This window comes from Melospiza melodia, chromosome 1, assembly GCF_035770615.1.
Source record: "Melospiza melodia melodia isolate bMelMel2 chromosome 1, bMelMel2.pri, whole genome shotgun sequence".
Classification (NCBI taxonomy): domain Eukaryota; kingdom Metazoa; phylum Chordata; class Aves; order Passeriformes; family Passerellidae; genus Melospiza; species Melospiza melodia.
The window spans coordinates 127,951,181-128,059,701 of record NC_086194.1 but is presented as its reverse complement, the minus strand read 5'-3'; the positions used below and the strand labels follow the sequence as shown (position 1 = coordinate 128,059,701).

At 42.2% G+C, this 108,521-nt stretch overlaps 1 protein-coding gene and 1 long non-coding RNA gene across 2 annotated transcripts; one reads left to right on the top strand and one right to left on the bottom strand.

Annotated features, from left to right (window-relative positions):
- Positions 1-16,506: 16,506 nt before the first annotated feature.
- Positions 16,507-87,486, bottom strand: TAF4B (TATA-box binding protein associated factor 4b). The gene is made up of 15 exons (XM_063167755.1): positions 87,225-87,486; positions 72,412-72,560; positions 71,590-71,697; positions 67,203-67,370; positions 66,973-67,095; positions 64,782-64,871; positions 61,081-61,647; positions 55,891-56,026; positions 55,186-55,291; positions 50,055-50,224; positions 47,247-47,377; positions 42,740-42,865; positions 41,732-41,788; positions 29,414-29,521; positions 16,507-18,445 (listed from the first exon to the last, which is right to left on the bottom strand). Exons 1-15 carry the CDS (start codon positions 87,484-87,486, stop codon positions 18,281-18,283), a joined length of 2,466 nt encoding a protein of 821 aa, XP_063023825.1. The 3' UTR covers positions 16,507-18,280.
- A 374-nt stretch (positions 87,487-87,860) lies between these two features.
- LOC134430228 (uncharacterized) lies at positions 87,861-89,669 on the top strand. Its single transcript, XR_010030774.1, has 2 exons — positions 87,861-87,904; positions 88,770-89,669. It is a non-coding gene; the product is annotated as an uncharacterized LOC134430228 (long non-coding RNA).
- Positions 89,670-108,521: the final 18,852 nt, after the last annotated feature.

The following is a 108,521-nucleotide window of genomic DNA, read 5'->3' as shown; positions in this document are numbered from 1 at the left end:
TTCCTAGCTGTCTCTTTGAGAGCAAATAATGCTGCAAAGTAATTTAAAAACAGAGGAGGTAAAAATCAGTAACTTCAGCAATAGCAGCACAGACAGTTTCCTCCATCACAATCTCCCATCTAGATTTTCCAAGCAGACTTGCAATTTCAGTGGTTGCCTTGGCATGTGCCCAGCGTGATACACCTGAAAGCAGCCAGGCTGTCTGAGAGCAAATGCACAATGATTTTGAAAAATCAGGGTTCTTCAAGAGTTCTCAAGTTGATCACCAAATAATACTAAATATTTCTCATTTTTCTTCTTCCTCAGAGTTGCACACCCTCAGAATGGCAAATGCTTCATGATCTGAAGCCAACACAATAGCAATGGTATCAGTGGCTTGCAACAACATCTATTTGAAGGGATGTTTTAAAGCAGTCTGCAGCGCTGGAAGGCGGCTTCTTTACTGCTTCGAGCTAGGATGTGCTGATCTGAGCACTCGGCAGCATAACTTATTTATTAGGACTTCATACAATTTTTTTCCCCATTGACACAGGATTAAAATTAAACATTCCTAACTGCACAAGATGAAAGTATAGCTTAGCTCATTCAGGTACATCCGTATTACACGTGTGTAAGCGACTGTTCTCTGCTAGTTCATCCTGCTTTCGTGTACAGGCAAAACTCCCCCAAGATGACTCGCCTGAGTCGGATGTTCAGCTGAACCCTGGCTGTGCCCAGAGGTGGCAGTGATTGGAACACACCAGAGCAAACCTTCACAGCCTTTGATTCTCCAAAGACTCCATCAATAGCTGCCATTGATAGTAAGGGGGGGCTGTGATGAAAGCTGAGATCCTTGGGAATGCATCAATTCCTCAGCCCCATCATTTCACCTGCCAAGCACAGTGCTGCACCCACATGCAGTGAAGCTCAATAAGTCACCTCTTCACGAGCTGCTGGAGAGGAGGTGCATTCCCAAGCCATGCAGCTGCCTGGCTGCCAAGTGCTGGAGGCACAAGACAGCCACCCCTGTGGTCACTCGGGCTGACTCCACTTCACTTGAATACTTAGCCCATACCAGTTACTAAGTCTGAGGCTAAGGGAAAGGGTGGTACCTTGCCATGGTCTCATCCCTGGATACTGCCTCTCCCAGAGACAGCCCAGGCAGACAGAAAATGTCTGGCTTAGTGTCCTGCTGCTAGTGCACAGCAACATCTCACAGGGTGGTACTGTGGGTGCCAAAATTCTAAGAGCAACCCTTGAGACCCCCAGGACCCAGGAGAAGGAAAGGAAAAGCATCCCCCACCAAAGATCCATTGTCAGGGAGGCAGCACAAGGTGCTGTGGGTGCTGGGAAAAGATCAGATGCCTGCAAAAACCCGGCTGGCAGGGAAGGCATCAGATGCAGGATAAAAGGTCTCTCTGCATTCAGCCACTGCTATGGACACCTGATTGACCCAGCCCTGAAAACCCCTGCTGGGCCCAACCCTGTTCCTGCAAGAAGATTGCATTCTGCCTCTCAGTCAATAACGTTTCTCCTGCTCCATCAAGCACTTTTATCCCAGTGTCTGGGTTGACAGGCATGAGTTTGAGGTTCCAACATGACAGATGGGGAAGAAGGACTCCAGAAGATACCACCAGCTTTTGCACATCTTCTTCCCTTGGGGTCTTTGCTGCCCTTGCACCTGGGAGAAGAGTGGTGGGAAGCAGTCACCCACCCTGGCCATAGGACATTCTCTTTACCACATCCACCAGTCCTTTGCTGGTGGATGTGGTAAAGACAAGTCCAAGCCAGGCAGCTGATTTGGTAGTTTGTGGCATACTAGGAGCATGCACGCTGCAGACTTGCTTGAGTGGACTATGTAAAGGTCTTGTCAGGGATAGAAAGGGTTTTTTCAGGAGAAGTGTTACCTATGAGGGTCCCTAAGCTTTGCAAAGCCAGGAAGTGAGCACAGTGCTCTGAAAGGAGTGGGATGGACTGTGGTGGACGACTATGCCAGAGCAGATGTGGGCTTCCAGCGAAAACAACCCCTAGTGTTATGTAAAAGCTGAATGTTTCCCTGGGAAAGATCATGAAGGAGAGATGAAATATACCTGGAATATCATTGCTGGAAATATCACTGAATGCAGAACTTGTTGCCTTTTACACCACCTACTTTGAAACACATCTTCATCCTGCAAGGTCTGCTCTGTCCTTCAGACTCCCTCCTTTTGTGATAAGCAAGACGTGTATTACTTTGTCCATTGCTCCCTCTGCATACATTATGTGGTGACATGTGACGTGGTGATGACACTGAAACCACCTGTTGATTGCCCAAGGTTTGAAAAGGTGGCTTGGAATGGAAACTATTGTCACAAAAACCTTCACACATGGGTTGGTGTGTTGGTTGCTTGGTTGCTTGGTGACTACAGACTATGCAGGGATGAGTGAGTAGAGCCTGGGCAGTTTTACTGTAAACACTGTGGTCCAAAGTTATGCTGTAGATGTTGGGGTGTCCTCATTCATGGAGATTAAAGCCCTCAATAGGAGAAGCCACCATGTTACTAATGCTTGCAGAAGCATAATGTATATGAAAGTACTTCCAGTGCTTCCATCTCCCCAGAAGTAAACAGAATTAAAATGTACTCTAAGTTTGCACACACAGAATCATTAACTTTGTATAGTTAGGGACTAGAGAGAGGGAGAGAAGGGGGATTTTTGGTAGGATTTTTTTTTTTTTTTTGCCCTGGGCAAAATTTTCAACATTAACTAATTAATGTTTATAAAGCACTTTGCATATATAGTGCCTTTCATCAGGGGATCTCCAAGTATTAGATTATATTATCTTGAAGGCCCCAGGCCTGTGCATACTAGCCCTATAAAGTATTAGCCTTATAAACTTTAGTAATTCACTTTGGGTTTTTTCCTGGGGTTTTTTTTGGTTGTTTTTTTTTTTTTTTTTTTTTTTTTTTTTGGTGGTGGTTTGTTTTTTGGGGTTTTTTTGGTTTTGTTTTTTGTTTTTTTTTTTGTTTTTTTTTTTTTTTTTTGTTTTGTTTTTTGTTTTTTTTTTTTTTGTTTTTTTTTTTTTGTTTTTCAGTTGGGTTTTTAATCTTCCCTCTTCTGAATAAGTGCCAAGTATTTTGGCTGTGTATGTAAAAAGGTGGTAAAAAGTGTGGTGTCAGCCAGAATGACCATATGAAAACTTAGGGCTCCATAATGAACTTCTCAAATCCTATAATTGGCAGGGCTGAGGAGTAGCAACTGTGCCAAACTAAAATTCAAGTATAAACCCCACTCATCAAGTAGGGTTGAGGGGGAAGCATCATCACTGGTGAGGGAAGCAGCTCTGACATTTGTTCTGGTAATGACAGTGGGGATAGGGAGAAAAGGGGAAGAAAGGAATACCTCTGAAATCCAGGAGCATCACAAGAAAAACCCCTTGCTCCAGCTTGGGTGCAAGCTGGTGGCTCTTCTCTATTGCATTAAGTTTCTGTTACTGGTGGCTGGAGGCTGGGAAAGCAAGGATGGGCATGAAACGGCACATCTGGAGTGTGTTCATTGCTGCCATCCTCCTGGGCAGAGGCAAGAGGTAGGGTACCCCAAAGCCACGCCAACAGCAGTGAATCTCCCATGTTCTAAATCTGAAAAGCCTGCTTGGGTGTGGGCTCAGTGGATGACTCAAACAATTACTTAACAATAGCTGCTTGCATGAGCTGGCAGGGATGAAGCCAGGTTCACAATGGAAAAAATGTGTGGGCATCTTGGCTTTAGCGAAACACGCGGGGAGCAGACTTGCTGCTGCATGCAGGAGCTACCAACAGAGAAAGCAAGGCCTTGGGGAGCAGAAACTTGACAGGGACAAGGCAAAGGATGTCTTTGCCCTTACTTGCACATCTTACAGGTGGAATTCCCCCAGCTGAATTTAGCTGGATAAGGGCTGCTACTCTGAGGGAAAGGCTGAGCAGCAAATCCAGTCTTTTGAAGAGTCAGCAGTATTCAGAACTCCAGAGTGGAGCCATCACTTGTGAGGCCATCTTGTTCACACTAAGTGCTCTTTCATGAGTGAAAGCTCACTGCAAGGATGGGAAATTCCTCTCCGTTCAAAGAAGAGAGGAATTCAGCAGTGATGGCGCATGTAGCTACAACCAGACAGGTACTCTGTCATAGAAACAACCTGATAGCTCTTCAGAGTCTGCATACACTGAAAAACCTAATGGGGAGCTTGGAACAGGTAAAGTGCTCACTTGCTGCTTGTGGACTGACATTCCAAATCTCAAAATATCCACTCTGCATGCAACTCCCAAGAGAGAGACAAGTGGGAGAAGTGTACAAGGCGGCTGTGGGGAATGGCTCTCCAGATAGGTTGTGGGCAGCATCTGGACATGGAAAAACATATCAGGAATCCTAGCAAGTAGGGATCACTCACCAGGCTTGCAATGTGGATAAGAGCTTCGTATGCTAAGCCTAGCACCCTGCACTCCTGGTCCCCAGGAAGAGTGGGAACTCCACAGAGATCTGGAGGGTGCTCACTGTGCAGACCTAGAGCAGCACTCAGATGAAGATCCAACTGTAGCGGAGCTCCTGCTGGGAGGGAACAGGCAGAGACATCTTTGTCATGTCCACATGCTTTATCCCTGGAGCCAGCACTGTGGGAGAGCAGGAGGCTCAAGTCTTGTGTTGGCAGATGCCCTAGGAAACATGGCCCACATAGGTTGCTCTGTTGTTGCAAACGAGAGAGGGTTGTGAGAGCCAGCTGTACATTGAGAGTGAAAGAGAGAGAGTGTGTGAACTTTCCTGCTCTGGAGACACCACAATGCAGAGAGTTGGCCTGAGAGCAGCCAAAGGTCCCAAGGTCCCACCACCTTGCTCCAAGCCACAGCGTGGGCTCTTGTGATTGCACATCACTACACAATTGCAGTGAGCACTGAGAGAGACTTCTGTTCTTTTTCTCTCCCCTTCAGGCAGCTGTGGCCATAGAGGGACTGGGGGAAGAGGAATCAAAGCAAGAACTATGCTGTGATATGGCTGGGTCTGTTCTCTGGGCTCCAACGTGCTTCTTCTCCTGGCATTGCCGTGTATGCTGGACACATTTTGCTCTTCCAGTTTCTCCAGCACTTTATGCACTGTGTTTGACTCCTGCTGGCAAGTGTGTATTTATATGGGTAAATGAGTCCATCTACCAGACAAAGGGCCTGTAACGAGGCAAGCAGGCATAGTTACAAAAGGTCACTGCCACGAGCTGTCCATGTACATGTTAATCTTGCATCCTCTTTGATGCAGATGCTTCACTTATGGGTCAGGCTAATAAGTCTGGTCTTTCAGGCCAGGATACTCCCAAACTTGATATGCAGCAGGAGAGAGTGGTGCTACTGGTATTACCTCCAACCTAGGGCAAGCATGGATTAATCCACACTCATCAACAGGGAGCAAGGCACCTTTTCCCTTTCACTGAACTCAGGAAGCAGACATTGCTGCACCAGGCCCTGGGGAGCTGGGAGCCGGGCATGAGGACTCACAGGTAATCATAGATGGGCTGTGAGTCATTCCTGCCCTGGAAACCAACCAGCTTCTTCTCATCAGCTACCATTACAAGAGCTGCAGCTCCTGTTAGATGTGAGTGGTTTCGCTGCCTGCTGGTTGCTGTCCATCCAGTTGGAAGTCACCGGTACTCCTCTTTCACAGGTGGGTGGTACAAGTGCTTTGGAGCAAAATATGATGCTTGGCTTTGAAGGAGAAAGGCTGTGAAGTTTACCCATTGCACAGCCACAGCTCCACCCCTCACCAAAACAGGTGCAATGCCAGCTGCAGTCTTTAGCCTCAGCAGATCCGGGAGAATTGGGACTCTTTGGTTGCTCTTCCCATTTGCATGCAATTCCCTCTAACTCCTGAATCCTCTCCCTGCGACAGGTGATCTGCCTAGCCAACAGAAGCTCAGGAAGAGCCATGCAGCCTGGGATTTCCCCACATTTCACACTAATGAGTCCTGACTGGTATGAGTTGAGAGGTAAGAGCAACAAGGAGGCAACCCACAAAGATGAGAGTGGCTTCTGCTGAAACAGAAAAGAAGTTGGTCCAGCGCAGGGAAGCAACACTACCATGCTGGGCTTGGGTAGGCCATCTCATGGTGCTGTGTAGCCAATCACCCAGGAAGGGAGTGATTCCCATGGAGGTCATGCTGCTCCTTCGGGTGGGACAGCTGTAGCTGAGCAGCTGTAGCATGACCAAAGAGCTTGCAAGGACCGACCTTGTGGCACAGATAGTAACTGAGGGACTCCAGAGGGAAACAAGAAAGGACTTGCAGCAAAGCTGACTCTGCAAGGCCGAGTTGGGCAACTGCAGTTTAGATCAGTTATAGATCTAGAGGCCCTCAAGTGAGACAGGAGACAGAGGAAGCTTCTCTCTCCTGCCAGCACATCCATATTTGGAGGTGTGGGCGAAGGCTGCTCCCTGCCTGGGGGCTCAGGCACCAACAAATTGGGCCACTTGGTCTAGTACAAAGGAAGTCTGCCACAGCACTCTTCTTCTCAGGTTTTTGGGGGTTTTGAGTAACTTTGAGGGAGGAGGTATTAATTTGTACCCCCAGATAAAAAAGCTTCAGCTTTGTCTTAAAGCAAGCTCCTGCAGAGTATGGAAAAACAATTGATGTCCCTCCAGAACAGGTGTTGCAGGCAGCTCTCCCTACCTCGGGCAGTGCTGAGCTGGCTTTATGGCCCTGGCTAAGAACATCTTTGCACTATTCAAAGCTGCATCTCTCTCCTGTTAAAGTCTGAGGACTAAATAAAGATGCCTCTTCCTCACCACCTATCCACTGGGAGGAGAATAATCCTGGTACAAGCAGCTGTCGTTGCCCACTGTGGCAAGGTGGGCACTGGAGCTTGGCTGTGCTTCCAGGCAGTACATCAGGGATAAGTGGGAGCAGCAGCAATGCCCCACAGTGGGGAGAGCAACAAGGCAGGCTTGGGGGATTTGGAGGGCATCACAACCACCTCAGGCTCCAGCAAAGGGAGGATGGATTTATAAGCATGTGTAAGCCTCAACTCCAGCCCACCAACACTCTCTCCCCAAGGGAGGGCATACAGCTTCCCCTAGAGCATTGAAAACATGGAGGGAAATACCCTTCAGGAACTGCCCAGATTTCATACTTGGAATTCAGACCACCAGTCTTGTGATTCCTGGAGATCTGATTCATACTTTTTGAACATGTGGGTTTGGCAATCCTGTGCTTACACTTACAGCCATTTCCCAACCCCTTATTTTCCCCAGAGGTGTTCTTACTTTTCCCTCTTTTTACTCTTGTACACATGAAATAAACTGCTTGGGGGTTAGGGGGGTTGTTACTGATAGCAAAACTCATCTATTAAATTCACAGTCAGTTGCTCACTAAATAACAGCAAAAAAAATCCCCCACAATTTTATAGTCTAAACCAACCACAGCAGGTTGGAGCGACTCCTCACGGCTTTTGCTTTGCCTTGGGGCAGGATACACTGAGCAAGGGGTTTTTTCCCCAAGGAGCAGCAGGAAAATGCTGTCTCCCCACTGCATGCTGGGGGTGGCAGACAAGCCCTGTACCATTGTGGTGGATGTGACCTATCTGTCCCCACATGTTTTTGTGGGAAAGGTAAGCCCCTGTCCTCCCCAGCTGCCCTGGGGAGGGAGGTCTGGGTACAGGGAGGCACATAAGCTCCTAGGAGAGCATCTAAGGGCCTTTCCTGGGGTCATGAAAATCTGATGGTTTTGTTCTGGGAGATTTAATGTGAGAGTTTTGGGCCCATATTAATTTCAAACAGCAAAAATTCCCTTTTTTCCTTCCATATATTTCTTTTGTTCAGTCACAGAAATGACTGTATCTTTATCACTGTAGATATCAACCAGAGGCATAAGTAATACTGTAGCTGAAAGAACCAGTATTAATTATCCAAGCCCTGTGCTGAGCACCATTTGTATTCCCTCAGACAGCCTGCTCTTGGCACAATGGAAGGCAAAACCATGAACCCATGGGAGTGGAGACTGTTTTCTGTTTTCTCTGAGAGCTCCCTGCCCATTTGAACACAGAGCAGAATCAGGAAGCAAAAGGATGAGGGAGAGGGTTTGCAAAGTGCCACCCCATAGTGGCCCCACATGCTCGGAGGTGTCACAAGATGTGACCTTTCAGTCAGTTTGGGATTCACAGCCAATTTCAGGAAAAGGTTTTGTTGTGGTAAATCTTAGGAAGGTAAGATATAGTGCTGTCCTTGGTCTACATTGCCTCAAGCAATGGGCCATGGACATCCACAGAGGATGGCACACTGGGAAAGGGAACTACCAAAAACTAGATGGAGGGAAATCCCCAGTGCAGGGTTTCAGCTGCTGAGAAGTGAACGCTTCCTTCTCATGACCTTCTCCGTGATGCCGCAGAAGCCTAACACCAGCAAGTTTTTATTGGCATCACAGCAAAGCCCAACCTGAACGAGACATCTGAAACAGCTTAATAGCCTAGAAGCGCAGCAGGTGCCTGGGACAGTGTGCCTTCTTTCTGCAGGAGGTGCACACAGGAATCTAGGGAAGGAAACCTGCTCCACCTCAGCTGTCCTTCCCTGGGAAAAAGGGAACCTGCTTCTCTGACACCTTGGAAAGGCAGAAATGACAGCAGAGACTTTTGCAGGCAGCACTCCTCAAGGCTCTTGAGAAGTTACATTCAAGGTTTGGAAGCTCTCAAGATCACAAATACCACAGGACTGGCACTGCTACTCATTAACAAAGATAATGGGAGAGAAAGTAACAGCCCTATTTTAGCCCTGTTCAAATTGATTTAATGTCTTGACACGTCCACAGGAACCCCCAAGTGCTCACAACTCCTGCCTGGACAACAGGTTTGCGATAAACTTTGTGAGCTCTCAGCTCAGACAAGGGGCAGCTGAGGACTTGCTTGCAGGAGACGTCTTCCGTGGAAGGCAATCAAAGCAGCAAACCTGAAGAAGGCTGAGAAGGGATGGCAGTCATCCAAGGGAAACAAATTATTTGAGGGATGGGGAGGAGAATCAGAGCAGCCATGGAAGCTGAAGAGGAAGGCAGGCCTTCTGGCAGAGCAGAAGTGCCCAACAGCTGTGAAAGATGAAGGTGGAAGCACCTGGTCTGGGTGTTGCTGGTCCATGAGCATTTCACTTGGGTTTTGCCTAAGCACAGAAGTTCAAGTCAGGCTGGAGGGTGTCTGGATGAAGCAGACAGTTCCTTCCCAGTTCAGAATTCACAGAATCATCATAGCGGAGCAGAGGGGCTGAATCACCTTCCTTGATCCTCTGACCATGCTGCATTTGATGCAGCTCAGGACACAGATGGTTTTCCAGGCTGCAAGTACATGTTGCCTGCTTGTGTCCAGCCTCTCATCCACCAGAACCACCAAGTCCTTTTCATCAGTGCTGCTCTCAGTGACTTCTTCCCACATCTGCACTCATGTCTGGGGTTGCCCCAACCCAGGTGCAGCACTTGCACTTGGTCTTGTTAAATCTTATGAGGTTTCCATGGGCCTACTTTTTGAGCTTGTCCAGGTCCCTCTGGATAGCATCCTTCAGGTGTGTCAACTGCACCACTCAGCTAGGTGTCATCTGCAAACTTGCTGAAGGTGCACTTGATCGTCTGTCTATGTCATTAATGAAGATATTAAGTGACACCAGTCCCAATATGGACCCCTGTGGGACACCACTTGTCACTGATTTCCTTCAGGGCTCTGATCCATAGACCACTATCCTCCAGATATGATCATCCAACCAATTTCTTATCCATCTAATAGTTCATCCACCAAATTGGGTGGACTGTTCTCTCTTTAATTTAGAGAGAAGCATGTTGTAGGATATTGTGTCAAAGGTTTTACAGATACTCAGTTAGATGACATCTGTAGCCCTTCCCTTGTTCATTGATGCAGTCACTCCATCATAGAAGGCCACTGGGTTGGTCAGGCAGGATTCGCCCTTGGGGAAGCTGTGATGGCTGTCCTGAATCATGTCCCTGTCCTTCATGTCCCTTAGCGCAGCTTCTGGGAGGATCTGTTCCATGATCTTCCCAGGCATGAAGCTGAGACTGACAGGTCCATAGTTCCTAAGGTCCCCCATTCTACTCTTCCCAGACATGAGTACAATGTTTCCTTTTTTCCAGTCATCTGAGTTTTCAGTTGAGTGGCATGACTTTTCAAATATCATGGAGAGTGGCTTGACAACTACATCAGTCAAGTCCCTCAGGATTCTGGAAGACTTATTCAGGTTCCTCAGGTGGTCATGCTTACACAGTGGAAAACACTTTGCTCCCCAAGTCCTCATCCTGCTGTCCATCCAATTGCGTGATGTGGAAGAGAGGTTGCCATTGAAGCCAAAAAATTGTTGAGTACCTCAGCCTTGTCCTCATCTGCTGCCACCACTATCCCAGCATTGTTTATTACTGGGGGTACACCTTATACTTTTAAAATATCATCCCAGGGGTTAAAACATTGAGAAAGGGAAGGCTGGGGAGAACAGCAAGGGAAGGCAGGCAGTGCTACAGCAGGTTTGTGCAAGGCACGAGCAGGGGGGAAAGACGCAAAACTAAGGCAGCTGTAGGGATAAAGAACTGGTGGAAAGGAGATCCATAACCACAGAAAACAGGTGGAGAGGACAAGATTGGGAGCAGAGCCACTGTATGTTGGTCAGATCTGCCTGGAGATGTTTGTTCCAAGAGCCAGGGAGTACTTGTGCTGCATCCCGACGTGAGGAGCTCGAGCCCCTCACACATGGCTTACTGCCTGCCATTCTCAAGGAGACCTCAATGAGAGACGTGCCAGAGGAGGCTGGTGCCATGTCACATCACGGAGTACCCAGGGAATCATGGCTCACTGAGGGCTCACACCCCCCCAGCCAGGCGTCCCACCCTCCCTCTGGCCGAGAGCCGCCGGCGCGCCGAGGGGAAGCGCCTTCCCCAGGGCAGGGCCTTTCCCTGGGGCTGGGCCGGGCCGGGCAGGCCCGGCGGCCCTGGGGCAGCAGGGTGGTGCTGGCTCCTCTGGGCCCCGAGCCAAGGCGGAGCTTTCTCAAGGCTGCCTCCGCCAGCGCAGCCTCTCCGCCGTTCCCGGGGCGCAGGAGCTGCCGGAGGGTCGAACGGCAGCGCCCGCCATCCTTCGGCCCTGTGCCACCCACCCTGCCACAGCCCTGTGCTGATTCGGCTGCTCCCGCGTGTCAGGTGCCGCCCAAGGCGGGCGACAGCTGAACAGGAATTTTAAATCTCTTCTTGATCCCTTCTTTAAATCATCCGTGTGTTTCTGAGGGAGGGGAAAGAATCACCAAAGAATCACCCTTCCACTCTGCCAGGGCTGGGTGGCACCTCGCGGGCTTTCTTCCTTGGGGGATGCTGCACCTGGGGTCAGCCCTGCTCCCAGACACGGCTCAGAACTGCAGAAAGTTGAGCCTGTTGAGGAGAAAATTCTGAAAAGGCAGGAGTCTGGCTCAGGAGGTGGAGGAGCCTCACCCAGGCACAGGGAGGTCTGGAACAGCCGGGTCTCTGCAAAGTGTTCAGTCCTACAAAGTTTTTATTTGAGCACGACTACAGAGAAGATAAAAAGAAAAGAAAGGGAGAGAGAAAGAGAGAAAGAAAGAGAGGAAAGAAAGGAATAAAGAAAGAAAGGAAGAAAAGAAAGGGCTCCTGACTCATTCTCTTCCCAAGACTGCCCTAGCCCAGGGCATTTTCCCTGCCTTGGGAAGTGTTGCAAAATTTGAGCTTGCCCTGGAGGGATCTCTCACTAATAACTGGATATCCTGGTTTTGTGTAAGGACATAGGCAGGACCTTCCCACAGGTTCTTCTTTACCGCATGGGAAAAAAAAAAACTCGAAACGCTGATTTCTGTTCCAGCATCCTGAGCAGACTGCTGTGAAGGGCTGATTGCACACTCGAGGGGATCTTTTTCTGGAGCCATCCTCCCCAGCTCTGGGGCATCACTCCCCAACAGCTTCTAAGAAGTGTGGAATTTCAAAGGCAAAAACAAGCTTACTTTTAATATTTGCCCTCTGTACCTGATGTTTGGGTCACTTTCAGGGTTTTTTTTCCCTGTAATAAAGAAGGCTAAAGCTTTCAAATTAGAAGCAAAGACTGAGAGCTGTGTGAGATGAGGCCTCTTTGAGCTTGCACCACCCACCAACCCAGTCTGCAAAGGGCTAAGGAATGGGCTGGTGAAAGGCAGGGCGCAGAAAATTACAGACCTGGCCCTGACAAGAGGTAGCACAAGCCTGATTACCACCTCAGCTTGACACAAGGCAGGTGCTCACACGGGCTATAAGTCTCCAACCGTGGTTTATTCACATCAGTAGAGGAAAATTGCTTCAGCTACGAGATGTTGAGTAGCCCACGCTGTATTTACACAGCTCCTGGTGTGTCTAATGTAGCTACACATTCTCCTTACTCCAGCTTCTTCTTTCAGCATCGAGCCACCAACTCCCATGGACAGCACGTGGCCCACAGCCCGCAGTAGCTCAGTTCTGTGCTGGTGATAGTACTTGCTACTCCTTCAAAGAGAGATGAGGTGATAATGGAGGAGTTTTCCAAATTTTAAGAGACGTGAAGTTAAAAATGAAAATTGCATTGAGCAGGAAGCAACAATATAAGGATTTTTTTCTCAGTAAGTCTGCTTCATTAAATACATAGCCTGCCTACATATAGTCACCTATTTTGTTTCTAGGAAGGTCCTTTTCTGTCTTTTCTCTAAAAGAAAGCTTCTGCCAGAATGCATGTAAATGTATCACTGAAGCTCCTGAAGAGAGGAGCAAGCTCTGTTTTCCGTTCTCTGTATGCATTCTCCTCTTCCTACCCTTCCTTCTGGAGACTTCCCGCTGATCAGCTCTTCAAGGGAGTCTTTATTCTCTGCCCAATTTTGCATAAAGGTATCAAAGGATTTTAACACATTAAAACTTGAAACCTCTTAAAGAAAGAAGATAATTTATCTCCTTCCTCCCTCTCTCCTTGTTGCTGGAGTTTCACACCTGGGAGCTGTTATAACTCAGTCTTTACATAGAGTATTTCTTTTTAAAAGTTACTCAGCCATCCTTATACACACAAAGTACATGTATATTCACACATAATTCCTTGAAAAAAATACTTCAATCCTCCTTTCCAGCTTCTAAGAGCAGAAATAAGAAACACCTTAAAATAACTGTAAATAATAAACCCCGTCATGCTAAACACTTCAAAGTAGAAGAGCAAATATCTCAAAAAGCTTGGGGAACTACACATAATTATGAATTAGCTTTCAAAAACAGATACAGATGATCTGTCAGATAATTTTTCATTTCAAATAGATTAAAAAATACTATTCCCTGTGATCTGGTAGAGACAGTAACTCCTTACTGATAACTGCAGAGCAGTTATCAAACAAAGCCTGTGGAGCAGGAGCATGGCATGCCAAACTGATAAAAGAGGCACTTTGTGCCTCAGCAGTACCTATGCAAAGACCCCCACCTTTGCTCCCTCCCACCAGGGTGCAGCCCCAGGGGAGGTGGTCTTTTAGTGACACTGCAAATGGGCAGAACTCTGGTGAAGCACATATTGGTAACCCTCTGGGGCTTCAGTGTGGGTCCTGACACCCCTCAGTGTCCACCTGAATCACACAGAACAGGCTCTGTACCCTTTGCTAGTTCTGAGACACACAGGGGACAATGAGACACATGGAAGAGCTGTGGGACTGTGGGATGGAGCTGGGGAAGAGAATGGACGACCATCTCTTGATAGGGTGTCCAGTAGGAACTTTGGGTGGCTCTGCCAGAGAAACATCCCTTGGAAGATGGGAGGCACCTGCTGCTATAAGGACCTTGTAGAAAACCTCTGCCTGAAGTAAGGAGTTAATGGTGGAAGTCTTTGCCACCATGAAACACCAGCTTCCTGCAAGGATTTTCCCGGAGCACAAAGTAGCTGCCTCAGGGCTGTGGGCTGACCTGTGCCACCATCTTCTTCCACTCAAGAACAACAAGTAAAGTCCAGGATGAAAATCTTCCTTTCCCTCCCTTCTTCACAGCAAAAAAAAAAAAAAAAAAAAAAAAAAAAAAAAAAACCCAAAAAAAAAACCCCTTCAAAACCAGGTTCCTCGAAGGGAAACTGTGAAGCAGGGGCTCATGAGGAGAGACTGGGTAGCAGAGTTATCAGCTAACATGCCAGAATGGCTACAGAGAGCAGGCAGTGAGTGACCAGCTCATTCATGCCTGCAAGAGAAGAGGAGAGAATAGGCCTATGTAGGATATGTCTGAAAGGAAAAGACAAAGTTTATTGCTTATTCCTTCAGTGTTACAAATGGGGTGCTTATCTAGGTTACTGAAGACCTGCACCAAATGGAACAGTGGCATTGTGGCCTGCACACAAGCAGCCTTTGTATCTAATGAGGGAGGGACAAGGCACTGACACGTGGCAATGAACCCAGAACCCAAAGTGCCAAAACAGACAGGTCCAGTGTGATGTGCTCTTTAGTTTTGGTACTCAGCTTTGTACCCCTCAAAGGAGTGAAGCCTTCTCTACAGGTTGTAGTTATTTCCAGAGCTACAGCCATGGGACCTGGGATAACAATGCCATCCAGCTTTCACAGCATGCACAGACATTGTGTGCTGCATGCACAGGGAAGAGTGTGGAGCACTTGGCCTCAGAAACCCAGCAGCCCTCATTTGAAAAGCTGCTGGGAACAAGCCTGTTTCACCAAGTCCAATCACTTGGACTGTCTGCCCCTTCAGGACATCCTCACTTGCTTTAGTCTTTCTCTCTTCACCCCAGTGATTACAAATGAAGAGGAAAGCAAAGAACAGAGCAAAGAAATGAACCTGGAGAACAGCTGACAGCACTTTTGCTCAGCACAGTGCACTCACATGGCAGGACACAGGTGCCTACAAAGAGAGGGGGCCTAGAACAACTTGATGCAAACAGTAGCCTTAAGCTACTCGTGTCAAAGTGTCCAAGAGAGTGCAATGGCTTTGAGGAATCATCCAGCAATGTCTCACGATCCCCTGCTACCTTCCTCATTAAACCTCAAACAAAGCTGCAGGGTGTGTTAGTGCACTCCAGCTAGGCTTTCCCATGGGGAGAAGGGAAAAGCTGGAGTCAAAGACGGTGCAAAGGGCTAGATTCAGTGCTAAAACTTGAAAATGGCAATAAAAGGAAAAAGCAGCAGTTGGAGGAGAAACAGGCCCCCTTTTGTCAGCAAGTAGCATACAAAATTTGGCATAGAATGCTGCTGAGATAGTAGTAAAGAGCAAGCAACAACAGCTTTCCCCCCAACTGTATACCCTTTTCTCTGAAGGTTGAGCGCTTCAGTGGCAGGGATAGTTGCCCAGCCAGCTCAGTGCATCACAAACAGCCACCAGGCTAGCAGGCCAGCTGGAAAGCAGGAAACGCCTGGAGCAAGCTTTAGAGCCCTCCCAGCACCCGTGGCACAGACAGTTCCCTTAGGTTCCCAAGTCTGAACATCAGCACACTGAGAACTGAAAGGCAAGGGAGCATGATAGCAGGTTTTGACCTTATAACTTTATGACTGGGATTTCAGTATTCCCATAAAGGGCAGGAAGAGCAGGGAAAAACATGGAAGTGAACCCCTGGTGATCTCTCCTTTAATTCCTGATGTAGCTGAGCAAAGCCCAGGTATCTCCTAAATAAATGCCATTTTAGAGGACACTTTTCTCAGAAGCAAAGCTGAGCTCAGCTGGGGGCAGGATGAACGCTTGGCAAGGAGACCAGTATTTTCAGTTTTTGCACCAAGGACAAAGTCATCCCTGTCTGAAATTAGGCCTAAAATCTTGCTTAAAAATCTTTTTGAAACATCTGCTACTCCTTACAGTAGGAGAATCCAAATTTTCAATTTGAGAGGTCTTTTGGGAGTGGGGTGGGTGTGGACATGACACATGGGGGAAGAGGGAACACACAGGGAGAATCTACTGGTGAGAGACAACTTGTTCTGGCAGCAATAAAAGCATGTGATCTTCATCATAGGTAGTCCATAAAAACACCTGAATCATCCATAATCCTTTAGATATATCTATTTATCAATTATTTTCTCCAACATATTTCACTTCAGTATTGCACTGGTTTCAAGAGGAAGAGGCAGGCCAATTTGCAGATGCTCTTTGTGGTTCTCCAGCCTGCATTTAATTAATTGTGAGTTGCTTTAAAAGTTATTTAGGACAGTGCTTCCACAGCACATTGCTGACGTCTGACACAGTTCATGCCTTCCCTTCCCAGAACATGTGCAAAGCTCTCACCTCTAGCCAGCTGTTACCAAAAACCACCACAACCCAGTCTCTGTGCTGACAGTAGGAAATCAGAGACATTTCTTTTTCTCCCTGCTCACCCTCCCCCTTTCCAGCAATCCTCTTCTCCGTCACCTACCTGTTTTAAACCCCTTCAAATAGAGATGTTAATAGTTAATATGTTACATGAGGAAGCCGTGCCAGCTCCTGTGATGGGCGGACAGCTGGGACTGGCTCTCCAAGTCACACCATTAGTCATGGTGCTGACAGCGTCAGATGCTCAACTTCTCATGTCAGGAAACAAAGTTACCAACTTATTATTTTTAATAAAATAATTGCTTTAATGCAGTATTTAAAATAATTTTTAACATCTGATCAATAAGATAACAGTACACAAATATGGAAAATGCTGCACTTTACATAAAAAGTAAAGCTAAGCATTTAATAATACAAAACAATTTTGCCCGATGCCATCAATATCTTGCAAACTATAGTCAAAGTACTGCTTTTCTTATATATATATATATGTGCTATATATACATATATAAATAATTTACAGCATTCATTTACTAGATTTGTTTACTACCGTTCCAACAAAAACCAACATAACTGATTCACAACTTTGTGAATTTGGGAACCATCTACAGTGGTTCTGACAGTGCAGAATAGTTGTGTGAATAGCCGCTTCAAGTTTTGAAGCAGCATGCCAAGTAACCCTAGGAAGCTTGTTTTTTGTCAAAGAAAAGAAAATTCAGCAGGGAGCCATTCAATAGTTGGTTGGAGCATGGTGCTGATAATGTTCTGCGTTCGATCCCTGTGCGGGCCGTTCACTTTAGAGTTGGACTCGATGATCCTTGGGGTAGGTCCCTTCCAACTCAGGATATTCTGTGATTCCGTGAATGCAGTCAGTGTCTTTCCCACCAGTCCTGGGAAACAGCCATGCTATACAGTGCTGTGTCATGAAAGGCAACATGTTTGGAGCCTGGGGAGAAGGGTGACCCAGAGGGCTTTCCTTCCACCACAAGGCAGTCTTTAACAGCAAGCCGACAATCTTTGAACCTGTTCTAACAGTCTTTATAATCCAGAGTCCTCCTTCTCACTGAATGGGAACAAAGCAACTGTCTAAATACTTTCTATTTGAGAAGCTTCCCTGTTACACCACAATAAAGTATTAAAACAATATTCTAAAGCAGTGAATCCTGTGCTTTGCAAACACTGCTCCTCTCCAAGGAGAGTCTTCAGCTCCAGAGTTTCAATGAATCTCAACTTTTCTCTTTTTTGTAGTCAGTACAGGTTTTGTTAATATCTTTCCACATCTATGTTTAAGTTCAATGCTATTTTTTGTATCCACAGAAAGATAAACTGTTTTTTTCTGTTTACCCTCCCTTTTTAGGATTTTTTATTCCTTTTATTTTTAGTAACTCCAAATTTTCCATGACCATCTAAGTATGCCCTAGCTACACTGTGTGGTGTACTTCAATCACTGATTTGTCCTCCTTCCCTCAGTCACCTTCTCAGAGGAAAGGCTGAAGGCAATTGAGGCAAAGTGTGGGGTACAAAGGACCCCTCATTCCTTTTACTTGCTATTTGATCTCCACAAGTGAGCATCTAGTAGTAATTCTAAACACAGAAAATTTAAGATGTTGAGTCACACAAGCAATACATTAGCAGGTTTACTGACTGCTGGTTCATGATTAAATACAGTTGCCATGCTATGCTGGGCCATTATAATGATATTTGTTTCCCTAAATAAGATGGGGTTGGAAGGTGGCACTACACATAGAACAGATGTTGCAGACTCTGGAGTTCTGAAACAAGTGGCATACATAAACTAGGGACACTTATCAAGCCCTCAGAGCTTTTAAGACAGTTCAATGCAAGCAGATAGGTGCTTATGTGTGCAGCTCAGTGTTTTCACTGGTTTACAGACAGATTTAAGCCAAGTATTATTAAAAACCTTACAAGTGCTAAGTTAGGTATTTAATAAAAATGTTTATCTGTAAACAAGAGTTATCCTTACAACGGATCATTTTCCAGAAACTGGAATTTCAAGACAGTGCAACAATGCTTCAGTGTTATCTTTGGCAGTAGACAGCACGGTGAAATGCAAGATTGAAATCACTTCAGAAGGGCACGGTACAAGCGTAGAGAATGCTTCATCTCCCTCTCTTGTTCCATGCAGAATATCAAGTCCCTGAGACAGACACGGGTTACTCGTGGACAGAGCATCTGCTTCGTAAGGCTAAAACCTGATGATCCAGCAATTCCATTGCTTTTCAAACCCTAAATGGGGGAGAGAGGAAGAAAAAACCCATCAGAAACATTAGAATTTCATGTAAATATAAGTTTTAACTAAACTGGTAGGATTATAATGCCCACTTGTATAAAACTAGCCCACAGATGTTCAGCTTTCCACGTTGAAAACCAGCAATCCAAAAATCCTTGCAGATTAGATACTGAAAAAGACAAAGCAAGCGCTTGCCAGCTGATGGTTTATTTCAGTCAAAGCAACCACAAAGTTCTTTCTTCCTTTAAAATTATACAAATATGGTAGGATAAATAACTGCCATTTCACTGAAGTCTGCCAAACAGACTTGCACTGAGAAAGCATCAGCCAACTATGAAGAAGGTACTAACACACAGTACCTGTGCAGAGCCCCAGGTCATGCACAGGTCTTACTACCACTTGCTCCAGAGGTTTCCATCTCTTCATGAGGAAAACTGTCACTGTGAGTGCACCCTAGCTTTGGAACATGGCCAGGTGAAACTCATCCCAGCCATCATCTGTGCTCTGTCCTTTAAAAGGGCAACAAATACTCAGTGAAAGCATCCAGATATTCAGAACACTGTATCTGAGCCTATCCACCTCAGTCAGCTGCCTTGCTTGGTTATGAAAATACAATTGGTAGGAGATGATGACATTGAGTAGTTTTATATTCAAGCTACTGAAATGAGCAACCCCCACGCTTTCCAAAATGCCCCAAGATTTATTATTAGGGGTGGGGAAGAGGAAGATTACCATGAGCTGCACAATAGACTGGCTACTTATCTTGGAGCCAATCTGTGCTGCACAGCCAGTCTCTTATCACTACTGGAGGGTTCTCGGTAATGAATGTAATTTGTACAAATACGAGTGCTCAGTCTCTGTAACTTCAGCAGGGCAATGCCTGCCAGCATCAACACCACTTGGAGATGGTGTTGCTTGGATGCAGTGTTAACTATATCAATTCTTACCCTAACACTCTCTGCAAGACTTCAGCAAAATGACTTTGCCCACTTTGCTTAGAGAAATCTGTTTAAACCCCCCATTTATTAGAAATGACTACCAGTGCTGGACTACATATAGCAGCAAATGCTACTGTTGTTAGGGTGGAAGCATTGAAATTTATTAAAAATATAAAGAGATTCACCAGAGAGCACATGCTAGCCACAGAAAACCCAGGGCACATTGCAGAAATGGAAGCTGTATTTTTTTACAAGCAGCACGCAGGGTATTCAGCACCATTTCATTTGCTTTACAGTCAATACTATTAAACACTATGAAATGCCATCATTTGAAACTTTCAGTTTGTTAAATGGCTCGGAACAAATGCATGCGTGGGGAAGACTGCTGGCCACATTGCACAGAGGGCACTGCTGTCCTGGTAAGACACAAAAGGGTCACAGTTCAAGTTTGTCATATGACAACCCTGAAGGATCCAGGGAAAAGATAGCTCTGCAATGCAGCTGCCAGCACGGGTTGAAAAGGAGGTCAGTCCAACAGGATGCAGCAGAAGGCCCGAGGCAATGTTATAAATGAAACAAACCCCAAGGGTTTTCAGTAACCCAACAGCAATGTCCTTTATAATTCAAAGAACTTTATTGAGGTGAAAGTATTTTCTCTCTAAATAAGTAATTAGACTGGAAGACTTACCTTTAAAAAGACACCAAACAAAGCCACCTCAGTCCTGTTCACTCTTACAAAAAGGGAGACAGATGGCACAAATCACCCAGCCCGCTTTGGAAGCTGCTGTAGCTGCAAGATGCTACAACAGGGAAGAAGCACCAAGCTGCCTGAATTTGAGTCAGAGTTATGGATTTGTTTATTCTTAAATTCCTACCCATCATGCTCAGTGCAGAGACATAAAGCGATATTATGCTGTAATACCACATCCAAAGTCAAAGCTTGTCCTGGGCTCCTGTTTACTAAGACAGCCATTCACAGCTCTAAGTTTCCCACAGCATCACTCTGGCATATTAAAGCTACTGAGCACGGAGTTTCAGGGGCCAGGGAGCTCTCTGACAACCAGCGGCTCCTACCACAGGGAGGTCTTCGACAACCAACAGCTCCTACCACAACCAACAGCTCCTACCACTTTAAAAGAAAGTGTCCTTCTCTCAAAGTACATGTTGGTTTAAAAGTAAAGAAGCCAACAGACAGCCTAGGTCATTCCAGTCCAGACAGGGACCATGCTGGGGAACTCACCTAAAGTGAATCTCTGCAGTGCTGAGCACCATCTCCTGTTAGCTACTGTCTTCCACAGTTGTACTGAAACACTGTTTTTTCCTGGTTTGGTTTTGGAACTTGGACCAAGCATTGCTCCAAGATCTGCACATTCCAAAGAACCATCACAGACCCCTCTGTTAATGTCCAAGTCTTTACTTATGAAATGCCAAGCTCTGAGCTCTCAAGCTGACACAAGTGACACTTTAAGGAGGGTCTCCTGCTGCTCCACTTTAGCAAATTCCTATTGGGCAGGAGGTCAACCTTGTCCGGCCCTAGGCAACAGTCAATAATCCTCTCCTTTAGATCTCACATACCCCTTCCTCAAAAGCACAAAACTTTTGAGACTTGAAAAACACCAGCTCACTCCTTGCTCCCAGACATCTCCATTATGCTCCTTCCATTTGGGCAGCAAGCACTTGTGCCTTGCTGTTTTGGGGGATTCTTCACTGCTAGTCTTCAGCACACCCCAAGACAGCTTTGTCTGTTTCCAGGGGAAAAGTGCTGCTTTTCAACCAGGTCACAGACAAGTTCAAAGATAAACAAATAGAAAATGCATCCTGTAAAATCAATTCTAACAAAGGGTACTGCAATCAGCTTGCATCCCCCTTCTGCAACATCTGATTATTAATGCTCTAACTAGCAATTTCTTTTTTTCTTGCTCTTTTTTTTGTTTGTTTGTTTGTGGAGGGTTTTGTTTGTTTGTTTTTTGTTACCTTGAAGTTCCTGCCTTTCAGTAAACCCTCACCACCCTGCCTTCCTTCCAGAAGGGAAATGACAGAGACATGCAGCCCAGGAGGGACAACTACCAGTGTAGATTCTACCAGTCTGCCTGGGTATCACAGCTGACAGACCCTGTTTGTAAGCCAGGGGAGGCACTACAGCAATGTAACTGCACCACTGGAAACATCTATCCCAGTACTGAGACAACAACTGGCTTAAAATCAGCCCCAGGAGGTCACAGCAGCAGCAGTCCTGCTTTTGAACTATCCTCAGAACTGAGCCCAAATCAGCACCTTTTCTACAGCAGCACACTGTCACCCTTAGAGCCTTTTATAAACACCTGACAGAGATCAATTACACTCACTTGGCAGCAGAACCCATTGTGGTGCTCCTGCTCTAGTCCCAAGCTGTTGAACAGCCAGTTTCATTCAGAGGTTGTTCTGGAAACCTGTTTAAAGATCTCTAGAGCTCTCTCCAGTGGCTGGATGGAGAATGAAATACCAATTCTCTGACAAGGCAAGAGTGAAGTTAATACAGAGCCACCACTCCCACCTTACTTCTAGTCTGCAAGGTATCTGGAGCTTGGCATCTGCAAGTTTGGATCATGGATACCAACAAGGATTTCAAAAATGCTCAGAGCTGTTCTGCAGGCCCTGACACAAAGCTCATAGAGGTCTGCAGACATCTCTCCCCCCCCACCAAGTTCCAGTCAGGTTTGTTCCTGGTGAAGTACACGCTCCCTTCCCAAATTCAACTGAAATTCAAAATTTTAGACTCTTGGGAGTGAGACACTTTAAAGGAGAAAAGTACTCAGTCAAATGTTTAAAAGTCAAGCCAAGAGTTCTCATTTCAATTTTTGGTGTGGCATAAACATATCACAGGCCCAGAGCCAAGATCCCAAGAGAGCAAACTGTTATTGCAGCTCTGCTGCACATAATAAAAATACCACCAGCAGAAGGAAGCAAAGTCATGAGACATTTTTCAATGACATCCCCAAACACTAAAAAATGCCAGCTGTGTGCAGCAGAGGTGTTGCTGAAAGGTGGTAAGAGCACCTAGTGAATTGAAGCAAAAGCTTCCAGGTTCAACCCCCATCTCAGTCACGTGTGGTCACGCTGAGATCAGGGATGTCTAGTGTATGCAGTACTTGGCTCTCAGCTGTAAAACACAGAACACATTCCTTTCTCATAGGAAACAAGGGTTAAAAAACCACTGTGTTAACATACTGTGTTCAAGCACTTACCTGAGTCTCCTCCAGCAGCCAGGGGGAAAGGAACAGACCCTGGCAAAATTGTGACCTTTTTGCTCGTACACACAAGTGCCTAATGTAGGCCAGAGAAAGCAAAGTGAAAGAAGTTGACAGCAGTCTGGTGGCAAGCCAGCCTACTGATGCTGCCTATTCTAACAAACCTTGGTCTGACAGAAATACTCCCACATTCACAACACTAAAGTATTAGATGACTCAATATTTACAGGATTCTTTTTTTTTTTTAAAAAGTTGGTTATTTTAGGTTGGGGTCTGGGGATTTTATTTTTCTTTTAACCTTACATATCATTAGGGTAGCTCAAGCCAATGGCTGAAAGACTCAGATGTCTATATCCAGACTGCTTCTTGTGCAGCTGAAAACAAACGTGTATTTATGATGTTATCTGCAGCCTACAAAAAAGCCTCACAGAGCTGTCAGATCTATATAATAGAAAACTCCATTCAATTACACATTTTTCTTCAGATTTCATTGCAACATTCCTACAAGTCTTTTCAAATGTAGGCAACAACATGTTTTACATATTGAAACAAATTACTGTGAATGCAGTGTCAGTTTATTCACTATTATGCCCAAGATTCATGTACGCATGTCACTTCTTATGGGTACATCAGATGCTTAATCTGTACCTGGAGGTAATGAATCCTATACAAATATGTCATGTTAGTTAACAGAAAATTATTAAGCTGAAATTTTCTGGCTCTTTGCCACATCATTTTAAGCAATGTATTGTCAACTAAATTATAAATCTCTTGACCCTTCAGATGTCATCAACATTTGTGCATTACCAATATGTTCAGCCTAAAGCTACAATGCAATTAGTCATTTAAATTGCAGATCTCTTTCACATATAAGAAGAATTAAGTTCATCTCTAGCACAGAGAAGGCATGATATGGGCCAATGAACTGTATTTCTGAAGTCTGTGAATGGCAGTTGAGAATATTTTTGCCTATTTATACGGGGAAAAAATTCAGATCAAGTGTATAGCCTAGACTGACAGGCACCAGGAAATTCAGCACAGAAACTGAAACTCTTTAGCTGACAGAGCTGTGCTTTGTTAGGTCTTGAAACAGGTAACTAAGATGCTGAAGATATTTTATAACTTCAGTAACTTTTAGCACCCTTCTTCCCCAAAGGTATGACCATGTCATAGACACTTCAGCTGTCCAAAAGCTTAAATAAGAACCAGAAATTTAAATCAAGAGTCTACATACATTAAGCATATGCAAAGTAGAAAAAACCTCACCCTCCAGTATCACTTAATACCTATGGGCTGGGGGAAGGGGTGACAAAGATAGAAAGAGACACAGAGAAAGTGAGGGAAACCACTGAAGTGTAGAAACAGATTCTGTAGCCTTGTAATGAACACCTACTTATATATGTGGCCCAATTTGAAGTGGTTGCTTTTAAATTAATATTATGCAGCTTTGAAGAAAATACTTTAGCAGACTATCATGTACCCATGCCAAAGACCAGACAGTGGCTCCACTGCACAGAGAGCTATCATTTGCTACAGAGCCAATTCATGCCTTTAAATTCACACTTAGACACAGTCATGTCCATAATGCCAATACTGAAACTGATGAATTGTCCTAGTGTTCCCTCATCAGAAGAGCTTATGGCCAAAAAGAGTGGCAGTAGCTTCTACAGTTACTACTTACAAGAGCATAAACCCCTTCTGGAAATAAAAAATAAAATAAAGTAGAATAAAATAAAATAAGTCATTGGATTGTCACACACCAGAAAAAAAACAAATCATATCTCTCCCCAAGCCACTTGGAAGAGTTGGGTTTACTTCCATTCTACAGAAAGGACTTGTTGCTCAAAGGCTTAGTTCTTCCTCAGACAACCTAAAGAAAATTTCCAAAGCTCAAACAAGCACCATGTACAGAATATGTTTAATCGATGTGCATACCAGCATCCCAAAGTTGTAAAGCAAGAAGGGTAAGTTTAAGTCCTACTAACAATGATCAGATGTGGCAGACACAAGAGAAGATGACAAGCTCATTTCCTCCACCCACAGTCATACTAAAAATGGAACAATGACCACTGTGGTAAACAAGGCATTTCATCCATTTTTATTTGCCAAACTTCTTTGCAGAAGGAGAATGCAAGTGTGGACTGCTGTATTAGATGTGCACAACCCTGGAAGTTATCACATTATTTCAGTATGTTGGCCAGGGCTAGGAACAGAAACTCCCTTCAACAGAAAGGGAGTATTTGAATGGCTCTGCACTGAGCACAGCATATCAGCTGCATGATTTACTAATGTAGCAACTACTTGCAGTAGTTTATGCTTCCACAGCAAAGCCAGACTAGCTGTGACGAGGCAAGACCCACACTCACTAACAGAGCAGCCAGTCTTGGCAGGGGATAGAACAGACACAAGCAGTACCTGGAAAGAGGAATTTCCTTTGTCATTGGATCTGGCAAAAAGAAAGGAAAGACATGCGATGTACAACCCTGAGTCAGTCAGTGGAACCAACGTGGGAAAGCAAGTGAAGAACTCAGCACCAACAGCAGGAGAGACTGCATCACTTTTAAGTACTTAAGGTGTTATCATGGAGCCGGAAAAGCAATGCAAAGCAAGTGTTCTACTCCAAAAAATTACACAGAAGTACTGGTATTCAACTAAGTTTTCCTATACAAAGTAGAAGAAGGGCCTGACCACAGTATTCAGATGAAGACCATAAGTGTAACAGCCAGTTTTCTGAGTCTTCTCTCAGAAACATTTGTAGACTTTTTTCCTCCCTGGTGCATGATTCTGCACAAATAAATACAGAGCTCTTGGTTCAAGGCCAAAGATGACTTGCACCCAAGAAACCTCTGAATAGAAGGAAACAAAGTTTAAGGACTCAGAACCGTAGTCTTCAAACTTCTAAGATTCCAGTTACAGTGGAAATGAGAAAAAGCTGTTTCCAAAATGGCTTTGTCAACAGAAAAGCAGTAAAACTTAATAAAAAATATAAAAAATCCTTGACTATTTATCAGCATTGAAAACATTATGGGGCGTGTTACCAACCAGTAAAAGCTATGAAACAGAACAATGAATTGGGAAAATGAGCCTGTGGTTTCAAGTTTACTTTTTTCATATTTGTTTTAGAAGTGTCCTCCCTTCCCAAGATGAGTTACTTTTCAATTCTTCCTACCCTTTAATTCATTACTGTTTACCACATGCCCTCAAACTAGGGGAGGAGGAGAGGTGGGTAACAAATGCACAAACCCCAAGACACATATAAATGGAATCCAAAGGCCTCTCCTATTCATTCTGTCCAAAAGTGTCCAGAGGGATAAGAATGAGAGAGATGAAGATATTGCCACCTCTGGATTACAAGAAGCACCAATTAACACATTTTCACAACAGAGGGATTTTCTTACCAAGGCTTTCTCAAATTGCTCTTTCTGAACAATACCATTCAAATGTTAAGTTGCAGTGAAGAGAACATGCAAAACTACCCAAACTAGTGTTTCCAACAAGAAAGGAAAAAGAATTCCCATTATACTGCTGCCTTTTATTTTTTTTTTAATTAGGCCTAGAGCATTAGCCTTATTTTTTCATTCCATGATCATCATGGATTTGTCCCTACTGCTATTTCAACTTTCGAGATACATAAGCAATCATGGCAACATATAGATTATTCTTTTTATATTGCTTTTAGGTCCAAATTAGTTGCCAGGCACTCCTCTGGACAAGAGCCTCTTTCTGTACTTGTTACATTATGAGGTGATGAGGCTGCTGGCAAGCAGGCTTCTAGCTGGAAAGCACATGCTTGTGTCACCACATGTTCTAGCTACCACATTAAAATGACCCATAATTGGTCTCCTGGAAAGACCAAGTAAAGCACAATTTCAGACTTAAAAATAAGATGAACGTGCAGGAATCATGTGCTCAGCTATCTTGGGAAAAAGACTTTTCAGAAGAGGAGCAAAGCCCAGTGCTGGTGTGTGGAGAAATAGAAAACCTTGGGCTGAAGAATCATCCCAGTTAAACACAGATATTAATTTGTGGATGAGTTAGCATACCATGCTCCCTAAAATGCTGGTTTGAGCCCTTCACATTTACTGCAACAGCAGGCAGCAGATCCAACCAACCCAGTCTGCTGAACTGAACTTTCCCAGTATCCATTACATTCTGGTACTGAATAAAGAAAGGCAAATAGACGACAAATTTGCTTACAGAGTTTCACTTTTTTAATACATACTGTAACTGATTATTTCTTCCCTGTCTGCCCAAATACATTAGGGCTTTGGTTTGCGTCAATAATTGCTTGAAACAATTCCTTTCCTTTAATTATTGCAGTAGGCAACCATAAAAAGAAGCTGTACAGAGCTGACACAGCCATAGGAGACACAAACATTGTACAAAGAACATTATCCAAAGAAAGTTGTTAAAAATCTTAATCCAGTTAGCATCAGTGATTTCACTCAATAATGTTAAATATCATTTGTATTTAGGAATAACTTCTTCCATCGTACATGTCTACCAAGTTATCAGTTTTTAAAAATAAAAATAATAAAAATAATAAAAAATGGCACAGGAGTATTGTGCACAGATTTACTTGCCATTGCACAGTCTAGAAGTTCTGACATTTAAGATTATTTGAGAGTAAAGCTCTCTGTACTTTGTCTGTATTTGCAATTTGAAATGAAAAAGCACATCCTGCCTGTTTAAATTATTCTCAGACAGGTTGCCCAAAAAGATGATTTTAAAGATGCCCAAATGTGTATCAGCCTAAGGCCATATTGTACTTGCTTTCAGTTTCAAAGACCTCCTTTCATCTCTGAAGAATGGAATGTTGTTTACTGCTCAGGATGTTTTGCCATGTTATCATGAATGTATTACAAATGTTCTGCTTCTTGAACTAGAGAGTGTTTGTCAAAACCATTCTTTATTCTATATGAGAAGTCTTAAGCCTTTTATAAATCCTGCTTAGATATATTGGGACACTTAAAAACATTTAAATCTAAACATCCTTCTCAAGGATTGCTATCCTGCATAATTTCACAAAATAGAAAAAAAAAAAAAAGTCTGCAGAGAAATGCTTTCCAGTAGCATGAAGCCTAAGAAGTAGGCACTGGAATGTGAGCTTGCATGCAAGAAACAAAAATGGTTTCACTGTCAGAATTACTTTCACCTACTGCCCTTACAAATCAGTCTGTATGGCAACCATATGAGAAGTTGCTTAAAATACAGCAGGTAAATTTGTGACAATGGAATGTTATCAAGGTTTATGGTCAGTTTTAGGCGTGTCGTGTCCACATTCTTTTGAAGTGGCAAAGTAAACAATGGATAACCAGCTTTCAACAGCAACACTGTTATCTGTCTCACATAATCTCATGAAGCTTTTAATAAAGCAGACATACCACAGATGATGAGAAATAACTGAAAAGTACTTAACAGGCAGACTTGTTAAATATTCAGAAACAAATCCGACAATAATTACAGAAAACCACTATGAAGAACAGGAATAGTAACCCGATAGAAGCTTGGGGGAAGATGAGAAAAGGATGGGGGAAACTGTTCTTGTGCTAGACTGATTTTTTCAAGTTTTTCCAGTGGTATTAAAAAAAACATAACCATACATTTAGCTTCATGTGAAAGTGCATTAAAAAAAACTTCAAAGAAGAGAAGAAAAGCTGCTCAAAAGCTGTGAATGCTGCTTTCTGCAGCTTGTTTAGAGAAAGATTGCTTTCCCTCACTTGTGGCTAACAGGGAGTATTCAAAGGCCTAATTTTACATCCATGTCAGGGAAAAAAAAAAGTTAAAAATTCACTGCAACAAGTCTATCTCACCTGCTTAGTGAGGCCTCTTGTCACAGTCCAGATGAAGAAGAAACCATGGGACAGCTGCCACCACTATCTCAGTTACAATGCAAATAACTGAGGACAAGGTCCTCCCAGACTCTGCTATGCTAAAATGACAGAGTAATTTCAATCCCACCATCTATTTAAGCTTCCCAGACAACAACAGTGAAAAAGACTGAAGGTTCATCAGAAAGGATAACTTCACCACAACTGCCTCCACACAAGAGTTACTTTCCAGGCTCCTGATCGTTGTGATTATGTCAGGGCAACCAGACTTTCACTTGAGCAATATCAAGGCTCCATGATAGAGGGGCAAAACTGGCTGTAACACCAATTTCTCCCATCTCCAGCAAAAATGATGACCTTACTATTCAGCACATTGAGAGATTTGCTCAGAAAAGGTTTGTTAAAAGCATTTTCAGTATCCAACATGAGCCACAGAAGATGATCTGGCTCATTGCAGGAAGTGAATGGTCTAGCTTTACTGACTTATTTACTGCTTTCAGGGAGAAACTAGCCAAGGTGAACTCACAGAATATTTGAGAAAAGTCCCTATGCATTGTGCATGGATTAATGTCCACAGTCAAATGTCAAATCAAGAACCATTTCAAAAGCCATCCAAACCAGGAACTGTGAACTCACCTAAGGGGTCATGACAATTGCCCACTGTGGAAGGCCACCACAGCTTGGTTACCCTCCACTATAGATGGGAATTTCTCTGAGTCATCATTTCATTTAGTCCTTTACACACAGCACTCTTATGATGTGATCTTTCCTTTAACACACAATTACACACTCCCATCAAATTTACCAGAAACAATCCTTTCAAGCACCTAACAGACAAACTAGGTTTCTTACAGAATGCAACAAACTATTTTGTGTGAGAGAATTCACACTTCTTCCTACAGGGAAAGATAAATGTAATTCAGTATGAAGATTAACACCATGCAAGTCATTACAAGCCAGGTCTGTACCTCAATGTTCAACGAATCCAATGGTCTTTTCTTCCTTGGTCCAATGGCTGCCAAAGCTGTGAGATTGGCTTCTCTTTGTTGCATCTGTGCTAATTCCAGCTGCTGCATCTAATTTAAAAAGAAAACACCTACATTAGTTATGACACACATTATGTTAAAGGTTCCTTTTAGAGCTGTTTCAGATAGCTCTGTAGCTCCTTCAGAAACAATGTGTTTCACAGCATCTCTCCCCTCTTTCTGGTCACTTCTGACAAATAAGGTTTGTTATTTCTGGTTAATGGAAAATCTTGGTCTGAACTGGTTTATGAAACTGGATTAGTATTAAATTTGAAGTTACCAGGCTATGTGACCTGGTTTTATTCTTATTTCAAAATCTCAATTCCTTGCCTATCAAGCAAGATACCCAATTTCCCCTACCACCTGAACTCAACACTTAATATTGCATTTGTGAAACATTGTACTACCCAATTTAAGAGGATGCTGCTGTTTGACTGCTAGTCTTTATTTTCCCAGTATATATTTGAATGTTCAAGAACATCTGAAGCAAGGCAGAGATACACTGCATGTTTATTTTCACTCACCTCCAAAACTGTTGAACACTAAGAAATCATTAGAAACAACCTTCACCTGGGTTAGGTAAACTAGGGATGGGATAGAAACCCACAGTAAAGAGCATTAAAATAAAATTAAAAAAAAAAAAGTTTTATTCTTGTATTTTGAGATACATTCTATTCAATAATTATTGATGCCAGCTGCTCTGGAGTTCAACCCAGTCAAGTCTGCTGACAGACTTACTGTCTTAGATCAGCCACCCTGCTAATACAAACACACTGCTTCCAGATCCACCAGCTATCCAACTTGGAGCATGGGTGGAGAAGGAAGGTTTTCCAAACATAAACCTCTAGGTGATGTCAGCCTGGGGATGGTCTCACCTGCAACTGTAGCCCATGTCCTCCCCTAAGAAGATTAAGACTAAGAAGATTGCTCAGATGGGGATTCTCTGCATGGATGTGTGTGCATATCTTAAAAAAACTGAAGTACAACCATACCATGGGTGGGAAAGCATCCAGATTTCCTCCACTCCCCCACCATAAACCCAGTGAATTACCTGGACTTCCTCACCCAGTCAATACAGATACCTTGCTTACCAAGCTTGCAACACTATGATTTTGCTTGCTTTTCAGCTCTCAGAGATCCCACTTGGAGAGGAAAAGAGCAGCTGATAACAACTGAGCTTGCAACTGAGCTTACATGGTGTTAAGTCCCCTACTTGCTGCCACTTAAATAAAGAAGACTCCACAACAACAAAATACTTTGGGGCTCATGGGGAGTGTTTTGGGGGTGAAAGACTTTGGCTGGGTGGTTTCTAGGTGGGTGGTGTTACAAGCCTTATTTTACATTATTTAAGTAGAATTTAGTGATGGTGGCAGCTTCACATCAGATACTACAGCAACTAGGCTATTTAAATAAAAACAGTATTTCAGGGCAAGATTCCTAAAAGGACAGTGTTCCCCAGAAGACTCAGGGGTTTTCAGCAGAAATCAGGGTGAGTGAGATTTTAACAAATATGCTGAGAATAAAGTTTTCAGGGGGTTTGTATGTTTCAGTTTTGAAAACAGCACTATTTGCAAGTCATCTTTGATCACCCAATGTAGACTTTTATTGTAGTAGTACTTCTTCACACAGCAGTATTTCTTCAAAGCTAGACACCATCCTTCACTTACCACGCACACTATTCTTGCTTTTGTGTGCAGTGTACACAATTAAAACCTTATTTATCAAAATTTACTTAATTCAGTCAGTTTGTTTTTATCCAAATATACAGGATTGCTTTCAGGAATACTTTACACACTATGAACTTTCAAACTACTGGTATTTTGCAATTGTCTGAGGTTAACTCCATTCAGCTTACTAGCATAAAATGTGTAGGATAAATTTTCCTTTAATCTCATATATAGAGTAAATCTCATATCTAGATTAAATCTCATATCTTTATATTCAGTAACACACTTCAGCCAAAAAGACATGGGGGAAAGTGAAAATAAATTAAAAGAAAAATTTGAAACTTTGCAAACTGCGAAAGATTAAGGCAGGAGCAATAAAATGCTTAGAGTAAGCCTTAAATCTCAGCAATAAAATGCTGAGATTTTTGGCGGAGGTAGGTGCTGACTTCCAGCCTTAGCTGCCCAGGCCTCCAACACCTGGAGCCACCCCTCCTTACAGGCAGCTATGGAGAGTCCCTGCAGAAGTAAAGCACTCCTTCCTGCCAGCAGGAAGGAAGTTCAGCCATCACAATGGTCACAGGTACACCACAGTCTTCTTGCCATGAGAAGGGGCACTGCAATATGCCATGCACACAGCACCCCTCTGGGGACAGATTAAACTCCTAAAGGCTCCAATGAAAAGGAAAACCAGAAGGGGAAAGGTGATTTGCTTTAATTTAGGAACCATTACACTCAAAGTAAAACAACTTTTAAAACCATTAAACTTAAGACAATGCAAAACAAAACCAAAAGCCTTTATTAGTCCAACCGTGTGCTTCCATCCCTGGGAACCACATCCCCCTTCCCTCTCAACCCTACAAAACACACACTAACCAGCATTACTGCACTTAGACTTGTCAAAAACGTGTGGCTGCTGAACACCTGTGTCTTGAAGCAGCATTGAAATAAGCCCCTCTCTCCTTTTCACAGCTGCTGTTGATGGGCTGCCATGGCCAAGTGTGACACAAAAGGCAGAGCTATGAATTAAATACCAAGAGGGCTTTGGGTTGGCATAAGCACGGGGTGGAGGGGACTGGGCAAGTGGAGGCTCTCTTGGTGGAGCATCAGGATGCTGCTCTGGTTGAGGACTGGGCAGTGCCTTGGCACCATCACAAATTACCCCATGGAATTCTACTGGACCGACTGTGCTGCTGGCACAGACACACTGCAGGAGGGAGCAATGCTGCTGGAGAGCAGTGCTGGCAGAGGTAACAAAGGAGGGAATGACACTTGGGAGACTGTATAAAAAAAGATGTGCTTTCTAGAAACAGAACTGATGTATCTTCCACCAGGCAGTTTCCAAGACAATGCTGGAATCACACATCATTATCAACATCTGCTCTCCCCAATACATTTTCCACCTCCCAGCTAGTCAAAGGATTTTTCAAATCATGAAGAATCTCACCAGGGTTTGAAGCAAAAGAAGAAAAAAAATCGTAGTCTTGTTGCGTTCTACACATCTCAGGGATTTTTCTGAGAACATAATTAAGACAAATGAATTTAAACACTCAATTTCTATAATGGACTCAACAGATCCCCGTTAAGCGATATGGGCAGGCATCCAAATTACCCTGCCGAAGCCAGCAAAATCATCTTTTCATCAAGTTTTGTTCCATTAAAAATTGCAGATTAAATGTCTAAACATTATGTGAGCAGTTAAAAGCACAGGATAAGGAGAAGACAGGCAGATAATGTCAAGGGATACCCGAGGATACTGGCTGGCTAACTACTGCCAGATTTTCCTAAACAAGATTAGGAAAGAGCAAGAGGTGACTGTGTGGAGTCAAATCTTTCTTTAATGGTTAGTTTTGTAGCATGTAAGTTAGGGAAGAAAGATCACTGCATAAGAGGCAGCAAAAGTGGTAGATACACTTTATTAAAATATAACACAGAGAAGCTGCATGGTTTCCCTTCTAGAGGTCAGTTTTATTAACATTGCTGTCTTTGAGTATGATAGGATACAAAGAGAACTGTCACACCCAGGTGAAATCATACCATCATACTCATCTTGACAACAGATTGATCTTCTTCCTTGAAGACTGATGTGTGTGATGGCAATTCCAGAGGAGCAGGGGGGAGCTGCCCCATATGTTGGACCTCCAAACTAGCAGGCTGCCCCTCAACCTGACCTACTTAGTCTGCTGAAAGATGCTGCTCTTCCATCACAACACAAGAACCCAACACATGCTCTATTCAAAATTCATTCCCCAAGAAGGGCAATAAGAGGGGGTGGGTTCCAGGCAAGTGGCAAATGAATGTTCATGCTTCCTTCCCCCCTTTCCGATTTCACATATGCTAAGAACTGGAGTACAAAGAGTTCTAAAAACCTGTGTATAAAGATCAAATTGCTATGAAAACGTCTCAGAACTTGTAAAATAGACTTTGTTGCTGCTGGCCTTTTTAATAATAAAAATAGGGTTTAAAGTCTGGTCTTGCAGCAAGCAGGAATCTCTAGGGTGACACAATAACCATTTTAGTTAATCTGACCTGCAGCAGAAATCAGGAAATAAGGTACGTTTTAAAGTCCTCCCTTATAGTGAAATGGCATTTGCAGCATGGCTGTAATCACACAGAATGAAAGGTTTTAAAATTGACCTCTCTGTTCTTCACTCAATCCTCTGAGAAAAGTATTTTTTTTCCTGCTCACAGAAACTCTCTCACGTCTCACACACCACATTTCAGAAAATACGCAAAATCTACTTTTACTGTTACACCAACGACATTTTTGAGGCACTTTAATATTAAAAAATAAATTTCAAGTTGTATAAGAAGACAAGAACTACTTCACCTATAAGATGCTGAAACTTTTACTTAAAGCAATACTGCAGACTGGTTTTAAACCCTTTTGGTTACAAAGTACGTGATAATGTGGTTGCCTGTCTTATCAGAGCCTCAATAATGCAAGTTATGCAAATCTTAAGGCTTTCCCTAGGGAAAGAATATCCCTTAAACACAACTGATGAAAAGTATACGCTGCTATAAATAGACTAATTCACAGCAGCTAATCCATGATGTGTACAGCAGAAGGTGGATGTATTATCAAAGGTGGGGGAAAAAAAAGAGTGTTATCTAGCTGAATACAAGTTCACCTTGGAAAAAGAGTAGATTAAAGTCTTTGTGTCTGGTCACAAAGTCCCCAGGACAGGATTCAGATATTTGATATAAGCTTTCATAGAGGACAAAGTACATGAAACATTTGCTCTCTAGATCCTCAAAAAACAGATTTAGCAGGGAAGGTTTTTCTACAGGTAGAGATGAGATCACTGGTCTTAGCCAGGGCTCCCAGAGCAGTAACAGGACTGAGGTTAAAGAAAAGCCAGACAGGCAGCCCTTGTCCAGCAGATGACATGCCAGCATCGTGCTGGCATGAGAAATTCATACCACTGTCTGCTTCTGCAGGCACTTCAATGTACAAAGTGCTAGGAAACAAATCTGAGGAGCGGAGAAAAGAAATCTCTCTTCGTTTGAACACTAGGAACTTATGCCTGGGGAAAAAAAAAAAGCCAAAAAATTGTCTTGGCAATGCAGTAATAAATAAATTCAGCTCCATGGATGTAAATGAGCTCAGAAAAAATGCTGGCAAGACAGATGTGGCTAAACACCACAATTTTGGACTTGGTTATAATTAATATAAGAGAAATACTTAAAAATACATGTACAAGATACTGGGTTTAATATTAAGTAAAAAGTGGGGATGTCTCCAGATATGACATTACAGGCAGATGGAGTACAGGACAGATTAAATAAATATTTAAACTAACAGAAGAACTGGCAGGAAAGGAAACCAGGGAAGGCTGAAGACAACTTAATGTATGCCTAAGGGTTATGTGTGCTATCCAGCAATAAGTACATCAGGAGTAATAAAAGCACTAAAGTAGATGAACAAGAATTTTTATAAGACTTGCAGAGGGTGAGGGGGGGAAAGAAAGGAATATAGGCACACAAAAGAGACAGAAGCTCCCAATCCTATCAGCTCCCTCAATACAGAAACTAAACAATAAATTAACAAATAGTAGAAGTCAAAGAAACCGTGACCAAATTTCAATGTCTACCTTTTCTAGCTTGCATCTGTGAAAGAGAAACCTCAGGACCTCTCTGAGCCTTTTACTGCCCTTTACTGTGTATTTTTAATGAACTAAATACTGAGATACCTTTTTAATGGGTCCACTTATACCACTGAAATGACTTTTCTCTTTTTTGTATCCATTCTCTCTTTTTGACCAGCTTTTTCAAGCAAGGTTTCACTGGGTTTCATTATGTGCTCTGTTTAGTGCTTTGAAAGTTGTCTACTGCTCTCAGTCACTTCTCTCTTCATTGTCTTTGGAAGAAAGAACTGCAATTTTTTTCACATTCCCTTTAAGCATTTTAAGGAACTTGAGAAGAAAATGAAAAATAAACCTTAAAATCTGCTTTCAATCCCAAGCCTCTCACACTGGTTGTCATAAAGCTCAATGAGCATTACTGCCTCCAGCCTCTACCTTTCCTATACAAAATTTTCTGCCCTACAGGTTGAACGCAGCTGAATAGCAGACTTCTCATATGGGGGACATTCTCTGAGGAAAACTGACACTTGGAGGCTGCATATTTAAACATTTACCATCCTCTCCTCTTGCCTATAATGCAATTTCTCTTCTTGCAATTGCTCCCTTTCAAACTGTTTTAATTAGCCATACAATTAGTTTCCACTGACTTTTCCCTCTGTTGTAATTTAGATTTAACAGCAGAAAGGCAGAATAGCATGCACTGGTTTGAAATGCAACCCTGACTTATAACAGAGCTGTATTTAGTACTGTAGATTTCTTTCAGGTTAATATCCCACATACCTGCTTCAGTGGCAGGACAGGCCCTACTGTGGCTGTGTGCCCCAAGACCAGTGCTTTGCCTGTCTAAAAGGTTGCAATTAAATGTTCTGGAGAACAACAGAACAGTTTTCCAGGACACCCACAAAGTAATCTACTTACAGGAGGAGGGAAAAAATGGCATTTTGAGTTGATATTTCCTAATATATAATTAACTCCACATGAGGAAAAAATCCAGGGCACAGTGACTTCCTGACCCCTTATTTTGCCCACTCTTGGTAAGAATTTCCAATGTGTTGGAGTGTGTATTTCCTTTTACCCATTTTTTTTTGTTTGCTTAACCATTATTGATACGTTTCTGTGTTTTCTAGGACACTTGGAACATGATTTCCCCTGTGCAGTCCCATCAGCTTGCCTTACTTGGAGGCCCAGGGAAGTTCTTGGGTGTCCAGCATCCACCATCAAGCTCTGTGTGTGCTTTCAGACCCTGCTTAGCCTAATTTTGCTGCAAGGACAAGAAACAGACTACAGGACCCCACACCAATGCAACACAGTCCACAGGTTTTGCTTCAGATGCTATCACTTAGAAGACTGTTCAATGACCATCAGCAGGCAGGTCTGTCCATCTCATCATTCAGTCCACCCAACTCTTCTTGGCAGATAACTCTCTGGATCTTCATTATCATTTTCTTTTTGTACTTTCAGCCCTAAAGTTTCTTCTATTAGCAAATTTCTAATCCAAGGTCATACTTACAACCAGTTTTTTGTTCATTCTCTGTCTCTCAGACGAACTGAGAAAAGGCTGCAAATCCAGGAACACACTTAATGGAATTTGGGGGGCAGGGGAGAGGCTGTTTTTCTGTTTTTCACTGAAGATAGTTGTTTGCCATCTTTCAGGCAGATGGTTTTAGGGTATCAGGCAGTGTCTCAGCTGCTCTTTTTTTACATTCCTTCAAAACACCAATATGAGTGTCACACACAGGCATTTGGTTTGCTTTGTAGCTCACCCAGCTCACCCAATAATCTAACACATCATCAAATTTCTATTCCTGACTTTCTATACAAGACTTGTAACACACTGAATCTCAGATGATTGCCATTTGTAATTTGTAAGGCTACACTGCAGCTAATGAAATGTTTCTCTTTGATTATCATGGTTTGGTTCTTTTGTTTTTCAAAACATGCAGAAGCAGGTAAGAAACACTACAGAACAATAAAGATGATATAAATCAGGTAATTAGGCAGAAGCTCTTAGGCTGCCACTGAAGGCTCAAAAAAAAAGCCAATTGATAACAATGAAATCTTGTTTTGTTTGCAGCGATCTGTACTTGCTTTTTTGAGAGGTTATGGTTAACTTCTGCCCTGCCACAAGAGTGGTCTAAAATAATTTGAACCATTGGGTCCAGAAGACTAGATAGAGAAGCAGCACAAGAGGAGAAAGAAAATAAAACAGCTTGAAAGTGTGAGTTGGAGGTGGGGTAGGGTAAGCAGCAAAGCACCAAGTTTCAGTAACTTGTTACCTGAGAGTGTGAGAGGAAATAAGGGAGTTAGAAGGTTATATAAAGAGGAAAAAATGATGGTTACTGTTGAAAAGGTACTACAGAACGACTAAAATTCAGTCATTACTAGGTAAGACCAAGAACACACTGGAATCATGCTGGCTCTTATTTTGATGTTTTCTATAGGGGTTGTTTTGTCTCTACAAAAACCCTAGGGTTTGCCATTTTCCTCCCAGTCAGCTGATACTAAAGGTATTGAATTTGCTCAGCATCTCATCTACTGCCATCTTGTATCTGTGTCAAAAAATGCACGAGTGCATCAAGCAGGCGGGAATAAGGAGTGGGAAGATCTGTGCAACCCCAAGTGAACAGACTCTCTGCTGAGAGAGCAAAGAATGGGGCAGGCAGATCTGCTGTCCCTCAGGTGCTTGCTCCACACACTCCTCCCCTAGCTCAAGATGCAGCTGCTCCCCTTTATGCGCTGACAAGGTGACACAAGGTAAGAGCAGGGATAAAGGTGGCTACTATGGAAATAAGCAAAGATGCTCTCAGTAAAATACCTCTTCACCTGCTCAACACCAAGCAGGTATCTTGCCCGGATACATTCTGCAAGGTTTGCCCAGGCTCAGCCTTAAGCTTCCTGAAGCTGTACTACAAAAGCACTCGTTTTGAAGATGAACAGGAGTACAAAGAAATTGGGAAAAATTCCTTCACCCAAAGGGCTGTCAAGTGTCTGAACAGGCTATCCTAGGAAGTAGTTGAGTCACCATCCTTGGAGTGATCTAAAACATATTTAGATGTGGCACTTAGGAATAGGGTTTAGTGATGAACCCAGCACTGCCAAGTCTTGGGCAACAGGTTGGCTCAATGATCTTAGAGGTCTTTTCCAAACTAAACAATTCTAAGGGATCAGAGTTTATATTTAGAATTATACTACAACTGTTTAATACTGACATTTTTACAGGTCTTCTGCGATGAACTGTTCATATGGCTGGCTTGCACATTTGACAGTATCCTACACCTACTCAATTTAGAAAAGCTCATTTCAGGAAAGGGGAAGAAGCCACAGATAAACTATAAATACAGCAACAAGAATCACATTGACTGAACACTTTCTTTGTAACTGGAAGCATTGTGGAAAGTAGAACAGGAAATAGCAGAAGCCACCTAAAAAAAGTCAGGGTTTAATAGTGCAAACATCACGGACAATGAGAGGGCTGCATCCCCTCAGCCTGAAGAGGCAGACAAAGCAGAATGAAAAACAGGGGTAATTTACCCAGACTGCAGGAACGCCACTGCACAAAGAGCTGGTCCGTGAGGAGAGCAAGGACAAAATTCTTGAGTGCACAAAGCAGCAGCTTGGGGCAAGCCTTGCAGCTGTCTCAGAAGGAATGTGCACTTTCCATAGGTATTAAAATCTGCTGAAACAGGTGAAAGAGGGAAATAAATACAGACTTAATTCATGGCAAGCTACATAGGCTAAGAATATAGGAAAGTAAATGACTTAGCATAGGGGAAGTTTGAGGCAATAGGTCATGCAAAAAGGGATGAAAAGGTCACAGCAATTATGTATAGCCTTTTGGATAAAAGAATCCACTGCAGAGTCTCTGGATGTACTTCCAGCAATGTTGAGATGTTGCTTCCAGCTACTGGATGACAGCACATCCTGGATTTATAAGTATTCATTGTCAGGATGTACACCCTGCATTTTGGGAAACTTTGCTTTAGAACATGCTGCAGTGCCATTACTCCACACCCTCTTCCTTCTTCCAGGGGGTCATCATCAACATACAAAAGACAGCTTTGAGGAAGGCAGGTCCATATTAATGCTTAAATAACTATAAGCAGACAATCAGATGAGGCTTTCCAGCAGATACTTGACTGGAGTGACCTGGAAAGGATCTGATTCCAGATGACAGAGGCATCAAAGTTTCCAAGTTTGGTTATTAGGAGCAGACTATAACCACAACATGGCAAGACAAGACAGACAAGGGTAAGCCATTTCAAGCCTTCATCCCACTGTACACCATGCTTCTGTGTTACCAGTTTTAGTCTTAGGACATTTGTTGATTTTTATTTTGCTCTTATTCCAGTCCTATTCATGCTTGCATTTTTTTAATGCAAATGTATGCTGACCAGTTTTCTCCAGACCGTCAATAAAGTGCTAATTTTTTCCAGCTCCATGTGCTCTCATTTCCACTCTCCATCTTGAGATGGTCCCAGATGAAAAAGCACCCCAGGCACAGAAGGTGGGTGTCCCCATTCTCCATGTGAAGCTTGGAGAAGCTTCTGGCTGCCTCATTCTCTGGAGAACAAAGCAGCAGGACAGAGTTCTTTAAGTGAATACCAACACAAAGATCTGTGCTGCCCCAAGAGGCACATCTGCCTCCTCTTCTTCTGGTGGAGCAGTTGGGCACTGTCATTCTGGGAGCAGCACAGCATGGGGAAACACACAGGACAAAGAGTGATGCAGGTTGTGTTAGTCTGGCACAAGATGAGATTCACTGAAGGAGGGGAACTCAAGACATATTAGAACACCAAGCACTAAACTTATATGCCTTCCCTGCTCTGTTGGCTCATTTTTTTGTACACCACTATGCCACTTTTTAAGAGAGATGTCATGAAAAATATCACTGAATCTAATCTAACCTTCTTTGTGCTCTAAATATGCAAACCACAGAGTACTTTTAATGATTTTACACATTATTGTTCAGAAAACAAGAGAAAAGAAGCTGCATAAATGAATTACTTTGCAGTCTTTATGAAAAGAAAGTACATCTAGAAACGATCAGATGATGCAGAGGTAAAGTCACCTACAAAACAAGACAGATTAGCATCACCCACTGATTGTTGATCCTGGTGGCACTAGAGGCAAACTGGGAAGGGCTTTAGGGCAACTTTGTACTCACAGATTGTAGCAATGAAGAAAGAATTGTAGGCAGAAACAAAGAATTAAAAGATAGATAGTAAAGCAAGTTCCTTCTTTCTAATTTTACAAATTTCATCTACTGTGGTGCAAATCCAGAGCATTGATTCAAATACTATTTTACTGGATTTCCATTTGTTTTGCCTGGGCTCCTACATTAATCCAAACAATAAGGGCCTTTAAAGCATTCATAAATAACCTGCTGCTGCTGCTGGCACCTAGGAGCCAAGTGCAGCAATGTTAAGCAACAACAAATTTCATAGTTCAAGAGGCACAGTTAAGGAAAAAGGTTGCTCAGAAAATCACTCTCATTTAGCACAAAGATCCTTAAAAATTGCATGAAATCAGTCAAGTAACTATAGAAACCAATTTCTTCAGCTCTGTATCACACGTCTCACACCTCAATTGTCTTTATTATCGTCTGCTGTCAGATCCTTAATCAGAAATGTGAACAGGCTTGATGATTTATTCAGCAGGGACAAGAATCTGTAGGTCAAGTGAAAAATTTCACACACACATACACACGCACACACATCTTCAACCTTAGGTACTTTCATTTCATTCTGTTCCCAGTAGCTCTGGGGGCAACTCCAGTGAGATCCAATATTAAGGCTCAATTAAAATAAGCTCCAATTAGTGGAGCTTTTTTCTCTCAGGCTAGAAAAGTCAGGAAATGGATATTGGGAAATGTAAAAAGTCAGCTACTGAGAGGAGGCTGCAGACATAAATGAACTTATTTGTTGATTTCTACAGTTGCTATGCAGAGGCCTCTGGGAGTAAAAGCTTAACCAGTCTAAGCTATAAACTAAAACCCCTGCAGCTAAACATGAACTGTGTGAAACAAGGGCTCCATTCCAGAACAGAAAACTGCTGGGCCCAGAAAATTAAAAGCCAGAGGCGTTTTCCATTTAAAACTAAATCCCAGTACCGCCTCCCAGCCAAAGAATTATAAGCAGTATCAGATTTACAAAACGAACAATTACCCTGGAAAAATGTAGCCTATTGTACAGTCCCAGATGCTAAATCTCAAAGTTTCTTTTTTTTTTTTTTCTAATCCCACATTATATTCCTACCAAGTGTGCTGCTGCAGTTTACAAAGGACTGTTTCGAGACAGGACTGAAACTGCAAAAATAAAATGTTAAAAAAAGAGAGCTCATAATTCATTGACCTCATTTGAAGCACTGCCCTTGCCTGTGGCAGTTCCTGTCCTTCCCCAAGGCCTCTGCAAATGGTATGCAGCAGCAAAATAAACCCTGACCTAATTGCCAGGACAGGGCTGCCAACCTTCTCTCAACACACAAAGGCAAGCATGGTAACTGCAAACTCCTACCTCTTTCGCTTTCTGCTTTAACCGCAGTTGCTCTGGATCTTCTTTATTGGAACGGCTCTACCAAAGAAAGAAGATAAAGATTGAATAGAGATTACTGGAGTCCAAACACCATCCTATCTGTTAAATATTTAATAAATGACAGTTTTCTCTGGTGATTGAAAGATTTAGCTCCAGGGCTGAATGCCTCAATCCAGACTGGCTTCCATCCCCCTCCACGCACATACGTGCACACCCCTCCTCATCTGGGCCGGCTGCCTCTGCTCTAGCCAGAGGCAGGATTAAGCTGAAAATGATGCTAACACTGTCAGTCAGGTCCAGTCTAGGCATGATGTTGTTCATGTCAGCAGCAGACACTTAAAAAGGACAGGAAGTACAGGAAAGAAAGGGAGTTCTATTCATGCAAGCACAACACTGTTCGTTCAGCTCTAGACTAGGCTTCCCCCTAAGCAGCTCCAGAATTCGGCTTGAAACAAAACCAAAAGAAAAGAACCAACAGAAGATGGTCAAGTCACAGCTGATGGAGCAACATCTACTGTCATAGCTTTTCTTCCCTCCTCTTCCTGAGGGAAAGGAAGAGAGAAGAAACTTATTCTGTACTAGCAACAGCTCCATCAGAAATTCATGGATGCTGTGGAACCAGCTCCAAGGCTAGCCCTCTGAAAAGGGAAAACAAATACACATGCAAAGGTGGTGGATCTCACCAGGCTTCTGTTTCAGTGGCAAAAAGAGATACAGGAAGGACATTTATAGATTTTTACTTCATGTTGACCAGTAGAAACAATCTCAAAAAAGTAGTTCACCCACCACACATTTCAAAGAACTCTTGTGGACTTTTGAAAAAATGTAAATAGGTTAAATCCTTTCTATATACCTGCAATTGTCCTAAACATTATAGATTTTCAGTGACAGAATTAATGGTTACTATATTTAAAGCAGAAGTAGGAGAAACCCAAAGATGGTCACCAATCAAGAGGACATGACTACTTCCCTGGAAACCCAGAATCTTACCTTGGCTGCTCGAAGCAACATTTCACGTTCCTCTTCATCTTTTCTCTGCTTTTCTAGGTGATCGAGCTTCTCAAGAAATCTCAGTTGTGCTCTGGTGTCACTACATATGATGTACTTGTCACTCCCCTGAAAAAAGAACTTGCTATAGACAACCAGGAGCTCATAAACCTAATGGGAACAATCTGAGAAGAACAACACTGTTTTTCAAAGCTGAAAAGTGTGGGCTGTTTTGTAAAGACTTCAGGTGGTAGGTAGTTATTTACATGTCTCCTCGCCACTGAAGCATGTTTCCAGGTGTCTGTGACTAGAAAGAGGTTATTGAACAAGTGACATTAACATACTAACTATAGTAACAGAAGTCTTCCCTAACCTTAGACTAAAGAAATTTTGTTTTAAACCACCAACTTATTATCCAGTAAACATGTCAGGGAAAAAAAAAGAATTGTAAAGCAGCAGGGCATAATATCTTTTCTCCTTTGAAGAGAAAAAAAAAAGGATTTGACATTATAAATTTCTAGTGCTTTGAGTTCTAGTTTCAGCCATTTAATGCAGAAGTTGAAACAAACATCATCTGGTATTTCCAAAAAGATTATTTATGTATTGGAGGGATGGTCTGGAACCAGTTATAATGAATCTTAGGGGTGAAGAAGGTGAAATATATTATATCTGGTTTGTTATAGCTTTAAGAATAGGTATTTTTGCCTCAGTGAATCTTTCAAGTCCCAGGACAGCTTATGTTGAAAGGTAACCTAGGAAATTCATCTGGTCCAGCCACCTGTATGAAGCTGGGCCAGTGAATAGTGATGATTAGTTTTAGTCCCACAATCACTGGACACACAGGCATTGAAACAGGACTGAGGTCCTTTTGGTCTCAAGAATAGCAACCAGTAGTTTATTTTATGTTCTATTTTTGCCCCCACTGGAAAGCCTGAGTTGACATTTACTTTAGCTCAGAAAGGCAGAGAAACGAAAGATCCAAAGCATGGTGAACTGGCAATGAAAAGCTTGGTTTTACTACTCTGCTTTTCCAAAGACAGACTTCTTGAGCCATGCGTTGGCCAGATGGCAATTAGGCAACACAAGACAAGGAGCCCATTCTAGATGAGGCATGTCTGTGCCACCTGTTTGTACCACTTTTTAGTGCACGTCCTACAGCTGTCTTCTTTCTCTGTTACTTTGTGAACTTGCCTTTTTTTTCCTGAGAAATTTATCCTGGGGCATTCATCAGCCAAAACCACCATGTACTTTCAGAGTCTCTTCATTCTATCTTACACCAGTCACACATTGTAATGAAACAATTCTGACATACAACTATTCTAAAAGAAGCACAGGATTAGGCAAGGTTATATGTTAAGTATATGGACTATCCATGACTTCAGTTACTCACTTTTTAGTTTTCAAGGATACTATACTCAGACTCTTCTTCCCACACCCAGTTGTGCACTATGACAAGACAGATGGAAAGTTAAAGTTTTCTTGTGGAGCATTGTTGTCTCCTGATCTGAATTTTCACAACTGAGTCAGAGCATGAAATCAATCCCTTTTCTGGTATTACGTTTGGTCCTTTTCAATGAGCCACCTCATTGTCACATATTACCAACTGCGGCTCAGAACACACCATAGACTGCAACCAGAGACTTTCCCAAGCAGTGTCTGTGTCTCTGCAAAAAAGTCCAACAAACCTTTTCCTCTCCCCTTCTGTCAATGCTCAAATCTTTTTTTAACTGCTCTTCACAAAGCATAAGCTATTTCTGAGTCACTCTCAGTACATCAGTACAACTTGTTTTGAAGCAGCAGTTTATAATAATCCAGCACCATGCCACAATCCTTTTAAAAGGACAAACAAGAAAGCTGTAGTACCAGAAGATTATTTTTTCCAAAGTTTAGAAGTGTTGTGCTTTGGAATAGCCAGATATTTACACATTTGAAGACAAATCCATGACCCTATACCAACCAGCAATGTAAGTCTCTCAAGCAGAAGCTCCCCAGTGCACTACCATGAGCCTATACAGGACAAGAAATAGATGCATCTATTTCAGTAACAGTATTTCAGCTCATCACCTGATTTAAGATAGCTTATTTCAGGAATTTTTAGAAGAGGAACACCTCCAGTTGTATTTTGTCCTACTCAATTAACATCTCTGTGGTCATTCAGCAGGGAATTGCTGACACAGAAAACATTACATTGTGCCCCATTGTATCATGACTTGTAGCCAGGGCTGTTATGATGAAGCATTATCCCCCACATCCCATGGCCCTACAGATAATGCAGCTTAGTGCTGTGGTCTTTCAGTGCTACTGCATGAGGGGAAAATGTTCTCTTGGAGCATCATTTATAGCTCAGCACCACACCATGCCTCTTGGAGCCATGAGCTCAGGGCCTCCAACCACAGGAGCATGGCAGCTCTTTCATGCTGGGATGAATCCACATTAAAACCCTTTCCCTTTATGGTCTTCCAAAGACTCTACATGAGCGCTGCAACAAGAGCTGCATCACAGAAAGCAGCTCCCAACCATCTGAAAGGCTATTCCTACTTCATAAAAAGAGATCACCATCATAGTTTTATCCCAATTAAGTCTAATTTTGATTTATTTTCTTAAATTTAACAAAAAAAATTACTAAAGTTGACAAGTCTATGTGATGGCATAGCATGAAGCTTTTACCCTGCCAATTCACTCTCTCTGCAGGGCTATCTATCAGGTGAAAGCTGCTAGGCATGAGCTGAACAAACTGGGAAGAAGAGTTTCCCGACTATGATCCCATGAATTACTGGCCTTTTTACACCAACTCCCACCCTAACAACAGTTACTTTGGTTTCACCACAACTACCTCTATTGCTGTCTTTTTGTAATGAAGATGGGCCAGTACAAAACCCCTTATGGAGCAACCACCCAACCCTCCTGGAAAGACTCTGGGAATTTATCTGGCGTAGATGTAGCCCACATGGTGCAGGGGTACCAATCAAAAGCCATGAGGGAAAAGAGAACAGGGGGTAAGCACCAGGGCAGATGGAATATAGGCCTGTATAAATATCTATATTAATACATAACGGGACTCCAGCACCCTGCAGTGCTCTCTTCTTGAACTTTAGATTGCTAAAAGCCTGTCAGCATCTCTCACAATAGCATTGCTCACAAAGGTAATCCTGTAGGACACTCCTCTGTCACATAATACCATCTTCCTGACAAAAGAGGGTATCTGTGCCTCTAAGATTACTGTGCCCGTTACTTTTGATTTTTTTTTTGTTTGTTTTACTTTTGAGAAAAGAGGAAAAGAAAGCCAGCTTATTGCAATCTTATAATCTTATCACTGCTTCTGGCAATTCAATCAGACAAAAACCTGTTTTTCTATTGCTTTAGTTCAATGAGAAAGAAACTAGCCCTATCCAGCCTACTGTCCAAAACCATTTCCTTCTGTTCTTGGTGTCTGCAAGACACTATGTCCTACTGGTTACTCTGGACTTCAGCTTCCTCCTCACTTTTGCTCACAAGCTCAATAGTACCTCCCATTTTGGAGAAAACAACATAGAACAAGTGCAGATTTCTGAAGTCTTTTCATACAGAACTATGTACTTGTTCTGTATTGATTTTCTTTTACATCTTCTTCCAGGAAGTACTCCTACTCCTACCATAAATACTCAGAAGTTTCCAAATAGTTGCCCTCTTTACTATTGCTGCTCCAGTGCTGAAAAGCCAATAAAAAGTGTTCAGTACAAAAACAATTCCTATTCCATCAGTTGGTTGCTCTTGTTAAATTTCATTAAGTATAAAGTTCTTGTAAAAAAGCTCAGCCTGAACAAACAGGAAACTAAGAGTTGACAGATACATTTGCTTCTCTTTTTTTTTTTTTTTTCTAAAACAGCTTCACATTGAAAGATGTAAGGATTAGTATCTTGCTATTGAATGACAAAAGAAAAAAAGAAAGAGCTCGTTTGGCCAGTAAATTATCACTTCCCATTTGCACCACACAAGCATCTTAAGGGATACTAGCTCACTGGGACACAGTATACTTTATATTGAATGAAGCTAAAAAAAGACTTAAGATGACAAAAAATCTTAAGATGAAAAGAGCCTCTGCCTTCATGGAGCACTTTCCAAAAGTAAAATAATCAATTCAGTTTCCCAAGGCTTTTTACTGAGCCAATACTGACTGCAATTCCACCAAGAGTAAATGCATAAAGAAAACACAAGTCCCTAAATCAACCCACCATCAAGAGCATTCAAAGTCAGCTTTCCATTTACCTTGTAAGAGACTTTTTGTAACAGCCACCACTGCTATGGAAGAGAAGAAAAATATGCATTCAGTCTTATGGTGGGTTTTAAGAGCACCTGTCCAACAAATCAAATGGAACAGTTATATGCTGGGCTAGACACAGCTAAAACCAGCCTTTGGTAGATACTGAGAAGGCAAATGTTGCCTGTGATGTGCCCACACTTGGAAGAGGTTTACCTTCAAGGCTGCAAAGCAGGAAAACTTTGAGCAAAACTTGCTAATGATTTCCTTTACCTTGTGGGTTGATACTCTGTGCCGAGCAATTACAGTTAGTTTTTCCAGGAGCCCTCGTAATCTTTCCTGTGTAGCGTGGGAGATCAAGTTCACAACATCAGAGTTAAGTTCCATAATGTCATGCCTTTTACCTGTGGAAGCAGAGAAAATCCATTACGTGTTTTAGTAGTAGCTGATAATTGAAATAATTAGCACAGCAGGTATTCTGTTCCCCCTGGAAGTCATACCCATTATGAATAAAGGTTTGGAGATTATGATTTTCCTGGTAAAGTCACAACTTCAAAGATCTTAGACATTACATTAATAAAACTTAGCCTGGAGCTTCAGAAAATATAGACATTGTTTCACTTAGCCTCCAGAACCACTCTCCTTGCAAGGTCATTTATAGGACAAAGTTAATAAGAACACAAATCAAGCTTCATGTTCAGGGAGGGGGAGAAGCGGTAGCTGTAGAAATTAGTGCCATATTCTGTTAATTCCAGTAATTAAAAAAATACAGAATTACATTTTGCCCTGCTTGACACCGTGCTTGTTAACAACTCATGACATTTATTTGACGAGCAGGAATGGGTTTTGCAGCGCACTCCAGGCACACGAGACCCTCCAAAGTGCCTCGGCCGACCGGCAGGGGCAGCCAGAGCCAAGGGAGCCACAGCAGCCGCTGGGACAGCGCGGATTCCAGCCCAGCCGGGCTCATCCTGCCGCCACCTTCAACCTTTCCTCCCGGGCTGCTGCTGGATCTCAGCGTCTCAGCAGCTGCGGCCGAGGCTGGTGCCAGCTCCAGGCAAGGCTGTGCTGGCCCTGCACCCAGAGCTGGGCATCACCTCTGCGACCTTGCGCGGCTGCGGGCTGCCAAGGAGAAGCCGTCCCTCGGCTGACACCATCCATCACTCAGCGCGGCTCCCCGAGACACCTGGGCGGCTGCGGCTTTTCCCTGGTGGGCACGGCGGGCAGCAGCTCCACATGCCTCGTACGCTGTACCTGTCAGAAGCACTTTGCCTTGCCCTGCACTGCATTTACAGCAGCTGTAAGACTTTATGATGCAATATACAGCACGCCTTCAAAACCCATTTCAGTATTTACTGCCAAGCGAAGTGTTAAGAATGGATAAACAGCGCACTGTAAAAAAACTAATCACCTATTTCATTTGCTTTTGCTACTGTAACTGAAAATGAATGACAATCTCACAAGGCAGGGAGAACCTAGAATGTTTTTTCCCAGATACAATCAAAGCATTCCCCTGTTTGATCAGTAAGCACTGGCCTGTAACTTAACTGAGTGCAAAGCTCATTTTGCTCAAGCACCTTGCAATACTTCCACTGCAGCTTCTCACTAGACTATCAGATTACTGAAACACCAACTCAAAGACAAAATAAAATCTCCCCAAACCTCAAAACCTCCCTACACACACATTTCTTAATCCGGAGATGGCTTGATTCAAAAGCAGACATCTTGACTTTCTGAATTGCTCTACTCCCTGGCAGCATTCCTTTCCTTGCAAACAAGCACTTATCATTTACAACATGAATTATTGATATTGCTATGATTATTATTATTAATTTGGAACAACTACCACTCTAGCTATGAAACAGCCAGGCTTCTATTTTCCATCCTTCAACACAATGTCTTTACACCCACAACCAGCAAATTATTCTAGAAATAATCTCTCTGTTTTTGCAGAGCTCTTTATTTTTCCTTATAGCCACTTCCCACAAATGACTGATTCATCTTCAACTGAACTTTGAGAATATTTTCTAGGCACCAGGCCTGATGTGCATTTTCCCTTTGCCACTAGTAACACAGCATTTGCTATGCCCCATACAGCTCGAGATGACACATCTGGAGGACCGGGGCAGGAGCATCAAGGTCACAGGCAGCATTTGCAGGTTACATGCTTGTCACAGGCTGGCTGCTGTGTGTGGAAACAGAAAGACTTCGTGAACACGTGGTTAAGCCACTGTGACAGAATTGTGACTGTACATTCAGGCTTTCCTGGATGCCCAGCTGTAAAACTCAGTGTTCCAGTACAGCAAGTACTGGGCAGAGGGCACGAGCAAGGAGCTGAGCAACAAGCATGAAGTTTGCTGATGACAAACAGCAAACTGGGACCAGCCAGTGTGCTGCTACACAGCTCCATGCTCCCTGCTCTGACCTAACACAACATTACTAAGCAACACTTATTATTTTTGCTCAAAAGAAATGATAGCTACATTAGAAACCTCCTGTAACACAGGCATTCATCATACATTCCACAGTACTATTCATTATACAGACAAACAGCTTAAACATCTCTTTTATATAAAATTAACAGAAGTTTTTTTCATGAAGGGAGTCATAAACAAAGCTGTGCTCTGTCTGCATTGGAAGTTTGAAATTTCTTCCTAATGTTAGTCAATAGAGTACATTGGCAGACGAATGCAAAAACTGTTAGGGAAGTCAGTGTAATGCAACAAGTTAGAAGCTGCTGAGACAGAAAAGCACATTTAAGTGTTTTGAGGCTAGCACCTTTATGGTTGTTAAGTGTTGCATTAGGTTTAATAGTAAGAAAGTTGCTCACTTCTCACATGTTAAAGTGGCATCAGTTTCTTTTTTCTGGTTGTGCTTCATACTGTTTCCGTGTAAAGAAAACCTTAAAGGACAGTTGCTTCCTAGAAGGGGAAGTGAAAACTCAGTACTGTTTGGTGGAAACACATGAGATGGTAGATCATAATAGTTCCAGGTCCTTCTTCAAAGACTGGAGGCAGGCTGATGAAAGAGGCAAGGGAACAATACATCCATACATATCTGCTGTGTGTGCTTTGTTCTCACCTATGTTCAAGATCTTACTCTGAAGAGCTTCCAGAGACAGAAATGGTTCATCTGCACAAGAGTGAATCACTGTGCCAATGAGCTCAGAGTTTGCTGCCAAAATGCAGGCATTCTCCTCACTGAGATTAACCCCAGCCATAGAAGTCACATCATTCAGGTCATCTTCATCTCTACAAAAGACGAGACCAACATTTTATGCTTTGTTTAGAACAGACACAAAGAAAAACTCTAACTATCAACAAGCAGCCACATTCACATTTCCTGTATGCAACAGATGTTCAGCGTGGGTGTGGACAGGGAGCTCCTAAAGCTCCCACACTTTTGTAAGGTGGCTCTGAAACATTAATTTGGCTAATGCCTCAGTTGCTAGGCATGCAAATCCTTTATATGAAACTGAAATTTTGAGCCAGCTTGGAAACCTAGGACTGAGTTAAACCCAGATTAAAAGTTCCCACAACCCCTAACCCTGCACCACCACTCTCGCAGCCTGAAATTTGTTCTAAAACTAATTCACCAGGTAGAACCAAGTGTAGAATGAAGTCGAATGTTGACTCACTGGACTATAAACAAGCTCGTTTTCTAACCAAGATGCATATCTTGCAAACTGAGGCTTAAAGCACAGGCTTATTAGCACAGACATGATCTTCAGTTTTCTTTAGCAAGTTCCCTTAAAACACAGGACACAAACACTCCTTGATTACTTACTAAAACCAATCCAGACCTTGTACTTTGGATCAGTCCTACCATACTTGTGTACATAGCAGAGAAGATGCCACTGTTTCTGAAGCACCATGCCAGAGCTCTAGCTGGTAACATTATTAGCTGGATTCTCATGTAGCAGCTTTGGACTGTATGTTAATAATAAAAACTCAGGGTGAACATCACTCAGACTAGCTTTAATAGCCTGTGTGCTTCAGCCTAATCTTTTTTTTAAGAGATCATTTAAGTTAAAATACTGAATGAATTTTATAGGGAAAAGTTTTTGCACTACTTTGGCAGTGAAACAATCCAAGTTTTTATCAAATGAGTTCAGACCATCAAGAGAAAGCATTTTTAATTCACAATGTGACAAAGGCCCTAATGGAGGCTTCAGGGATTTAGGACCAATCCAAAACAGATATCCACAGTATTGGGACAGATAAGTAAAATCACTCAATCTGAACATCTTTTTATTTGGAAAGCACAGAAAACAAAACCAGCACACACACACCCCTCTTGAAGAGTATTCTCTGGCAAGGTTTGATAAAGTTCACCTTCAGAAAACATTACGTGGCCTCAATAACTCTTGAACAAGGGTTAGCCAGGAATTTGTCATTCTAAGGTGAAATGATATTTCTTGGAGGCTATCCTTTGACTGACTAGAGGAAGAAGCTAAAGTTATTAGAACATGAGTTAGGGTTGAGGTTAAGCAATACTCAAAAGACACAAGAAAATGTTAGGATATTTTTCTTAAAACTATAGATGCATTTTCTCTTTTGGGCTTCAGTATATTTCTATGGCACAATTCCTCTGCAAACTTCCAGTGAGAGACCCAGACAGAAAAGGAGTCCAGCCTTGAGTCCAGCCACCTTCTACCCCTCCTTCCATTCGTGTGCCCTCAGTGGCTAGCAGTTCCTATGTGTGAGTGTGTTTAGGGAAAAGGAGACCCAACAGATTCTCAAACCAGCTCCAGTGCTTTATGTCTAACTAGACACAATAGCTTCCCAATCAGACCTGTGCCCCAAATCCATCATGCTAAGTGTTATATCCCAGGACTGTCAGAACAGTTAGATGTCCACAGCTACAATTTAAAGCTGAAGCCAAGAGTGCCAGAACAGCTTCCCTCCTCCTTCCCTCTCAACCAGCAGCTGAGCAGCTCCAAGTGTCAGGCTAACAGAGACCCTGAACTTCCAACAAGCATGTCAATGAACCTTCATGGGACGATAATTGAGTGCTAACTGATCTTCACAAGGGCATTCCATTTTCCTCTTCACAGTGACCACTACAGAGAAGTCTTTGCTGATGGCAGAGACAAGAATCCCACTGAAGCACAGTGGCTGCCACATATCTGCTGACAAAATCAGCACAACCAGCACCAGGAACACACATCACAAGCCATCGGTGCTGGAACCTGACATTACTCCAGTGGAACTGTTTATGGAATGCCAGGAAAGAGGCTTGCATCCCAGGTACAACTGCATAGCATGCAGTTTCAGGAAATCATTTTTGCTTTTAATCTGACCACATACTCAAAACACTCAAGCAAAGAACAGATAAACTTCTATAATGTACATCTATCCATTTTTCTACATAGAGGAGTTTAATTTCTTTATAACCTGCCATTAACAGGTTACTATTTTATTGATTATTTCCATGCACAGAGTCTCTCTAGTGGGTACAAGCATACAAGAGTTAAATGCAAGCATACTTGTACTGTTCAGTACTAATTCTAACTTTTTCACTGTGACACCTAAGCTTCCATTAAGACAAGCTTTGATGAAATATATGAAAACGCTGTTGCACTTATTTCACTTAACCCAAAGAAATTACCACTATATTCCTTAGAAAAGTGCTCACTAAAGATTAATGGAATTTTCAGAAGCCATGGTAAGTTCACACTTTTTACTACTCTTTTTTCTTTGTTCAAACAAACCTCAATCATTTTAAGTAAGGTGTCATGTACTTTGAGTAAGCTGTAGAAATCATTCTACTAAGGTGATAAATTTAAAATATTACAGAGTGTACACGAGGGTGTTTCTGATGGATATTGACTTGCTTTCACTTTCAGCAATCCCCCCATAAAGACCCTTTCCTGCACCACTTCCTTTAATGCTCTTTACATTTGATCATGTCACACTCAGAAATGAGCAGGAAAAACTCACCCAGCTGTTACAAGCCTCCAGTGATTTAAGTTTACTAGGACAAGGTGGAAAGCAGAACTCAGGAGTTCTGAGAGAGAGACCACAAAAAGTCAGGTTTGACATTTCTACTGGATATTCACTGCAAAAGAAGCCCAAGCAATGCAGATACACCTCACATCTGTGAATTTGCCTGCTGCCTGAAAAGTGAGTCTGTGGCACCCTCTGGTGTCTGACGGCCGCACTTGTCTCCTGAATCCCCGTAATTTACTCCATTTTATCCAAGAGTCAAAGGGAAAACTAGAAAGACACACTGAACCCAAACCTCTGTGCACCATCCTTGAAAACTACCCAGGCCAGAACAATTCCAGCCAAGCCAGAAAGTTGCATGTGCTTTGGAGAAAAACTCTATTAAACAGAATAAATTCAAAACAAATATTTGAAGATGAAATATGTGATTTTTTTCTCCCAGAGTGCTTTGGCACATACTTTACAGAAATGTGTAGATCTGTTTAAAAAAATCTAGATTTTTCAAAACCAGGCTATTTCTTGACATGCCATGGTGCAATGTCCATGCTTAGCTGAAACAACACCTAGAAGGCTGGAATGCTTTGTGTTTTGTTAGGTTTTTTTGTGTTTGTTTGCTTTGGGGGCAGGAAATCACCAATCTTTTTACTGCTATCTCGGGCAACCTAAAGCAGCGTGTTAAAGAGCAGACAAGGTCAAACTGCAGCTAATTAAGTACAGCTCAGTGAGTAGAATGTCCTCAAATCCTAACCTAGCCCAGTCACAGAACGGCACAGGGAGTCAGGCTCCATGACACACTGCAGTGAGAGGGCACAGTAAGGGCACTCTCATCAGTGCCACATGTGTAATCACATCAATTACAGGACACTCTCTGCTTGTAACAAAGTTCATCACAAAACCTGAAATCAGGCCATGGTGCCTCTCTCTGCCTCACACAGGATCGGCAGTTGACTGATCGTAGGTAAGAAAGTTTGATTATAGCAGTGAAAAGAAGAAACACCAAGGGTGTATCCAAAGACAAATTCTTTGTTAGAGATTTCCTATCTAAATTCTCATGGACTTATGCTACTTTGAAGATCACAATCCAAAAGCAAGAGAAATCTCTACTGAATCACATTGTAAAAGCAATTTTTTTCCTACGCTACGAATCTAACAATTCATGATTTACAAAAATTCAAATTGATGATTTACAAATGATTTACAAAAATTCAAATTTCTCATGTAAGACAGCTAATATATTCAATTTGGAAGATCACAGAAATTTTTTTTCTTTTTTTGGTATGATTTGTTCATTGTTGCCTTTTTTATGACTATATTTATGAAGGGCTGTTTTTTTTAAACACCACTACCCAAAATTACATCCCACATTACATTCTAAAGTAGATTTCATAAGACCTTGAGGCAGATGAACAGAGCTGTTGCTTTAAATATGAGCTTTTCATTTCAGCTTCTGGCAACCACTCTTTTTAAGTGTTCACCGTATATTGTATGCTACTGTAAACAGCAACAGCTTTCTGTGTATACCAGTGCATTCAAAGCTGCAGCTTTCAACAGATGATAAGTCAACTGGTCAACAAGTTAAAGGTGTCATCATGTCTGCTTTTTTCCCGTGGAAGAGCAAAGTCAAACTTGCCCTGAAGTGGTAAGACTAATAATGCTTATGGCAGTCTGTACCTCTGTTAAAATATCACACTTCATAGCTGCAAAAATAATTTCTGCCTTTGAAAAGTTAATCAGTTGCCAGCAATAAAAGCTTTAAGCACTCTTGCAATCCAAAGGCCTAGAGAACATGTTAGAAATCATGTAGTCAAAGACTTTCACCATACACACAGAAAAAAGGAGCTAATTAAAGATTCTGAAATGCAGCACAGAGCTTTAGACAGGTTACAAGCCAGTCCAAGTAGCAGTTCACTGCTATCAGACTATATGCAAAAAACAGAGGTTCTGACTGCTTTAATCCTGTTGAGAGACTTTACTACAAGATAACTAGATTAGTAATTGTACTCATAGGATGGAAAACGTGTTAGTGACAAGCTGACACAAAACCCAACCTCACCAGGACAGTTTTCTTACACTAAGAATAATTAACATCTGTGTAGAAGTTTTAAGGTTACCCATTGCCCATGAGTATTGTGACATGAAAAACATGTATCAGAAAAAAGGCTTCTGAAGAAAGTTGCTATTATTTGGGCTCCATTCCCATCTCTATACTTGCTTCTTCCTTTTGTTCCTTTTATACTTTAACTTCTGATATTGTTCATTTTTACCTGAAGGAAGTTGCTCCATTCTCTTTCATTTTCACTTTTTGAACAGGAGATGCTTGAAGCGACAGAATTTTATTTCTTGGCAAGGTAATTTGCTTCAGAATGGAACCTAAAACAAAACAAAGAGCATGCTGTAGTACAAAGAAAAATGCTAAAACAACTGTTTAGTTAGTTAATTATTCTAGGTAAGGTTACTCAGACTCAGTAACAACTAATTGGGTCCATCTGAAAACCAGACACTCTAGAATCTTACATTCTGCAAGTTCTGTATGGCCCAAAGTCTCACACATTCCCAGCAAACACCCTCCCTTCTGTGCTAGCCAGGGAAATGTTTCAGTGAAAACTCACTGGCTGAGACAAACTCTTATTGAGCACCAACCTGAACCTGTTGAAGGAAAAAGCAAGGCCTCATGAAGCAACTCTCAAAATAATCAGCTTAGAGGAAGTTCACTGCAAGGAGCTCAGTCACAGTGCTTTAACAAGTACAAATATTTGACTGACGTGCTCGTAACAAGTGCCAGAAGTAGATGTGACATTGATTTTCTCATCAGAGCTCCAGACAGTAAAGATGTTCAACAACACACAGAGCTGCTTGCTCCCGACAGACAGCCACATTCTTGCACTCTTACAATCCACCAACAGCCTGCATTTATTTCTACACCTCAGCAGTCCTCCCCCTTCTCCATGAAAGAGGTTCTTGCACTTTACCTGCAGGAAACTGGCTGCTTTGAACAAGTGTATTCAGTGGCATTTTCTTCTCAGCAGATGTCTGTAGGGTGAGCACTGAGGGCTGTGGGAGTGTGGATACTTGCTTGACAATGGCTCCTGATGGTTGCTGGACTACCTGGAAGTGGAATATCCAATATCAACAGTGAGAAGAGATAAAAATACAGAGAAGTAAACAGCATCAATGTTTCCATTTAGCCAGAAGTGCCACTGGGCAGGTATGCTTGTCTAGTTTTCAGTTTAAAGCAAACAGCATGCTCAGAAAAGACCTTTTTTTTTTTTTAAACTTCATGTCAAGAAATCTTAACAAGTGGTAGTGAGCTTTAAGCTCATTCAGTGAGCTCTAACAGACACTTCACCTCTATTCTCTACTGATGACTCCATTTGACAAGTGTCACTAATTATCACACAAGCCATTACACTGAGAGGCTTTCCTCTATGTAAGTCTTGCTCAGCAGGCTAACCATTAAAGAGTGAGTCTGCCAGTAACTTCAAAAGGGTAGGTATCACAAACACCTAGTCAAAAAGGGAGAACACCAAAACAACTGAAGTCTTGCACAAAATACTGTACCTGCTAAGAATTAAAGAGTACATGCTATAAAATTACTGATGTGTTTTTGGAATTGCAACATCAATTGTTAATTGAGACGCTGAGTTTCAAAGCGTTAAGCTAAAATACACCTAAACAGTTGCCAGGAACATGAAGAACATAAATAGCAACACCTATAGCAAGTAGAGCCTCTACACAAAGACATCAGCACACAGCTGAAGGGTAAAAAGGAAGGCAGTTCATAGTTTTGTTTAAAGAGACTCTTCAAAGAAACAAAACCAGACAGCAGGATGTCACCACAACACAGACCTACAGGCACAGCCCATAAATACTAATCCTTCCTCTGCAGGGGCAGCTATTAAAATGCAAGAAAGTAATAAAATTACAGCATCCCTAAAAATCTCACTTCTAAGCCTCCTAACTAGCAGAATGTGGGCTGCAGCTTTGATACATGCTTAAAAAAGTTCTTGATTACAGGCAGTAGAAAGATGTTACTTCACCCAAGCATAAAATCAACATCTTCAGACTGAATCCTATTTTTTTAGCAGAAGAAAGCTAAAAAAGAAAATGTCAGAGTCAAGAAGCCATTTTTCTCCTCTGCATCTTTCATTCTTACTTCAGAAAGTCTAGAGGGTACTTGCACAAGTGTAATTAAAGAATTGACATTTACAATACTTCAGAAATTAGGCTCTCTCCTGTCACCTAACTTCTCTGCTATTAATACATGGCATCAACATAAGCATCATACATTCACAAAAAGATACTTTGTGTATCAAAGAGTCAAGATAACCTCTCAATCATCTCTGTATTGTTGGCACTAAGGCTTGGTGTAGCAGCAGTAATAGAATAACTGATCTGAAATTGGTATCTGAAATTGGTATCTGAAAACCTGACAGACAGTTAACATTAAGAACTAGAGGAGGAAAGAACTACAGGAATACAGGGACAGACTGTGGACAGAGATGAGGCTCACATATACAGCACTCATGGAGCAGAACAGATGCTAAGGTTTGCTTCTATGTGTTTTTCCCAAAGCTCAGTTTGATCTCTCAGAAAGATCCAGCTTTCAAAACTGCAAGTTGTGAATAATGTCAGCAGCATCTTTTGTGAGTTCAGGTAACTAATGAGGAGTCAAGCAGCTTGGACACACTACTCACAGGCTGCACTAGCACTAACACACACCTAGAGATCCTCCTTACCACCAGGAAGAATGGTGCTTCATCCTCAGCATGCAAAACACTGCAACAGCACAGGAGGAAACACAAGCATTCCAGACTGAGGTACAGCAGACAACAGAAAAGAGATGGCAATGTTACAAGAATGGTCAAAGTGGAGACTGGGATGTAAATCAAGTAACCAAGGAGGCTACATTGCCAAGAAACAGAGAGGATGTGCTGGCAGTAGAGCTCATTGTCTGTTTGCCATTCTAACTCTAGACTAACAAAAGCTAGAAGTCCTTGAGAGTTGCAATGGGAGAGAACAAGAATACTGGAAATTTCAACATGGATCCAATGCCAAAATGAAGCATTACCAGCATCAGTAATATCTGTGAGAATATCCTTTCTCCAGGTTAGCAGCAAGAAATAATAAAGAAAAGGGACTGTTCCTTTGTGCCCTGTTAAGCAGGCTGACACAGACATCAGAATAAAATTATTGATGTTCTTAGGTTAAAAAAAATGCAACACAACATTCAGCTGACAATGAAGAGACAGCTGTCTGAAAGAGACTTTGATTAGCCTCACTGAACCTGTTTTACATTCATAAAACAAAGTTTGGAGATCAGCAGAGGAATGCTCAGGTATCATCACACACAAGCAATATTGCTTCATGAAGGAAGCCTCATTAATTGAATGCAAGAGCAATAACCAGGACAAACAAAAATAATGGAGAAGTTGGTTCATGAAAGCTCAGCTCCAAGGGACCAAGACACTAACAACTCACTAAGAGCAAGCAGTTGCAACAGCATAAACACTTCACTCCTTGGTTCAATCATTCATAATCTCCAGGCAGTGTGTCTCACTGGTAACTGTGGGGACTACACCATAAACCCCTAGCTGGTTATACCTGACATGAAGCTGTAATCTCACAGCAGCTTTCTCACCAATGGATGCCAGCATCTGGTAATGTAAATTTTCACTTATTGTGCTTCAACAAGAGACAAAACAATACCAGAGCAACACAAACTTTATTTCCAAGATGAAAAGTCTTTGTAAGCCAACAACCTTAAATGAGGTGGTGTTGAGAAAATCCTTCCAAATATGCAACTTCCACAGCACAGTAGTGCAGTCAATCCCAACAGTACCCCTGAAGAACAGGCCCCTCAGTGTCCACACAGAGTTTTGATAACAATGCTACAGAAATGAAAAGTTTCATGTTGCATTGCTCCAGTCAGAATTTTGATATGAAAATACAGCAGTGCTGCACTCTTGAGCACCATCAATATTATAATGGAGCTGGCATGTGAAAGTTCAAATTCTCTCAAGCACAAGAAGCCAAAACTAGAAAGGGTCATATAGAGGGAGTGTATGGCATCAAACATCCCTGTGGGCTGAAAAGGGAAAGAATTGCTGGCAGCATTGTACAGACAGATTTGCACAGCTGGCAGTGTGCTTCCTTTTTCAGCTGGCAGTAGGACCCTTCTGTTTAGGGAGGGCAGGTCCAGATTTGTTTTCTTATGGGAGAAAATAGACCCTCTGCCCTTTCAAGAGAAGGCACCAGGATAGCCATAGGAGATACAGCCACTTCTACTGACTTGCCCTTTGTGCTAGTAAGTTGTCTGAGCAAACACCAAGCTCCTGATATGGCCAAGCTGTGAAGTAGTCAACTCAGTCCTTCAACTGCATCTGAGAAGAGCAAGTATTTTAATCACTGTGCCTACCCAAATGAGGATAAAAACATGTTTTGTATGCAATTCAATATATGTAAGGCACAGCAAAGAAAGGCAATTGCAGCAGACTGCCACAGTGCAGCAGTGTAGAGGCAGAAGCCATTTCTTGAGTTCACCAATATCAAATTCAAGAAGTGTTTTGACTCCCCTGTGTGGAGCTAAGCTTCCTTGCCTATTTGTACAGATGGTCAACCTTTCCCCTGGATTACAAGCCTTGCTGTGTAGCCAACAAACTGTTCTCCTGCCCTTGTACTACCTAAGAAATTCTCCTTTTCTTCTGGCTGGAATTTCAAACTTAGTCCTCAAAGACAATATGAGTACCAACTCCTTTTCCAATTTGACTTTAGCTACTACTAGTGAAGATGCCAGTGCATATGCTTAATAACTCTTCTTTGGAGTTTTGGGGTTGAGGGTATTTTTCCTTTTTTTTTTTTTTTTTAATTTAACAAATCCACTCAGAAAAAGGACTCCCCATCCATCCCACACAGTTTTAAGCAAGTCTGGAAAGGTGAAAAGCTCATGCTTACGCTACCATAGCATGAACTCTTTATTTAGAATGCAGGATTCTTGTATTATATCTACCTGATTCCCTTTGAAAGGAAAGGAACTAAAAAGACAAACCATTTTAGGGGTCTGAACACTGTTAAATCAAGTATACACAATATCCAAGCTAAAAAGAAAACTCACACAGCAGATGTCCTACCATACCTGTGAAAAGTAAATCTAGTTTCACAGGAAGTCTAATGGTTTTCCCACTTTTTAAAGAAAACGAATCTTTACAAGGAATTCCTTTGCAAGAATTGAGTTCTTTATCTGCCAGGGGGAGACTGATTCTCTCAAAATACTTGAAAGCATTACTTACAGGTAGACCAGCTGGACACCATGCTACTTGGTATCTTAAACACCTATAAGTCAAACCTAATTTATTTCACAAAGTTGCTCTTTCGGGTATACCTGCGAACCACAGTTTCTTGGTATTTAATATTAATATTAGCAAGAAGTTGACCTGTGCCAAGAATAAAAAATGTTAACACATTGCTTTTGAGGGTATTGTTTTAATAAGACAGTTATTCCTCCTGGAATTTGTTAGCTAATGAGGCCTGATAGAAAAAACTCACTTTTGGACGACTTCATAATTAACATGTCTTAGTAAATGTGGAGGTCAGAACTCAGCTCAGAAAAGCTCCTTGAGGTAGTTCATGCATTTCTGATAACATATCACTGAACAATATCAAGCCACCTGTGCCTGCCAAGTAGCCAGGGCAGGAACTACCAGGGGAGAGTGACATCCCTGGTGGCTAGCTGAGGCACAGCCCTAACAGGACATCCAAGAGCAATTAATGTAAGAATCTCATCAGCAGTTTCTGCTTCTGACACTTGCATTTCCTACCTTTTCTTCCAGGGGCCAACCTAGCCTGGCTGTGGTCTTACTGGGGGCTAGACCTTGTATTTCTCTGATTCTCAAAATGGGTGTTCAGTCTGGTGAAATGGTGGTCAATGTGTCTTACAATAGAGCAAGCTGACAGCTCGGCCTTAGATTCACCTTTCCAGCAAGGGCTCAGCATTTCTAAACTATCACAAACATAACTGCTGGACTTAAGACAGACTAGTTTCACATATTAAAAGAAAAAACAAAAGAAGAACCAGAGGTCCAAACTGGTATCCCCTTTATTAAATGGCAAGAATCAAAGTAAAGGAGGCTGGTTATTACAGAGAAGCAGAGAATCCACCTTACCAGCTGCTTCACTTTAACCACCTGCGGAGCACCTGCTGACCGTGCCACGATGGAGCTGGGCTGCGAGATTTTAATGGCAATTGGGGTTCCCACGACTGGTTTCAGAGGCTGGAGAGGGGTTGTTGCTGAAGATGCCACTGTAGAGACCAGCACTGGCTTTGCAGCCTGCAGAGAGGGCGCTGGCAGCGCAGAGGTGAGGACTGGCTTGCCAGGCTGGACAGCGGTCAGCGCCGACGATGCCACGGTGAGGACGGAAGCTGCAGGCCCCAGAGCCACTGTCCCCGTGGCAGGGGAAGGAACAGCCTTCACAGCCTGCAGAGGAGCTGCTGCTGATGTGCTGGCAAGGACTGGTGCGACAGCTACGGGGGCTGTGACCGCTGCAGGTGAGGGTTTTACAGCTGGAAGAGCAGCTGTCGCTACAGCCGAGGTTGTCACTCCTGTGGAAGGAACTGGTGCTGCAGAGGGACAAGTGGAAACCTCTTCTTGGGCTGGAGCTGGCTGCTCCATACACTGCTGGATAAAGCTCTGAGCATCAGGCATTAGTTGCCGTAAGGCAAGCACGCTTTTCTAAAAGAAAAAATGAAAAAACACTGGATGTAGTAGCAGCAGAGTTTTCCACAATAATAATACATTTCTAACTGAATCCTCTTCCTCGTTTTCCAATTAAATCTTTCATGAGACAATAAATGGCAAACAAGTTTTGCTAGATTTCAGGCACACTTAAATTGATGACAATCTTGTTCAGTCAAGATGACAACACCAACACCAGCTGAGCAAAGGTCAACCATCACCACAGCTACGCTACACACAGTAATCCCATCTATGGGGAAACTCGCATATAACTTTGTTCTTCTGTTTAGATTTTTCAATTTGGTATTTATGTTTCAGAGTAATATGATTTTAACTGCTATATTACCTCAAAGAATTTTGTTTTGCCAAAAACCCCTGCTATATTGGAACAGCTGTGTTTATTTCATGGAGCCTGACAGGGAGCTACGAATTATCCAATAAAGTCAGGAACAAGCTCTGAAGACAAGACACTTTTATACCAATACAGCTGTATCTACACTAGGGGGGGATACCACTTTAATAATGTCTGTAGAGCTGCAGCAACACAACCTCAGCCAGCTACTCCTCTGCAAAAGGAGAACAAAAGTAAAGGAATCTGGCAACATCTCGTTTTTACTACAGCTGGGCTTGAGAAGGTTAATGGACAGAATAATCTTCAAACTCTCTACAGATTTTTCTTCTTCACTGTTTATAATCTGCTATGGCTCTGAACCAGGGGAAATCACTTCTGCAGCTACCTGTATATTCTTGAAAACCTTTGTATTTTCTCCTCCTCTCTTAACAGGAGGAAAGTTTCTAAGAGCTCCTAACACAGTGCTGCCACTTTGGACTTCATGCAAAAGGTGCATGTCTCACATGCTAGTGTACCAAGTAATCACACTGTTTGCACAACTGGACCTTTTGCATCCCATCTGTTTTTTAACATTCACTTCCTTTTATTTTAAAAAGCTGCTTAGCTCCTGATGCAATTTTTGTACCAAAAGCATCCAGCAGACTTGAAAATCAAGCAGGTTTCACAGCCAAAGCCACAGTACTTTTTCCACCTCTTGGAACAGACAAAACCAAACACATGCACAACTTCATCAAAAACCTGCAGCTCAAAGATAAGAGCTGGCTCCAGAGAGACCTCCCTAAAATTCCACTTCACTAGCTAAAAGTGGATTGGCAAAAAGCCGTATCACATTTCTTTCCAGACTCAAGCTGCAAACATTTCCCCCACAAACAAGGCCAGCACTGATCCTCTTAGCACCTTCGAGAAGTGCTCCTGAAGTCATCCTCCATTTGGCACTCAGTCCTGTCACAGCTGCTCAGAGTTACAGATCAACCTAATTGTGTGTATCAGCCACACAACCTTACAGTGTTTCAGGAAAAGACAATCTGGGTGCAAGATGTTTTAAAGGATTGGCAACACTGCAAAGTCAGCTAACTCTGACCATGTCTGAACAACACTTCTGAAGTCACAGTATATCTTTGTTAATGTAGCACACAACAGGGAGAGAGCACCATGCCAAGGATTATGTGGTGTGGAGACTGCCCAAATCAGAGAAGCCTAGATGATGCCAGTACCTGGCAGTGCACTGCAGAAGAAACACACAAGAGCTCTGCTGTGACAGGGCAGGGTTTGACCCACACTGATGAACCCAACTTAACCCCTGCAGAATTGCCTTGAGTTCTCTGCATCAAGTGTAGCAGCTCTTCACATCGTTGGATGGCTTCTTGTAAGAGCTGAGCCCTTCTGTGAGTGCCAGTCACACTGACCTTGTACTCACAGCCTGGTCCTTCTGCAGCCAGAGCCACACTGCATGCAGAAAACCCATTCTCAGAGCTGTTTATTCTTCTGGCTTTTGTACAGCCATTTAAGAAGCCTCCAGAAATTAAACAGGTAATAAATGACCAATCATAAAATTTTATGTATCATAGAGTCATCAAGGATGGATGAGACCTTATACCTTTAAAATCATCAAGTCCAACCATCAGCCCACCACTACCACTGTATCCCCTAAACCACTAAATCTCATCACCTAGCACCAGATCCAGATCCTATTAAACACTGAAGGGATGGTGACTGCACCACCCCCCTGGGCAACCCATTCCAACGCCTGACCATCCTAACAGTGATTTTTTTTTTTTTCTAATATCAAATCTGAATCTCTCATCTCAGCCCAACGTCCTGCAGAGAAGACTGCACTCTTTCACTCATGGTAAACTTGCTAGCAAGGCATTTAAAAGTTGCCATTGTAAGGAAAATTTTTATCCCAGATTTGAGCAGATGAGCACCAGCCATCTAGAGCACTATCAACATTACCATATGCATTGTTATATGGCCTGTCCAATACCAAGGAAAAGGACAAACCAGAAAAACTCTGTCCCAGCTATACCACTTAACTATTCTTCCTTTATTCACCATCATGCCTATAATGAATGTACAGGTCTAATAAACCTAAGAGGATGGTGTACATCGGAATTTAGTAAATTTAACATAGTTTTCCATGTTTTCACTGAGATTTAAAGCTTGCTATATAATTAATTTTTATTTTGTTAATACCATTCTATGATATGATTAAAAGTCTCAAGGAAGCATTTTTTCCTTTATATTATTATTTGCTTGAACAGAAGTAGAGTCCCCGGAATTCTTTTCCTAAGCTACAGTAGTGTTGTCAGACCCTTTCTGGAGCAAGGGGTAGAGGTTCTTCCTTCCTCCAGCTAAACATAAGCGAGCAGAAGATGAATAGCTTTATGCAGATTCTTTGATCTTTAACATGGCATAAGCTTGTGCATTGCCACTGTTGTTAGCCTCTGAGTTAGAATTCAGAATTGCTACAATTTTGAAGAGAAAGTAGGAGGTCATCTTAACACAGCTGCTCTACTGTAGATTAGATGCACAGCTTCCAACACACCAGTCTCCACTAACACCTAGAGGGCAATTACTCTACATTAGGAACACAGCAAAAATTACTCCTCAAAAACTGCTCTTCCCCTTAAGAAAGTCTTTCCAAGCACAACAGTCACAGAGGTAACCTATGCACCATTCTTCAACTGACCTGAAAAAATCTGAATGCCCCAACTCGCTTCTCTTTTGGTCCTCCTCCCTTCCCTCTTTGAATACTATATATCCATAATCAGCCACTTACCTTGAGGAAAGGAACTAAATATGGTTGTGGAGATGACTTAAGCTCTGTGTACAACTCCTTTGTAAATTCTTCTGGTTCAATTTTTGCTTCCTAAGAGAAAAATAAAATTACAATTGTATGTTATATAATTATATGTTATAAAATTACAATGGTATGTTATAAAACCACCTCAAGACATATCAAAAGATCATGGAAACTTAGATTATCATATCATTGTTAAATTTCAGTACTCAAATGCTTTTTTCCTGCTTTATTTAAAAAACGAAAAGAAGGGGAGTCAGGATAGAATAATGTTGTAATGTTCATATAGTATTACCCAAGTTGTTTATGCTTTCTTCAGCTACAGGCAGTTAACACACTTAGGGATAGGTGTTCACACCCAGTCACTGAAGTGAAGGGATAGAAAAAACTTTATAAGCAGCACTGATCCTTTTGAGTATCTCACTGTTATGCAGATATATTTTAAATCAACTACTAATACTTCTTTCAGTAAAGGTAGTTTATCTGCATAAAAATAAACTTAGAGACATCGAAGACTAATAACAACTTAGCAGTTTTTGTAGGACAGTTGCAGACTACTGCATACACAGCATAAGAGAACATTTAACAGAGCCTTTCCAACGCAGTTAAAACATTTCTGCATACTCTCACAGTAACTCTGAATTGCAGAGTACTGGTTCCTTCCTTAATGCTTTCCAGCCTGTCCCAACACAAACACCTGACTCAAGGGCTTGGGAGGGTTAGGAAGCTGGAGTAAACTTCTGAGACCCTTCACTTGTTCAGAGGGTTAAGCCCCAGACTCTGCAGCCCTTCCTCAGCATCCCAGCATCATCAAGAACATTACCTCCTCCAAAAAGGCATAAACACACAAAGGGAACACCAATCTGCATTTCTGCTGAGAAATTACTCCTCTCACCCACATTCACCTCTGGAGAAACTGTTCCAGGTTGCTAGATAAACAGGACAGGGATTTTAGAGACTGTGTTTTTGCAGACAAACAGAGCTTCCAGCAGCTCTCCCATTTAGCCACTTGTTGCCTGTTAGATTCCACAGAGATGCAGACATGGGTCACCAAAGTCTCACTGATAGTGATGCAAGTGGTTTGGCACACTAAAGCTCAGTGCATACAGGGTACTTGACACCCACTTCATGAAACGCTGCCTTAAGCATCATTCTGCTGCCCAGCTGCAATTTACTCATTTCTCTCATACACACAAAACTTTATTTTGCATTTAAATCATACACATACTGAATAGCAGAATTTTAAACTACTACAAAAAGCAAACAAGTGTGCAGTTAACAATGTACTAACATATCTTAATAACTGCTCTTTAAAAAGAAACAAAACCAAAAAACAACAAGTACTGTAAGCACAAGAAAGAACAACTCAATTTTTCCCACAGAAGGAAGGTGTACTGTCCAGTAGGAACAGAGGCTAAGGAATCAAATTTTTGCAAGGCTGCATTCTTCAAACAATCTGCTCTCTGAAATTACACCTGTCAACATCACACCTTCCCAGACTGAAAAGCCCTTTGGTACCACTAGCAAAGCCACCCCCCTCCACCAGCACACAGCCTTCTGCTAGGGTGGAACAACAACACAGCAGCAGCGGTCAAATGCCATGACAAGAAGTGGCAGGAGAAATCGTTACCAGGAAAACCCAGCTGTGCTGGGATACAGCACGGAGCACCATACGGAAGCCACCTGCAAGGAGAGATTTGGCAGCCACCACACTGCTTGCTCCATCCTACTGTTTTAAACTATTGATAATGTCATTCCTGTGCCACTGCTCAGTTCTGTCTTGGAGTAAAGCAGTAGTATGGACTTAGTGCTGCACTGCGACCTCCACATCAGATTCTTGCTACTGAGGACTCAAAACTACACTAACATGAAAAAAATAAACCCAGAAGCTCTGTTAACACTACCAGCTCCTCCTGCTGTTGGTTACCTGTGTTCATAAAGTGAAAAAGAAATGTGAGAGGGGAAATAACACAGCATGGGATTCAGTTAAAAAAAAGTAAGATTTATAACATAAGACTTAATAAGGGTCAGATGCATTCAGCCACAAGTCCAACTCCTGAGCTGTTAAAAAAAAAAAGCTATAAAATAACAGGAACAAAACTCTGATAAAGTAAATGTAAAAAATCCACAGACAAATGACACAGACTTGGTTTTGAAAAAAAAGTCTCACCAGTAGGTTTTGCACCAGATTCTTCACATTCTGCCCCATCTCAGGGGCTTGAGGTCCGCTAGACGCCAATTTTACTAGCGTAGCAAGAAAATTCTTGCATTTCTTCACATTCTCTAGCATCTCCTAGTGTGGAAATAAAGAGAAGACTGTTAGATGTTGCACTGTCTCTTCAACCTCTGATGAACATACAGAATGTTAATTTTTAATTAAAAACTTTTTTTTTTCCTTACTGTAGAAGCGCTGGTCTGTGCTACTGTTGTGCCCTCTGCTTTCACAGAGACTGCCTTTTGGGAGATAGCTTGTGCAGGTGGTCCTGTAACTGGAAGTTTTACAGGTGTTCCAGTACTCAAAGGCTTTACAGCAGTAACTGTAGTAACACTAGCTGTTGCAGCTGCTGGCTGAAGAGAAAAATTAACACTTTTTAACCAAGGAACAACGTGACAAACATACTGGATTCTGCTAGCATACAAAGCAGCAACTTCCCTGGATTCTGCTAGCATATAAGGTAGCAGCTTCCCTCCACACTGCTATCTGAAGCACAAAGAAACAATTCTTCTCCTTGTTTTTAGAGTTCAGATTAATTTGTTTTGGGAGGCTCTAATATAGTAAGTGACAGCCACAGCAATAATTCTATTTATAAATCAAGGGTGGAGGGAAGAAATTACAGAGACACATCCAGACCAAAGCACTGCCTGCAACTTTGAAGGAAGAGAGGAAGGTAAAATTTGTCTTGAAGAAACCAATATATTAACTTTGCCAGGCTCCTTACAGTCTAAGACTAATGGATTTTGGACAATGCTAAGCCAGGTGATACTACTCTGAAGACAAACAGAACCATAAGTCATTATTTATCTTCCAGTCTTGCCCTGAAGCTCCTCTCCCAATTGCAACACCCCTTGCTTTTCCCATCACACACAGAGCAGGCAAAAGACATCACGTCAACTTTGGAAGGATGCAAGTGCCAGCAGAAGCAGCCAGCTCAGCAAATGGACCTAACAAGTTCTTCCTGCTTTTTCCTCGTGGGCAGCAATTTGGATCTCCTTCTCCTCTGCCCTGACAGAAACTCTCACAAAATCCAGTTATTTTGAGACCCGTTTTTAAAAGCTCATTATAATTTACCAACAGATTCAGAAGCTCCAGCAACAGGAGAGTAATTAAGGTTTAGGAAAAAATATCTCCCTTCTTTGCAAACTAGGCTAAATCTAAAACCCACTAAACTATTTCTACTTCAGATTTTAAAGAGAACAAACAAACAAACCATACCCAAAACACCAACACAGTTCATTTGATACAACAGAATACAATACAATTAAAACAATCTGCCCAGGCAAAAAACCACAACTTTTGATTTCTCAACTTAAAATCTGAAAAGCCAGAGGGAACCCGCAGGCAGAGTTCCAGGTTAACATTTGAAACCTGGAACTTTATTTGAAATAAAGTTGGCTGTCATCCCCCCTCCAAGCCTGTGAAGAGGAAGGGAAAGTCTGGTTTTGTAGTTCAAATTTTAGGTTCAGATCTGCACAATGTAATGGATTTCACTCACACCTAACACATTTAAGCACCCCAGCTTAGTCAAACAGGCACAACTAACACTGGCTAATTGCATCAATCATAAGAGAGTTAGACAGGAGTCTAACTCACCCTACCATGGATAAAACAAAAAACTAATCAAAAGTGGGACAGACATCACACAGAACAGCAGTCTTTCAGGATAGGGAAATTAATGAAGAAACATTTAAAGCTAAAGCAAAACCATAACGCTTTTGTCATACATTTACAATTTTTTCTTTTCTAGGTGGGTGTCCTCTCCTCCCCAAGCTGCTGCCAGCTTGACATGAGAGCAGCAGGCAGCTACCAGAAAGCTTTCTAGCTCAGGCTCCCACTGTTGGTAACACTTTAATAGCTCTCTGCAGGATCTTTGCCACCACCACTGCCTCTTCCAAGGATGAGGCTCAACAGCTCTGAGACCACAGGGAGGCAAACTGGGCACAAGAATTCCACAAACAGATGGGCAGGAGGAAGACGGAAGGGGACACAGTGCAGATCTGCCAAGCTGCAATGCCCTGGGCTTCTAAAAGTCGAAAACAGGAGCTGATCTCTTGCAAATTCCAGCATGCTTACACATCAAGACTAGAAGAGCATTTTATCAGCTGAGGGAGGAAACAACAGGAAGTCTGCTGGACCCTTTTCCCAGGAAAATGAATATATGGGAATTAATTTCTGTCATCTGCCGTCAAGCTCTTTCGCTACCGACAATTCTCATTCTCACTTTGAGCAACAGAGAAATGGTCACCACAAAAAAAAAAAAAATGGCATTAATCCTGCATATTTTGAAGTCATTTCAAGAGAAGAAGTGCTCTGCATCTAAATGAAAGTGTCCCAGCATGATGCTAATTAGACACTTTGCAGCTTTGTTATGCCATCTGGGAAACAGGTAAAAAAATAAGAATGTGCAGGTAATTTTGTCTAACCTCAGAGCTTACACATTCAGGAATGTCAGAAAAGGGAAATATTTTCGATGATGAGGAGAATAATCCTGCAGTCAGTACCTTCAGGGAGTGTTCCAAGTTGGATTTCACACGAGACTGAAGATGCAGAATCAAGCCAAGTATTATTTCCTCTCCACTCTCCACCACTTTCTGTGGTGACATCATACTTCCAGACCAACACTCCTGTGACCTCCAAAAATCATCAAGACTAAGATCAGTAAGTTATTTTAAGACTGATGAATGAATTGCTGCCAAGGAAATCAGACTCAAGGGCTCTGCCATCCTTTCCTCGGATGGTTCCATCAACTTTTTGCACTGGCTCCCTTTGCAGCACTCTTCTCTTGTCCACCCCAGGGTGAGGGGCAATGTGACCACATGATGGCAAGATGTATCCACATTGCATCTATTTACTCTTCACTGTACAAGGAGCTCCTACAGAGGGCTTTGCAATCCTCTGTAAAACAGAGGGGCTTCAAGGAAGCCACTCCAAACAAAACAGCTCTGTTAATCTTTCCTGGAGTCATCATTCCTGCTGTCTAAATCTAGCCCTACAGCTCATCCAAATGTTCCAGTTTCTATAGTGGGGGGGGAAAAAAAACCAGCTTACAAAAACTACTCCAAGTCTATGTCTTTAAATATCTCAGAAGAACACAAGTTCAACAGACTACATCAAAACTGAATTAAAGTACAGAAAAACCAAGCCAAAGGCAGATAGAAGTTTTAAAAAGAGAAGTTAATAGCATGATGAATCTCAGTGTTTACCCACATGAGAGTGTGAGGCTGCATGCGACTTCATCCATCAGATGATGGACGACCTTCATCTCTTTTCCCCAGTGCAAGGGTAGTATAGTAGATGACTATTGTTTTTATATCCTAAAGACCTCTATGCAGAGATCACAAACACAGGGTTTGCAAACTAGTATTCCAAAACAAAAGTAAGGAACACCCATTACTGTATTTAGACACAAAGCATACACTGTTTCCATTCTCAGCAAAACAGAAAATGTTTTAAGAGAGGCCTCTGGGTTTTCCACTTTAGCCCCAACATTATCCGTCTGTAGTGAGAGGGAAGTGAAAAAAGAGCACAGAGTGTGAGTAGTGTTCAGCTGCTGGTACAGAAGGGCAGCAGAAGGATGAACTTGTTAGTCACAGTGTTACCACTGTCAGCACACACATCGCCAACCCTTCAAACACCCTCAGGGTCAAGAACATACATCCAGCATGTTTTCTTGAATGACTGATCTTGCTCATTTACTGAGTGTTTTGTCAACTGCTACAGCTCAAGTCTCCTTCCAAGTCTTGTCACAAAACACAAGTACAAGCCGGCTTTCTTCATGACTTCTCCTGCAGATTATGAACAGAACATACCATCTGCAGAAAAATGTAGGTTTTTCATTCCACATGCTTATCCAGAAGCCTGGTCCCCAAGAACAGAGGATGAACCACACGTAGGAAAAACCTCATACTCTGCAGGTGATAAAACCCTCTTCAGAAGAGAACTACAACATTTTTTCTCTAGAAAAAGCAAAATAAGACCTAGGAAATAAGACAAAATACTACCTGAAAATAATGAGGCATTTTCAACCACTGCCTATTTACAGCTGTACCTGTGGAACCCATCTGCCACACTCAATTAGAAAACAGGTCTTCAGCTATGACCTTCCTTCAGCTTATAATGAGGGGGAAAAACATCATATACATGAAAAACAGCTTGATTGGTGCAGACAGCTCATTTTCCCCTCAACATCATCTCAGGTATACCTTTTTCTGCACTAAGGAATCAGGGAACCCCAACAGGAGCACATCTCCCAGAAAAGATTCAGCAAGAGATTGCAGGAGCTCTGTCACAGCACACAAAAGCACTGGAAATGGCTCTCTGAACTATTCATTGTATTCATTGTTCATGTGCTTTCTACTGTAGTGAGATAAGATTATCTGACACATGCTGACAGAAGCCTAATTAAATTATGCATTTAAAAAACAGATTTGGGAAATAATTTGTTATGAGGACAAAGGTTACTAAGCTTACTGAAAACCAGATTACAGTTAGAAATAACAAGAATGCATCCATATTTTCTCCAGTTCTTTCTCTCCCTTATTCCACCATACTATAAAGCTTGCAAAGTACCTGTATTACAGCAGGTGTCTGAACAGTAGAAACCACAGCATTTGTTGTTTGAGATAACGTTTTCACAGGAGCAGCTGCTATTTTCTTTACTGACTGTGTGCCAGAATTCTTTGAAAAAAAAAATTAAAAATAATTACACATGGGCAGAGAACAGTTGTCAGACAAGTCAGTGACAAAACAGACATTGAAGTTGGGGTCAGATACAAACTGAGGCACATCCTCTTAACAGTAACAACACAGGCAACATTCACACAGTCCGTATCATTTAAACACTGCTCAGCAAAGCTCTTTGTCTACCACTTGAATATTCAATAACAGATTCAGAGACATTTAGAGAAAATGCATAATCAGAATAAAATGGTTAAAGAAATACATGAATTGTTACTTTTATGTAGCTCCTTACTCTTGCATGCTGACCACACTACAAGAGATGGAAGCAAAAAGCCAGCAGAGTTCAGGGAAGGAGGAACATCCTAGGGACATGGGAAAGCTTTGGAGAAATATCCTAACAGAGGATCACAAGGTTTAGATAGTAGCAATAACCATTTAGGCAATTTTGACTGGCATTTTGTTTCTCAAAATGGTTTACATCATCATCGAGAAGTTCACTAATTTGACCTTTACCATATGTAACAGGTCTCAAGTTTTCACCCAAGCAAGAAAGCAAAGCACATAGTGATGTTTATTGGTGCAAAAGCAAACAGTATCACCCCACTCAGAAAGGGTTCAAACGCTTATTTAACCCTCCACAACTTATTTGCAAACCCTGTTCTCACTACATAACATATGGCTATGCCAAACTAAAGTTATGAGAGAAGTTACCTGCACAGCACATATTCTGATTGCAGGTGTGCTGGTTGGCACAGATGGTCTCACACTTGTGTTGTTTTGTGTCTGGTTCTGTGCTTGTCCTATTGACTGTTGAGATACCAGCATTAGGTGGCCATTACTGCTTCTGATAAGAACAGTTCCTGTTGAAAAAAAAACACATTCAGACTGTGAAATTAAGTTATATTATGGCTTTCCTATATTTCTGTGGAAGAAATAACTAGACCACACTAGAAAATGTAATATTTACTTTATTACTCCAAGGAACAGCTGCCAAGAATTATAAGAATAAAGTGCACATCAGCTTGACTATGCATCTCATGGCAGAAAATAATTCCTAAATTCAAGAGAAAAACTTAACCACTGGCCACGCTGAAACATGGTGCGCATACAAGATGCAAATTGCAAAGCAGCTCACCATTTGAGTCAAAAAGATATTCTGACACACAGACACAGACACACAAAATATACACACACTCTGGGATTACTTTAGCACTACTTTTAAGCAGTTCTTCGTCTGCAAAATTCACCACCACTATCGCACTTGGCTGCCTCTTCAGTTTCTGAACACTTAGGCACATACTTAGAGGTGAAAACACAGCTTAGAGAAAACTAGTGAGAACTGAAGCCTGATTAGTATCAGCTCACCTACCTGTATCAAGATCATCCCCTCCAGTCAAGAGGGCAGTGGTCTCCCATGGAAATCAAAGTCACTGAGATATTTGAAGCTCTCCCTCTGTCAAGGGTGTGTCCAAAAGCATTAAAAGCCAGGGTTTTATTGGAGCAGTTTGAAGCCAAATAGGGAGATTCCAGTGGGAAAGAATTAAAAAAGAAAGTGGAAAAAAAAAAAAAAAAAAAGACCATTCAGCTACTAAAGTCTCCTCCCCTAACGGCTCATCTCTGAAAAAATCAGAGGATTCAAAACAACAACAAATAAAAAATGCCAGCGGGATGCTCAGTCTGTAGAATGTCAGATCCTTCAAGGCAGCTACAGAGGACCCTGCCTTTGTGGTGTCTCACCTCCTTTGCCTCCAGCAGCAGCTGCTGCAAGTCCACCACTTGCAGCATCCTCAAACACCCTCACTCAACACTGATCTTTCAAATAAAAGGAAGGAGGAGGTACAGGAGAATCCAGTAAATAAGACTACCTCAATGTTTCTGGAGGAGTGCATTAAACTTTCTTGCAAGTTATCCAATATCTGAAACCCAGATCTTCTATGCACGCTTACAATCTTTCCTAGTGTAAAACAAGACGGCAATGAAAGACTTTTTACGACTTGGCTAGTCTGAAAGCTGACAAAATACAACCATACAATACAGCCAAAAACACTGTTTCTGTCTGAGTTTAAATGCATACAACAGAAAAAGCCACAAGCTCCCCGAGTTCGGTTTTGCTGAGCATGTTTTGGGTTTTTTTTTTTAAACAATCAAGCTATAACCACATGCTTAGAAACAGCTTTTCATCCTCCACATCTAAAAGCATAAGAGGATATTGCAAGACGACACAAAACCTGGTATAAAATTCTGTAGCATCAACATATTGCCATTTACATAGCAGACATAAGCTGAGAACTGCAAGAGCAGCATCTACATGATCCCCTCCTTCCTCAAGCAGCTTTTACTACACGGGGCAGATGCACAAGGCAAGTTGCATATTCAGAAAAACACTGTTAACTCCATCTGACAGCTCAGCTTTCTCCTCCTCCACTGATGACTTGACTATAATTATATTTAGGTACAGATGGATCATTTAATTTAATCAATGAATAACCGGAATTATAGAAAACATATTAGATTTCTCATTTTCTTTTCACGCCATCTCATTTAGACAGTGATTCATGGCAAACAATTTATCATCTGCCAGGAAAAGAGCATTGTCTCCCTTGTTCAGACTACGTGCTTATGCAGATTTCACAGAAGGGAGAAAGTTGACCACATTTTGCTAGCAATAGCATTTCTCTCTGCTCTAAGTCTACATTCAGAATGGCAAAAGTGTTGCTACTGGAGATTTTAGGCTGTTCTTTTATAAGCCTGGTTTAAAACATCACTGACAGCTATACTACTTTGAGAAGGCACATATAAACTTATCATTTCATTCCTTTAGAGGTTTGGAATGCATTAAGAGTAAGTTTTAATGTACTTGGATATTTTGTCAGTACTCATTTGTTTGTTAAGTCAAATTATCAGAAGTGTATTTTCTGCTTCTGCATTTGAGAAACCACATTGATACCAGTCAACTTGATTACAGGGCTGGGACTGGTTTTGCACTACTGTTCTGCATTTTCAATTGGCATTCAACAGAGATCGAGACCCTCCTGGAAAAGTATCCCATCCTGCAGTCACCTGAATGGGGTGAGTTTCCAGCACAATCTACTTGCTTGACAGGAAATTACTTCAAGAGTGAGTTAGAAAGTTTATACAAATACAATACAGTTCACATGTAAATTCATTAACATCTCCAAAAAAGAAAAGGTAAACAAGTAACCCCTTTACATTTGAGCAGGAGAGCAGTGATCCTGAAAAGGATGTAACCCAAAACATAAAGCAGGTTTCCAGCCCTAGCAACAGGATACGGCAACACAAGGACATCCATACTGAATTAAAATAACTTAGTGAAAGCATCCACAGAAGAAGTTACCTAAGGCTAATAGGGTGGTCACAGCCTTGATTGGAACATTCAACGATGATAATGCCTGTTACTTGAATATAAGTTAGAGTAACAAACAATCATTTCCCTAACTTTGTTCCATTTGGCAGAACTTTTAATGAAGCGTGGTAATCTTTTCATGGCAGCAGATCTTTGTGACACCGGCAAAACTGTAACTCCAAACCAGTATTATGGTTATCTACTAACTACTGCTTCTGCAGGTTTAATGCTATTGATGCCTGATGCACAGATAAAGCTGAAGGCAAATTTGAAACAGCTGTCAGAGCTACAGCTCCACACACTGAAGAGCCACATCTTGTCCAAGCACGAGAGACAGTTCTGGGCAGTTACAACCTGATGTCACACAGGGACAGTAAACTGACACATGAATTGCCTGGAACACTTTGAAAGCTGTTGAGAACAGCACTTATTTTTTTTACCTCTCATTGCTACAATTTAATTACAGTTTTTCACAACTTTGATACTTCCCTTCCGCCTGGAAACAAAAGCAATAACCCCACAGCACAGCCAATAGCACAGACTCCAAGAGGCAGCACAGGAGGTCTCTTATGCCAGAAGAAGAGGTTCCATGGCTCTCAAAACCAATGTCTGAAGTCTCATACACTTTATACAGCTGCACAAGTGTGAAATGAGGTAACAGCAGGTGATGGTAACCTTGAGGCTCTCAACAGAAAGGTCACGTAAACAGACTTGTGCAGCTACCAGGACACTGCTATCAGAAATGAAGGTAAGTGCAAGAATCCACATTCTCCACTTGGCAGGGGGGAAGATAGTACTTCTTATCAAGAGCTGTTTTCACATTCACTAGAAGGCAAACACTAACAAAATAAACATAAAAACATGTCTGGCAGTCACTGCAACTCCCCAAGAAAATGGGAGGAAGAAAGAGAGAACACATGAAACAACACAGGATCTCTGAACAGCTAAAGCACGAAGTTTCATCTAACACCTCTCAGCACTGTATTTAAAAACAGAAAAGGTATTGGCAATTTGGGCAAAATATCAGCATCAATGGTAGTAAATGAAGAGCAATGAAGCATCCTCATAACACCAGAGATGCCCTCTTCTGGGCTGCACTTCCAGGAACATTGTTTGATAGTTTTACTGGAGTTGTTTCAGAGAACAGGAATGACTTCCCCACTATTTAGGCACTTTGATAGGAAGAGCAAGGCACAATCCCTTTGGGGCCACAAAGCTGTTCCTGTTTTCAAACCAAAGTGACCAGTTACCATCAGGGATTATTTCTTACATGCTTCACTGAAGGACTCAAGTGCCTCCAGCAGATTAAAAAACAAAAACAAGCCTTTTTGCAATTAATTGATACTTCTGCCCCCAGATATTCTGTCTGTCCTGCCAAAAGCATACTTTGGAAAGTTATTTGGTTTTCCTACACTGGCTGAAAACGCAGTTAAAATACAATCAGTTCTTTCAGTAATTTGTTCTCTGCACACCTTCATTCATCTGTAACACTGTGAAAGGAGCTAGAGGGGAAGTACCTGACAACCAAAACCCACCTCAGTTTCCTCCAAAGCTACACAGAAGGAGCCACGTTATACCTTCTTACCTTGAAGAGGTCTCATTGAGATCTACACCCAGTGCCCTGCCTTCTCCTGGAACCAGGGCTGCAGGTACCCTGCTTTGAGGAGGAGAGCCTGGCAACAGTCCTGCAAAGCTCTGGCAGCCACCACCCAGATCAGCCTCTACTGAGACATGCCAGCACTGTGAGCAATGGAAAATCAGAGGTCTTCTAATGAAACTTCATTTCATTTTGCAAACTTGAGATCCCTCTGCTACAAATTTTCACTGTCACAACACCACTGGTGAAAGAAACCCAGCTTACTCTGAAATAGGTTTAGCACCCAGCCCAGGAACCAAGAAACACAGGTTAGCAGCTTCCAGATACCTCTGCATTTTAACTAAAAAGCACCAAAACCTCACTGGAGACACGAGCAAGAAGCTGTGGGATAACGGCAGAGATCTGTTTATGCCACCTGCAGGGGCTTCACTGTATTTCTGGGAATAGTGTTAAGGAAACCACAATGCTGTTAACACAAACCCGTGCTGCAACTGAAGCTCTGGGCTTCATCCAGCAGCACTGAGCATCAATGAATGCTGAAAGCATCCCACCACAAGGGCAACCTCCACAATGTAATACGAGCCTGAGACATGTCTGATGGGGAACTTCCCCCAGGAATTTCCTGAGATGAACCAGCTGGCATTTGCGCTCCAGTGGAGATACACCTTATGCTGTTACTACAGGTGAAGCTGAAGTTGTCACATTAAGCCACCACTTTGATCACAAGGTTTCTAACCCCACTGCTCAACCAAGCAGCTCTTGGGAACTGCTGCTTAGGGAATAACGCGAGGAAGAGCAGTCTTTTGCTCCTAAAATAAAATACAAGGAAGAACCAACCACAATGAGACCAAGCTCATTTAAGAGAACATAAGTCACAAAAGCTGCATTCAAAGACGGGTAAATTTAGCTTATTTCAAAACAAGGAGTGCCTCCATCGGGTATGCTGCCAATCTTAGTAAAGTACACTTAAACACAATTAAAAAACAAGGCTAAATGGGGACTTCCAGGTCTCAAATCAGTATCTAAACAACAAAAATGTTTTAAAACAACAGTAATGTGTCAGAGCTCTCTGTTCCTAAACAAATCCCGTTCTTTCACTGAGCTACTCAAAACAAAGCAATAGCTTTTAAGGAAGTTATTTCAAGCTAAAACCAAGCTTTAAAGGATGTTTTCATAGGAAACTAAGTGGCAATTAAAAAGGAATAGTGGTTTTAAGTTTCTTTGACTATTTAGGATCATTCAAAACTTGGAAAATAACATACCAGACACTACTAATCCATGCAACAGGTTTGAATACAGGTTTTCTCTCTAAAGACATTCCGTAGGCAATAAAAGCCTGTTTTTTCCTCTTCAATTCCATTTATTGAGCCCCACAGACTAGGTCACCTAAAAGTATTAAAAAATACATTACAGGAGTGAATAAGACAGACCAAAAAAGGGACTTATTAGAGATGTAGACTGTTCCTGTAGTGATTGTATCAAGGTGCATTATGTCAGTAGGTTAGCTGAAAAAGAGTGCTAAAGAGGCACAAAGTGTTAATGAAATACTGGGAAAGACAGTAATTAACTTCTACATGATTGTCATAATCCTTCTAATACAAAGGGGCTGTAATGTTTTCAGATGAAGTTTGGTCTGTAGTGCATGCAGGAGAACTACTTACTCCCTATGAACCTCACTCAGTACTTGAGTTTTCCTAGATGTCTACTGCAAATTTCTGTAGTGGACATGAAGAAACAACAGCCCAGTTTGGAGGAAATACCTAGCTGTGCTTTTCACTGTTTTAAGAATGAAGCCACAACAGTGATCTGGAGGCTACACCAAGTTACCTCATCACAGGCTCCCAATAATGTTCTCTACCTTCTATTTTTAAATGCAATTGACTTCAGACAGCAGTTCTTTTGTGAAGTCACAAAGACTGCCTGATTTAGGCTTTTCTTGGGAAAAACACCTGTGCTTGTTCTCATATTTCCCAAATAAGTAGGGGAGAGGGCTCATCTACACTATATGGGGTCAAGATAAGTTGTTCAGCAACTACACTATACCCACAAAACATTTTGCTCCATACAACAAATCATTCCAACCTTTGGAAGTTAATTCTAGCTGATATAAGGATTCAAAAATGTCCAACCCACAATCAAGTACTGCTATTTCATCAACCAGAATCACTCACCACAAGGCCCTCAAACAATTAATTCCATTCACATTTTGTTTCACAAAATAAATAATTACATATCTCAGAAATCACCCTCTGTGCTCTTTCCCTTTGTTCTAGGGAAGCTTCTACACTAATGGGTCTTCATAGCAATGGCTCAGGACCAGTGACTAGCATGTAGATGTTGCAGAGTCACAATGAAATGTCATTTTGAATTCCAATGAAAGACACCTTGTTTTAGCCATGGATATGGAAATCCTTAATTTCCATGTCAGGAGAAAACTTCAAAGGGCATAATCCCCATATTCTTTCATGCTACAACAGAACACAGTCTACACACAAGGTTATACCTGTAAGTATTTTAAAGATGTTGGTGGCATCTCTGCCAGCTGCACAAACTGCACTGCAGACTCATACAGACTCAGGAATACAGCTTTCAAGGCTGATGTCTGACATCTCACCTTTTCAAAGCCAGTGACCAGCTTTAATTGCAGACACCACTGTCCAGCTGACAGCACAGTTCCACCCACATTAACATTTCTCAGACTGTCTGGGTTGCTCTGAGCAGTGTTTTAAACAAGCACCATGTACACACCAATAGCTCCAGGGGTTTGCATTCCAGCAAAGGCAGCTGCCTCCAGTAACTCCAACCTGTCTCTGGCTAAGCATCTTCCTGTGCTAACAGCAGGTACCAACTCCTGAGACAGCCAGTGTAGACACAGGCTTTCCAAGCACAGAAATCCAGGAAAGGGATGATGCTATCTCTTCTAGGCAGGATGGAGCAGACTCTGGGATCCTATTGTTTGAAACAGTCTGGAATAATGGACACCACACATCTTTCTCAAGAGTGTAAACAAAGTCCCCTCTCCCTCCCTTTCTCCAGGAAATAGACACAAAGTGCTAAAACTGCAAAATTCTGAAGCCAAGTTTCACACACTGCTCCATCAGCAAGTCTTATCCAAGCTGTTGAAGACTAGCTGCTCATCAATGTATTTTGGTGCCCAGATGGATATCTGTTTAACAGTCTAGCAACTGGGCCCCCTTAGTTTTCACATTTTCCGATGCCTTTTCACAGAACACAGGCCCACATTTCAGCATTAAAAGAGTTCTCCTCGACAGCGCATACAGCTGAGCTTCTTTCCTTGAGAACACATTTATACCCACATAATTTTACGGTTATAGTAGAACTCTTAAGCAAAAGTATAACTGTATGACCAACAACAAACAACCAATAGGTTTTCTGGGCATAGCTACAAGATGGCAATACCATTTTTATTTGGATTCAGAGTGTATTTATTATACTTGAATCCCAAGAGGTGCTGTTTTTATTATGTGTAGGCATCAGGGATTCTCAGCCAACACTGTGCATGGTGCAAATAAGGCAGAGCCCCATTTGATATTGTGATAGCATCTAGCTCTTGTCCTTGGGCCACACCTTTCAGCAACTGGGATCATTTCCCATCAGCATTTCCCCATTGCATCTTTGTGGTTTGCAACTTTGCACCTTGAGGCTTGGTTCCTTTCCTATCTGAGTAATCAGACAGTTCTAGGACTGTCTACAGCCAAGATGATCTGACTTGAGCGTTCTCTGGGACCCAAATTACCTCATACAGAAGCTTCAAACATTTGCTGGGGACTCAGCTGATGGCAGTGAAATAGTACCTCAAAGGAGCAAAGTGACACTTCCTTACTCTCAAGACAAATCCTACTGCACTGAAAGAAGCATTGAGTCTCTATACCACATTCTCTTGTGTACTCCTAGTATTCACTGGAGTGAAATTCTTCAAACAGCAAGTTATGTGCTTGGCACACGGCAGCCATACATATAGAGCAGACAGCTTTCTAAGGTATGCCAACACCCTGCACTTGCCATTCCTGGAACAGCCACTGAGCTGTTACTGAGAAATCTGAAGCTGAAATGTTGAACCACAAATCTTAGCTTTAAACCAAGAGTTGCTGAAAACATCATTGGTGTTTTAAAAAAGGACAAGAGCAGGCCCCTCTAAAACTCTGTCTCCTTTAAGTAAGAAGAGACTCAAGTCAGTTAATTCAGATTAATTTTACAATGTGACATTTGTTTCCTCATTGCTCACTTGGGGACCAGAAGAAAGCTGAATTCCACTTCTGAAAGTGCAAATTCATTCCTTGGCTGGTTGGTTTTTCACTTGCAAACAAGGGATCAACACTGAATTTTAACACTGATCACCACCTTGCTCTAAGTGTGATGGAGCAAACAAAAATGATTGCAGAAGACAGCAAAACCTTCATGGGAAGCATTAACTTCTGTCTACACAGATATTGTGGAAACTGTCACCAGAACTGTGTGATATTTGTCAAGTGCCTGGTATGGCAGCCATGTGTAAAGGTGTTCTGAGTGCACTAACCTCCTTGAACAGAGAAGATGAGCTGCCCTACTGAGTAATGCACCACCCACCATTCACCATTCACGGGACCTGGCCTCCAGGGCTCCGCTGGGAACGGGCGGCAAACTGCCCCCGGGCAAGCTGCCAGGGAAAGCCTTCAGGTGCTGTGCCAACCAGGGCATGCTGTTTCACCCAGCTGTTATTCTAGCTTGGACACCCACCCAAGGAACTCTGACTTCCCAGGCGACTCCTAGGAGCAGCCAGAACTAATGAAAGCATCTCCTCTGCCCCCACCAAGCTGGAAGTGTGCTCTGGAAGAAGCCTGCAAACACGAGCTGTGAAAATTAAGTGTTACCATATCATCAGACTGTTCTTACAGCACAGTAAGATCACTGAGCTTCAGCAGTTCTCCAGCCTTAACAGATCCTGGATTTCCTCATTGGCAACAAGAATCTTCCATCTATTGCCATTTTTAGCACACTTCAGTCGCAATCAGAGACTATTTCCTCAAGACACCAGTGGAAAAGATCTGTTAGTGGACTTTGTTCTAAAGGTGATCCAGATAGCAGAGCAGACATTAATCCTGGCAACCTGAACAGTAAGACACTTAAAAACATCTATGGTGATCTTCTCAATTTTGCAAATTACACCTAGTTTTCTTCTAACATCATCAATTTTCAGAAAATGCCAAGAGAATTCTCAAAAACATATTTGCCTTTTGCTTTTGTCTAAATGGTTAAGGCAGTACTAATTATTCATCTTTGATAGTTATCAAAAGTGTTGCAATTTACATCAAAACTTGCATACACACATATCTGTAAATACAATCCTACCCACCAGGCACAGCACAGACTCCAGCCAAGTGGCATAAAAAATACCTGGTTCTCTAAAATGACTTAAAAAACCTGATATGGTTGCTACTAAAAATAACAACACATGAACTTACCAAGATTTTACCAGCATATTTGGGAAAAAGAATACTGAAACATAATTAGTATTTCCTCCAGCTGTCACCCGTGTGAGTGATGCTATTTTTACTGCTACAAGCTGAAAGGTCCTTTAAATACTGCAAAAGTAACACAAGTCATGCTCACGTTCTCTCTCTTTTAAGGATTAAAAAAAAGTTTACTGTTCACCAAACTGTGGCTGCAATTCTTTGCAATACACTCCAATTGACTGTAAAATCTGAACAGCATTTAACATTAATTTTACTGAGCATCATACTTCCATGCTTCAGGATTCAGAATGCATCTAATTTTTTTTCCTGCGTGTTTGAAAACCATAAATCTAGGCATTAGCTTTGCATCTTCTGCCAAGATTTAAATCTTTATTCCCTCATGACTGTGCACTTAATCATATGAAGGCATTATTTTGCTAGACATACTCAGTCCTGAAAGCAAAATCAAGTCCTACAGTGCAGCTGAAATTCCAACTAGTTACAGCACAACACATTTCCTCGCTATTATCTAAGTTTGACTTAGTTCTTCAAGCCCACCAAAGCTTTGCTCACCCTTCCTCAGGAAAAAGAAAGTTGATCAGTGTCACCTAATGTGAAGAGAGAAGTTTGCAGAGAATCCATCCCCAGAAGCCTGCTAAACACAGGTCGTTATTGGGATAAAAAAAGTTACAAGCACCGATGTAGCCCCTACTGGTCTAAGCATAAATACTATGCTCAGACTTCACGGGATTACCAACATCCAGAAACTGCATACTTTAAAGGAATTTCTATGGTTTTCTGCCTGTTGAAACAAGAAACCTTTAGAGAGCCTACTCCTACTCAAACATAATGTAAATCAAGAAGTATTTTAAAATCAGCATTTCCTCCTATTCTAAAGCAACGGACCAGATACACATATGAAAATATTGAATTCCTCATATGGTTTTACCACTGAAAAACTACAACTAGAACATGACAAGGGAGATTCACAGCACTCTGCATGAGATGTATTAGGTCAACTTTGAAAGCAGAAGGAAGCAGCACCCCAATGTTTATCAGCCCTTACCCCTTCAGGTTATCTACCTTATGTTCTGCAGACAATTAAGAGAAACTGGACAAGACCAGGCTCCATCCCAGCCCACTGCAGTTTTGGAATACCCACACTGGGTCGGTCTTTCCTTCCCACCCACAGGAGTGCACATGCTGCCTGCCTGCTCCACGCCACACAGCCCAGCCGCCTGACACAGCACTGGCTGCGCTTTCTGAAGTTACCCACTATCAGCCTAGATAAGCTGCAGGCAGTGGAAAACCTGCCACAGACGAGGCAAAACATCCAAGCAAAGACAACTGAGCTGCAAACAGAAACCAAGAAGCTGAACTTGCTGCTGTTCCCCTCTAAGTCAGGTGCAAAGGAAACCTTACACGGAGACCATGCCTCACACCACACTGCTAGTGAAATTACAGCACACTCAGGGCACCTCCTCTTTGCTGACACCGTGCTTGCTCAGCCCCACTGGTGTTAGCAGTAATGGAAAGCATAAAACAGAAATGCACACACCAGAGGCAGCCAATGCTACAGTGCAGAGTGATGGCAGCTGCTGCCACAGCCCTGTGTGGCATCAGGTGAGGTTTTCAAAGAATTTTCCTGCTCTAAGCAAATTGAAGGTAACAATGGAGGATCCCTGGCATCTGGTTCAGTTCTGTCCTTTTTCATGGCATCAGCAGAGAAGCAGATTTATATACTAAATGTCCTCTGAACACCTGCTTGTAATGAGCATTCCAGGTCCAGGGATAGACTGAAAGTACAGCCACAGAAGTGACAAAAACCTAAGTTCAAGAAAAGTAAACAAAACTGAGAAACAACATTCTTTTTGTTGCTTTTATGCTCTTTTTCTACCCTCCACTTCTCCAAAGCAGTGTGAGGCCCAAGGACACTAAGGTGAACTATAGACATTTGTCACGGCCCTTGTCTCTCCTTCCCCTTCCCAATTATTTCCTCCTGTCTAACAGCACAGCCCATCCATTTCTCCCACTCATTAAGCTCAGGTTAACCAAGGACACAATTTCTTGTTAAGCAGATGGTCCATGACACAAGACTTTTGCAGGTTTGTAGCATCAGCACAGGCCACATGGAGCTCAGGACTGAGGCAGCGCTGCGCTCACCACGCCGCTCTGCTCTCTGCAGACCCAGACTGCGACGTGCAAAGCCTTCTGAAACGCTGCTAGCCTTGTGCTCCTGTCAGCAAAGAGGCAACTGAGGAAAGGTCCCTCCGGCAGATCAAATCCCCTTCATTTGGGAGGACATAGTCCAACCACTGTGTCTGAGAGCTAATGGTATGCACGATAAGAAGACCAAAGCCATCCCTGAAGTCAGACCAGCTGGAGTCCCACTTTGTGCTAAAGCCTCCAGTGGTGGCCAGCCAGGGATGGACTGGAGCAGGAGGATGGCCTTGGGTATCTGCAGCACTGCTCTGCTGAAAACCAGCACTTTGTAGAGGAAACTATAGGAAGGTGATGAAAAACCCTTGTTACTCATCAGCAAGCCGGAGTCCTTCAAGACTAAGAGAACTCAGTGGTCTTTCCTGGGCAATCAGATGAAAAGAGGCACTTGGCAAATGGGCAATCTCTGCTCAGGGACATGAGGAGTCAGTCATTAGCCAGTCATCTGCTTTTCCCAACTCCTGGCTTTATTCTGAGCAAGAGGAAGGGGGAGGTAGAGATGGAAGAGAAGGAGCAGCATAAATCCCTGATTTCCATGAACCTCCACTGCCCTCCAGGTCACAGAGGCACACACAGCTCCACTGATGCCCTTCCTTGCCCAGACTGCAGCAGTGTGGAAGCAATGGCCACTCTGGGTCACAAGCAGTCCATCAGAAACTCTGCATGACCAGTAAGGGCAGCGCTGCCCAGCCTTCCTCAGAACAAGCCACCTCAAATACTTCCCTCTAAAACTCAAGGGAAGGATGTCTTCTGGATGCATTTTTCTTAACAGGTGCCCCAAAAGATGAATGTCAGGATTTTAAACCTAAGTGCATCCTCCCTTCTGTATTTTATCCTGTGTGGCTAGATTTGGCAGTTTATTTGAAGTAAAAAACTTTTCAAGCCTAGGAATTTGGTGGTTTATTCCACTTCTTTTTCTTAACACTGCTAGCTAAGTCTTGTAGCTTTAATGCTATCCATCTTGCATTTTTTATTATTAATTAAAAATTGAATCCACCTAGAAGACAGAGGTAAAATACTAACACTTTTTCAAGACAGAATGCATTTTTATATAACCTTGCAACAATTACATGGACAAATTCCCCTGAAACATTGATCCATTTGAAATCTGACAACGTCTAGTTTCTTCTGAAGCACTGAAGCCCCTACTATTATTTTTATTTACAATGCTGCAGAGTACCAGCACCTCTGAACTTCTGATACAAAGGCTGCATTGTCCCAGGAGCAAGGAAAACAAGCTGATGCAACTGAGGAGTAATACTACTTTTGTGACATCTGCTTCCTACCACAACACAAGTCAGAGGACACTCAACAGTATACCTGGATGCAATCAAACCTAATCTACTACAAAAAACCTGTAAGTTTTGCCAACTTGTAGTTCCCAAACCACAGGCAACTCACATGATCATCCACCTTCACAGAAAAGTGTTTAACTGAATGTCAATATATTCCAGAAAGCAAAAGTATTAGGTACAAAACCTGTAAACCTGGGAAGCCCTGCTACAAGAAGTTAATATATTTCCACTATGGTTCATGTCAGAGGAAAGCTGGCAAGGATTTAAACTCACCCTTGACTGCTGACTACCCAGACATTACAGCATCATGAGTGCTGGGAAATGTACAGCGAAACTGACTGACTAAAGACTTTTTTTTTAATTAGCATTATATATCTCTTTGGGAGGTGCATGTCTTTGATAAAGACATTAGGATTTAAAAAAATGAGGAAAGAAAAAAAAAGCAAATATGCACTACCAGCACAGGAATTACTGTAAAGCCAGTCATCCTTTTCAGTAACCTGAAAGTAATTGCAACAGATGCTCCAACAACAGAACTGTCCTGGCAGGAAATAATTATAGCATCAAATAGCAATGAAGTCATTACATATCTTGGGGTCTCAGCAGAGAGAGACCAAAACCAGTGGAAGCAAAGTAACTTTTTCTTTTTTTTTTTTTTTTTTTAAGCACTTAAACACAGCCCAGCAGGGAGAAATGAGAAGATCAGAACCAACAGCACGTTCTCCCTCTTAAGAGAAAGTGCAGGTGGAAGACCTGGCAATCCTCTGTTGCTATCCAAAGTATTAAGGCGTCCGTATCAGCACTGTGCAACTCCTACGTTAATATTTTCACTGCTGCTATAGGAAGCACATCTGTAAGAGTAATATCTCCCCGAATCCTTACATTTCCCACAGAGGGTTTATAGAAAAAAAGGGTTTCAAGGAGCAACACGTAATGAACTTTCAACTCTGTCCTCCTCAGGCACGGCAGTATTTTGTTCCATGAGCAGTCGCATCGGCCTGGTTGCGCCGGTGACAAGAATTCCCGCGGGACCGCCCGGTCGGGGGCGAGTGCGGGCAGCCGGACCCGCTCGGTGAGTTACGGAGCCGCCCCGCAGCCTGCAGCCCACGCTCACACCCCCTCCCCGAGGTACTCCTTCATCCCTGTTCCACCAGAGCCTCCAGCAGTCTTTTCCAAGTCACACATAAGGGTAACTTGGCCGCTGAGTTTTTGGTTACTTCTCCTGCTCTTCGTGCTATCCAGCAAAGTAAGAAGTTGCATTTATCCAGAGACTTCCAGATTCATCCTGCAGACAGGCTGTAAGCATCCCCAGCGCAGCTACCCGACTGAGCCCAGGCAGACTGCCCATGCCCCGCAAGGCACACGCACACGCCGGTTTCCCAGAAGTTTGGGGCAGACAGGGAGCCCGAAACACACACGGCCACTACATCACCGCCAACCCCGCCGCCCTGCCCGTCCTTCGCCACGGCTCGTTTCCAGCAGCAAGGGCAGCGCGCCGGGCTCCGTCCTGCCCCACCAGCGAGGACCGCGACAAGCCGGCTAAGTCGCGACATGAGACGTACCCCAGCCGGGGCAGCCCGGGAGGGATCACTCACCTGGGGGCAGCTGCAAGTTGGCCGGCAACTGGAGGGTGGCTGCGGGCGGCCCCTTGGGCGCCACTGGCCGCGGGACGCCGGGAGCGGCCCCCCGCACCGCCGGGGTGCCCGCGGGACGCGGCGGGGCGGCGGCGGGGCCGGCGGGCACAGCGGCGGCGGGGCTGCCCCGGTCGGGCGCCGAGCCCGCGGCTGGGGCGCAGGCGGCCGCCTGCTCCGGGTGCCCGCCGGGCATGAGCCTGACGGGGGCCGCCGAGGCGCTCATGGAGGAGGAGGCGGCGAGGGGACCGGGGGCGGCCGCGTCGCGCAGAGCCCCGCGGCGCCCCGCAGCATCGCGGGCGGAGGGCGCTCAGGCGGTGCCCCGGCCGGCGGCTCGCCCGCGGAAACACATGGCAGCGCCGCTCCGCCGGCTGCCGGGCGCCGCGCACGTGGGCCCGGCCGGCCCGGCCTCCCCTGCCGCCGGCGGGAGGGAGGGAGAGAGGGAGGGGAGGAGGGAAGAAGGGCGGGCCAATGCCGCCAGCGCGTCCTACTGCGGCGGCGCCCGGCCCGGCCCCGCCGCCCCTTTGAGCCCGCCCGTGTTTATGGAGCCATGCGGGCTCCAGCGCCTGCACCGCGCCGAAGTTGGCGGCGGCGGAGAGAGTCCGGGCGGCCGGAGGGGACGCGGCCGGAGCCCCGGGATGGGGGTGAGTGTGCGCGGCCACGGCAGAGCTGCGGAGCCTCCTCCCGCCGTGCCAGCCTCCGGCCCGCCTACCTGCGCCAGACCTCCCTCCCCCGGCTGCACCTGGGCTGCAGGTGTCCTTGGGCTTGCATTCAAAACGAGAGCGGCTCCGGCAAGCGTCAGAGTTCGTCCTGTCGTGATGGGAGCTTGCTGACAGGCCGAGACTGCAAAAGGAGCACGGATCTGTAGGATGAAGGGGACAACGCTGTGCCGTTTGACCTTCGTACCCGGGGCTCGACTTGAAAAAAGACGGAGGGAGGATGTGGAACTCAGTCCCCCTTGTAAAGCAAGGGGGTGATCCTGACAGCATACACACGACACAGCTCTAAAAATAAATTTTAAAATACAACGGAAAGTTTTTGCACGTGTGATAGAGAACTCAGCATGACCTTCAGTAATTCTGCTTTGAGGTCGTTGTGTATCGTAACCAAGTCTAGATTAAATTTCAATTCATTCTGAAGCATGCTGATGGCCGTGCTTTATTTTATGCATAAAATTTAAGGGGTATTGCTTATAACTACCCAAACTGAGCACTACATAAGCAATTATAAAATACAGGGCCTATTTTATGGCTGATTAAAGTGGTACAAAAAGCTCGAAGTCAAAAAAAATTAGAAGAAAAAATAATAATTAGTCTTGTATTCAACTTCTCTTGCAATGATGTTTTTCAGGTAGAAAGGTAGACAAGAAAGGGAAACACTCCTCTTCTTGGCCATTTTGAGTAACAGCTTTGCTTGATTCCACAGCGTTAGTGCTTTAAATTGCTGTCAGCAACAACAGATACAGAGAAGAGAAATTGCTCACCTTTTGCCATGCCTACTCTATTCCAGAACAAATCAGCCCAAAATCTCAAAGAGGTGGCAGCAACAATGGTCAGTTTCCAGGTGTCAGAGCAAGCTAAGAAGAAGGTGAAAAAGAAGAGGTGGTAACACAAAAGAGGGCATCCTCTCTACCTTTTACAGCTCTGCCAAGTCTGACCAAATTACATAACTTCTTACCCATGTGAAGCTGTGTTACACACATAAAGTAACAACCAGGGTACAGCGAGTTACCTCCTACATGCCAGAGGATGCACAGAGACCAGGAGAGAGCGGTGCTTCAGTTTCAGCAAAGACCAGCAGTGACTGATGGCAGAAGGGAAAAGGATGCAAAGCAAGGCCTCATGTTTATTATTCTTGGACTTCAGGAAGAATGGAGTTGGCTTCTTGCTTAAAGCCAGATTTTTACCTTCTTGCAGCCATTGAACTTTAAAGGGAATCTCTAAAGACCCCCATGCAGATGCTCAGGAGTGAAAGTGCATCTGAAGGAGGCAAAAAGAACCAGCTAAAGACAACAGAATTGTATGTACCAAAGCTGCAAAGCACAGCAGTGTGTGGAAATGAGAAGTAGAAAATACAGCATAGTGAGAGAAAGAAATACACGAATCAAGGAGCGAAGGAAGCAATATGAAATGCATTACAAGAAAAGGCATACAACAATTACAATAAAGAGAAAAAAAATCCATACCTAGAAGATGTAGAAATATGCATATCTTTAATACAATTAAAAAGTTTAAGTGCCATAAGTATCTTGTCCAAACAAGGCAGAGGCACCCATCATTGTGTGAAACTGCGCAGGAAATAAAAGGAAGAGTCCTTTTCCCACACTGGAAACATGTTATCATATAGGTTCAGTATGGACTCTTTATTAGCAAAGTTAAGGGAAATACAAAAAGTCATTCAGAACAAAAAGGAACAAAGAATCTGGAACTTGAAAGCTATTTTCATAACTGAAAGAGGTTACAGCACATGTAAGGAAGTTACTTTTGTCATTACCTGGAGTTCTGGAGTTTTAAAAAATCTCTATTCTCTTGGGTAAATGCTACCATCAAAAAAAAAAAAAAAAACAAAAACAAACAAAAAAAAACCCCATACATTAAAAAACTCTGAATTAAATCATCATTCTTGTCTATGCTCTTTTTTACCCCGAGACCTTGTCTGTGGGATACTAAACATGGTAATTGCTTTTCAAAGTCAGCTGAAGATGCATCTAAGCATGGAACTGTTCCTTCCAAGAACACCCAGCCTTGGCAAACCGACCTGCTCTACTACTTCCAATAACCCATGAATGGGCACATCTGACATTCATAAAGAAGTCCCTTCTTTACCTTCCAGGCACAGAAAGCATTACAGCAAACAGCAGCTCCGATTTCCTTTCCAGGAGCTATTAGGTTAGATACTGCCCATAGTTTGCTCTGCATGACCTGTTTCCAACAGCTGAGACCTTCACAATGCACACTGAATCAGTCTGTGCTGTTTTAAGTTTCTGGAGGCTTTCAAATAGCATATTTAAAACAGAAACCACCCTCCATAAAGCTACTCGCCCTCCAAAATCTCTGTCCACACAGCCGGCCTTAACTCTTCCAAAGACGGACATTTTTAAGTTCTTAGGTGTTAAGCCAGTTTCACATACAACAATGGTTTCAGCTTCCTATAATCCTAAAAAATCTTATCTAGTATGCTTCAAGGGTTTTTAATCTGTCCATGATTCTTTTTACAAAAGCTTTATATTCTCTTAGTTAGAAAATCAGGAATAGAATACATGAGCAAAAAGACTAAGTTAGGGGAATCAAAGTTGTACATGTGTATCTATTTACTAATGAAAACAAAGTGAAATTGCAGATAGGTATTTAATATCAGCAGTAAACACACCTGCATTTTGGTTGCAATTTCAGTAGATTTGTTTGTTTGTTTATAGTCAGAGATACAGTCTGCCCTGGGTTTTTGTGTTGACTGATGATCTTTTTATGGAGGTGCCTCTTTCAGATATTCAGGTCACAATGTATATACAGATCTGCGTAAGTCAAAGTCTTTGTTCCATGAGGTACAATACCCTGCAGCTTTAAAACCTTATAAAACATTTAAAAGTACAACCAGAAGGTATAATAAAAGAACTGGGCATACAGTTTTATACTTTTACATAGCATAAAGCTTGGTTGACTATACTGAGCTACTAACAGCAAGAGAGCTAACAGTGAGGCACATGAAGTCCCAGCAGAGGAATTCCTGTCTGGCTGTGCACCTGCAATGCCAGCTGATTTGAGGAACCCCAAGCTACATCACAGAGTCATAGAAAGATGTGTTGGAGAAGACCACCAAGACCATCAAGTCCAACCATTACCCTGCACTGCCAAGTCCATCACTAAACCTTGTCCCTCAGTACCACACATACAGATTGTTTCAATATCCCCAGGGATCATAACTTAACCACTTCCCTGGGCAGCCTGCTCAAATGCTCAGCAGCCCTTTCAGTGAAGGAATTTTTCCTAATCTCCAATCTGAGCTTCCCCTGGCACAATCTGAGGCCATTTCCTCTTGTCCCACCACTTGTTCCTTGGGAGAAGAGACCAACTCTCACCTGGCTACAGCCTCTTTCAGGTAGTTGTAGGGAGCGATAAGGGCATCCTTCAGCCTCCTTTTCTCCCAGCAACTCCCGTAGCCATTCCCCAAACAATTTGTGCTCCAGACCTTTCCCCAGCTCCGTTGCCCTTCTCTAGACATGCTCCAACACCTCCATGTCCTTCTTGCCTTGAGGGGTCCAGAACCGAAAACAAGATTTGAGGTGCAGCCTCACCAGGAGCAAGTACAGGGGGACAATCACTGCCCTGGTCCTGCTGGCCACACTATTCCTGACACAGGCCAGGGTGCCATTGGCCTTCTTGGCCACCTGGGCACAGCTGGCTCATGTTCTGCTGGAAGGGATCTGGTGAGGTAGGAAGGTCTGGAAAGCACGCACACCTCACAAGCTTAGCTCTAAGTAAAAAAGATCAGAAAACTAAGTGAACAAAGGAAGAAGGGAAGAATGGGCATGAACAATAGCCATGAGGAGCTGAAAATATACAGTAACAGGAAATAGATACATTAAAAATGCTTCTACAAAAGAGATCCACAAATTAAGCTTAGCCGTTGGGCACAAATATATTCTCAACAGAACAGAGAATAAAATCAATTGATCTCAGACTTAATATGGTAAGAATTACAGAACTATACTATGAAATTATTCTGGATACCACTTGCTATCCAGTAAAACTCACTCAAAGAAAAGAGTTTTATCACTGATGCTGCAGTGGTCTACAATAATACAGCATTATGTATTCAAGCATTTTGTAAGGTGACATTGCTATTTTATTTATTTATTTATTGATATTGCTCATGAATAATGTACAGTATTGCAACACTTAATAAATGAAACAGAACACAAATAAGATCTTTACTGGATTCATAATACCACTGAGCAGTAATTAGCCTATTTGCAAAAATTACAATAAAAAAGGAGGAAAAAGAGGTTCTGACAGTTTTTACATATCCTGTACCACTAATAACCCAGGCCAACCATCAGCTTCTGGAAAACACGTCAGTAATTTTTTGTGGCAAATATATTTGCAAGGAAAAAAAAAATCCTCTTTTTTATACAGCTCAAGCATATTGGAAATAGCACAACTCTAGCTCTATCACGTTTCAGGAAAACCTCAAAACAGCTCAGACAGAAGAAAGTTCATTCAGCAACTCTGTGCACTGTGGACAGTTAATGCCTCTTAGAGCTTCAAAAACATTATGGTGTCATAATTGTTCTGTGACTTAGATCTTTTTCCCTTCTCCGTTTCTGTAACTTGCATTTCAGTATCTTTTGTATTAAAAATCTGAGTAAAACAAAATTATTAATGCCATGGATTTCCAATTGTGATGCTCTGATATATTTTTCCTTTATCCTCACAAGTATCACATTGTATAAAACTGTTGCTGGAGTGCTGTGCTAAATTTCCACCTCTCTGTGCTTGCATATTGTCTTAGATTAAGGAGGTGCATGTTTTTTAGCTGAACTGCTGGTCTCCCACTGGGAATTCATAATTTGATTCACCCTTAATGCATAAAGAGCATAAAAGCATAGAAAGCTAATGATTTCTGAACCTGGAACTGCAATCTTGTTTCCTTGTTTTGTTCCATGGATAATTCAAAGAAACTGGTTTACTTGATCAAAAAGTGCCTGCAAAGAATGCCTGGATTTATCTTTTTTTTCCTTTTGGTCATTAATAAAAATATTGAGGTTTTTTCCTTTCCTCTTCCTTCCTTCACACTGTTCTCATATTTGAAGGGGGAAAGAGGGGTATTTTAAACTTTGAACAAATGTCAAAACTGAAAAATTAGTCTAATTTCAAAAGCATTAATGTAAAGCAAATTGTTTGCCCTATGTAAACATTTGGGAAAATGCATTTACGTATTGCTCCCTCCCCTATTTTTTCTGTGCTGTTTCCAAAACATCCAAGTAACAGTCACTTACTGTACTGTCATACTGGGAGAGAGGAAATGCATATTGAATTTCAAAGCACGCACTCGTACAATTTGTTATTCAAGCTGAATACCTAGAGACAGGCAACACTCTGGTGCTCCATCACCCTCATTGTAAAAGAAAAGAAAATTAAACAAAATATCCTGATGTTTCAGTTTGAGCCTGTTAACTCCAGTCTTGTCACTGAACACCACTGGCGCTGTCCTCTTCATACCTTCCCATCAGATATTTATAGACATTGACTTTATCTCCCTGAGCCTTCTCTTCTGCAGGCTGAGCAGTCCCAACACTCTCAACCTTTCCTCACAGGAGAGATGCTCCAGTCCTTTTATCACCCTTGGGGCCCTTTGCTGGACTCTCTCCAGTAGATCCATGTCTCTCTTGTACTGGGCAGCCCAGAAGGGAATGCAGCACTCCCGGTGTGGCCTCACCAGAGCTGAGCAGAGAGGAAAGTTTGTCTTCCTGCTGGCAATACTTTATAGAGGTAGTATTACAGTAACTACTATGAAAAATGAGAATACCGCATTCTGATCATATTTTAATGCAAATTTTTATATAATATATACCCTGTATCTTCCACTTGTGATGGAAACAAACTATTAAGCTACAAGGGACAACATCGTGTCAGAAACACTGTGGTAAGGATCACTGTTTGATAAAACACTGCTATAATTTTCATCATTTTCAAAGACAATGATAATGACTTATACAACCCACACAAGTAGCATGTTGCCATACACCTTCCTACACTGCTTCCTGCATGAAGTGTTCCCAACAGTGCCTTACACTATTATAAATCAGCAGCAACCATGATAGCTCCCAGCACTATCAATCTACAGAGACACTACAAAAGTCACCTAACATTGTACCTCCAGATGTTAGGGGAGATTTCATACATCAAGTTGAATGCACAGGTGTCACCTGGAATAATTTTTGTGAGAAGATTTTGCATACCATTTATATAATTATTTCCTATAGAGTTATTAATACATACCAGGGATGGCTGGTTTCTCCTTATTATAGGAAGTTCAACGCTTTTTCCACCAGATTTCACAGTGTAGCATATAATGAAAACATTACAACAACTATATTTACCAAGTATTTTGCATTTTCATGAAGAAAAGAGGCCCAGGCTTTTCTTGAAGCTTTTAGCATGCACTTCATATTGGATGACTTCTCAGCCAATTTGATGGTGTCCTTTGAGCTCCTGGAGCAGCTCTGGGATACTCCTGTCCCAAAAACTCTTACCCAGCTTTAGCATTGCAATTGCAGATGACAGAAAGGAAGTTGCAAATCTCACCACAACACACATGAACTTACCTGCTTAAACTGATCTTATAAAGGCTCACATACATTTCGCAAAGGGACTCCCTCACAGCCACTGTGCAACATGCAGTGCATAACTTTTCTGTCTGCCAGGTCAAGACTCTGGTTGTTAGACTCTGCTAACATTCCAATACTTCATCGTAGGATATCTAGGAACATAAATACATGAGAGCAGCAGCAGTTCTCAACTATTTTTATGCCACACGTCTTTATTCTCTGGCAACTCCTGTTAGCCAGAACCTCTTCTGATCAACAGCTATGGAAAGCACAAAAACTTCAATCCTTTAACACCCTCCTGTGAGCAACAGTTGAAAGAACTCAAATTCTGTCCATAGTAGAAGCACCCCAAGTAAGCTGGGATGTAGACTATTTCATTATCTATATTCAGCATTTTAGGAATGCCATGGCTGAATTAGGCAGGGTTTTTTTGCAAAAACAGCCAAGAAGCTCAGTTTGAAAGAACTGCAAAGTTTGGTACCTAATTCTTTACATCAGAGAAGAAAAAAGGCATTCACAGGGTTTCTCTCAAATGGAATTCCAAACTTTTTCCAGTTTCATTGGCATCTAAATCACTGTCAACTTCCTAGTGAATTGAAGATTGTCCACATGGTCTAATGTGCAAGACCATGTGGACAATCTTCTAGAGCTGTGTTTTCTTTTCTTACATTATCTAGAGATAATGTAAGAAATATTTGTAGTGGTTCAATGATTACCTTTCCCACCCTGAAGTTTAATAATAAAAAAATTTCTAATATAATAGCATTAAAAAAAAACCCAGTAGCATTTGTTCATTTAGAAGAGATGCAGAAAGTGGGCAGAAGCTTCACCTGGGTTTACTGAAGAGCTGATTATGACCATTTTCACCTGTGCCATGATTTCTCAATAAATGGTATCCCTGGTGGTCCAACTGCCAATACACATTCACCAGTCCTGAAGACAAGTATCATCCATCAGCATTTTTTAAAAATTAAAATCAGAATGGCAAGAAAGGTGTTCTGCACTGTTTACAGTGGGGGAAAAAATTATATTCAGAGACGGGAAAAGCAGATGGGACAACGGCTTCCCTGCTTTCTCTCTTTTGGGAATCAGAGAATGTGAACAGTAATCCAATTACCTACACTCTTGAGACAAAAACTAGGGAATAAAAGGCAAGTACAGGCAGGTCCTAGCAGGACAGGGAGCCAAAAAGGTGCGATGGGCACATCAGAGTATAGAACAGTAGAAGACTGCAAAGTTAAACACCATCCCTTGCATTGGTAAGTAACTGTGCTATTCTATGCTTACCTTGGGAAAAATAAAACCACACAAACAAACATGCAATACTTAAGAAAGGAGAAAAGAAGTAATTAGGACTTGTCATTACCTTTTGCCCATAACCTCCAAGTCAAGAGCCAAAATCTCTGAGCAAAAAGGAATTGAGAGAGAGATAATGGTAACAGCAAGAATGGCTACTACCTGGTAAAATATCAAAAAGCAACTTTCCCCACCAAGGTTCTTAAGTAGAGACAACACAAAGCGTGTACTTATTTACCAGTTCTAGCAACTACTTTAAAATATCAATGACATTAAGAGGTTAAAGAAAATTGGCAAAAATATCAAATTGATTAAACTAGCACTTACAGTATCAACAGAGTAATGAGAAGTACTTATGTAATAAAACTACCCACTTAGAAATAAAGACAAGTCAATAGAGAAGTGATTATCACAATTCAGCCTTGATTTTTTTTATTTCATTGATGGACAAAAGCAGAGAAATTCATAAAATACACAGAACATACATAAAATTAGTGTAAGCCTTTAAAGGATCTTTATGTCCTTCAGTCCTTTGCCTCAAAGCCAATGTAATATTTGATTTTTGTCTTCACCAAGGCATGTACTCTTACAGGTCTGGGGGAGTTTTAATTCTACAGAAAAATTGTTCAAATTTACTTATAACCAAAGAATTACAAAATGTGCTGATGCACTATTTTCCTCTCTCCTCTTCTCCTACTAAGCCTTACCAAAGAGAACTAATTAAAACTGATCAGCGAAGGTGGACATCACTCCTGCTGTGCATTGGGAGACAAATCCAGTGCAGCAGCTTCCAGCTGCCTGAGCTATACCTATGCCCAAACAGAAAGGTGATCAAACACTGGAGCAGGCTTATCTCTACTTCTTCAATGGTCTCTGGCACACATCAGGAACCTGCAGCCAGGGCACAGCTGGTCCATTCTAGAGGCAAGGAGACTCTGGTTTGAACACAGTCTCGAGGACAGAACCCGGTCTTCAGCAGTTTTGTTCACTAGTGAAGAGACACCCCATCAGCTCAGGCACTGTAAGAGCTTCCAGAATCCACTAAGCACAAACTCAGCAATGAAATTACTCCACTGGATTATAGTAGTAAATATTTTATGGACTGAGCACAAAGTATGGGCAGCACCAGCTGCTGTCAGGTGTGACTGTTCCTTTAGCCAGAGGACTTCCTCAACCAGCTTTCATACCTCTTCATGATACTCACCATCATCTGACACTTTTAAGCAGAAACCTAAAAGTGTCAAACCTTATCTGCTGAAGTTGCAACCCAATATGTGATGTATTCTGCTGTGGCTGGACCCTCAAGAGTCAGTCTATGGTGCTTTAAATCACTATTGTGGCACCAGCAGTCAGGTCTGCATAATCACAATGATAAAGTCCTCACAAAGAGTCCTTCATTAACTAACAACAAATTGTTATTCAAGAAGGATGAAACCACTGCAACTTTTGTTTTTTTAAAGACAAAAACTGCTAAGAGAGCAATGTAGGTGAAAACAAATTTAAAACCTGACACAGAAATAACTTTATTCTGAGAAGTAGCAATTTTAAGTAAATTTCAGGCCATAACAGTTTTTGTGTTTACAGAAAGTTTACTTGCATAACTAAATATGGGTTTAGCCACTCCAAAAACACATATGAAAAGCACCTTCTTTTCTAGATACCACATATCATGGTTTTGGTATTGTACCACTCCCACCAACCACAGTACCAGGAAATGGGGGTTGCCAGCAGCATAATAGTGTGTAAGAAGAGAGGGCTACTGAGGTACATCCTTTTTCTTCTTCATTACAAGATACTGTAGAAAATCCAAAGTACAGTACCACATCACAACTTTCCTGATGGTAAAGCCAGTTGAGTAAGTTCCTTACATCCCAAACTCCTAGTAAATTATTCGCTCTCTGGTGTAGTTCTTCATTCTCCCACAAATGAACCTGCTTGTGAGGCCAGTGAAAACATTCAGTTTCCAAAGCTAAAAGATAATTAATTTTTTAAGTTGGATCATTCTGATGAACTGTTTACTACAAAAAGCTGATCACTTGGACTTCTTTGATCACTTGGACTCCTCTTTTTGGGAGCAGTTCCACATTTAGCATCAGCCAACCTAAGAGCCCATTGCTACAAAAGAAGAGGTTCTTTCTCCTGCCTCTCACTGCACATTTTGATTTTCTCCCTATTTTAAGATGAGCAGGTCTACAAATGTTAAATTACTGTTGATCTACCTGTGTGTGGATCAAACTCAAAACTAATTTTTTTTGACAAGCTGAATTTTGTTTCAATCCCTTTGAAATCACCCAAAGAGGATAGCTTCACCTCCTGATAGCATAACCGAAATGGAGATTGCCAAAAAACACAGCAGTTCTGTTCTTCCCAACCACTTCCACAGACATTCCTGCAGCTTTCCTTGAACTGCATTTAACAATCACACAGCTTTGTGGCAACTCACAAAAAAACCCCACTTTGCATCAGATCAGTGAGTTTAGTACCATTATCCTCAATAGCAGCCTGCATACACAACTGGTTAGGTGTAATATCAAATTCCACCCTTAGTGGGTGGCATAAATGGTCTGGCCCCCAAAAAAGAACATTTACATCTCCTCCCCCAACTTCTTCCTTCACTCCCCCTTTCCCTCACAGCTATGGGATACATATGGCTGCCCACTGAATCAATGCAACAAGAAAGTAAAGATTTTTTTTCTGGGAAGTTGATGAGCTGAGTCCACTCACAAGGGCTCCAAAGCAGTATCAGAAAGGGCACCAGGGAGAAGATGACAGTGTTTAGGACAGAGCAGAGGCAGGAGGAAGAAGTGCCACCACCCAGTAGCACACAGTAATGTGAGGGTTAAGCTGATCTAAGTCAGTGCTGTGGCTTTGCTCTTTGAATTGCTTCCTCTTCTCAGTCTGTGGCTCTCACCTGGCCTGGGTGAGACACTGCAATAAACCTTCTCTGGTTTTCCCGGCTTATCTCTCTGCCCTGCAGGGCTTCCAGCCTGCTTTACCACACCTCAGCCAGGCAGCAAGGCCAGCACAGAAGGGACAGCGGGACAGCACAGCCTGGGGTGGGTAAGACCTTTGCCTTGAGGTGCCAGGTAGCAATGCCCAGTTGGTTTAGGGGTGCCATGGAACTGTACAGGGGGATGATATGTATGCTCTAGGCAGTTCTGCTAACCATCTGCTGAGCTTCCATGCAGTTTTTCCTTCATTCGGTCCCCATCTGAAGAAAAATATTCCTTGTGGAGCCAAATGTTCTAAAGTGTTGGATTATATATTATATATATGTTTGGAAGAGAAGTCTCTTTTAAGAGATGGACTTATCAAGAGGCAGCAGCTAGGGAAGGGGAGGAGGAGAGCAGCAGAGATTTAAGCCAAAGTTGTGTTCCAAGTCTCCAGAAATATTTCCAATATCATCCTCATTTGTTTTGATGAATTTTATCTGTAGATTAGTATTTCTTGTCCCTTTCAGTCTGCCTATTGCCATTGGAATTAGTAAAGAGCAACTTCTGCTAAACAAGTGGCTTGCTCCTAATAACAAGATGCAAACAGACCTAAAAAATTATTTAAAAAAAATGTACCATTAATTTTGCAAAATTAAAATTATAAATTATTCCCACTGGCCCCATAAGAATCCCTTGGCCATGTTCAAAACAGTTGTGTAGAAGCCTTCATGTCCTAGTACCAATGTCCCAAACCATAGTGTCCATCTTCACAATATTCTTCATAAATTCATTGTTATTCAATTACCTTCATATATTCAATCTTCATAAATTCAGTTTTAAAGGTCTCCTATGTACCATATACTTGCAAGGCAACATATTGTGGTACAATAACTGGTAACAATACCTGCAATAACTGGTGTGGTGTGATCAATAACCTACCAATAACTGGTGTGATCAACCAGTGCACATGTTCTGCTCACAGTTCTTTCCTCTTGAAGCTTGGCAACATTTTCATTTTTGTATATGCAACACAGCTGTATCCAGCCCTCAAATTCCATCCTGTTCAGTAAAGATAAAATTTTCTTATCCCAAATATTTATTTATGTTATGCAGAGATGTTGTAATAATAAGTCTTCTCACAAGGACATTGGCAAACAGTTATCTGGAGGCTGTGTCATCCTCCCCAAATTGGAAATTATAATAATGTCTGACACCTGTTAAGAAGGAAAAAATTCTAAGGCATGGTAAAAATCACACCAAAAAGTTTTGAAGTTGCAAAAGTTGTGGTTTGCAAATGCGGTACAGATAGGTGGCCCCTGGACAAAAGGCTTATAACCAAGTAAAAAAGAAAAGAAATAAGGTGGTTACAGACATGAGAGCCCAGGCAGATAGCAAGTCTGCACAGATCAATGTGGTGAGTAGTATTCTCAGTATATTCACTGTTCATGGGTGCAGTCATGGCTACAATCTTCTAAAAACTAACTGCTGACAAAGAAGGGTAAAGCTGCCCCACTCTTCTGCCCCAGAATCATCTTCCCTTGCTTTGATATTGGAACTCATGTGCTCTCAATCTGTGAAACTCAGGCAGAAAAGCACTTTTAAAGAAAGGCGATTCGTTTTCTGCCAATTAACTTCCTTAAACATCTCACTACATGATCAGACAAGTAAAAGTGATAGCACAGGAGACAGAGTGGGAACACAAGTGAGTGTAGAGGGGATTGAAGGAAAAATAAGAATTTTGGTAACAGCTTGCTGTGAGGTTTACTTAGCTGTAAGATAATTCCAGACTGGAACTTAAATGCTGTCACTGGTTTCATAAGTATTTTGGTGGGGATGAGTTTTGAAGGCAGATGCACAACAGAGATTTATGAGAAGCTCCTTTTATAGAGAAAGAAAGTAACGTGACAACTGCTGTTTTGAAAATTTCTGAGAAAGACTAATGGAATGAAAGTTAGTCAACATCTCAAGAGCAGATAAGAACTTTGTTCCTTTCTCAGTTGTTTGAAGGTCAGATGAGCTTCCCCTGATAAAACCTTTTTCTTAGAAGATTCAAATAAATAAAAAAGGAAACTGTGTACTGTGTCAGATCTGTCAATGGACTGGAGAAATTAAATTAATGATAGGGTGATAAGCAGTGATAAACAAGGATTTTGAGCTGAACATCTCGAGCATGGTTGAAATACAACATAAGCAACCCCTCCCTTGCTTAGTCACTCTTCCTCAAAGATGCTCTCCTACTAACTCTAATGAACTGATGTAAAAGAGGGTTTACAGAACACACACAGTCTTTCCCTTGCAGAAATGTATCTTCTTATCCAGTACTCAAGAAAGAAAAGCTCTTTTAGTACGTTACATACAGAACTCATCTCTTTTATTACACAATTTTCTTATGATAAATATTCTCCTTTTCGTTTACCTAAGACTAGAGCTTTGGTATATCACAACCAACATCAAACTTTACAATTTCTGTGACTATTTTATATAAAGTATACACAAGGTAAAATATCACATGCAAAAATGTAGACAATAGTTTATTATTTTAAAAGACATAAGCTGATATTTTGGCCATTTAAGAAGAATAACAGGCTATGATTTCATAATTCTAATATAAAATACTTGCTCTTTTCAAAAGCAAGTATTTTATATTGTATTTTATGTATTGTATTTTGTATTGTATGTACCAGACCATAGGTACATACAATCTAGCCATCAATTATACTTGTTTTAGAGCTCATAAAACTTATTTCTTAAAATATGCCAGCAAAGAGTTTTTATAGACAGTCTCATGTAACGTGTCAGTCAACTAAAATTTTGTCCTTTGTTCTAGCCTTACAATTCTTTACATTGCTTAGAAAAATAAACAAAAAATATCAATAAACATAGAAGGTTTAATCTGCTTCTCCTCACCTCATTGGACCACTCTCTTTTCCACTTGGCTCTCCTTGTTATAATTTCTGATTAATTCAAATTTTTTTTGTTTCTTTTCTCCAGAGAACAAAGTTATTTCAATTCTTCATTCGTGGGTTATAATTTATTTTCCTTGACTCTATCTAATCAACTTTCCAAGTTGATGATGACCAACTACTGGGAGGAATTCTGAGAAAGACAAAGAAAAATAAAATCCATGTTTAGTATTTTCAATAGATATCTAAATATTGAGTCGAACAAAAGATAATTATTCCAAACTGAATTATTCTCACTAGCTAAATCAACAGGGTAAAATGATGCATCATGGATGGAGAATCAAAGGCTCATTTGGAATGACTAAGGAAGAATACAGCATTTATGAGTAGCAAAGAGCAAAATGGGGTAATGAATTTATTTGAGCAATAGTACCTTATTCTTTCACAAATATATACACGCTAATAGCTAGACTGTGAATATATTTAGAAAATGACACAAAACTGCATTTTGTCATTACTCCAAGACTAGTAGTATTTAATAATGAAGGTTACAGTCTAGGAAAAAAAGCTTTCTTATTCCTATAGACTCAACATAAAAGAGGCATAAGTATTTTTATGGCCCCCATTCCCATCAGCAAGGTTTCTAATTAGTCTTTTAACTTAGAATTTTTCTTACTGATACCAAGAGCAAACTCAACTTGATTTTCAGACTGACTTAATAGTAAGATATATTGTTATTTTACTTGGAAAAGAATATATTGCAATTATGGAATAACACTTTTTAAAAGTATATTTTTGTATGAGAGGCATGCTTTAAAATTTCATGCCAGATAAAAGGAAAAGAAAGCATTGCTACATCCATAAAAGAAATACTAGAAAACAACATAGTTACTATTTTCTCAATGTTTTCTCCTGTTTTTCACAGCAGACCTTCTCTGCCTTGGAACCCTCTTCCTGCAGACTGTACTCACACAAAGCATCTTCCTTCTTCTCCTTTTTGCTCCTTCTTGAAAAGAAACACACACGCAAAGATGCAAGGGGTCTGCATGGATGAACATGAGCAAGCAGCTCCTGACAAAACCCAAACATAAAATGCAGCATACTAGAGGTGGAAGCAAGGACAGGCAATCTGGAGGAATAATACGGAAATACTGCCTGAGCAGAGAGGGGCATTTTAATATCTCAGCCTTAGTTAAGTCTTTAGACATTATCTCCCTCAACAGTCTCATAGGCCAGCTGATGGAGTATAAACTAAAGAAGTGTACAATGAGGTGTAATGAACATTGGTCGAACTGTCAGTCTCACAGAGCTGGGATCAGCAGCACAGAGTCCAGCTGGGGCCAGCCAACACTGATACATCTCAGGAGTCACTGCTGGGGCCAGTGCTGCTCAACTTCTTCATTACTGGCCTGGCTGACAGCAGGGAACTGGGCCCTCAGCAAGTTCACAGATATTCCAAGAGTGAGAGTCGTTGATACACCATTGCTCTTGGATGACCTCAGCAGACTGAAAAAATAGTCAGACATGAACCACATGAAATTCAACAAAGGGGAGAGCAAAGTCCTGTGCCTGGGGAGAACCAACCCCATGCACCAGTTCATGCTGAGGGATGTCATTATAGAGCACAACACAGTACAAAGTACCACGACTCCATCAGAAGGGTGAAAGAGAGATTTATTACAGCAACATGTTGCTTTTATACTTTTTCAAGATATTTACATTCACTTAACATACACATTCACTGCCCATTAGCTATAGGAAAGAAAGAAAGTTCTCAGTGGGTGACCAAGGAGCCACATCATTCTGTGAGCCAGCTAGAGTCTGTATCTCTTAACTTTCTCTCCTCCATCACGTCTCCATGGTGACAACCTTGGTGTCTTCCTCAGGAGAGATATGGGGCTTTCCTTTATCTTCAGGAGGCCTTCGCTGGCTCACAAGAACAGCACAGAATATCTCTCCTACAGAGGGATGACTGCAAAAAGCACCTGAAAGTCCTGGTGGACATGGTGGTTGTAAGCCAGCAACATGCCCTCCCCACAAAGGGCAAGAGCATCTCGGACAGCACTGGAAAGAGCACTGCCAGCAGAATTAGGGGGTTCGTCCTTACCTCATGGGATCAGAGTCTCTGAAAGGAAATCACACTCGACATAATTTGCACTTTCTACTTCCCCTCAGGAAGCTGATGGGAATTGTGACAAGGTGGAAGTACTGCCCTCTAGTTGTTCAGTCATCTCCTCTGTCCTTCATGGTCATGAGTCTTCAGAAGGTAGATGCTGGAGATGATGCAGATGATGCAGAAGTGCGAGTTCCCAGAAGAACAGTAGGGCTCTCCACTGCAAATGTGTTGCCTTTTACCAGATATGCAAGTTCAGTGATCTTCCAGATCATTGCTACCTTTTCTTCATTATGGCTTGGCAGTGCCTTCTCATGTTTGTCTTTCCTGATTTGCTTTCAACATTCAAAAACTGAAGTTAGTGAAGTGTACCACTTTGCTTCTGTGCCATAAAATAAAATATTAACCTCTAAGAATACTTGAGGAATTTGCAGCTCTAAGGAGGTTTAGATTAGATGTTCTGCTATCTTTTATTTATAGCATATGTTCCTAGTAGCTGGAGATTCCCTTTTGAAGAATAAAATCAGGACATGGAAAGATTTTCTCACTGCAGATACTGCACTTACTCCCATTAGTGCAAACTGCTGAACCTGCTGTGAGCTTCTTTATTCTAAATATTTATATTTGCAGACTAAAATGACAGGTAGTAGAATAAAAGTTTAGCATCCCAATGATTTCTTTTCTGGGTTTGTTATTGCCCCTCTGGAATGTGGCAGAGCTGCCAGTATCCTTGAAGTGTGCAGTGCTGTTTGAGTACTTCATTTCATACAGGAATATACAGGCTTGCATTTCACATGCTGCTTTTTATTACTATTCCATACAATAGCCAACGCAGAATGGAAATTACAAAATTCTGTGAAAAAAAAAATCCCAACAACCAGGCAAGAAGCTGTCAGAATAAATTCAAGACAAATTTATTCTGTTAGCATCATCCCTTTTAGGAAGCAAAAAGCACTATTTACCCTAAAAACCACTCTAATATTGTTGTGTATTTTGATAACAAGTTGCTGGGTTTAAAATACACAGAATTTGAACATCAACCATTTACATAGGCAGACCTTGAGGTGCAAGCTTCATTTTGCCACAAGATGGATTAACAGAGACTGGGCATATAGAAAATCCAAAAATGTTATGAGATCACCAAGTTCAGTTAGCAAAGAAATACTAAACCAAAAATGGCATTTTTTCTTCTACCAAACCAAAAAAATGGCATTTTCTTTTTCATCTACCAGAAGACCCTTTTTCCTTGGGATCTGCTCTGTTATCTGATGGTATTGTTGATGTTACAAAACACCAGTGTAAACACACTCTTTTTTTTAATAAATTTCAAGATGAAAAAGGGGTCTGAAAAAGAGACTCAAATTCACCACTATCCTATTACCAGTAGATCCTGAGTTATCCTCATTATAAAGTGGGTAGGTTGCTATCAGTTGGAGTGAGGTCACAAAATTAGGTGCTTTCACCAAAAATGATGTATGTTAAAAGCTTTGTCAAAGAAACATCTGGCTCACAGGAAGAATCTTTAACTTTCTTATCAAGACCTGTAGTAATGAAGGTTTTTAAGCAAGTGGTACTACCATAAAATTCTTTGCTGTGCCTTTGTTGCATATATAGTTTCATAAATACTACATTTTATTTTTTAAAAAATTTAAATGTACATTTGAAAATGTTAATGAATCAGTATTTTCCTTCTTGTGGATGGAAATGTCCATGACTCTGTGGAAATTTAGATAATACAAGTGGCAGAAAAAAACTTGTTACTGAGAAATATGAGTTGGAAACATAGGAAAAAGTCTTTCAGAAAAGGACTGATCCTCCTATGTCCGAATTCTTCTTTCTTCAAAAAGTATGACATACTCAAATGCAGATCAACAAAAAAGAAAGACTACACTGACAAAAGTTGGAATAGAGGTGGAAGTAAGATCTCATTGAAACATATTTGCATTTGAAACTCTTGATGATGACTGAGATTTACGCATCTAAATTACAATTAAATAATGTTAAGGTTGTGAGTAACTCACAAGAGCAAAGAAATGTGCAATTAAAGGGAAAATATACCATATGTCCTTTGATATCCAGGCATATTGCAGTGCATTAAGGAAGTCATAAAAGAGACACCCTGTTGTGGTTATGTGTTCTGAGACATGTGGCACATTTCCATTGTAGCTATCTATTTCCCTGCTTGTATGCATCTGTGCCATTATTTAAATGTTGATTTTGAATGTGAAGTTCCCTTTGCATGGTTAAAAAAAAAAAAAACAAGTTTCAGACTGGCTTTTTTCAATGTTTGTTTAGATTTGTTGCTATTTCTGAATGTGGAAGTCCAAAGTGTTAAACACATGAATGAAAAAACATCACAAATGGCAAAAAAAAAAAAAAAAAAAAAAATCTCCAGAGAAAATGAGGCAAAGGAGATAGTTTTAACAGCTGTGAATGAATGATCATATATCTTCCCTCTAGAAACTGACAGAGTTGCATTTCAAGCACTGCTCTCCTGTATTTTGCATGGAAATAGGAATGAACTAAAATAATTCACATATTTAGTTTGGACCATTTGTGGAAATAAAATGGGAAATTACTCCTTTCATTTTAAGGTTCCTCACCTGTGGCCTCCCACAAGCTTTATTTTTTTTTTTTTTTTTTCCCCTCAAAAGCCAGCCTGAAAGTGTGGAAGAGCAAAATGGAACATTCAGATCCCAGGAGCAGTGTTTATGTGGCTGGCATCTAACCCACATTGTCTCAAACACTGTGATCACCAAAACACCCCAGTGCAAAATCCTTTATACACAGGAATTGGGTAACCAGAGCATGGCATCTGGATGTCACACTTGTGGAAAAAGAAAAACATTTTGTGGCATTCCCAGTGTTCAGTGTATTTCATGGGAACATGTTTGCTGTGCCTGTAGCCTTGGGACACCTTCAGACACCTCACCAGTTCTCCAGGGACAAGTATATCCTAAAAAAAACCCCAGTCTTCATAATTCTGTTACTAACTGGGTGGGAGATGGCTGGTTCTGATGACACTGATTTAGCCATGGCATTCTTCACTGGTAGGGTTCTTTGCTGCTGTTTGTAGTAACTAAAAAAGTACCAATTTGAGCACACAGGTACTACAACAGTTACTCTCTGAGCTCACTCCAAGACCATGTAATAATAACCATAGATCACCATGAAGCATATCAACTTTAGAAAAATACGGTTTCTTCAAATTTTCTTTTTTTATTTTTGGTTTCCTACAAGTATTATAGTAGTGACGATGATGATGGTGAAGTGTGTAGCAAACAGAAAAAATGGACCAAAATAGTCCAAAAAATGGAGCACAGTCATGAGTGAAATGGTAAGAAACACAAAGTAATGGACACACTGGCATTGCTCCATCTTAGCATAACCTACAGAGCGAGCACTGAGAAGAGTGCTTTCCTGGAGAAAAGCAATCCAGATTAGCATCACATCAACTCTGGATCCTGTATAATCTGAAAAGAAAGGGCAGAATTGTCATTCTGGTAACATTCAGAGCATCAGGCCCAGGTGGCGACCCCTTGGGGAGTGGGATGCTGTAGGAATGCAACAACAGCTTGGAGCCAGCGAGCTCGGGAACTGGCTGCAGGAAGAGCCAGGGCCTTCCACCAGCACTGCTGAGAAACAGAGGAAGCAAGGAAGGATCGAGATTCACATCTTGTGCCTGTGGTACCCTGTCGGTGTCCTGCCAGCCACGGAAGCACACACACCTCGGCCAGCTGCAAGAGCAGCCCCCAGTTGGCCAAAGGCGAGGAATTCTGTACCCACAGCCTGTAGCGAGGCACTGGAATGCACACAGGCTGAGCAATGGATGTGGCCAGGAAAAAGAAGGCTTAAAATGCTTTGGCTGGGGACTTTCAATGTCTCTGTACCAACTGCCCGTTGCAACTCTTCATTCTTCCAAAAACTGTCTTAGACTGTCTTAAACTTCAGCGACACAGAGATTCCCTCCAGTGGCTGCATTGAAACAAATCAAGGCTGGTTTCAGGGCTTCAGCGTTTGTAATTTTATGTTTAATGTTGCAGCCGAGCTTCTTCTTGCTCCGTTTCACTCTCAGGGCAGGGAACCTGCAGCCGCCCAACTCATCGGGAAAAGCCGTCCCAAGCCCCTGAGCAGCCTGTTCAGTGCTCTGCCACCCTCCATGTAAAAAAACCTCCCTCACGTCGAAGTGGAAACTTCTTGTGTTCTAGTTTATGGCCATTGCTCCTTGTCCTGTAGCTCGGCACCACTCTCTTGGCCCTCTCCTCTGTGTACATGCATTAATGAATCATCTATTCCGTAGACTAACAGGGTCAGTTCCCGCAGTCTCTCCGCAGGAGAGATGCTCCAGACCAGGTCCCCTCCGACTCCGAGCGCCTCCCATCAGCGCCTCCCGTCCCGTCCCGTCCCACTCTGCCCCGCCCCGGGCTGCCGCCAGAGCGGGCTCCCCGGGTGCAACCAACTGCGGCGCTGGGCAGAGGGGGGAGTAGAGACTGCCGCCCGGCACAGCCCGAGCGTGTCCCCTGCAACGTGCGCGCCACAGCACCGTCACTCCCCCTTCCAGCCGACCGTACCACTTCCCTGCTATGAGGCTCGTCGGGCAGGAACGTACCAAGGCGGCGGAGGGAAAGGGATAAACAAGAAAGGCGCGTGACAAGGCTGTCGGGGGGCGATCACTTTCGAAGCGGCTAA

Coding starts and splice junctions, on each gene's coding strand:
- TAF4B (XM_063167755.1), bottom strand. CDS start 87,486: ATGAGCGCCTCGGCGGCCCCCGTCAGGCTCATGCCCGGCGGGCACCCG. Junction 71,698..72,411: donor TCAGAATATGTGCTGTGCAG/GTAACTTCTCTC, acceptor TTTTTTTCAAAG/AATTCTGGCACACAGTCAGT. Junction 47,378..50,054: donor GAGTAAGATCTTGAACATAG/GTGAGAACAAAG, acceptor CTGCTTCCACAG/GTAAAAGGCATGACATTATG.